Below are 118,532 nucleotides of genomic sequence, written 5' to 3' on the forward strand. Positions count from 1 at the left end.
TGAAATCAAATTGTATTACAGGAATAGAAAGAAGCACAACCATCTACAACATTGTCATCAAACATTTACATAATAAAATACAATTTAATTCTTGTGTATGCATGATGTAATTCACGTCGATTATCTGCATGAAAAGATGTCAATAGGCATTCTTATCTACAATCACCAGTTAATTGTTACTTGTCTCTAAAATAAATAATACTGGCGTTCCTATGACATTGAAACAGATTTATGTTTAAATATATGAAGAAATAAACAAAAATTGCAAGTGGGGCCAATCTGTACTTGCATGCTTCCATTGGTGTCTCTATTATATTTAATTTATCTAGATGGGGCATATAATAAATAAGTATACAGAATAAATAAGAATTGTTGCAATTAACCAGGTCAAATTCTCAGAATACGCCACTGCTATACACCCTTCTACCTAGTCTTACCATAAATACTGTCACAAAGTTGACAAAGTTGTAAATTGACACAAAATGCTGCGAGATATTTTAATATCCTAATAACATTACTGAAATGGATGCATGACAAATGAAAGTCACAAATCAATATTCATAATGGCCGCCCTTAGCACGCACACAGTCCTTAAGTCTTTGTGGCCATTCATCAATTGAATTACGCAACACATTGACTGGAAAATGAGCAACTGCCTTCAGAAGAGACCGACCGCTTTAAACTTTCAGTATTGGGATGTCTCTTCTTACAAGCCATCTCCTGAAGCTTGGACCACAATTTGTAGTCCAAAGGGTATAGGTTCGGACTTGCAGAAGGCCAATCTGAAGTGGAAATGAAGTCTGGAACATTTGCTATGAGGACACGCTCCATTTCTGTGAAAAAGGGGTAAAAACATCAGCAAAGTGTACCAGCAGACAGTGCTTGAGAGACTAGTCAAGAATGTCAACAACACTCTCTTCCATGGTCAGAACATGTGCTTCTAGCAGGATTCAGCCCCAACATATGGGGCCCGAACAGTACAGCAGTGGCTGGAAGCAAATGTACCAGACTTAATTTCCACTTCGGATTGGCCTTCTGCAAGTCCGGACCTATACCCTTTGGACTACAAATTGTGGTCCAAGCTTCAGGAGATGGCTTGCAAGAAGAGACATCCCAATATTGAAAGTTTAAAGCGGTCTCTTCTGAAGGCAGTTGCTCATTTTCCAGTCGATGTGTTGCGTAATTCAATTGATGCGTGGCCACAAAGACTTACGGAATGTGTGCGTGCTAAGCATGGCTATTTTGAATAATGATTTGTGATTTTGATTTGTCATGCATCCATTTCAGTAATGTTATTAGGATATTACAATATCTCTCAGCATTTTGTGTCAATTTACTTAAAACTTTGTGACAGTAATTATGGTAAGACTAGGTAGATCATTATGAATTTTCAAATTGGGGAAGAAACTTCATGGTTTGTTGATTTGACAATCTCTGGATTAGATATTGCAAAAGCATTACTCATAAATATTCATGCATATCCTTATACACTAATCAAGAACAACAAATAAAGGGTGGTACAATCTTTATTTAAAAAAAAAAAGTTGCACAAGTGTATCTCACGATTCAATGGCTTTCATTTTCTCCAAATAGTTTAAAAGTTCTCACTGATACAAGCATGGTAAAATAAATACTCGCTATCAGTTGCAAGTCCAACATAGAATGTCTCTGCAGAATGAAAAAAATCATCAGCAAGCATTAAACCTTTGGCTTAATTAACACTAAGTACTTCAGACAGAATACAGGATATGTACATTTCCTTTAATGAAGAAATATTTCTTTTTGTACTGGAGCACAGCACCAAGTTTTACATTTTAAATTCTGATTAAAAAAAAAAAATTGAAGAAAATCACAGGCAATCAACAAGTTTTGCTTTGCAGCCAGAGGGCTATTGAGGCAGCAGCTTCTGGATGTGTAGTAACAAAGTGTCCCTGTGAACTCTGCCCTTCTCGCGTTTGTGAGAATCCACAATTTGTACTCCTTCATCCCACCACCAAGTCAGTCTTCTCTTGAAACACAATCTGCAAAATGAATTAATGTTCACTGATACATTTAAATAAACTAACAATGAAACACACATTTGGTGTTATGTAGTTTCAATCTTCTAAATGGAAACCTTTATCAGGAATAAAATTGGAAGCAGGGAGCTAAAAAGGATGTGTGTAATTGGTTCTGGGGTAAGTATCGTATGAAGATACATGAAGATTGATATTTGAAAATGAAGGAAAAATATGATTAATCGTAATAAGGGAAATGTAAAAGACAAGTGGTAAGTGGGCATGCTTGAAACTTCAACATATGTGGTTGGTAACCAACCCAGGCCCATGTGATGAATACAAATTTCTGACTCACATCAATACATGCTGCTACAGGGTGTTTATCATCTGTACCTTGAAAACAAACAGATGCCTTTCCATGTTTCTCCAACACTCGTCCCTCTAAACATAATTGCAATCCCGATTAATCCTTTTGATTGTTATTTCATTATGATAATTGCTGTAAGATGGATATGGCCAAAGATTTTACTGATACAACTGTACTTTAAACTGTACGAATCTTGTTTTCACTAATTATTTCCCTGGATTAGCTCACATGGTAAGAGGAAAATTCTGAGGAACATTGATCAATTAATAATAATGGTAAATGAAAAAAGAATATATTCTACAATATGTATCGACTTTATTTTGCATATTGAAGTTAGCTGAATTAGCTGGTGGGGATCTGTACACAGGATGAATAATGGTTGTATGACAAAGAAAATATTGAACAGTGCAACTGATGAAACATTGAAGTGAGTCTGTGGATCAATGCAACGCATAACGGTAAAGAAAACGAGTGGGTGGAGGAAAGCAGTGCATGCTGCTGCAAACACCTGGTAGCTGCAGCCACATCTTCCCTTCCAAGCAATCCCTTTCCCTATCATGCTTTCATTGGTTGAGTCCTCTTGAGTCACATCCTGCCCCAGAGATTCCCGAGAGAGAGTGAAAGTTATTTTTAGGCACCGTATGTTGGTGCTAAACTAAGAAGCACAAATTACTTCTTATCTTGCCTTAAAAAGTCGACAAGATAAAAACAAACATTGCACAAACATCACACACTAAAACAACATTTCGCACAACATTCATGCATGATCATGGTAAAACAGGGACTAACAGGAACAGATGAAAAGGCTATGGTGAGGAAGGACGAGAATAATGGTCGGGTCAGAAGCCAACACATGATGTAATCCAATGTTGGTGCATTCTCTTGTTCTTGTATTTTTCTAATTGTATGATAATATGAGAAATGAAGTTTCCACCTTCCGATTACTGGATGTCAACATGAGTTGACTTCTGAGCCAACCATCATTCTCACTGTAGCCTTTTCAACTGTCCCTGTTTTAACTTGATGATGCACGAATGACATGTGATTATCTTGTGAACTTTGACATTTTTAAGGTAAGAAATATGTTTTCTGGACGTGGTTTAAGTTTGAGCTTCTGTTTTAGGTGCACTTTGTGCATAGATATGCTAATCAGGACTGGACTTACAGTTTGAAATGGGATCCGAACAATTATGTGCCTCCACTGGGTATTGAACCGAGGACCCCTTGAATACAAGGTTACAATGTTACCACTATACAATCGAGGAGGCTGCCTTCTGGACATGGTGTGTTACAAATTAGTTACATGTTTATTGATAACATGTTTTTCAATACATTTTCAATTCAGTTATGTCCATTGGGAGATAACCTTTACAGACATGAAGAGATTTTTTCAGGATATCACGTCATTTCCGGATAGGTTTCCGAGCTTTCAAGAGCTAACGTCACTCTCATCTTCAGGGATTGAAGTGCAGAGATTGCATGTATTTGGTGTGGAAGGGATCCAGTGTAGGTGACGGGCCAATCAGGTGTTGTCTCTCCAACGTTCACATACCCAGTCAAAATGGAAAACCTGAACATGGACACGAGACCAAACTTGACCCAACGTGGTTAGCGATAATCGACTGGGTGTGTGGATGTCGGGGAGACAGCACCTGATTGGCCCATCACCTACACTGGATCCCTCCCACACTAAATACATACAACCTCACCCTGACAAATCTCTGCACTTCAATGCCTAAAGATGAGTGACGTTAGCTCTCGAAAGCTTGGAAGCCTATCCAGAAATCACCTGGCTCATATCCCGAGAAAACTTCTTCATCACTCGCCACCAGGAAAACTTCAAGAATTATTTTACAGTCATGTATTTGTAAGCAATGAGAAAAAAATTGTCTTACCATTCTCTCATCATCTGTAAAACAAAATATAAATTGCTTCCTACAAATGAAAGTACCCTGATGAGTTAATTTTTATTTATCAATACTCACAAAAAATCAGCAATAGATTCCTTTGGGCATTCATAGAAAGAATCTCTATTGTGTGTGTTGAACCAGTACTTCCGCTGTTGGCTTCTGCTGAAAGCCATGGTCCATGGGTCTGGTGAAAAAGGTAAAATTTTGAGCATAAGCACTTTAAGTTACATAACCAGCGCAAACTTCAAATGTTCTGTAACATTCTGGCACATCATAGCATTGTGTAAATCTGAATACAAAGTTTAAAGTTGTAAAGTCTTTTCTGATACATCTTAGGTGATATAATTTAACTGATAATTTACAATTTCTAAATCAAAACACTAGTAAAGACACTTGAGAATTGCAAACATTCATTTAGGGCTGAACCAATACCAATGTAGTATAAGTATTCGAAAGTATTAGTTGAAATTCAATAATCAATACTGGCTGATACCTTCTGCAGTCATCCAAAAGTACCATGAGACACTTTCACAGAGTTGAACTATCCTGAACATCATGCTAATTTTAATTATATTTGCTATAACATTGAGGGTGGAAATGCATCCTGTGATTATATTGTCATATGTGAAATTATTAGAGGCATGCATATTTTGTTTTTGACAAAAACACGAAATGTGAAATAACACATTGTAATGTTAATTTCTCATGTTTGTGAAACATGTGGGGTGCATTTTCGCACCCTGTTTTGTCACGAAATGATGCAAAATGAACTGCAAAATGCAAAATAGACTCTTCAACACGAAGTTTAGAGTTTATTTACCGATGCGACACTATCTGAAGTCAGAATAATCCTATGAGTTATGCAATTCATAAAAAAATGGATTAATTCTGCTGTAAATATTTGAGAAGCAAAAATGGACCCCTTTATACAGGAATTAAATTATACTATTCTGGTAATGACATACATGTGCTATTAGAAAGAATATGTTTATTTTGTGTAGTAAGTGCAGTTTTTAAATCAAATTTGAGAATATATTCACATTTTTAAAACCAAAATGTCATTTTATATACTGCTTTTTCACCGCTATAACAGCAAAATTTTATTGAATCACTTTTGAACCCGAAATTGACTATTTTTGTATCAAAATTTTATAGCAAAACTCTGGTAGAATACTATGATGTAGTACCAGTGGAAAACTTACATATTCAAATTTATACAGGGTGGTTATAAATTATTGAGCACATTTCAAGAACAAAGGTACATGCATTTAGATTATTGTCTTTAATAGACCAAGATGAAGTTTCATTGACAACACGTACAACATGCCACCACTTAAATAACCAATTCCCTGGTCACCTGGATTCCCTGACATAACACCAACATAAAAGGGAATCTTGCAGTGAATTCAAATACTGTTCCAAATCATATGATCCATCACTATAACTCATTTGATAGTGTTCAATTTCAGAATTATCTTCACTATTTTATAAAAAAAACTATTTTTTGTTCTAAATATAACTAATACTGAAGAAACTCGGCCACAAACTCTGTACCTTTTGTTGCGTTGAAGAACATCACTCCTCCAGGAATGAAAAACCTTTCTTCATCCTCGAAGCAGTAGACCAAGCGTGGCATTCCCCCAGATTTCTTCGTAATTCGCATTTCTAACCTAAATTTAAGAACAGAACCACAAAATCATTAACATTTAGTGGACAAGAGGTTATCACGATGGGAGGTTTTTGCTAAATATAAAATAAATAAATAAATTTTAAAAATAACGGTAGGAGGAAAACAATTTACTGTAGATAGGTTTTGTTTTTCTTTTCAAAGCATTCCACTCTTGTGGGAAGAGAAATTTTGGTACCCCATTTCAAAAAATTGAATTAGAAGATTTTAATTTTACAAAAAATTCCCTATACCTCGCTTTCTTCTACTACAGAAAAAACAAAGTGTTTACAAAAGTGAAAAGTTGCACATAAATACAGTAAAACATTACGTAGCCTTGAATTTTCACCAATACATTATTGATATAAAATTAACTGATAACCAATTATAACAAATCCAATACAAACTTACAAATGTTCCATGAAGAACAAAAAAATGGTTCATTATATCCATGTATAACAAAATGGCAGAGTTTTAGACTCAATTACATTTACTCCATTTGCATTTGAGGCACAACAGACACGAAACTCATGCATTCCTTAAAAATACCCTTTTTTAATCTACTCAATTAAGTATATAACTTTAAAATGACCATTTTATAATGCCAGAAAGAACATGCTTACCTCCCAAATATGTGCCCACAATCTTCACACCTGAAGAGTTCTTTTACTCGAATGGGTATGTACTCGGGACGACTGGGCTTGTTAACGGCTTTGGCAAATTTGGTACACAGCTGGTGCCTGGAAGAGAACACAATTTTTTTTTTTACTAAAAACAAAGTACACATGCAATTTTCAACTGAACATTCAGTTTTATTTCTCAAAGAAACTGCATGGAGGGGGATTTGTGGTTGCACACTACCACTCCTATCTTATTTGTTGTTGCATTCCAGTCCCCTCGATCACAAAGGCACAATAAAAAAAAATCTGTGAATAGGCATGTAAAAATTTAATTTATCAAGAAATTAGACCACTGCTTACAATTCAGAACCTAAAAAACAATTACTGATTGCTATACTGAAAAATTATTGTGGTGTTTCCATGTCTGGAATAACAAAAAGAGGTTCCACTTTTAACTATTCAGAATTCTTAGCAGAAATGTTAAATGTTGGGAACTGGTAATACATAATAGGAGAATATAAAAAAAATAAACTAAAATAACAAACATATTTATGAGTTTTGTGTTGACTTGTAAACCAATGTGTGACTTTCCATCTCCTGGGTTATGGCACTGATTATTCAAGTTACTTTGCTCACACATGCTTTGACTATAATCATTATGCTTCTAAGTAACCATCTGCGTCAATTTAAAATGCCAGAAACAACATCTGTATGAATAAATGCTAACTTCTAAAAAAAAACAAAACATGTGAACATTATCTGTTGTCATGATGGTCAAACCTGTGAATGGTTAACTCACAATTTAACCTGAAAGGTTCCAAGTTCAAGTCCAGGCCAGGGCATTTCCATGTGATTATCCATTTCATTAATTCATTGCTCATCCTCACAATTAGCCAAAAGTAGCAGAAAAATGACACAAAATAACAAAAAAATAAAATCTTATGATTTGTGGTATTAATGAATCACAACCTTGTTTCTTTTGTATAAATTTATATTAATAAGGTTATGTATAAAATTAAAGCGATTTCTTGAAATATGTACTTTCATTCCACTGTATTTAACACTTAACTGAAAAGCAAATATATGTTATTTATATTTTGGTTAGGTTATTTTCATACCTTTCTTTCAAATGGAGGTGTCGGATGTCTATTCCACCAAGGAAGAGAGCATCTATGATGTGAAGAGCTGCTATTTTCCGCTGAGACCTTCCCTCGCCTCTTAATTCCTGCACAATCTCTCCATACACTAAAGTATCAGGCGACAGTTCCAAGGCCAAATCAAGTTTCTGCCACCTTCCTCCTCTCATCTGGAATATCTTCTCGCGCCCCATGCCTGTGAATATTATATATATATATATATACACACACTACTTGACGAACTGTTGCATGCTGGAAATCATATGAGTGCAATATAATTTATATTAAGATCATAAAAGTTTCTTGGGAAAATAAAAAGTGACTCAGATGTTTTAAACTTGCAAAATGATCTTCAGACAGTGGCACAGGACTCAGCCTACAAGAAGATCTCCAAATGAAAGAAGGCAAAGTGCTGGGGTAAAGGGAAAGTCAAGCCCATTTGCAGATCTTAGGAGTAGCAGGAAACCTTCCGCTGGGGTCAGTGTCCTTCTGGAAGTGTGCTGGAGTTGATTTTTGTCGTCTTTGCGTGGTTTTCTAGGAGTTATGGCAGGTGTAAGGAGGAAACGTGTTACAGTGCATAGTGAAGCACGTTGAGATTAAAAAATAATAATTTGATGATCGTGAATCTGGAGCAACCTTTTCAATGTACAGAATACTTGTGTATTGCTTATCCTGTACATTATTTAACCTGTATTTTAAAGAAGTTCAAAGAAATGTACTGCAACAACTGCTGGCCACTCTAGGACCATAACAAAATTCATGAGAGTTTTCAAGGCAAACTTTCCAAAAATTCAAGGGTACGAGCAGATGTTTTCTCTATTTCAACCTTACATATTACCACCTCTCACCCTCCCCATTGCCCCCTACACACAAATAAATTAACAATATAAATGATGTGTGTGGTTCCAATCCTACCAAAAATTCTAATTCAATTCATTTAAACGTTATATCCATATTTAAATACATAAATATTTAATTTAAAGTGCGGAGTTTACATTTGCCATTTCACACATTCAGGCTCGAAATAATTCTGCAAACACAAATCACAATTGCTACGGAATATACAAATCTATGAAAAATTGTTAATTTATAAAGACTTCAAACTCAAAATTTACCTAATCAACTTCAAGACACCTTATCTTGCAATAATTTTCCATCTGTCTAATAGACTGTTCTGCAAAAGACACTAACAAAGTAAACGGATTGAGAGAATTCTGTTTTATTTTTATGCAGCTTTCTTTTCCTTTCTCGATACAAATAAAAGTTAAACTGTGAAAAAGTTGCCTCAGGGCATTTATAAATATCTATAAATTCAATGGGATTTGGATAAATAAAAGCTGTAATTTTTCATGTCTACAGAGAAAAAGTTTTGCAGAATGCATGCACAATTCCCAGAATTCAAGAAATTTCTGGCGAGTACCCACCCTGTGTTTCTGACACAGGATGCTAAGATATTCCAAAATCTGGAAAATTACACATGCTTAGAATTCCATCTAGAGCATGGATGTGAATTTTCGTGTGATTTGCTTTTGCTGTTGCCTAGATATTATCAATAGTTTAACATACTTACGTAATCATGAAACTATTGATATTATCTAGACAACAGCAAAAGTAAACCACATGAAAATTCACATGTATGCTCTAGATGGAATGCTAAGCACATGCAATTTTCCAGATTTTGAAATATCTTAGTGGTTTTTAAAAAGGAGAGGAAAATTTGAAAACAGCTGCCTTGGTGGTAGCAGGTTCATCCGAGCCTTAACACGTTAACTGTCTTGCCGGTCCCGACATCAAGATTTCTTATGAGGCCGCGTTGGTCCCACGGGACCGACGTTGTAACGTCTAATTCGAAATATATGTTTCATTTTATTTTTTAATATTTTTTTTTATAATTTTGTATTATTTTATATTTTTTTTATAATATGTACCAACTTACAGGATAATCATTAGCATACATTTTAAATATGTATTCATACAATGGCATATATTTTGGGAACAGGAAAATATATAATACAGCACATACAGTAGATAATATTCATATTTTTGTAAAAGAAATGAGTTACACTACTGCATTGCAAATGTTTTCACAAAACTTTTGAAAAGTTTCAGACAACACTTGAAAACTGTGATCACTCCACGTGAACTTTATTGAAGCAAGGAATACACATATGTGGTTTACCTTCACACCCTTCACAAAAAGTAACAACCTTCTTCACTTTATTCGCTGCTGTGTTTCGGCCTTCTTTTTCAGAGACCAATTCATAGCAGTAGAGTCCAGCGCAGATAATTCTGCCGTGCAATGCGCGACAGAACTAAAGAAGCAGTGTTGCTAATGGAGCAGATAGAAAAATCGCTGCGGTGCGCCGATGCACAGCTGTTACGTACAACAATAAAATTAGAGAATTCAGGTCTATCTAACGTTGAGTTTTAAACGTCATGCATTATACCAGGACTAGGATTAATATGTACTAATAAGTGACTATGTATGTAGCTACATACATATGGACTAAAAATTCGCAAAATATGAACTAACACATACGTAAAAATTACCAAAAATGCTGCAAAGAAGACTTCTTCATACGATTCCTTATTTGAGTGATTTCAAACAAAATAAAAAAATATATATATTATTTTTCATTGCATTAATGCACTGGTGGCGTTCTAACTTTTCACTCCCAAAACCCGTATACACTGGTATGGAACTGCAACGGCAGATAATAACATGGCAACGTGTTAAACCGCTACAATTGCACCATAACACTCCTCCTGAAGCAGTATTATTATTTCCTCTCTGAGATCGGCGACAGTCGGTTGCCTTTGTTGTACATTTACAAAGGATGCCGGCTTCCACAACAATAACAAGTACATATACTGCCACTAGACGATAAGCTGCGCGGCTTTTTCTTTTGTTATGAACCAGGGCCGGCGCTAGTCATTTTGCCTCCCTGGGAGGTGGCGGCAGATGCCGCTCTATTTCGACCCCCCCCCCCCCCCGGTCATTACGCAGCAACGGAAAATTGAAAATCAATATATTCGTAACTAAAACATCAAAATATAAAATAAATAATGAGACTTCTTATGCTATTTCAATACTATTCAGCGCAAAAGAATATCTCGCTCGATCACAGTTTTCAATAGGCTTATTTTTTTCTTCTCTTCAAATTTTGCCGCTCTGGGCGATGGGACGGTTCGCCCTCCCCTTCCGCCGGCCCTGCTATGAACTTGGTCACCCATCAAAGCATGGCAATTTTAACACAGAAAACAATATGTATCGCATTAAGTAGCAAAAATGACAGCCTCCTCTATGCAATTTCTACAAGAACACGTGCCGGAGCCAGAGTTGAAATGATGTTGGAGCCACATTATTTATTTATTTTGAATAATTCCAAAATTATGAAATATGAACAATTTGTTGCTGCTGTTCGCTGCTCTCTTGCCAAAATGCTTTATTGGGATGCTAACACCATGACTGGCTTCCTCCTTCATGAACTCGTGCACGTTGCTTAGAATTTCCCGAGCTTGGCTATGCAAGGTTTTTGATTTCAACTTCGACAGAACTGGAGGCATTATGGAATTTAACGTTCATTAGCAAACACACACTTTTACATACACACACGCAATACACGCACACAACGTCAAACCGGTCAAATACTTAGTATAAAATAAAAATATGGAGCTTCCAATCCAACAAAACTCACCGCTACTTTACCTGCCTTTTCCCCTTCCGTGACAGAAATAGTGCTTCATTATTACAGTTGGCAACACTAGTTACTAGCTAGCCAATGAACATGCACTGCATAAAAGAAGCAAGCACTACGCCGTGCTATATTGCCACATTAGCGTCCCTACCGAACGGTGGGAACCGCGAGCTGAAGCGCTATTCAATTGTTTTCAATGATGTTTGCGCGAGTGTGTCCAGGAATGGAATGACAATGTGGCAACAATAGCGAAGGTTTTCGAGCAGGGTAGAACACATAATGCTAAGAGAGAGGGAGACGAAACGAAAATTCGTTTCTACGCAACGGCAAATTTACGTGTGTGGCACTCTACTTGCAATATTTACACACTTTGTGAACTGGCCCTTCCTTTGTTTGATTTGTGTGATAGGATCGTTTTTTTCAGAGGTCTTCCTTCGCCAGGTGAACCTGTTGTAGTTCCGTCCTCTTTTGTCAGCCATGTTTATGGAGTCACCCGTAACTTCTTTGTACAAAATAAAAGCATTTACCATTGCGGTGTTCAGGAGAAGTTCCATAGCTACTTAGCGATACCATTTCACAGTTTTGCGCAGTGGGGACGAGTACGCAGCCATCTGATCAGACAGATCAACTGATGATTTACCTTTATTATACTCACACATCATTTCAGGCTTTTGTGTTGTACCACCCCTTGTTTGAATTTACATCATGTTATGAGAATGTTTTGTAGAGAGCATACGCACGTTCCTCTTGTCTTTCCACTTCAATATGGTGATTTCCCGCTCATTTGTAGTGGTTATCATCTCACCTTTCTTCAGTTTTTTTTCAACAATATCCTTGGGACATCCGTTTGCATGCAGTGTTCCTACGAGATGTGTATCTACATCCAAAAGTTTATTTGCCAAATCTACACTTGTGTATCAATTGTCGGTATACACAGTACGACCTGAATTTAGTATTTTGTCACACAGTGACACTACAAAGCAGCTGGTTTAGTTTTTGTTCCGTCAATTTTTTCCCCACAATATATTTTCACATTGTAAGTGTAGCCGTTGCCAGTACATACTTTGAATAATTTAATGCCGTACTTGTGTCTCTTCTGTTTCAGGTATTGACGCATAATTACTCTTCCACGGAAGGGTACAAGACTTTCATCAACAAAGACAAACTCACCGGGTTCATATACTTCCTGAAACTTATCATTGAGAATATCAACCAAACATTGAACTTTGTGTAATCTATCTCCAGGGGCACATTTTCCATTGTCAGAAAAATGCAGCATTCGGAGAATTAGCTCAAATCTATTTCTTCCCATAACTGATGCTGCGAAAGTGTTCTTGTATACACAATTTTGACTCCAGTAGTCAGACAACTGCAACATTTGTACTATACCCATCCAGGCTACTAATGCAAAAAAACTTCTTCATCTCATTAGCAGTCACTGGAACCCATTCATGTAGTCTAGAAGATGGTGGGACATCACTTTCGCCACTCATTAGACACTGTGTTACATACAAATTTGTTTCTTCTGCAATAATACTGAAAACATTGTCATCAACTATCAGTGAGTAAAAATCTTCTGGCTTTCCAAGGGCAAGCATCCCTGCGTCAATTCTACATGAAATCACAAACTGTCTGATGTGGATTTCCATTTTGACCCTGGCTAGAAGAAACATCTTGTGACTGAATATCAGATTCACCAGAAGTAGTAAGATCATCTTCTGTATTGTTTGGAGAAAATATTGGATCATCTTCCGAGTCCTTAAACTCTTCTTCTGACATATCAAGATATTGGCAAATCTCCCTTTCATCCAAGCGTCTGGATGCCATTGTAGCTATTAGCCAAGTGGCAAAAGTCAACAGCAAAACATTCCAAACAAACACACTAAACCGAAAATGAAAATAAATATTTCCTTATTTGTTGTCGGAAAGAGAAACATTCACAAAGAAAAGATGAAAGTGGGCGATTATTGAAAATTCTTTTGTTTATAGTGTATTGTGTTGGGTAGTATTGTTTAGAATACTTCAAACTAAGCAGGTCAAATATAAAGCTCAAAGAAAATAATACATTTTCGTGAAATTGATTGTTGCTTTTCAATCCCCAGTGGAGCACTGAATGAATGTTTTCCTGTTGGCGTTGTGTTGGTCACATAGGACCCACACACTATAATTTTGATTTATCAATATAATAAAAACCAAATTAGAAATTTGATAACATGAAGTTATTTTACAACAGAAACACTACCCAATGGCATTAACGGCGCTGTCAGTGAATATTAATTTCATCCGGCAGTTAACGTGTTAATAGTGGATTCCACCTACCGCTACGTCACTTGACTTCTATCGTGGATCTTCTCGTGCGGTCTGCTGTACAATGGTGTGAAGAATGGTGTAAGTTTGAGCCTAAGATGACATTAATGAAGGGCAATCACAAACACACACGATCCTCATACAGAATTGAACTAGCTGAGGGTCCAGATGCTAAAGCCTTGGTTACTAACACGTCTAAATCCATACCACTGACAGTGAGACTTGCCTTTTGGACTTTCAGCCTCAAATTATAAACATGCAGTATTCATCAGTTACAGATATTACTTTAACTGAACTTACCTAGGAAAAAGGAACAAGTGTTATCACTTTCAGTGCTTCCTACGACGACACATCTCCAATCAAAGACGGACTTAATGGACTCCTTCATAGATGTTTCTGTCAGCTCTTTATCTGGCTCGAACATCCAACCTGTGAGATCAGTAACAATAGTTAGAGCCAATAAAATTGCAGGATGTTAGTCTAGCAAACATAATTCCATGTTTTCTTAATTTCAAAGCTACATAATTTAAGGTGTAAACAATTTCTTTCCTTTATATTACAGATTATATTTTGCAAAATTGTTTAGTCTGCAGTCTCCCCAATAGAGTAGTGAGTTAAACTCTCATCTTGTCAACCGTTTTACCATTCGTTGGACACATCTCCAGGAAATTAACCATAATTGCCAGGCAAGGAGTAAAGACTGTCCATAGACCACCACTCATGACCCTAACACCCTACACCTACTCCGATCAGTCAAGGATGACCTAGAACTCTATATCCCAGGAGTATACCACATACCTTATGAATGTGGGACATCATTGATAGGACAAACAATGTACCACTGAACGGAGACAAAATGATCATCAAAGCTACATCTGGCTGTTCCAAGCAGAACACAGCATCACCAAGGGTCGCAGAACTTAATTTGCAGATACCAAAATCATAGGCAAATGTGCTGGTTACTGGGACAGAAGAGTAAAGGAAGCCATAGTCATTGTTTGAGAAAGCACAAACCTCAAATGGAATATGAGACTCCAACTCAAGTCATGCTTGGAATCCACTTATCTGTAAAAGCATGATATCTGCCACCAAAACACCGGGGTCCAAAGCAAACCAATCAAAGAGCAGAGTCCAAGCTCCCCTGCTTCATACACACATATTTAACCTTATACTTGGTTGGTTGATTGACTACATTAGGTTATCTTATATGTTGCTTCTCTGCCACTTTTGACTGTGACGAGGAGGATGAGTGATATCATGAAGGGACACTCGCAAAGAACACACATGCTCAGGCCAGGATTCAAACCCCAAGATCTCTGGTCTCCAATCAACATTCCATGATGATGAGAGCAATGTATGTACTTGAAACATTGGACACTTGACACGAAATTAACCTGGCTGGTAACCAGAGAACAATAATCCAAAGTTTATTGAATTTTGTTGAAAATAAAGGAAGAAAAATAAAAAATATTTTTAAAACAAAATATCTACAATCAAAAATCTTTTTGAAGAAAAATGTGCAATATGTTTTTTTTTTTTCAGTCTATTCCTGGCACTCGCCTCGAAAAAATTCAATTTCCCTCACTTTTACAGAATTTTGAATGGTTTTAAAAACTTCTCTTGCATGGCCTTTTCACTCCTAAGCTGATTTCCACTTACTTTTACAAATATTTCCACGTCAATGGAAATCCCGACAATTCGAGCAATCAAATTATATACACGGTGAATGCTACATAACCAGCAAAGGAAATGTTCCAAGTACGTACCTGAAGACATGCCTTGCATGAGGGCACTATACTTCACGTCTGGAGGTGTCCTAGGAGGGGCCGTCCGTGCCTTGTCTTCAACTCCCCAAAACTCCAAACACTGTTTCTTCATATCAGCTTGCCTTGTTTCGATCAGGTTAACATCCTTGCAAAAGGCAGCTATCTTGGTCAGATTTATTACTTGACGTTCTCCAAGACTACGTGAAAGTAAAGAATACAATGCAGAGTAAGAAAATTCTATTTTAAGCTTCTAATTGAATATCCATGTTTCGCAAGATCAATTCTGAAATCTTCGGATGAAACAAAATTTAATGATGATAAGAAATTAATAAATACATCATGAAGAATGGTATATTATAGGAATGGGAGAGAGTAGCTTGTTTTCACTGGTAACAGTCTATAATACTGCATAATATCAGTAAAATTGCCAAAAACAATATCAATGCAGCAGTTTCTATAAATAGTCTCTATATAAGTGCATCATTCTGTCATGTTAATTGTTCCGCAACACACCACCCTTACCGGGTAATGGGCTTTGCACATTTATTTACAAAATAAACAACGCTCGGATTCTTCCATTTAAGTTCCCTAATTTACATTATGTACATACACTATATAGCCAAAAGTAACCGGACACCCAAGTGAATGTGGCGGTATTGTCATGGTCTGGGGCTGTCTTTCATGTTTTGGACTCGAGCCATTCATTTTGTCAATGGCGACATGAACAGTGGTGTTTATGAGGACATTTTAGACAATAACACGCTGCCCATACTGTGGCAATAGTTTGGAATGGGCCCTTTTCTCTATCAGCACGACAATGCCCTGTCCATAAAGTAGGGTCCATTGTATCTTGGTTTGAGGATAATCAGGTGAGGATAGCTAATCGGGACTGGACAGGGATCGGAACCACTGTACCATGTACCTTGACAGTGTATCAAATGCAGGACCCCTTCATTACAAGGTGACAACGTTACTACTGCAATTGGGGAGACCCTTGTCATAGAAACGTATGAAACATGGAACACAAAGTCCAACAACATATTTCACATGTCCAATGCGAACACTACTGGTGGACCACCAGCATACCACATGTCTTTCAAAACCTTCCTTTGTGCTGTAATGGGCCGTCAAGCTCCCTTAGATGCAACACGAAATGATGTCATATAGTTTTGAGTGATTTCCATCCAAATTCAAGATTGGATAATTCTTGCCTCGGAAATTCATGTAGAATATGGATAAGAGGGGCTGCTGTCTTTCTAAATTTGTTTTCAATGTCAGTGAAATATCTTGCACTCTTGCCTCGATAGATGCCAGAACGAATGAGGCATCCACAGAAGGTTTTCAAGCACCAGGAAGGCTTTGTAACCAAATCTCATAGGTTTACCTCTAATAAATAGCTTGCAGGAATGTTCTCCATAATACAGGATCACAGACTCAACAAAGCTGAGCTATTGAACAGGCAGAAAATGTTCCATGAAATGGTCATCTGTTATTACTATTATTTTATTATATTTATTATTATTACTATAATTATTATTATTTGTATTATTATTAAAATAAAATATAAGGTAAAAGCAATAGAAATAAATAAACCATGCAAAAGACAAGAGGCTTTACAGCTTAAATTTCTTACTTTACATGCAATAATAGATTAAATGAAGTAGTTATTGAAAAGGCCGGTAACTACTATATCTGCATAGTGTTACCATATGGTAACGCCACCTTTATGAGTAAAAATTGAACAAGTGATGCAACAGAAAACATCATAAGTTTTAAATTATATGCATTTACTAAATGCTGAAAACATTCAGAACTCCACAATGAAAGACAATCAGATAAAAACACTGTATTTACTTTCCAGAGTATGACATTTTGAATAAAAAAATCAAAGGTCAAAATCAATATATCCTCTCACAACAATGCTGTTGCCTGGAACCAAACTAACGGTCTCAAACACAAGCTTTATGCTTCCTAGAGCGACTTCTGGCACTAGGTTTGCCTGCTAATAACTTGCAGCCCCGTACCTCATTCAGTTTTACTGTTACAGAGCTGTTTCTAGGACTAAGTGTATGTGGAGCTACACTTGAAATTCTCCCTACAATCACATGTTTATTTTCACACATTTCTAGCCCGACCCTGTGGCCGAGTGGTTAGCACATCGCGCTTCGACGCCAAGGGTCCCGGGTTCGAATCCCGGTCGGGCTTGGTTGTTTGTGAATGTCCATTCATCAATTTCATCATTTCATCACTCATTCCCATCTTCGCAAATTAGCCAAGAGGCACAAAACACGAAGTAAAATAAACTAAATCAAATCAAATCACACATTTCTATCACTGTATAGTCATTAAAAGATCATTAGGTATCCACAAATTTCCATTCTCTCAAGCTCTGCAAGTTTCAAGAACCATTACAATCTAATAAAAATATGATCTAGTCCAGTGGTTTCCAAAGTGTGCACCATGGCACTGGTCACCGTGGTGCCATGAAATGTTCTAATATTTTCATTCAAATGACACTTAACCGTTAGATGGCCGAACAGGTTTAAGAAAGTAACCCCGTTCTGGTCCAGGCTTCTCGGCGTGAATTTTAAATTCAAACACTCTTTGGAGGAAAATTGTTATAACTCAGCCACTATGGGAGCAATCCATTTCAGAAAACTTTTGTTTTGCAGCTAAAACATCAGCGCATGCAACCGTGTACAATTCAGAATGCCGGACCGAGGAAGGGGACTTGACCCCCGAATTTCAATGGAAAATACAAAAATCTGGAGTTTGCCCCCTATTCCCATGCTATTTTGGAGAGAAGGTGCAAACCTTAGTATTCTTTTCAAAGAATGGACATTTCTCAAGAGAATGAAACATGTTCCATGTTCCTGGGTGCCATACAAGTTGAATAATGAGCCAAAATGTGAAACTCTGTTCGGAAATGTGGCATGGATATGTTGTGGATAGGGGGAGGGGGGTCATCAATGTGAATTTTTCAGGCTTGCTCCAGACCTCGAGTTTCCACCTAAACATAAGAGTATGAAGGTCCAAAAAGTACATCCATTTCGTAATCAGCACCATGATACCATATGGTATCATCGGGCCAGTAAAGGTTAAATGTTAGTCTACACATGGTTTTAGATCTGACCATATCAATCCAAAGACATGCTTAATTAGTACCTTTTACAAATAAAATGTTTCTGAATTTGAAATATGTGTTTATTTTCTAACTTAAGGAAAGCAACCTAAGCACACCAACCAAGCATTGCTAGCGTTAGATAGACATACATTCTGACTTGGGCACCGTGGAAAAATCTTTAAACACTAACGAGAACTAAAGCTATGTAATACATACCTGTTATTGGATTCAACAATGTAATTGAAGAAATCTTGGTCGGATTGTAAAATGTGTAGAGGAACAACTTCAACAATGTCAGAATTGGAATTAACCCCTGCGTTTTTGCACAGCCATACATTTGTGTTGTACAAATGGTGAAATATGTCACTTGTGTCTTCTCTTTTCCACTTGCATATTATATACCTATGGACAAAAAAAAAGTTTGAGGTATACTATCAGTCTCTCACTGATTACAAACTTGAATAACTCATGTATAATAACACTCAGATACATGAAAGTGGTTATCAATGGAAAGGGAAACTCAAAAAGTTTTGTATTACATTTAGTTCACAAAATCACATCACATGTACTCAATGTGAGCTCCCTGTGTCACGCGACACACATCGAGCCTGTAGTTCAATTCCTGCCATACACGTTGTAACATTGAACGATCCACTAATGCAATGGCCTCTGTGATGCGAACATGAAGATCCTGGATGGTAGGTGGCCGATACACTTGTTGTTTGACAAAAAACCCAGAGAAAAAAGTCACAGGGTGTAAAATCGGGGGAACATGGAGACCAACACAAACGTTCACTATCGTCACGGCCAGCATGCCCAATCCATCTCTTTGGTAGTCGCCTATTCAGTTCACGTCTGACATTTAAGTGGAAATGGGGTGGTGCACCATCCCATTGAAAAATTAAACCTTCGATATCCTGTTCCAGTTGTGGAAGAAGCCATGGTCGTAACATTTGTAGGTACGAAATCCCTGTGATTATGTTCTCATCGATAAAGGGGCATACACCTTTTCATGGCTGATAGCGCAAAAAACATTCATCTTGGGGCAGTCGCATCCATGCTCCACATAACCTCGAGGATTTTTCAGACCCCAGATCCTGACATTATTTTTGTGTACTTTGCTGACAGGTAGAAGGTTCATCACTGAACACCAATGATTCCGTGAAATCATGAGTTTCCATTTCGATTGGCATGTCCTCGCAGAAAGACAGTCTCTTGGTTTTGTTGTCCGATTTCAGGGCCTGCAACAATTGCAGACGGCAAGGAAGGAACCACAAACGTTTGCGTAAAATCTTCCACACAGTTGGTTGCGGGATGTCTAATTCTGTGCTGGTTGTGGACGTGGATTTCTGTGGACTTCGTACGAAACTCTCTCTCACACGCTCCACAGTTGCCTCGCTTACTGGTGGACGACTGGTTGACTTTCGCTTGCAGATGCATCCCCTTGCTTTAAAGTCAGAATACAACTTACGGATACTGGGCCCACTGGGTGCATCTTCACCAAACTTCCTTCTAAAATTACGTTGCACAGTTATAACAGACTGGTAGACATGAAAATCCAGCACACAAAATGCCTTCCTGGGCAGCCATTTTCTCTCCTATCGCCCCTAGCGACGAAATCAATAACTATGCAACAGTTGAACCAACCACTGAAACTTTTTGAGTTTCCCTTTCATGTATCCGAGTGTTATTAAATGTGAGTTATTCAAGTTTGTAATCGGAAAGATTATTTGTAATAACACTGTACATCAGCTACAGTTCTGAAGGATAGACAGAGTAAGAAATCACGATGTCCTGAGGTACCCAATGTTCAATCTTCCAAGGAAGATGCCGGATGGTATGTCATATCTTGAGACAGAAAGGAGTGATGAAAAGCGTAATCTGGTAGGGATGCATGAAGAACTATACTTCAGGAAAGGATCCAAACCAAGTGCATCACACCATAATAATAGTATTAATAATAATAATAATAACAAAATAAGCAAAGTAATACTCTTTTATTATTGTTGTTATTGCATGAACAGATAAAAAGAAGCACATATTCATTATCTGGCTTATGTGTAGTTAAGATCACTAACATTTGTAAAAAAGCAGCTGCTGCCCTACCAAAGAAATTGATGTAAAAAAAAAATCAGATTATTTTATTAAATTACAACGAAGGTTCTTGGGTCAAGCTGCTGAAGAGTAAAGTCCCTGATCATTATTTTCATGTGGATTATCATAGTGGTAAGCATAAATTTTCACATGCACTGTTAATGCAAAGCTTTATATATAATCCTTACCTTTGTGTAAGTTTTGTGGAAATAAATCAACCTTTGTATTATACAACAGCAAGGGAAGAAAAAGAGGGAGTGACACGAATAGGCCCAGTACAGAGAATATAGAGCAAATCGCTGAAAAGGTGAAATGTGAAAGCTGCCGAGAAATAAAGACATAAAAAATGGAGAAATGCAATGAAGAATAATTTAGTAAAACCACGAAGAGATTACGGAAGAAAAAGTAAAAATCTTGAAACTGAAAAAAAAGAAAAAAAAAAGCTTTAACAAACCAACCACAGGGTTAAGCACCTAACAAGATGTGATTGGGTTCAGAATGAGGAAAGAACAAGACAAGGGCAATGATAGACAAAGGAACACACGTGGTAGATTTAATTTCAAAGAGCGCATGATACCATGATACCATTAAGTTTACTGCTATTTTTGTGCTGTTTCTTCAAACAGATGATCACATCTTGATAAAATTTCAGGAATTTCAGAAGTCTCGATATTAGGTACTTATATATCAATCATTCAACATGCATTACCTGGACATCTATCATCTAAATTATCCAGATATTTGGATTATCCAGTCTGGAAAGTACAGTCCATCATCAAAAAAATAGCACCACTCTTAAAAATTGCATGTTTAGCGTGATTTAATAAAAATCATGATTGTTATCCACCCTCTATGCGACCATGGCTCCACCCTTGCTCTTGTCCGGTTCACAGACTCAGAACAAAAGAAATTGTTTTCTATATCATTCAATTGCCGGACGATCACATAATTCATAGTGGAGCACAAACGCACTGGTGCTATATTTTTGTGACAGACTGTACATAGCAGAAATGGAACTCAATGAGCTGGTCATGTATTACCCAATAAGAAGCTGTTTAGGCAAGCCTTGGCCATCAATGGGCTGTTGGGCCAAAAAGTTTATTATGATGTCAAGTCATCCACAAATTCTAAAAGAAATGCAGAATATCTTCAAATATGGATATTTGGATGCAGGCAACAGTATTTTTTGTCTTCCTCTTTCTTTAGCATGAATATACATTTTAAGAAAGAACATAGTCATAGAAGCCACGGTGCCCACCCAGCATCATACAAAGTGGGTACCTGGAGGAAACTGGGGGGTAAAGGTGGCCAGGGGCATGGTGCTGATCACATCACCCCCAGCTAGGCCGAGATCGAAAAAGTGTGGGGCCCTAACCCCACACCCCCTTATACACCTTCGTGCAAATCAAAGGGGAGCACTTTACTTTTATTTTACTTTACATAGTAATTTCAGAATATGTGCAAATTAATGGAAAGTTGAAGGGAAAAGTTCAGTTCACAAGGTAAGATAATTATTGTTCACAGTTTTGGAATTTGCTGCAAGTGTTCACATAAACTAGAAAGAACATTATTGCAATGCCATTTTATTTTTTAAAAATTATATTTTAATGAATATGTCAATAAAACTTCTATACTTACCTCTCTGAATTGGCAGGTCTGCTTGTGTTTGGCTTATGGATTGAAACCATACGAAATGCTTTGTACATTAAGTAAACTAAACCTACACTGAATGGTGTAAAGACATCAAAAAGTTTGCATACAAAATGGCCCCCTGCAATAAATAGACATATAATTAGATATTTTTATGATAAGCTACTTGAAGCAAAACACAAATGCAATAAAGAAATGAATGGATTATTGTAAACAAGATGTCTGCAATTATTCAACAAAGAATAGATGTCTGATGAAGGGAGCGTGTGTTCTGAAATGTTACATCAAAAAACTCTGTTTATGTGATTGTAAGAACCATAAACTTCAAGAGAAATAATATATTGTATTTGCTATTTAATATTATAAAAACATACTTTTAATTATTATATAGAGTGACATTTCATAAACTTTCATTCATCTCATCAGACCTAATGGATTGGAAATAAGAAACAAGGGCTGAGGAGGACCAATACTGATACTCTTGCAGATTACAACAAATAAACATCCTTGAACTGGTTTCAGATATTGATAGAATTCTGCATGAGACCATCTGAATATCAAAATAGCTCTCATTTAATTAAAAAAAGAAAATTATTAGGATGTCTACAATTTTGTAAAAATAAAATTGCTGGATTTTTCCAGATCAACTGAAATTTTCCAGACTAAAGGCATTAGTGAAATTAACATATTTAAACATGAGTGTAAGAAGGTCACTACACTTTAGCTACACTTAGAATCCTACTTAATCAAGTTTTTAGAAGATTTATTTCACATGTAATACGTGTGTGAACAAAAATTGCTGGTTAGCTTCAATGTAATGGCACATACTGATTAAGGGTTAACATTTTTTTACATGAAACATAACAATTATAGCATAAATAATAGATAATTTTGTAAAACTTAGTAATATACATATTAATTCTAATATCTGCAAACATAACCTAAAAACTGCAACAAGAAAGTGGAAAATTCCAATAGCAACTTACTATCGTAGATTTCTACATGAAAATAGTTCAAAATATCATCCCCTTTTCCTAGAGTACTTAATATACAGGGTGTCCAAATTGAAATGCCCCAATTTCAAATACTTATATTAAACATAATATACAGGCAAGAACAGTATGGTAGGTGGCATATGGTAGCTTAGCTGTGGAAATTTTAAATAGGTAATGAATAGTAAGGATCATTTATCGTTGTCATTTTCACATTTCACCCCCTGGAACGATACAAAATTATTCATTACCTATTTAAAATTTCCACAGCTGAGCTACCGTATACCACCTACCAAACTGTTCTTGCCTGTATATTATGTTTAATATAAGTATTTGAAATTAGGGCGTTTCAATTCGGACACCCCGTACAATTTCTACTCTAGCCACTAGCAATACCCAGTATATCAAACAGAAGTATTTTGTCTACAACAAATTTTAAATTTCTTGCTTCTCTCATAGCCACGATAGCTCAGTCGTTAGGGTATCTGACTACCATGCGAGAGACCCAGGTTTGATCCCCGGCAGTGGAGAACAGGAACTCTTTCAACCTGTTCAAGCGGCTCCGGTGCCCACCCAGCATCCTATAAAGTGGGTACCTGGAGAAAACTCTGGAGGGTAAAGGCAGCCAGGGGCATGGTGTTGATCACATCATCCCCAGCTCAGCTAAGATCAAGAAAGTGTGGGGCCCTAACCCCACACCCCCTATATGCCTTCATGGCATGGTGCAAAGCACGGGTAGCACTTTTTTTCTTTCTTTCTTCTCATAATTTCTTGTTCAAAAATCTACGTTTAGCGTACTACTAAAAGAAAGGTTGATTATTCTGGAAACACACTCAACTTTCCAGGCATTTCCACAACTTTTCCAGAAGAAGTAAATTACCTCCTTTCCCAGGATTTCCAGACTGGTAGACACACTGAATTATTCTTACTGCCAGGGCAATTCGACTCCACAAAAGTGTTGGTCTTCAATTTTCACTCCCCATATCAAGAGCTACAATTGACTCGGTCACGGTGGTGTACACAGAAATTCAAATAACTGACTACAGGCTACAAGTACAACATCAACTGGCTCCAACATTACCCACCGAGCTTAGAACCAAACTCTGGCTTGACCACAACTTCCGCCTCCTAGATATTCTGTGCACATTATTGTATGTTCACCCAAGGCATCAAAGCATTATTCGTGTACCTAAAGTAACAAGACTAGATGTAATTCGAAATCTCATGACACTCTCACATATTCGTATATCGGGTGGGCTGAAAAGTTCGTAGGCTGACTCATAGATGGCGTTACTAGAATTAAATCCATGTGATTTTTACTTAGTACTAACCTTCAAAAGATACGTGTATAAATTTCACAGCTGCCGGATAATTAGTTCCTGAGATATAGCATTGTGAGTGAAGCAGCTTTTGTTATTGTGAAAAAATGGATAAAAAAGAATTTCGTGTGTTAATAAAGCATTGCTTTTTGGCGGAAAAAAATACTGTTGAAGCCAAGGCTTGGCTTGATAAACATTATTCGGACTCTGCACCAGGAAAATCAACCGTTGAGAAGTGGTTTGCTAAATTTAAACGAGGCGAAATGAGCATCGAAGACGATGCACGCAGTGGACGCCCCAAGGAGGCTGTTACCGACGAAAACATCAAAAAAGTCCACAAAATAATTTTAAATTATCGTAAAGTGAAGTTGATCGAGATAGCTGAGACTTTAAAAATATCAAAGGAACGTGTTGACATATTGTGCATGAATATTTGAACATGCGAAAGCTGTGTGCAAAATGGGTGCCGCGCGTGCTCACAATCGATCAAAAGCAACAACGTTTTGATGATTCGGAGCAATGTTTAGCGATATTCAACCGTAATAAACACGAATTTTTCCGTCGATATATTACAATGGATGAAACATGGCTCCATAACTACACTCCAGAGTCCAATCGACAGTCAGCCGAGTGGACTGCACGTGATGAACCGAATCCAAAGCGTGGAAAGACGCAACAGTCGGCTGGCAAGGTTATGGCATCAGTATTCTGGGATGCGCATGGTATTATATTCATCGATTACCTCAAAAAGGGCCAGACCATCAACAGCGATTATTACATAGCGTTGTTGGAGCGTTTAAAGGCTAAAATCACGAAAAAACGGCCCCATTTGAAGAAGACAAAAGTGCTGTTTCATCAAGACAATGCACCGTGTCACAAATCAATGAAAACGATGGCAAAATTATATGAATTAGACTACGAATTTGTTCCCCATCCACCATATTCTCCAGATCTGGCCCCCAGTGACTTTTTCCTGTTTGCAGACCTTAAAAGAATGCTCGCTGGAAAGAAATTTAGCACTGATGAAGAGGTAATCGCCGGAACTGAGGCCTATTTTGAGGCTAAAGAGAAATCGTACTATAAAAATGGCATCGAAAAATTGTATGACCGCTATAATCGTTGTATCGCCCTCGAAGGCAACTATATTGAATAATAAAATCGAATTTTGTCAAAAAAATATTTTTTACTTTGTTAGCCTACGAACTTTTCAGCCCAACTGTTATTATCATATTTTGGTTGTATGAGCATAGATTTGGGTTCAGTAGATTTAGGGTTCAACAATTACTGCTTTTGTCCAACACTGAAGCCAAGAACATCTATTTAAACTTAAACATAACTTCCTTGGAACATTAAATAATAGGGATGGGACCGATTAATCGGTTCTCTATCGGTACCAGCAGATATAGCCATATTGGTGTATCAGTGAAACTACCGGTAATTTTACTGTTCCAATATATCTATAAATATCTTATAATTTAGTGCAATAGTTTACCATTTTGTTAGGATTTTTATGAATATAAAAATATAATCTTAATAAAAAAAAATTAAAAAAGTAAAGTGCTCCCCTGTGGTTAGCACCACGCCATGAAGGTGTATAGGGGGTGTGGGGGTAACACCCCACACTTTCTTCATCCGGTCGTGAGTGGGGGTGGTGTGATCAGCATCACACACCTGACCGCCTTTACCCCCCAGGGTTTCCCCCAGGTACCCATGTTATTCGACGCTGGGTGGGCGCCGGGGCCGCTTCCAACGTTAGAAAAGTTCCCGGATTTGAACCGGCCGGGAATCAAACCCGGGACCTTTAGCATGGTAGTCAGTCGCGTTATAGACTGAGCCACCGCGGCCACATAAATATATACTTCATGTCCTACTTTTTCAAAAGTAAATGTCTAATTATGCAGCATCTTTTGCATTGCAGTCAACTGATATTACTAAACAGGTCAATGACTCATTCAGGATTTTCAAGAGCCATTTTGGAATTTTATATTGGATTGGTAGAATATTGGTTATCGACAACCAATGGGTATGGCCAAAATTTCCATATAGGCCCATCACTATTAAATAATAATAATATAGTATGGTTGCTATTGTTTTGTGATCCAGTCAGTAGGGCAAAAAGAGGGTTCACGTTTTTTCCCACAGAGCACCTACATAAAGTGATTCTGGGGATTACCCAGTGTTCGCACCCGCTGACCAACAGGAAGCACTCTTCTTGTTTCGGACACTGTCTGTAGCCTTTCCAGGAATGGTTATGATGCTGTAGACAGACTAGTACACATAATAACTACACTCAAAATATATACATATGATGTATTTGTTGCAAAATAATACATTAATTGCAGAGAGCCTGCAATACATCTCACAGCGTTGCTTCTCCACACTCACAGAATATTCACTCCCTGTACAGTAGGCACTAGTGTCCTGAGAATATTATGGCAGCCATCTTGGTTCCAACTGTACATGGTACGGAACACTAAGGCTTTAATTAACAGGTACCTATAGTGGAACCACAAGCAAAAAAAAAAAAAAACCTGTGCAGACCCGTGACTCCTGTGCACTGTACTCCCACGTGGATGGGAGGGTCAGAGTGGAGCATGCTTCCTTATGACTCGAGCTGGATGGAAGAAGGGAAAGGTACACGGAGACTTTTCGCCGAAGGTTCTTTTCCTTATGGTCGCTCTATAGGGGCAACTGGGAGGAGGGGTGAGTAAAGTAGCTGGAGCTTGAGACTGATTACATCACCTCCACTACTGTCGAAATTGAGAATGTGCGGGGCTCTCCATACCCACAATGTGCTTTCATAGCACGATGCAATACACGGGGGGATAGCACTGTTCCAATTGAAAAGGGAGCATGTTAAAATGTTCACCGACATTTTCAATAATGGCTGGGTATACAGGAGTCTGAGCTAAAGATCTTGCAATGTGGAAGGATTGTGAAATCTGGGAATGTCACATCAATATTCGATTGCAGCTCTTGTATGGAGAATTTGGGCAGGAACACTGAGAATTGCTTCAAGGATTGATTGATTTGGTGTTTTAAGTACACTTTATGCACAGTGAGGCTAATCGGGACTGGACCTACAGTTTAAAGTGGGATCCAAACCACTATGTGCCTCCACCGGGTTTGAAACCGGGACCCCTTGATTACAAGGAAGTGCTTCCAGGAAAGTTTGGGTAAAATGGCACCAGAAACTCTTGGAACATACTTACCTATCCTAACAATTCCCAGTGCAACAAGGAACTGACAGAGGTACAATTGTTTGGAAAGGATTTCCTGTATGTTCTCTTGTCCTTCTACGGAGAATCCCTATGAACAGGAAAAAAAAATAATGAAAGCATTATTTCACCTGTGCTATTTTATTACAGCAAGGGGTTGAGCCGATACCACTTTGGATCTATACCCTTACTGAGGCCGCACCCTTACAGATTCCCATCGATAATAATAATAATGATGCTTTTATCTTTTTAACAATTAAAGTTCTTCAAAATATCGATTAATAGTATTGTTTAAGTATTTTGACTCCAATTATAAGCATTAATTTGCTTCAATGGTGCAAAATAAATGAAAACTTAAAATTCTGCATACAAACGAATAATTAATTCCACCAAAGTGCAGCATGGTATTTTAGTAGACCCCAGAAAGACAAAAATGTGCATCAGTATCAGCTCAGCCCAAGTTAGAAACAAAATTCACTTTCACTCTAGGTTAATATATAAAGTGGCTTGGTGCAGTGATATTATAGGTCTTTTCCTTGTAAGATTCTCGAGAAAAAGCAATCATTTTGTAAACACTAACATATACATTATACAATCTACCGATCTCTGTTTTCTTTACATTTTGATACCATAAGCATGTGTACAAAACACCCAGAAGATTGTGAACAGCAAGTTGTGTAAATCTTAACAAAGAAAGGGTTGTGAAACATCAACAAAATAATGGAGTGCAGTGGAAGAAATGAAAAGATCTTGAAGTGAGGTGAGGTGAGGTGGGAGTGAGTGAGTCTGTCTGTCTGTCTGGCTGCCTGTCTGTCTGTCTGTCTGTCTCTCTCACTCACTCACTATTTCACTCTCCCACTCACATACACATGTAGTACGTATATAAAAATTCCCATGGAGATGACGATATTTTATATCACATTTGTACAACTTTAGGATAATTCTTGCACTACATATAAATGATGACTAGATGACAAAGACACACTAAACCCACGTTTTTCACTGAAAAGAGAGCAAGTCACTTGAAACCATCAAGTCTCATTAGTTTTTCATATTTCGTATTACCGGGATGTGACGAGTTCTTCATCCACACTCACTCACTCGAACACACAAATAAACTAATTTAGACAGAAAATGCCAAGCACTTACCCCCCACATACATACATTCCACAAGACACTGTTCATCTCGTAAATGTGATTCAGATTTGTGTTGTCAGATTCTCTCAGTTGACATTTGGAAATAATTGCCGATGTAACTTGGCTGGTAACCCAAGAACACCTGTTCGAATCACATCACTATAATCCCTACTTTCTGAATGTGATAACTAAAAATTTCTAATGAAATGCTACTTACACCGTCTGCCATCATAAAGTGAACACCCTTCTGATCCGTGTTATCTAAAACAAACTTCTGGAATGCATCGATGTTTTCCGGTTTGTACACGTCTCCATCGCCCTCGGTGCCATTCACGCCTGCAAATAACACCATCAAATTTTCACTCTCTCCTCTTCAAAGACAGAAGTACTAAAAACCTTAACAAGAAAGAAAGAAAGACTTCAAAAAAGGAAATACATAATCAACTCGAGCTCCATTAAGTAGGAAGGTGTTTAGCAGAAAGGTTCTTGTGTAAGCATGTAGGAAACAAAAACCTTGTTCTTTGGAGAAGGGGAAAAGCAATGATTACCAATCAGTCACATTTTTGCTTGTGCTCTAGGGGCGGTAGCGTTATGGCAGAATCCCTTGACTATCAAATCAATATATTATTGCACGTGCAAGAGTGGAAGGAAGCATTACAGAACAAAATAAGAGAAATTGTAACACAAGGGATCCAGGAACATGAGCAATAGACAGGGTGTCTACAATTTCGTAAAACCAGAATTCCCTGATTTTTCCAGCTCAAGTTATTAGGACATTTCACGTATTTAAACATCTATGTTCACATGGATGGTGTGATCTTTATAGCAAAAAGCAAAGAAACAAGAGAAGAAATGTTTAGATTATTGAACAGAGGCCATGAAAGAATAAAGTACACAAAAGAAGAAATGCACAATGGAAAGGTTAATTACTTGAATACAACCATTGAACTATAAAAGGTAAAGGACTTTTTGTGGTATACCTTGTGTGTGAAACCGAGTTATACCACAGAAAGTTAGTGAGGAGAAAGTATATTCACAAGGAATCTGCACATGAAAGAAGAACAAAATACAACATTTTGGAGAATTTTGTACGGAGGGCAAGATTGTGAAACAACAAAGCAACTTATGACAAAGAAATGAAGTGGATAATTAAGGCAGCACAGGAAAACGGATACAAAGTAGGGGAAATAATTCACATCATAAGAAGAGCAGAGAAGAAAATGAAGAAAGAGACAAACAAGGAAAAAGATGAAGAGGATAAGGATGCACAAGAAGAGAAGAAGTATGTGTGTGTGCCATTCAGACAAAAAGATAAGAAACCATGCAAAGTATGGACTAAGAGAATCCTACAAGCCACCAAAGATCATCAAGAAATGATTTAATGAATACAAAGGAGAGAAGGAGAGTGATGAATTGGCAATGGCAGGGGTATATGAAGTAGAAAATGGTGGATGTCGAAGCAAATACATAGGAGAGATAGGGAGAAGCATTAATTAAGAACATAGGAGGAGAGACATTAAAGAGAAAGATCCAAAAACAGCATTGAGTGAGGATATGTTGACACATGGAACAGGATTAAGAAAGTACAAATGAAGAAGAGGGAAAATGAAATAGAGAGAAAAGTGGCAGAGACAAAGTACATTTGCCTAAACAGGCGAGAAAATTAACAAAAACTAAGGGAAAATTGGAACAAAATGGGTCACTTACGTTTTTAGTGTATATGAAGGGGAAAGAACAAGGAATGTCACAAAACCAGTTTTTGGAGAAAACGACATTTTAAAAGTAATCTTGCCATGTTCTTTCTCAGTACCCCAAATATTCGATCGTCTCTTACACACACATTTCTCATTTCATTCCAGTGGTTTTTGTGCAGTTGTTTAGTACAAGTTCCAACCAACAGATTGAGCTGCAAACCTCAAAATTGAAAAAAATGAACATTTCTTGTTTTTCCCCTTGCCCTTCCTATATTTTTTATACTATACATTTTTCCTTGGTCAGTATTTTAATGTTTTATTAACATGGAGACAAGGCTTAACTGTGTTAAAATCTTAATTTATGTTCCTCTTTTAATGTAAGGGACCAATTTCCCCATCCACATAATACTACAGGCAAAATTACTGATTTGCATATTTTAACTTTTAGTTTCTAAGATATTATACGTGAAGATAAAAGTTTATGAAGAGAAAAGTAACATGCTAAATGCTATATTAACAAAATGGTTCCTCACACTTCCTTGTCTTTTCTAACATCCCCTCACCTCTCTATAACATTTAACCTAATGGCACAAAAAGGCTAATTAAATCAACCAATTAATATGAAGAGAAAACAATGATTTTTCTTACCGTAGAAAGGTTCAAAAGTTTCGCAAGGACCAGCAAAAAATTCTGAGAGGCGGAAATCATTTTCTCCCTTCAGAGTAAATCCGTATCCTTTCGACTCCCATTTCTTTCGCCAGAGAACGTATTCGCTGAAACCTCCGGGTCCTGCACATACATCCGCGAAGTACAGCAGGTCATTTGGGCCTAAAACTGGTGACTGAAAAAATAAGAACACTGACATGATTGCCTTCATCAATATTTCAATTACGCTAATTGTGAATTTAATAAGTATGGAACAATATAAATTTTTTGTCAATATTGATATAAAGTTGCAAATCTTTCCTGAACATGGATGATTGGTCATCTCCTTAATTAAGGTAACCAAGTGACTGCAAAATGACTTGCATCAGAAAGACACACTGCATTTTTTGACAAAAAATTTTAGTTTAGAAAATCAGGATATAGAAATTATGCCTTAATAGAAGATGAACCACATTGCAAGCTACACTTGATTGATAAAAGCATACGAAGGATTGATAAAATTTTGATGGTAAATCAAAGTACTGTTATGCCTATGTCAGTTGATGCATATACAGTATCAAATAAACAGTACCATCACCATTCCTCTAAATATCCAGGAGAAAACAACAGTAGAGTTCTCTAGTAAATATTATAAAAATAGTATGATTTGTCCACAATTATTAAAAAAAATTGTCTTCTTAGGAGTGGGAACGAATATACGTAACACTAAAACTATTAAGTTGCAATACAAAGAGAGAATATTCAATTAATGAATAGGTATTATAAAACTTCCCATGCCACATGCTGACGATGTTACTTTGCTCAAATGCAACATGCAACGCCCACTTATTAGACCAGTTTCAGTGCCCTTTACTTGCATTAAAACAGATTACAAACAGTATAAACTATTGAACACAATAACACCTGGGGCACGTGATCTGGACCAGGGATTTTTCCAGTCATTCCCCTGTTTCCGTGTGGCTCTGAGGTCCATCCAGCCTCGTAAATGGGTACCTGGGAGCAACCCTGGGGGATAAAGTCGGCCAGACGTGATGGTGATCACATCAGCCACAGACAGATCTATGCCCTTAAATCTCATTTCATCACTAATTTCCACAGCGTGATTCCAACAATATGTGGAGCTCTATACCTCCACATCACCCTATATGCCTTGATGGCATGTGTGAACACACACACAGGTTTTTTTAGCCTTACCCTTTCACACAACAAAAAAAAAATCTTATTCTGTATTAAACATATTATGTGCTGTATTACGACAGGCATCAGGTGTCAATAATTGTACAATTACCAACCCACCCCAAACATGATCCCTTGCTCCACTCATTTTACATGCAAGTCTTTAAAACTGATATTATCAAGTAATCGGTACCTTGCCCACATCCTACATACGTAACATCAGATACTCAACCCACATCGACAACCATTAAGAATACTACTGAACGGAAAACAAGCCACATCTCACACGATGAGCCTCTATTTTTTTCTTTCTTTTTCAATACACATCACTAAGGGGATGTGTACTAGGGAGAGATGAATACCATCCTTTTGAATTTGGAAATAAAGATATTTCAATTCTCACTGACTGCCCACTCCAAATGTGTACATTGCCTTGCAACAGGTTCTTTAGACAGAATATAAATAAGCTTCTCAAATACTAGGGGACACTAATAAAACAAAAGAAGTCTGATAGGCAGTTTAACCAATAAGAAGACCCTTTCTGTATTTTTCTTGTAGAACTGGGGGTCCCGGGTTCGATACCCGGTGGAGGCACATAGTGGTTCGGATCCCACTGTAAACTGTAGGTCATCCCGATTAGCTTTACCGTGCATAAAGTGGACTTAAAACACAAACTCAATCTTAGTAGAACTGGACTGTCACAACATTTAATGAAGGTTATACAAGAATTATTGAGTACGGTAATTTGTGAAAAGTTTACTCCATGAATACATGCACACACATATTCACATGTGGAATTTAATGGAAGAAGTTTTGAAAATCACCCAGTGATAAAATCTGTTAAGTTAATCGAAAGGAATATTTTTGGATGGTTGGCATGTAATAACAACAACAATGAATAAACATAAGCTATTCAAACAAGAACAATACCAAACAACATGCAATTCCTTCAAGATTTGCATTGCACTGTTTTATGAAAACATGCTTACCTAACCATCCCACAGCCTGAAATCTACAGTGGTCACGGCATCGCTAAAATAATGTTTTTTTTTCTTTCAGGAACAGTGCAACAGGGTCTACCCTAAGACTATGACAATGCAAAGTCAGCATTGCAAAATTACCATGCAAATTTCATGGCAAGGGGAACCTGTATTGTTCCTTACGAAGCATGTACAAATTAACAAAAAAAAGTGTGAAGAAATGAAAAGAAACAAGATTTTGCACATGTAATTAATAGAAATTATAATAATTTGTGCCGGAAAGAATTCGCACACTGATATTCAATGTTAGCCAACAATGATAAAAGTGCTTATACAAAACCTAGCAATAAATCCTACTGATCAAATAAGAAATGGTAAATCTTCTGTAAAGATTTTCAATGGTCTTAATGTACGTAACCAATGAGTTTTGCCTCTCAAAAAGCAACTAAATATTTATTTATACATTTACTTTACAAAACAGGGGCACATGAATTATACGTTTAACTTCAAAAATATAACAACAAAATGGAAGATCGCTAAATATATCAGTTATTATACTGATTACGTAGAAACACCAATAGACCCATATTAGCTGTTACCAACAGAGTACTGACTGATTCTATCATTTCAAATTTATACTTAAAAAAAACAAAAAAAACGGTGTAAACTTGAATCAAAAAAGGTGGCAACACTTGATACTCAAATTTTATGCCAAATTACTGATACATAAAAAGGATTAAAATATGTTTAGTGAAAATTACAATTGCTGGACTGAGCAGAACTACTAATGTTGATGTTTTCAAAAGCATTTACTCTCTTGAAAAATATGCAAAAAAAATACCTTCACATAGCTTGGTTAAGCAGTTGTAGCTACCAATGGCAGTGCTCACAGGAAAGAAGATATGACTAACTTACACCACTCTCGTCCTTGGGTTTTGTGAACATGAAATCGAAGACAGCATCCATGTTAGCCATTTTCATCGCTGCCCTGTTCAAGAAAAATGCTCCCCTGATCGTCTCAAAAGGATTCGACTTCGTTCTCGCTTTGCGCAATTCTTCTCCGTCTAGGGCATCGAATATACTCTGAAAAATACAGCAAAATGAAATTCTAGACTGAATAAAGCAGTGTGTGAAACATAATTTTAATGAAATAAGATTTGATTATGATTCTCTGGAAAACCTGCCAAACAATTTTGACTTCTATTTTACCTGTGTGGAACGGTCTTAATACGAATACCGCAAAACATCTGCTCCATAATCTATGGTTCTTAAAAGGACATACAATATTGTAATCAACTAACACTAACTTTTATAATTCATTTCCCCTTCCTTTAATTTATTTTTCTTTGTTTCATTGTCTAAATATTTCTCTTGTAGTATTAAGTTGTTACAGGCACATAAACACAAGTTTTGATGTAACGTTTTGGGAGAACACACACTCCCTTTATCAGACATTTATTTTTAGTTTGATTAATGTTACAATTATAACAATTTTAATAACAATAAAAATAAAAAAGTTATACAAAGAATCTTGTCAATAATGTTACATTGCTGTGAACAAATAATTTATTATTATTATTTTAAATGAAAAGATCTAATATCTTTGTCGAAACAAGGATTATTTTGAATTACCTGATATTTGGGATCCACATAAAATTTGATAACATCTTCATTTAAAATAATAATAATATTTATTACCTTGAGTTAAAAACAAACTCATGAATCAATGGAATGATTGGTGTAAGGAACAATTTACGGCTGTGGGTAATACATATATCGGTGTTTTTTTGTGCTCCCCAGAATGGAATTTTGGAACCCAACGAGCACAGAACTTGTGGTAGCCCAACTTTTCTGTCACCACCTCATACAAAACAGTCTGAGAAATTTGAGGAAAGCGAACAGAAAGTTCAGATATCGTGAACCGACTGACTTCACGGACCGTTTTGTCAATTTCCTGCACGAGTTCATTGCTGACTACAGATGGGCACCCACTTTTTGCTGCATGGTGCCCGTCAGTTCGTCCCTCTTTAAACATGCGACACCATTCATGTGACACCTTCACTCATCATGTTTGGTCCATAAACATTACACAGTTCGCAATGAATCGCAGCTGCCAAAAATTTTTTGCACAGAGAAATCGTATTACTGCATGCACTTCACATTTGGCGGGATTTTCTATTGGAGCGTTCATTTTCAATTGTTATAGAGGCGAAGCAACTACTACACAACCTTCTCCTTCCACTGCTCACTACCTACTGAACAAAGAGCACAGTGCCACAGGACTGACGTCACTATCCCTGGCTATTTCTCGCACATGCACAAACGGAGGGTTTTTTCCGAATTGCCCTCATAGATGGTTGGCAGATATTACAACTAAAAAAAGACATGGTTTTATTCATACACACTTCCACATAAGGCCATACCTTTCATTAACAGATTAAGAACAGCACATTTAGCAAAAATACATATTGTGACACACCAAAATTGCAAATGTGGTAATGAAAACCCTGATGTGGAAAATTTATTCTTGCAATGCCCAATTTTCTCACAATGAAACATACTTTATAAAGGTTTGCAACGATTGAAAATTCCATTCCCCATATCACTTCCTTCCTTTTTATCTGACTTATCTCCTCCACTCATTTGGCATCTATACTGGTATGCATGAAATGTAAGCTTGAAATATAAAAAGTCCTCACAATGTAATAGTGCAAGAGAAAAAGTGATTTATTTATATTATCGATTTGTATTTGTATTACTGGTGAATTTGTGTAACAATGTACCGGAACTGGAAGTATTACAATAATTTTTTAATTAAACTTTTGGGTGCGTCAGCACTTAGGCTATTTTGCACTAGTCACATTATACGGGGTCCAGCCTCTTACCATAACAAATAACATAAATATAATGTCGTGTAAGTAACATGATAAAATATTCTGACTTAGCTTAAAAGCCGAGGCTGTAAAGAGGCACTCAGCACCCATAAGGACAAAAAACAGGACAACACACAGAATTATACTGGCCATAGGACCAGTCGCCATAGCCTCGTTAGTCTGCAAAAAGCAGTCTATGGTGCACTATGTGGAAGTGAGGTTGACAATTGGGTCTACTACATGGAAGGCTCACCCCTATTACAATGATAGAAATGCTGACCAAAGTCAACAGGATATTGTCAATAGGGTTGGTAAAGAAGAAGAACTGCATCTTTATGCTTTGTTAAATTTATTCCATTGTTATAACTGTAATGTCAATGAAACTAAAAATAAATGTCCGATGAAGGCAGCGTGTGTCCTCCTGAAATGTTACATCAAAAATTGCGTTTACATGCTTGTAACAACCATATAGTACAAGACAAAAATTCTACGATGCAAGCATACGTACACACAACAAAATTATTCATTGTAAATCTGGGCATGGGAAATGAAGTATGTAGTTAAAATATAAATCCATGGGAGTTTGGAAAGGTTAGTTTTGCCAATATGCATTTTTACACACAACCTAAAGAACAGAGCAACCCCTCATTCTAGGATCAAGCCATTAATCCATATTGGGGATGTACAAATTTATGTATGTAAAAAAAGAACTTTGTAGTTACAACAATATAATTGCACTTAAACTTAAATTGTGTTTCTTAACCCTCCGTTACGCATGTCATTTTTTTGTAACGTACTTAGGCATGTGCGGTGAACCGTATCCCAACACTTCAACCCTATTTTAAGGGATGAAATACACCGTGAATTATGCTGTGCATGCGTGCTGAACCTTGTTCCTTTGCCTTTATTCTAAGATCTGCTACACTTTTCTGCTGCACTTTCTAAGTGACGTAATATTATAATAAAGTTAAACTCAGTTGCATGCTCGGGATACAGTTGTGTCCCACACACCTAAATACATAACAACTGAAGCAATGCCATGTCCACTTTATGTCATGTAGTCACTTTCATGTTCACTCTTGTCACCAACAAATAACATCGCATACTCACCTTCCTCACTAACCTACTTCTGCATAGCACCTGAATCTGCTGTGTGCTCTGTTTTTTGATGCATTAATATCTTTCGCACTGTTCACAGTGTTGCAATCTCGCAATGAATATCAATGGGGGACATTGGTACCCCACGTGCCTAACAGAGGGTTAAATAATACCATTTTACTTGAGGGAAAAAATGAACTTACAGAAAACAAGAGCAATCGACATGAGGCCTGATCAAAATCAGTACTTACAGTTTCTCTTCTCTAATGAACAGAGCAGCAATACTTCAAGTGTCCGCAAGGTTTTGTTTCAAGTATCCTGTTGCTTGGCACTAGTTCTCACTTCGGGATGCCTGGGAAAGAGCAAGAAGCCGTTGGTGAGTAAGGCCCCTAGAGTCTCCTCGGCCTCGAAGATCAACTATCATAGTGCACACTTCAGGAGCTGCAGCACATTTCATGATGCCACTTGTGACGCACACCATCTTTCTGTCCAGATCTACTTGTGAGCATCACCAACAGAAGGTCGCCAGAAGCAGCAACAATTCTCTCCTTGGATTGGTTTACCACATTTTCATCAAATACTTCTAGTGCTACTTTGTTTCTCTTTTGCTGCTTTTTGAAGTTTCTATCAGGGTTTGATGCATACACACACACACACACACACACACACACACAGACAACTACTCATGCTCTTCCATGCATGCAATACATTGTACACACCAGACACTAAAGTATGGGAAATGTTTGTTCCAGAAGTTGGACAAATTTTGCTGGATATTTGAGATCAGGCCTCATAGTCATATGCAAGAGAATTAACATTTCTCTTAAGTATTCAATGGAAGATATAAAAGACTAGAAAAAACTCTTTGGTATTGACTCATTAAAAACAAATAGCAAAATTTAATATATATATAGGGGATGGGCCGATACCGATCCAATATAAAATTCCAAATGGTCCTTGAAGAACCTGAATGGTTCTTTGACCTCCTTAATAAATATTTGTTTCCAGGTGACTGCAGTGCAAAAGAAGCTGCACATTTAGACATTTACTTTTTTAAAAAGTAGGACATGGATATTATCCATAAAAATTATAACAAAATGGCAGAATTGTGCACTAAATAATAAGATATTTATAGATATATTGGATCGGTAAAATAATAGGTAATTTTACAGATAAAATAATATGCTTTATCAGTCGATACCGATAGAGTACCGATTAATCTGTTCCATCCCAAATATACATATTCACTGTATGCACAGATTTCTTATCAAGACATTTGAAAAATTATTTCTAAATTATTTCAGATGCAAAGACACCAAAATAATTCAAGTTTCAAGCAACATAAGAACAAGTATGAACACAAAAAATAGATATATGGCTAAAAACAATTGAATAACATAAAGTTGATTAAAAAATCACATATGTCTAGAAATTATTACAGACAATTATGGTTGATCCATACATTACATGGATAGTTCAGAACACACACACGCACATGACCTTATACATACAATGAAATTGTATGAACATTTATTTGTTTTCTTATGTGCACAGGCACACAAATCTTATTTTTGGGGTTTCACACACCACCAATTGATTCCTAGACACCGACTTTACATGGAAACTCTGTTCAACATCAACGTGTATATATGCATTTTCATAACGTATTCACTGCTTGGTGTTAAAATTAGAAGAACAACAACAACTTATTGATGAGTTACAAAAATTCCATATCTACCTGTAGCCTCAGCACAATTTCTGGATCTTAGACCTCTGTAAGGCCACTTCTTCCATTCTTTCTCAATTGAGACAAAAAAGAGAGAGAAAATATGTCTACAAATGAGTAATGGTGTATGGGGTGAACTTACAGTAAGACACCCAAAAGTCAAGGGTGCCTTAGCCAGGCTTTCAGAGGAATTCCCAAGTTGACAATCCACCTTGATGAAGGTGCAAATTGGAGATAAGGGTAATTTACCCTAGAAACCTTTCATTTGAAGAGACCCTGCAGCCCCCACGTTACTTTGATGTGAACAGGAAAAATTCCAAAATGTAGCTATACTATGTATGAGGGCAAATCGAAAAGTCTTTGCCTCAATTTTTTTCCCGCCGAAATAATAAACATGCAGGGAAATCAAAATATAGGAATTGTTCTCTGTAACTTGCACTAACTTTCCATATAGCGATTCAGGCATTTGTCCCATCACTGTTGTAGAATTTGGCCAGTTGATTGTGGAACCACTGTCGGACAGCGGTCTTCGCTTCGTCGTTGCAACACCTGTCCTGCCAGGAACTTCTTCAGTAGACCGAGCACGTGGATATGACTGGGGGCGAGGTCTGGACATGCTCCAGAATCTCCAATTCGAATGACTGAAGTGTGTCGATAACACTTTGCTGCTCGTACGACGTGGACGTGTTGAGTACTATAGCCATCTTTGCAAACTAACAGCAGCGCTGTGCCGTCGAGAGTTAATGCTGGGCCATTCCAGGAAAAACCTATTGCATTAATGTATATATCTCGGTTTCTCAATCACACTAATATTTCGGCTGAAAAAAATAGGGGCAACGACTTTTTGATTTGCCCTCATACTTACAATCAAGCATGCTAAGTATAGTTGAAAATTATCCCACAGGGAAGACACAACATGAGGCCCACTGAGGACTATACTGGCTATGAGTCCAGGTGCCAGGGCCTCATCAGTCTGCAAAATGCAGTCCAGGGTGTACTATTTGGAAGGTAGCTTATTCGGGTGTCTTCGGAAAGGGCCACCCCTTGCACCCATGTAGGATTTATTAATTATTATCAGGGAATGGATTTGTATGTATTATTAAAAAGTGTAAGATGTATTTAGTTATTTTTTCAAAATATGGAATTAAATAATGGACTCAAAAATGGCAATTTTCAATAAACATTCACCTAGATGAATAAAATACTATATTATTCTTGGATTTTGTATTACAGTTAAACACAAAAAATGGATTACCAAAACTTTCTTTTAAATGCTGAATCGTGAATCTCCTACTGTCGCTAAAGACAGATTTATGTTGACTGAAACAGCGTTCAGTACCACATGAAGCAATGGGAGTATATTTAAAATATGCAATGAATTTCACCTGAAAGCTTGAGCTTGCATTCTTTGTGTTCCATGATGGGCACGTGGTGCTCTACGTCATAGGTCATCTGGAAGGGTTCTGTTGTTGACAAGAATACAATGACAAATGCATTGTCTACTGTCAACATTTCAAATAAACAGAGTACAAAATGAACAAAATACTGATGCATTGTAAACCTTTGGTATTTAACACAAGAAAGAAAATGTAAATTGAATGTATGGTGGAAAATGTTTGAAAATATGGACATTATATGTAAAAATAACTAAAATATGTGCTAAAAGCCAATATACGTAAAAATGTGGATAATAAAAACAACATTTTTTAAGCTTACATACCACGATTCGCAAAGATAATAAACAATAATATTGATTTTAGCATTGTATGAAGATGTGTACATATAAATCCTTTCCCTGATTATCACCTTGGTTAGTTGAAAAACATAGAACCAAGGCTCTACTACAGATAGTTTCACTGAGTGCAAGTGGCTCAATAAAAACTCCACGAATGTGTCACTTGGTGGAAATCAATGCCTAGCTTCAAGAGCATATCTTACTACAGAATCTAGTGCATACTTACAAAATGCTCCACTAGAGGCATGCATATTTAATTTTTAATGGAAACATGAAATGTTAAAAACACACTATAATATTAATTTTTAATGTTATTGCAAGATGCGTGTGGTGCATTTTCCTACAATGTTTTCTCACGAAAAGCAAAATAAACTCTTAAACACAAAATTTAGAGTTTATTTACTCATAATGACGTTACAATTATCCTGAGTGTTACGCAAATCACAGAAAATGCTGTTATGCAATTAATTCTGCTGTAAATATTTGAGTAGCAAACGTTACATAGACATAAACTTAATACTCTGATAACTGTCTTTGTAATCCATGTGATACAAACTGACAGAGGGACGACACAAAAGTGCCCCGGAGAGAGGTCTGCCCAGCTACCTATTTTCATGGTCGTGCGTATAGGAAATTAACTTGCATGAAGCCAACAATTCTACCATTCTCATTTTACTTCAAATTTGGAATCGTAAAAAGGGTCCAAACATCGAGGCTAACACAGACTGAGCATATAAGGGACGAGCAAAGCATGCAGAAAATCATCAGCAACTGTACTCACCTTACACGCTAAAACATTCCTCAGGACATCAGGATCACAGAAACTGCTCTCGTCATCTAAACTGAGTTTTTTATCCCCTTCTTTTATCCACGTTCTCAGTTCCTGAATATATATTGGTATATGGTCACTTTCCTCAAGCCAATGGACAGTTTCTTCCACTTCTATCACCTAAAAATAATTTCGCAATACTTCTATCATTCTATCAGAAATGCCATGAATTTTACAAAACAGAATTTATCTAATGACTCTCAATTTTAATAATTCATCTGAATCTGAAACGTACACTTCATCTTAATCATACCCTTATGTACAATGATATTTTCCATGGCTCCAGATCAGTGATTCTCACCTTGAAGGATATTACACTTCATGGGACCCATACGCATGGGTACCATCAGAATTACTTGTAGGGGTGTGCACCAGTTTATAATCATATTTTTGCTATCATCAAGTACTTTAAGCCCTTCTCTGTGAAATTTTCTGACAAAATGGTTTCCCGTTCTGTGTATTTTTTTCTGAGTTTGCGTAGTAATATTTCTAAGTAGCTACTGCTTCAGCACAATTCATTCGAGTATCATGGTTCGTAAGTCCTTCTCTTTAGAATAGAACAGGCTTTCAAATGGTACCATGCACATGTGTACATCAAGTATGAGGAAAGGGAAATCGGGGACAATTCAGGAAATTTCCCTACGAAAAATCCCTTTTGGTAACTTTGGAGCCCTCTGGACCAGGCCTGAATTGAAAAATACTATGGTCTATACGTAATGCGTCCGCCAAGTTTCATTGCAATATCTTCAATAGGTATGAGGGATGAGGGAAAAAATATTTTGCAATCCTGTTTGACAATACTATTAGATACTATCACAAACTCAAAAACGAAAAAATAAATCACCAACAGTCGAAATAACGCAACACCAAAAAAAATGTACATAAAGCAACTGACTAAACGCGGCACACAAACGAACTCACTTTTGCACTTTGTCAGCATAACAGAAAAACAGTTTACTTTCCTCTGAACTACTTCTTCTTCTTTGTCGGCACTGAAAATCATGACTAAATAAAAGGTTGTTGTTTCTTCAATAGCAAAACATATGTTTCACCAACAAAAAACATATTATTCCGTTCAACACAGGTTACTTCAGTCAGAGATGTTCGCGGACGTAATATTACGCCCAACACAGAATAAGCTATAGTGACCAAGGGCATAATTTTACGCTGAACACAGGGAAGGGGTTAAGAAGCCCTCTTCTCATTTACGCTTGCTTAAACAAATTACACATACTTCATTCTAGAAAAGTAAATATGTAATGTAAAAGACTAATTCACTCTAGTTAACATCTAACTAAACACCCATGCTGAAATTGAAAACATTTTTTTTTTACTCACCGAACTAATGTGACGGTTGGAGCTGCCTTTTTCCGCATAAGCTGGAGTATGTTTGGTTCAATGGTGGTTAACTTAAGTCATAAATCTGAGAAAGTGTCAAGTCTATTTCTGTACTTCCTTTTAACTTGAATCAGAGATGAAAATTCTTTTTCACACAGATATGTGGTGGTGAACGGCATGAGCAACTTTAATGCCTCATCTGAATCGGCATGCATGTGACACACAGATAATTAAGAACTCATTGCTGCGACCGAAATGAAAATGACAGATATCTGATCCCCTTGAGTTAAACATCAGATATGCCAGTAAGAAGCAATGGTAGAGTGCGAGTAACAGAAATGCAGAGTTTAGACTATATACAACACAGGTTGAATTTAAATTGTTAAAACAATACATCTTAATAATTTATTCATAATTGGGAAAAGAGACACGTGGTAGTAGATAAATATGGAGAAACTATGGTAGTACTCACTTTATCCACGAAACTGTTTTTTCTTCTTCGTTCTATTAATTTCAGTGGCCACTGCCACCATCCTCGCTGAAACTTGCTGTACTGTTGCTTGGCATGCATCATGCTGCAGATCTTGGAAAACCAAAAAAAGAAGTCTCTCCGCAACAAACTTCACCACCTGGGAGGAACATGGCAGAGTTGGCGGACAAGGAAAAAAACATCGTAAATCTGTCGAATCTCTCGATCCCAACCAAATTCAAAGAACTCCTTACCTACGGCGATAAGTTTAACATACAAAACAGTATGTTAAACCTCATATGGGCGGCAGAAAAAGCAGATTGTTTTGCCCAAACCCCAAGATTCAGGAAACATCCGAACATCAGCAGCTGGAATTTTTCAAAAAGTGACAGCCAGCAGTAAAACCAGGAAACCTAACCCAGTGCACCAAGAAATCACTTCAGTCCTCTCTAATTTTGGCAAATGGCAATGACTGCTGGTGTCTAAAATCCGACAAAATGAACCAGTTTCTAATTATGCACAAGGGCGATGAAAAAAAAGAAAAGAAAAAAAAAGGTACAATAGAATGGTGAAAAATGCAGTGAAATCTAGTGTTATATGAGACTAGAAATTTCTTTCTCAACCCGCACCCTTCACCTGCCATTGCCTATGGCATTCCCAAGACTCATAAATCTGGAATCCCCATGCACCTTATAATAGCTGGCTTCCATCACCCCACAGTCGACCTAACAAACTGGCTAAAAACAAAATATCTCAGTTCAACAACAAAATGTGTTCTGCAACAGTGCGGATGCTAAAAATCTGGTGATGTCAATAGTACAAGCTGACAAAATTAGCCAGCATTGACATAGTGGACATGTACAATTCAATCTCCATAGACCTAGATCTGCGTTCAGTTGAATGATGGCTGACAGTTTGTTTAAAACACAACTATTTTCAGTTTGAGGATAAATTCTACAAACAGTCTGAGGGCCTTGCAATGGGCAATCCGCTACCAGCTCATTTAGCCAACATAGTCATGCACCTGGCTGAAAAATAGATACTCCACACTCCAGAACTGCAATACATCCGATATGGAAGGTAAGCGGACGACACAATAGTCGTATACAAAAAGGCAGAAGAGCTCAACCTTCTAGTGAACAAGCTAAATAGCATCCACCCCAGGCTCAACTTCACCGTAGAACAAGAGAAACATGGTAAGATCAACTTCCTGGACATCACCATCAGCCATGCACTTAACAAATTCATAACCAATGTGCACTGAAAACCAGATGCAGGCAACCAGTACATACACGCTCTCTCTAGCCATCCCCCCAAACAAAAAGCTAATGTGTGGCTGAACTGTCAATGAAAGAATCCAACAGCACCTAACAGATGCGAAAAAAGCCCAACACACTACTGGACTTGCTAAACACATCAAGCACAATAGCCATAAAATTTAAAAGTACAAGTCAAACACACTGCCCACACACTCGTAGACACCAAAATCAAGGAAACACATGCCGCAATGCACTTCCCGCACAAGCTAAACATCGATAGTGGACAGGCACACCACACTTGGATTCCCCTACTGCAACAGTTAACGCTGGGAAATAGTAGACGACGCAGACATACAGTTAACAACAGCACACCTAGCGGTAGCCAGAGAACTACAAACAAAAGATGCATGCCAAGCACAGTACAGCAAGTTCCAATGAGGATGGTGGCAGTGGCCACTGAAATTATTAGAACAAAGAAGAAAAAACAGATTCACAAATAAAGTGAGTACTGGTTTCTCTGTTTTTAATAATTTAAATGTAATAGGTTTATAAGACACAATAAATACATTTTCAAGCCTGTCTTCGCGACCCACCAAACGCCTCCCTGGGATCCAGCAGTGGGTCATGCCCCATAAGTTGAGAAAGGATGCTCTAGATGGATGTCCTTCATCTAAACATGTATTTCAGTAACCTGTGATGCTGATTTTCTACTCAGCATGCATTGTTCACAGAGAACTCTTTCTCAACACATGTATTTCTGTGGAAGTATCACATACAAAAACTTCATCACTGCGCAGGAGCTTCTATTATGGTAGTTTCGAGGTTATACCAGAACTTAGCAAGACTTTTGGTTGTGCTACAACTAGGGACTAGCTGTTGGAGTAATGGGATTTGAGTTTGGTGTCCAATGCTGTTTGTCCACATTGAGTTCACATAGGAAGTGTGTAATGGCTGAACTTCCTTAAATTTTTGTGTCAATTACAGTATTAGCTTGACATGTCCTTTCCCTTTCGACCAATATTTATTGCCACTTTGCAATAATGCCACAGAATAGTGACCTGCCTGTACGTGCATATCTTGTGAAACTAATTGCCATCGGAATTATGGTATGTGTTTTGTTTTGTCTTTTAGTCTTTGGTGGAGCTTAGCATACATAATTAGAAAGGGATGAATGGATAATATTCAGTGAAAACGTCCTCTACAATTCAATGTGCCATATTTCAAGCAAACAGAAAACACATTTTTGAAAAGAATGATTCAACGAAGGGAACTTCCAAACATAGGAAACGAAACAAAGCATGTTGTAAAGCTCAGCACAGTATCAACGTGGCAGGGAATGACACCACTACCTCCTCACTTATGACAGAAAATTGACTTGCCTGTTTTTTAACCCTGACATTTCAATTTAGATAGTATTCTCTAAACTTGGATTTTTCTTGATCATGACAAAAGAGCCATGGCACATGTGAAAGCACTGGTACTTCAATATTTCAACACAACCTGAGGTTTGGTGATTAAAGTGAATCAAGCAATGGACAATTAGAGTGCGCGTCAAGTCTCCTGCATATGGCTTTGAACGGCTGAACAGCACCAGCGAATCGCAGATGTGCGGCGTTGCCTGCTCTCAGTGACAAGGTGTCCTTACATAATCATAAATATGCCGATGTCTCTTTTTATTTTGACACTTGTCCTCTTTCTCTTGATAGGTGATCATCACCTAGGTGATGACGCCACGAAACAAACTATACAATGTACAACAGAAACACACATACCAAACCATAAGGTCTCAAAAGGGTGTGTTTCAGGCATATGCTTACCTCTAAACTTGAATCCCACTGAATATCTGCAGGTTCCAACCCTTTGATGTGAAGACCAAGACCTCGGCGACCACGCTGCCTTGAGAGCTCAACAGGTGCCACACGGCCCTGCTCAGACTTTCCCAAACCTTTGCCTCTTTGGTAGCCCATTTTTTCCTATAAATTAAAAAAAATATATGTATATGTAAAAAAGAATTCAGAAACACAATATGCAAATTACACTCTTCTAGCTAAACATTTTAGTTTCTAAGCAGTCCAATAACAATGACAATAGGGGGTTGATGCTGCCCACCAGTTAAGAATATATATTAAAATAAACATTGAAATCCAAAATCACTTGGCACAATTAACAAGTCATTTCTCAAAGACTTAAGACAAGTCTTAAGTGGCCGCGGTGGCTCAGTCGGTAATGCGTCTGACTACCATGCTCAAGGTCCCGGGTTCGATCCCCGGCTGGTTGAAATCCGGGAACTTTTCTAACGATGGAAGCGGCCCCGGTGCCCACCCAGCGTCGAATAACATGGCTACCTGGGGGAAACCTTGGGGGGGTAAAGGCGGTCAGGGGCATGATGCTGATCACATCACCCTCACTCACGACCGGATCAAGAAAGTGTGGGGCGTTACCCCCACACCCCCTATACGCCTTCACGGCGTGGTGCTAAGCACAGGGGAGCACTTTACTTTTTTTTCTTTTTACTTAAGACAATACTTAAGTCTCTCTGATTTGTTCATTTATATAAATATGAAGGTATGATAAACTGGAATGACAAAACAATATATTTATTGTAACTATTTTTAACAAATGTTTTTTGAAAATCATATAATTCTTAAAACTTCCCTGTCGGGAAATGATAAAGAGTTTTTTTCTCGGGACATCAACTAGGTGACTTCTGGATGGGCTTTCGAGCTTTCAAGAGCTAACACCACTCTTATCTTCAGGGATTGAAGTGAAGTCTATCCGGAAATCACATAGTTGATATTCTGAGAAAACGTCTTCATCATTTGCATTAAATTTTGAGTTGAATTCAATATGATAGCCCTCCGCATGGAACACACCAATATGGTTCCCCCTAAGGAGAGTGGATAAAAATCAAGCTTTTTATTAAAAAAATCATTTTGATGATTTTTTTATTTAAATGGGATTTTTGTGTGTTTCATTTTTTTTAAAAAAAATAGTTGGTGTGTTTTTGGGCACCATTAATGTGGATATGTTTTCTTATAGAAATACTTTTTCTAGTAAACAGACCTATAAAATATTTGAACACTGATTAAAGCAAATAAAAAATTATATGTAATATACATTTTTCTGTTTCTGATACTATACATATGAACCTACAATGGAAATGTTTGTTGAGTGTGTTAATGAAACTATAAAACATAATTTCAGTAACTTTTCTTCCAGTGAAAATAAAACATTCTGGATGTACACTATAATTGTAATTCATACTATGGGAATGAGAGATGCTGTAATAGATAAACGTTTCCTGTGAAGCTGTTTTACATTATTTTCTATTAATTTCGGTAGCCACTGCCACCATCCTCGTTAAAATTCGTTGTGTTGTTGCTTGGCACGTTTCTGTTGTTTTTTCCTAAATTGCTACTAGGTGTGCTGCTGTCGCCTGTATGCCTGCATATACATCTTCTGCTGTTCACTGGTGTTAATTCTGCAGTAACGGAAGCCAGGCATGGTTTGCCTGACCACTATCTATGTTCAGTTCATAGTTGTAGAGCATGATGGCATGTGTTTCTTTAATTTATGTGTCTATGAGCATGTGTGCTTTGTATTTGACATGTCCTCTTTCTCTTGATACGTTATGGTTGTGGAATTTGATATGCTTGGCAAGTCCGGTAGTAGGTTGGGCAGTTTTTGTATTTGATAGGTGCTGCTGAATTCTCTCACTGATGGGCCTGATGGATCTGTCGATGTAATGAGTCTTGCACTCACATTCAGCATCATAGACGCCTGGATTGTTGAGGGGGAAGAGGAAGTACCCTTTATGTTAGTTTAGTTGGTCAGCTATTTTGGAGGTTGGTTTGTGTGCTATTTGGATGTTGTAGGGGTGGAGGGCTTTGGTAAGGTGGTTGGATGTGGTAGGATGATAGGGAAAAGCAAATCACTTGGTTTTGTTACTGGAATCTGGTTGCGATGGTGGAGTGGCTTGTGTTCATGGTGCAGATTGTCTGACTTGGATTTCAGCTTTGCTGCACCATGTGGAGAGTTGACATTTAGTATATCCATGTTTTAGTGCCAGTTCCGTGATGGTTGCTATCTCGTCCGTCAAGTCTTCTTCTCTGGAACAGTAGGGGAAGGCTCTTCGGAAGAGGTTTAGCCAAACGTTGGCCTTTTGCTTGGGTGGATGGTTGGATAGTGCATGGATATATTGGCTCCCTGCATCTGGTTTTTTGAAAACTGTGGTTGTGAATTTGTTTCCCCCGTGGCTGATGGTGAGGTCCAAGAAATTGATTTTGCCCTGCTTTTCATGTTCTATGGTGAATTTTAGTCTGGGATGGATGCTATCTAGTTTTTTCAACAACAGGCTGATCTCTTCGGGTTTTTTGTATATGACTATGGTGTCATCAGCGTATCGCCCATATCTGATGAATTTGAGTTCCGGAGTTTGTAGTATGTTTTTTTCAGCCAAATGCATTACTATGTTTGCTATGGGAGCTGATAGTGGGTTTCCCATGGCAAGGTCTTCAGATTGCTCATAGAAATTATTTTCAAATTGAAAATAATTGTGCTTTAGCACACTTCTAGAAAATTGGCAGTTTCGGCTACTTCCAGTGCGGGTACTTTGTTTATGGTCAGCCACCTTTCAACTGATGTTAGGGCTAGGTTTATGAGTATTGAATTATATATGTCCACTATGTCGATGCTTGCGATTTTGGCACTATCTCCTTGCACTATGGATGCTATCAGGTTTTTGGCATCGGCTCTGTTGCGAAATATATATATGAGAAAAACTAAATATGCTGACCAAGGCAGTAATTTAATTTATTAAAAACATAAACTAACGTAACGTTTCAACCTTCTAGCAAGGTCTTCTTCAGACTCTGTATCAAGTACAAAAGTAACCAGATACAACAAGAAGGGTAATATATATACACAAACATTACTCCCTCCAGACTATTTAGAAAGTTGTTTGGAACTTTCTATCAGATGACTTTCACTTTCCAACTTTACTTTCACCTAAAAGGCTAAACACAATTACTTCCATATAGAATGTGGTTGGACTTTTTAATCTCACACTTCTCTGAAGAAGACCTTGCTAGAAGGTTGAAACGTTACGTTAGTTTATGTTTTTAATAAATTAAATTACTGCCTTGGTCAGCATATTTAGTTTTTCATAATCATGGAAACAAGGCTTAATGGAGTTATATATATGAGAGCTTGTGGTTGAATTGAGATATTTTGTTTTTGAGCCAGTTGTTAAGATGTATGGAAGGATGGTTAAAGCCGGCTATTATGAGGTGCATGGGAATTCCTGGTTTATGTGTTTTGAGGATGCCATAAGCAATGGCAGGTGAGGGGTGGGGGTTGAGGAGAAATTTGTGTTCTTCCTGTCTAAGTATAGCACTGCCTTTCATTGCATATTTCACTATTTTGCTGTATCTGTCTGTGGGGTCCTTTGCGATGGTACTGTAGGAGTCACTGTTTAGTTTTTTCATGACTTTTTTGTGTAGGTACCCTTTTGCACTATTAAATTGGTTTGTTTTGTCCGATTTTAGGCACCAGCAATCATTAGCGTTAAGCCACTTGCTAAAATGGGATAGAACAGTCTTAATTTTCTGATGCACTAGGTTGGGTTTTCTTGGTTTTGCTATTGGTGGTCACTTGTTGCAAGATACCGGCTGTGAATCCTGAGGTTTGGGAGGGAAACAGGATGTTTTTTCGGCTGCACATTAAGGTCGAGGGTGTTTTTTTTTATGCTGCACATTAAATTTGTCGCCGAAGGTGAGGAGATCCTTGAAACTGTTGAGGATGTTGAGATTGGTTACATTAACGATGTTTTTACTTTGTCCACCATCTGGGTTGGTCGCACTTTCACTTGGCCACTTTCCTCCTAGGAAGTGGAGTTTGTTGCTGATTTTTTTTGTTTTTGCAGTTTGTAGCATGTACTTAATGTTTCTGTTTGCATGTTCCCACCTTGTGGGTAGTAGTACAGATTTTAGCCTGTTCCTTTGTTGTTCACACGTGTGTGATAGTTGGCGAATTTCTATATGTTTGTCAGATATAACGGCTGATAGGGCATGTCTTTGTGCATTATGGATCACGTTTTTAATTTTATAGTTGCTCACATGCAATTTCCACTGCATAAACTTAGGAAAAACATCGCACTGTTTGCAAGCTTTTAGGAATTTTATGTCCAACACCGGTGAACAGCAGATGACGTATACGCAGACATACAGGCGACAGCAGCACACCTAGCAGTGATTTAGGAAAAAACAACAGAAATGCGCCAAGCAACAACACAACGAATTCCAACGAGGATGATGGCAGTGGCTACTGAAATTAATAGAAAATAATGTAAAACAGTTTCGTGAAAAACGTGAGTACCTTAATTATAATTGTAACTTAAATTTTTTTTAAAGTCTTTGTAGATGAATTTTGCCAATTTTGTTAATGATAAAGGTAAAAAAAATAGGTAAAGTGCTCCCCTGTGCTTAGCACCACCCATGAAGGCCCCACACTTTCTTGATCCGGTCATGAGTGGGGATGATGTGATCAGCATCACGGCCCTGACTGCCTTTACCCCCCAGGGTTTTCCCCAGGTACACATGTCATTCGATGCTGGGTGGGTGCCGGGGCCGCTTCCAACGTTAGAAAAGTTCTCGGATTTGAACAGTTTGCAAAATATCAGCTGCCATGTTTATTTACAGTTTAATGATAATGACACTATTTACAGTTTAACATGATTAGTATTTTGTATATTTTTCTTAACAACATGTTTGCTATTTTTGCCTACAAAAATTATTGAATTTTAAATCAAGAAAATTTAAGTGTTTACAATTTACATATCCTTTCGTATGAGCTTCACCCCACCAGTAAATTGTTTCCTTTCTTTGAGCCTAATAAACACTATTAAATGATTACAAGATTAATGTGCTTTCACCAAAGGTGATTCTCATATCTATAAAATTCTTATGTATGTTATTCTATAAATTATTTATTTAAATCAACCCACCTTGCCCCTATGCCTAACCTGCTTCTATCATGACCAATTGTAACCAGCCTAACTCCTTTACACTTTATAGGGGGTGTTAAGGGACTTTTGAATCACCCTACGTACCACTGCTACTCACTACATTTTTCTTGTTCACCTTGGTGTATTGGGTCTCCACAATGTCACAGTGGTAACGTGGAGTCACAAATGGTTCGGATCCCACTTTAACTTGACATCCAATCCTGATTAGCCTCTCTGTGCATAAAGTGGACTTTAAATCAAAACTCAAACTTTTGTGTATTGTGCTGGTCATAGGGAGGGAAAGGGGGGGGGGGGTCCGAATATGAATTTTTGTGTAAAATTTCATTTTTTTCATCTGCTTGTTTTAAACTTTCATTATTTGAAGTTAAAATATATAACTTTAACATCTGATAAGAATCCTGTTACAAACATGATGAGGAAGTGTGTATTACTCACTACTGAATACAAAATAAATACATAAAATAGTATTAATTCATAAATTCATATTATGAAAAGTTTTAATACTATTTTACGTATTTATTTTGTAAGAATCCTGTTATTCTGCAAAAATGTAAAAACAATCTCATTTCTCCATCCATAACAATTAGCATTCTTTTTGGTACATCACAGCAAGTTTGAAAAGTGTGAGATGTTCGTATCTCGAGAGGCTAACAGACAGCAAAGGTTTCTGCCCACTAAAGGTTAAAAAGAAGTAAAATGTACTTACCATCATCTTCTGGGCTTTGCTATCTTTGGAGATAAATGAGTTGTCTGCGGTTGTTTTCATGAACTTAAATGATGCAGGTAGATTGTCTTCTTCAGATTCTGAAGAAAATGAATTTCGCACAAGCCTTGCTCGAGCATCATCTTCGAAAGAGCTTTCTGAAAGAGACCTCTTATTCCACTCACTGTCAGACTCTGACACAAAGCTATTAGTTCGTAATACTTTTGCCTTCGGTTCCTCTTCAACGGAACTGCTCTCAGATCGTTTCTGAGGCCTTTTCTGCCCAGTGTACATAGAATACTGTTGTTTCTCTGGCACACGGACCATGTCTTCCTCTTCACTACTTGCTGCAAAATTAGAGGATTAAAATTATCATCAATCGCACATGAAACAAAAATTGCAAATATTGGAAACCACATCATTTTTAAGTTTAATTATTAGCGCTAGGATTTGTTACAAACAGTATTTGTTTTTTGTTTCTTTTTTGTGTTTGTGTATTCTGTATGCTTGGGTTTCTTCCATGGTTCTGTGTAGTTTAAAAGAGCCAATAAGATTTGAACTTTCAGCCCTCCCCCATGCGACGTGGGAGGAAGTATAAATATGGCCTCTGACAGAGGACAGGGAGAGGGTGTTTATGAACCGGATAGCAGAAGGGAGAGTGATCTTCGGTCTCCAGTGGCCTCCCATGAGAAAGAGCATCCCGAGGCAGTTCTGCCGATGCTTAGCTTCCACTTGGCAGTTCTGCCGTGGGGCTCAAGTTAGAGAAATGTAATAATGTAAATTAGAGAATTATTGGGAGAATCCGAGCCTTGTTTTGTTGAATTGTAAATAAATGAATAAAGCCCATTCCTGTGAGTTTTCAGCCATCACCCTGCAACATTAATTCAGTTAATTCTTGCCTGTGATTGATTCTTTGGTTCCGAGCGCTCTGGTGAGGAACGGGATGGGAACCCAGGACTAACGAGCCTATTTAGTTGTTTATTTGGGTTTTTCCTGCCAGAAGCGACCCGGTAAGGGTGGAGTGATGCGCAACAGATTTTTAATGAACAATTATGCTAGGGTTTACCAAACTTTTTCGTCTCTTGGCACCCTTAGTGTTTCAAAATTTTTCCACGGCACCCAAGTCAGAATATAGGCAGGCCTATGTAACATTTTCAGCGCTCAGTTAGTGTGATTACGTAGCTTGCTTTAAGTTAAAAAATAAACACATATTTCAAATTCAGAAACATTTTATGGGAAAAAAAAGTACTAAATGAGTACATATTTGGAATAATTGTCATTTCAGTGAATTATGCAAAGCAATAACCTGCAAAATCGACAAAAAATGCATGCATCAAAATCCGAGCCTTATTTACTACCAATAGCAGTTGATATACTGATGGACATACAAAATTCCAGTTAAAGCCATAATGCAATATAAATGATTTAACAAATTGTTCAAATTTCATTAATTCTGCATTGTGTATCTGTATATGAATTGTTATTTTCTGCTGATTTTCTACTACTTTTGGCTAACTGTAAGAATGAAGATGATATGATTACAGAAACTGATGAAGTAACACCCACAAAGAAATAGGAGATTCAACTTGTTTGATTAACTACTCACAAAACTACTCAAGATGGATAAAAATCACGATTCTTATTTAAAAAAAAAAAAATAATTTAAATATTTTTTTACAAAAGCACGCAAAAAAAATTGTTTGTACGGTTTTTGGCACCATACATATAGATATGTGTTTTTGATAGAAAGGATTTTTCTTGTAAACGGCCCTGTAAAATATTTGAACAATTTGATTAAAGAAAATAAAAAAATATGTGTGAATATGCATTTTTCTGTTTCTGATACTGTATATATGAACCTACTATGGAAATATTTGTTGAGTGTGTTAATGAAACTATACTAATTTCAGAAACTTTTCTTCCAGGGAAAATAAAACATGCCGAATGAACTATAGCTTAAAATATATTTTATAGTCTTTATACCTGAATTTAATGATAGTTTGCAAAATATCATATGTCACGTTAATTTACAGTTTAATTATAATGACAAGATTTACAGTTTAACATAATAAGTATTTTGTACAGTATTCTACATAAAATGTTTGTTATTTTTGCCTATAAAAATCATTGAATTTTAAAACAAGATAAATTATAGTTTACATATTAAATTTTCCTTTTGCATGAGCTTCATTCCATCAATACATATATTTTGTTTCCTTTCTTAGAGCCTAACAAACACCATTAAATGATTACAAGATTAATGCACTTTCAACAATAGTGATTCTGTTATATACAAAATCCTCATGTACATTATTCCATAAATTATTTCTTTAACCCCTTCACTGTGTTCAGCGTAATATTATGCCCTTGGTCACTATAGCTTATTCTGCGTTGGGCGTTATTTTACATCTGCTAACATCTCTGACTGAAGTAACCTGTGTTGAACGGAATAATACGTTTCTTGTTGGTGAAACATGTTATTTGCTATTGAAGAAACAACAACCTTTTATTTAGTCATGATTTTCAGTGCCGACAAAGAAGAAGAAGAAGTTCAGAGGAAAGTAAACTGTTTTTCTGTTAGGCTCACAAAGTGCAAACGTGAGTTCGTTTGTGTGTCGCGATTAGTAAGTTGCTTTATGTACATTTTTTTTCGTGTGTAAAATTGCAAAGAAGAAATGTGCCAAGAAAAGTGTTCAAGTTCAGATTGTATTTCCTAAGTTCGAGTTCTAATAGTATTGTCAAACAGGATTGCGAAATATTCTTTCCCTCATACCTAGAGTGACCAGAGACATACACGTAAAAAAGAGGACAGAGTATGGTGAAAAAGGAGGCCAAAGTCATAAAAAAGAGGACACAGCAAAAAATGGCAACTCATTTGCCACTACTCATAATTAGGGGCGTGAAGTTTTCGTTTTATTTTCAACTGAATTTCGATGTTATTTTTTACTGCAATTCGGTATTATTTTTCGCGGTTTAGGGTAAAATTCGGTGTTATTAATTTAAAATCGGTTATTTTTACATGCATATTTACTGTTCCTTCTATGATTAAAATTTTCACATTGCTTTAGTTCTGGAAAATTGAGGCAAAGTTTAGTTTTACTGACAAAAAAAAATAATTAAAGGCTTACTTTTGTTAGGAATTACCAAATTTCTTCCATTTGGAAAACTATTTCGTCTCATCAGCCAGTAAATATGAAATGCTTATTGAATGATATCACCCAAATCTTTGAAAATAGTCATACATATAACTTTCTCCAACAATGCCAGGAAAATCCCTCTGCGATCTCAAATTAGGCATTTTGTGTACGCACACTTGCATACACAACCTCTCCCCCTCCCCGAAACAAAAAAAGGTGTTTCTCCCTGAAAATTTTCCCGTTCCTAATCAATTTCCCTTCTGGGAAGATCCCCCCCGCCCTGAGCAAATTCTATTTCAGGAAGAGGTTAAATAGCCTACTGTCAGTCATATCTGCGCCAAACTGCAATAATGAAGCGTGACAATTTCGATTTAATCGAACTTTCACCAGCTACGCTAGAAACGATAGATCAAATAGCACTTCAGGTAGTACTTTTTGAACAAAAGAAGTGTTATTCCTAGTTTATATTGCATATTTCGCGATGTTTTTCGTGTTAAAGTGCAAAATTCGGTGTTATTCTGAAAAATGGCATAATTCGAGTTATTTCGCGATTCCGAAATACCGAAAACTTGCCTCCTTAATTTACCCAAATCCATTTTAGACACTTTATTGTGTTTTCTTCAAGTATTCGATGTCATCGTTAAAACAAAAACTTCACGTCCCTACTCATAATTTAATCAATAAATAATCGTATTATTTAGCACAGGACAATCATAATTAAGAATATCTATAGTTTGAAGCACAGAATTTTACTATTTTTACAATTCTTGGATATTAGAATGCAATATAACCATAAGTGAATGCAAATGTGACAAGTAAGCTTCGCTTTAACTTATTTTCCAAAAACAGAACTTACATTTTAGGTAGTTTGGATTGTTTCAAGAAATATGATGTTAATGCCACGGACATTCTAGCACTCTTTCAACAGCAGGGGAAAGTGACAGCCACCTTACACTTAACCTCATATTCGTTTCTTTGTGAGTGTCCCTTCATCAAAATTATCATATCATCGCTCATCCTCATCTTCGCGATTAGCAAAAGTGTCAGAAAAGGGAATTATCAGTCAATCAAAAAGGAACTGCTCAAATTACATGTGTTTCACAAGTCTCAGATTGCGAAGCAACGAGTTACGATAATACATACTAATGACTAGGGGTGTGCGGGACAGAACATTTTTTGGTCGGGACGAGGAATTTTTTAAAAACCCGACGTTCGGGATGGGTAAAATCTGCAATTTCCAGAGAAATTTTCAGGAACGGGTAATGAAAAAAATTCCCGACGCTGTGGAAATTTCGAATTTGACGTCATTTCCCTTTCTTTCGATTTCTGAAAAAAAAGCTAACAATTTCAGAGAAGTGTCAAGACGCTTACAATGCAGAAAACATCAAGAATTAACCACTTTTTAAAACGACCATTTGGAAGTTCCGAACTGCTCGGGATCTCGAAATGTCTGGAAATCATTTCCTGAAGTCGAGATCGGGACGGGAATTTTTTTAACCGACTTTTCTGGATCCCGCACACCCGATGACTCAGTCGGGAAAGTGATCATGTTCAGCTCTCAGATGCTAAGTGAGCATTGCTCTCATATTTAACGCTCCCCAAGTGATATGAATACCATTATATGCGGAAGCATTCTCTATGGAGAACATTTGCTACGGTCGATGCTATACTATTTCTAAAAAAGGAGGACATTTACCGATTTCTAAAAAATCCGCCCGGATGCCGGACAGACACCTAAAAAGGAGGACATGTCCGGATAAAAGAGGACGTCTGGTCACCCTACTCATACCTATTGAAGATAGAAAATAGTATTTTTCAAGGTAGATTATAATCAGGTACCTATATCCAGGGCTGGTCCAGAGGGCCCCAAAGTTACCAAAAGGTATTTTTCGGAGGGAAATTTCCCAAATTATCCCAGATTTCCCTTTCCTCATACTTGATGTACACATGTGTGTGGTACCATTTGAAAGCGTCTTCTATTCTGAAGAGAAGGATGTATGAACTATGATACTCGGATGAATTGTGCTGAAGCAGTAGCTACTTCAAAATATTACTACGCAAACTCAGAAAAAAAAAATACAGAGCGGGAAAGCATTTTGTCAGAAAATTACACAGGGAAGGGGTTAAAGTGATTTAAATGTGTGTTTTTTTAACTACTTTTCTTGATTAACTACTTACAACTCAGTGTCCTTGCACGCAAATCCATGGTGTTTTTTTTTTGCTGCTTATATTCCATTTACATGTCAGATTACCATGAACTAGGAGTGACCTGAAAAAGCACATAATGAAGAAAATTAAAATCACTTAAGCGCATCTACAACATGTTTTAGTTGACATTTAAAGTATTTTTTATTGGTGGTGTAAAGAGCTAAACATTCAGGTCACAACAAATATCTAAAGTTTTACAATTAGAACGAGAATTACACATATAGAATTTGAAATTAACACTTCCAAGTTGTAAAATACAAGTGTGATTGGTTCCGTGCCAATTCTGTTACATTGTTATGGTCTTGAGTACATAATTCTTATGCTTACTGATGGAATTTTTGCTTGCTGTCTTTAAGAATGAGTGTTCAATAGCAGCTTTGAATGTAGAAACATAAATTTACTGTATACAATATAATTTCTCACAAAATTATATCTGTGACTCTAAAACAAGCAAATTATGTTATCGACTATTCAAACTTAACTTCCACACTCATTTCCAGATTATAAATAGTAAGGAAATCCCATTCTTGATTATTTTACTTCAAACAGTACAATAGGTGTTCCTGTGTTGGTATTGTTACACTACAAAAAGTAGCAATTCTTTTCAGATGACATCATGTTTTTGAGAATTTCTTTTCCTGGCAACAAGTGTTTCATGTGATTGTGTTTGTCACATATCCAGTTAGAAGCTACACAGCACGGCATTCAGCACTGGTTTGATTTTTTTGTGTTGTTATGGCATATTTAAAAGTGTATCATATGTGCAACGTCAGCAAAAAAGGTTATAAAAAATTACCTACAACTTTCTTTCTAAGAATCTGTCCTACCACATTCATGCTGAGTTTCTGATAGAAGTGACTATGATTACAATGACTATGTTTCACTAAGGCAAACTTAGTAATTGCTAAATTAAGAGAAAGACTCTCAGTGATAAATCATAAGCAACAAAATCTAAAAGTTCTAAAATTTGATACAGGAAAGTTTACTGATGAAAGAATTAAGAAAGATTACCAAATTAAACTGTCAAATAGATTTGATGTTTTGCAGGATTTAAATGATGATGAAAATATAAATGAAACAGACGTAAATAAGAATTGGGAGCACATACGTAATGCAATAGAATCAGCAGCTAAAGAAAGTATAGGATACCATAAACCGAGAAAAAGTAAGCCATGGTTTGATAATGAATGTCATAATCTAATAGAAATAAGAAATCAGGCTAGACTTAGGTGGTTAAATAACTCTGATGATACAAATCTAAACAATTATAATAGAATAAAGCGAGAAGTTAACCGCACGTTTAGAAGTAAAAAAAGAGACTACTTGAAAAGCAAAATTAACGAAATTGAAACAAACAGCAAAAATAAAAATATCAGAGATTTATATAAAGGTGTAAATGAGTTTAGAAAGGGGTGGCAACCTAAAGTAAACTTGATAAAAGATAAAGACGGTGATTTTCTAGCTGACCCAAGTGATATTCTAAATAGATGGAAGAACTACTTTAATGACCTTTTAAATGTCCATGTAGGAGATAAATCAGAAGTGAATGAAGTACACACAGCAGAACCTTTAGTCCCAGAACCTAACTTGACTGAAGTTAAAGATGCTATTAAAAGGCTAAAGAATAACAAAGCACCTGGCATTGATTTAATACCAGCTGAGTTAATTAAATATGGTGGAAATTCATTAATTTGTCAAATTCATAAATTAATTTGTTTAATATGGAATAAAGAAGAAATCCCTCAACAGTGGAAAGAATCCATAATTGTTCCTGTGTTTAAAAAAAGGTGATAAAATGAACTGCAATAATTACCGTGGAATTTCTCTACTCTCAACAACATATAAAATATTATCTAACATTCTTTTAACAAGACTAACCCCATATGCTAATGAAATTATAGGTGATTATCAATGTGGATTTAAACGCAACAGATCAACTACAGATCAAATTTTTCACATCAGACAGACACTTGAAAAAAAGTGGGAATATAATCAAAATGTCCATCAGCTATTCATTGATTTCAAAAAAGCATATGATTCGGTCAAAAGAGATAAATTATATAATATATTAGTAGAGTTTGGAATACCTAAGAAGCTTGTTAGTATGATAAAAATATGCACCAGTGAAACAGAAAGTAAAATTCGTGTGGGTATTAATATGTCTGACAAATTTACAATTCATGATGGGTTAAAACAAGGAGATGCATTATCTCCATTGCTCTTTAATTTTGCCTTAGAATATGCTGTAAGGAAGGTAAAAGAAACTAAAGAAGGACTAAAATTAAATGGTGTGACTCAGTTGTTAGCATATGCAGATGATGTAGACTTACTGGGGGATGATGTGAATACAATTAAGAATAATGCTAAAATATTTTTCAAAACTGCTAAAGAGATAGGTTTGGAAGTTAACAAAGAGAAAACTAAATATATGCTTACAGGCCGAAACCAAGTGTTAGGTAATAATCAAAATCTGATTATTGATATCAACTCGTTTGAAACAGTTTCCAAATTCAAATACTTAGGAGTAATATTAACAAATGAAAATTATATTAAAGAGGAAATAAAAAGTAGGCTTAATTCAGGAAATGCATGTTACTTCTCTCTTCATAAACTTTTGTCTTCTCGTTTAATATCTAAGAATCTAAAAGTGAAAATATACAAAACCGTAATTTTGCCTGTAGTATTATATGGGTGTGAAACTTGGTCCCTTACATTGAAAGAGGAACATAAATTGAGAGTATTTGAAAATAGGATCCTTAGGAAAATATTTGGACCTAAAAGGGATGAGGAGACAGGTGAGTGGAGAAGGTTACATAATTTAGAACTACATAATTTGTATTCATGTCCAGACATTATTAGAATAATTAAATCAAGAAGACTTAGGTGGGCAGGCCATGTGGCACGAATGGGAGAGGAAAGAGGAGTTTTCAGGATTCTTGTTGGGAAACCTGATGGTAAGAGACCAGTAGGAAGGCCAAGACGAAGATGGAGGGACAACGTCGAGATGGACCTAAGGGAAATCGGTAGGGATGGAAAAGAGTATATAGATTTTGCTCAAGATAGGGACAGATGGAAGGCCTGTGTTGCTGCAGCCATGAACCTTCGGGTTTAAGAAGGCTAGAGAGTTAGTTAGTTATAGCAGGCAAACATTTTTTTCTTATTTAATAATTTGCGGATTTGTAGCCACTAAAAACCTCTCAAATAGACAGGCAATGAGGCACAAAAAAATGATGAAAATAGGCACTTAAAAAGCACCTCCCCCCCAAAAAAGAGAAGATACATTGAATATAAACTTCAATTTTCTTTTTCAAATGTAGTTATACTCAAGGTGTGGGTTACAAACCACCCCTTCGGCCAAGAATTCCTAAAAAAAAGAACATCAAAGGTAGGAAAAGATGGTAAATTAAGGGCTGACTACTAAAAAAGTGTATGTAACCCTACCTTTTGAAAATCCTGGGAACGCCACTGGTTATACTGTATTAGTTATCACAGTTTATACATAAAAGTGCACTAACGATTCACAAACTATTAACACTATCATGATCGAAATTCACATTTTCAGGGAATCATCAGTTAAACTAATTCTCACATAAATAGCTTGTGCTAACAATTGTGCCAATTTGAACAAATGCCCCAGTTTTATGCTAAGTTGTTCACAAGTGATGAAAAAACAATTTCCAATTAAAATTTCTCTGAAGAAATGAACTTGTGTTACCCATTGTGCTGATTGTGCACAAATGTTTCACAAACAATTGACAATAGCTTGAATCAAATTCTCATTTTCAGGAAGACTAGGATAACTCAACCTGGTTAATTTAAAGCTTTCTTCTTTTTTCACGAGTCTGTGAACTGTTACTCTGGGTATGGCATTAAATTTTAGAATAAATAGCATTGTTTGACTTAGTGTATTTCTCTGTATGCAACACAATGCCACTAAACTAAGTTTTTGAAATAACCTAGCATTGTTCTATTCAGAACTGAGGTAATAGAAGATAACGGCTTGTCACAGGCTGTGTCCGAAAGGTACAAAGAGCAGACTTGAAGTACAGTCTTGATGGAAGTGATGTCACCTAGTGCAGTTCGAAAGTGCCAAGTATATGAGCAATCGAGACCACAGCTTGATCACGTGTTCATTTGATTGAAATCACGGAGGTAGAAATAACAGTTGGGCTGAAAAGTTCGTAGGCTGACTCATAGATGGCGTTACTAGAATTAAATCCATGTGATTTTTAGTTAGTACTAACCTTCAAAAGATACGTGTATAAATTTCACAGCTGCCGGATAATTAGTTCGTGAGATATAGCATTGTGAGTGAAGCAGCTTTTGTTATTGTGAAAAAATGGATAAAAAAGAATTTCGTGTGTTAATAAAGCATTGCTTTTTGGCGGAAAAAAATACTGTTGAAGCCAAGGCTTGGCTTGATAAACATTATTCGGACTCTGCACCAGGAAAATCAACCGTTGAGAAGTGGTTTGCTAAATTTAAATGAGGCGAAATGAGCATCGAAGACGATGCACGCAGTGGACGCCCCAAAGAGGCTGTTACCGACGAAAACATCAAAAAAGTCCACAAAATAATTTTAAATGATCGTAAAGTGAAGTTGATCGAGATAGCTGAGATTATTACATAGCGTTGTTGGAGCGTTTAAAGGATGAAATCACGAAAAAACGGCCCCATTTGAAGAAGAAAAAAGTGTTTCATCAAGACAATGCATCGTGTCACAAATCAATGAATACGATGGCAAAATTATATGAATTAGACTACGAATTGCTTCCCCATCCACCATATTCTCCAGATCTGGCCCCCAGTGACTTTTTCCTGTTTGCAGACCTTAAAAGAATGCTCGCTGGAAAGAAATGTAGCACTGATGAAGAGGTAATCGCCGAAACTGAGGCCTATTTTGAGGCTAAAGAGAAATCGTACTATAAAAATGGCATCGAAAAATTGTATGACCGCTATAATCGTTGTATCGCCCTCAAAGGCAACTATATTGAATAATAAAATCGAATTTTGTCAAAAAAATATTTTTTACTATGTTAGCCTATGAACTTTTCAGCCCAACTGTTATACATAATAGGCCAGCAAGTTGTTGGTTGAAGTTCTTCTAATGTGTGGAAATGTATGTATTAGAACATTTGAAAATGCTATCTGATTTCTATGGTGAAAACAAGTGTTTAAAAAAGGGCAAATCGGCAAAAATATCTGCACCCTACTCATTACACTAACATTGCACACATGCAAAGCCCGGATTTTCGAAGTCACCCTGTATTCAAACAAAATTACGTTGGTTTTCCATTTTAAAAGTGTCTCTTATAAAGTTGAAGAAATTTCACCCATGCAAAAATTTGCCACAGAAAATAGGTTAAGAGGTACTAAAACCATACTAACAGATAGGTTCAAATTCTACATACAGTTGTGTCACTAATGTAGATTCTGTAAGGAAGAAATTTAGGGATGTAAAAGATTAAATGCAGTTGAGTAAGTAATAGAAAATATAACATGTCCGTCATGTTCGAACTGCTGTGTATGACCCCAAAATGGTAGTTCTTGCTAAGACCAGTGCATTTTTTTGCCTTTGTAAATAGTAAGCAAGATTTTGCTATGGAACAACAAATTAAAAGTGTAGCTGGATGTATGTGAAATGCTAGGTGAATACATAAACACAATGTACATCTTCAGAAACTGGCCCTGAAGGTAATGATGTTTGAATTGGAGGTCCGTCGCGGCACACTCTGTGCTTAAAATTGTACCAAAGACTGTTGGTGAGATTCTGATGTGGGTTTTTTAAGACACTGACTGAGACAGTACGGGAAAAAATCCTTGAGGCGATGATGCCTCCTTATTACAAGAATATAATAAAAAGGTTAAAAGCAATATGTTTCTTGATGATTAGATGAAAAAATGTTATTTTTAATTATTTTATGTGCACGATTAACACGCAAATGATTATTACGCTGCATGCCACATTAGTTATAATTGGCTCACAGGATATTTATTGTCTTTCTCTAAGCACTGCTATTTTCCGAGATTTTTTGTTATTTGCAATATGACACTGTCGTATATACTATTTTACCGATATTGTTTCAAGGAGCTGGCCAGCAAAAATTCAAGGCCAAATGCACAATCAGAAAAAAACTTGAAAACAACTCATGACCGAAAATGATTTTTCCCTTTACTTGTAAGATTTAAGTGACATTTAAAAGCAAAAATAAATAGAAAAGAAGTTAATGAACATCTATTTATTCATTTCCAGAACATAGTGCAAACACCAAACCACACAGTGTTTGCACCGTGTAACCAACTTGACACTTCAGTGCAAAGAGTCAAAAAGTGCAATGAACTAGACAGGTCTACTTGTACGAAGTCTTCGGGCAGTTGTGCTTCATGGCAAGGTAATACACTAAGGAAACATACATACTTTTCGAAGCAAATGTAAAATATAGAGAATGCATCTAATTTCGTTAATATTTGGTATACTAACTAAATCAGGAATCTGTTGTTAAAATCGTGAAAAAAGCTGATGTAAGTTGAATTTTTTCTTTTTTAAAGAAAAGCTTTTTCGCATTGTTTTATGAAAACACTTTACTAAAGGTGAGACCGATTTCTTTACATTTACAGGAGAAAGTACTTACACAAATCATTTTCTGTAGCATTGTTGAAGTTCGGAAATGTAGTTTTGATCATTTTAATGCGAATGCATGTGGATTTCTGTGAAAATCTCTTTCCGACGTGCTATTGCTGCCGCCGCCATTTGCTTTCTACACAAGAGCACAATGTTCCGTGTGTTAGATGATGTAAACACTGTTGTCAGTGTTTCAACCCACGCCGTGTTTTCGCTATAACGTGTCGAGGATGCGTCGTGAAGTTGTTGCCGGATGTGGAAGATGCCATGGAATTTGTAATTCAACACGGATTCTTGAAGAAACAAGTGGAATGGAGGACGTGGAAAGTTAAAATTAAAAGAATTCCGTGTATTTTCTTTCATCGAGAAAAAACGATTTTGTCCGTATATGCTAAATTTAACGAAAGGAGTGCTAATGGAACCTAACCTAACAGGCCTAACTTAACCTAGTAGGCATACCTCGTCCCTGTGATGGTTCGTGGAGCTATTGTGAATTTTTGGGGCTAACGTTAATGGTTTAATAATTACTCTTTATGTCAAAAATTGAACTTTTTTTGGTGAAAAAAATTTGTGAAGTGTTTTTAATTTTTTTTTTAATTTAGATATTTTTCAATGAACAAGGTTGCAACACTGCATGCACACTCCAAATCGATAAAACACTGGCACAACATGCGATGAATGGGTAACCTACAGCCATATTGTGTGTGAAAATAAGGAAGAACAGTAAATACTCGTTAATGTAAGAAATATAAATTATTTTCGTTAGAAATTCATTATTTCACCTTCAGGAATGTTCCGCAATGCATAGTAGTACGTTAGCAATGTAAAAAAGTGTGAAATAAATGATTTATAGGTGTCTCACCTATAGTAAAGTAGTAATTAACTATGCTTGCCTAACCTAACCTTGCCGGAAATGGTTCGTGAGGCTATTCGTTAATGGTTTGTGGGGCTACCAGTGCATAGTTCGTGGGGCTACCCGTGAATTTTTACACGCGTCCGCGGCATTTTAACAACAGATTCGTGATTAGAAGGCCAAATTTGTTAGTATTCCAAATATTAACGTAATTACAGACATTCTCTATATTTTCATTCATACATACTTTTCATCACAATAACGCATTTCCGAGAGCTAAAAACAACGGGAAAAGTTCATAAACAACATAATATCCATAAACCATGCAAAATATTTCACTTTCTCGAGGGGGTACAGAGGATCAAGGCTACCCTTCCACTATAAAATCAAAACTCCCGTAACTCCAGTTGCCCCTCTTAGTGTAGCTGTACAATTTTAGTTGTTTCAATGTACGATAAGCGTATATATTTTATCACCCTTCTTGTTCAAATCCAAAAAGTACGTTACAATTTACGAAACAAAACGCAAATCGAACACATTAATCCATTGCCATTGGACATCTGAAACTGTAAACAATCCTTGCACTAGGACTTGTAAGTAATGTCTTGAATCATCCACCTACTTGCACAATTATTCAACATTGTGCTTCTGATCTTCAACCGAAGCTTACAATAATATACCACTATATTACGTGCAAAATCAGTGCCACATGAAATTGTTTGAAAACGATATACAAAACTTCAATATTCAATTCAATAGTGGCATGCAGTTCTAAAATTCTCCTGACAATATTTTAATGCTTACCGTTAGAATTATTAAGTAATGCTCAAACTTTGATCATTTCGTTTCGTAGAAAACTTTACTCAAACGATATCAAAACATTCAGCATACACAAAATACGTATACCCACGGTTGTTTCACTCTTATGGGACCGTAGTTAGCACAGATTAGAAATAGTTAGTTAGTAGTCTGTTGGTCTCCCGTATCGCACAACGCTACGGCAAAGTTGCGTTCTCTTCTGACATTACGTTAGACTAATAGAAATGCCTACGTTCTTAGGTTTTGTTCTATTAGCAAAAATGCATATTAAATGTATTAATGCTAACAAGTTACGCATTTAGCCTAATATGGAAAGCATTTCCAGGTGATATCCAGAACGAAAGCAACGAAAGGTTGCCATAGTGTTGTGCGATAAGGGAAACCCGTAGTCTCTGGCTTCACGGATCTACCTCTTCGCATAACAGTCTTCCCTACTTTGTGTTCTGACATCAAACGACAAATGCCTACGAGGTTAGGCTGGGTTCCATTATCATAAATACAGTGAAAAATTATTATTTAGGCTAAGAGAACTAAACCTAGCTAGTCTAACATAACAACGTAAGCAGGCGCGTGCCCAGGATTTTCGTAAGGGGGGGGGGGTTATGAATCTAACACATTTTCCAGTTCACAGGTCAAATTTCTTGTAATAAATTAGATAATTAATATACTTGGATTTTACCCCAATGAACGCAATCAATGTATTTGCTATGGATGCTTCATGTTTTTATTGCATCATATAAAAGCACCTGCTTGAATATTTCCAAATTATTAATATTTTATATTTAATTGCTCAAATATAATTTTTAAACAAAAAGTATGTGCACTCAACATTGTAACAACATTAAAGAGATTAAGACTACTTGATGTCTTAAAGACAGTAATAAATAAGGTACCACAGTTCAACAATTTAAATTCTGAAATTTAGGCATCGAGGTTTCTGTGCGAGTTCTGACAGTATGTCGTCACAAGTAACTTTTATATCACGGTGAATGTTCAGAGCAGCTAACCCATTTAATCTTTCTTCGCAAATGGTATTTCGAAGATAGGTCTTCAAGTGCCTCAAAGTTGAGAATGATTTCTCATTTGATGTTGTTGTTACCGGGATTGTACATAATATGAGCAAACGTGTGTTTACCCAGGGAAATATTACTTCACTGCACATATCAATTGCTTCAAGAGCATTTACTAGACGTCTTTGCATTGCTGCAAGATGACGATACCACAGTTTCATTTCAGTGTGAGCGTCGTCGCCTTGTAATCAAGGTGTCCCGGGTTCAATACCCGGTGGAGGCTAATAGTGGTTCGGATCTCACTTTAAACTTTAGGCCCAGTCCCGATTAGCCTTACTGTGCATAAATTGGATTTAAAACATCAATTCAATCAACATTGTACTTGTTGTGGAGATGGTTTTGCTAAATATTGTGTACATTTTTGGCATTGTATTATTATATTATTGGTCAAAACATTTGACAGTCGACAAACAAATACGAACCGCTTCAGTAATTAACATTTTCTACTACAGTGTCATTAATGTGTCATATTCATTTTCATATTAGGTCTATGGAGCGGAATTTTGTATAATGTTAACGTTATGGAACTGCGAAACCAACTGTTGAAGGGGCCACTCCCCCCTTCCGCTCCGAAGCCCAGTACCGCACCACAGGATCTGTCACTGAGCCCGACAAAATCTTGCCAGACAGTGCTCGAAATGCAAATTCGTAGCCGAAAAGGGAGGGGATGTTTGATCGATTTTGGAAATACGAGGGGGTACATCCTTGTATGGATCAACATGGAGACAATACAGTAGGTGGAGGATGCTCAATATGAAAATTATTCTAATTGGGGGTATGAATTGTGAAACTTTCTTAACTGAAGGCAGCATCCCCTACTTCGACCACTGATGCCAGAAAAGATGCTTTCAGAAAATGAATTTATTACTGCACACGTATATTACTTATTGTATTTGTTGCGTTTGTACAAGAGAAATATTCAGAAGATTTGTAAGGAATATTTACAGTTAATAGGATGCCTATCTAGTCTATCCCGTGTCGTAATACAAACTTTATCCCTTTCCTACAAAATAATAAAACTGTCCATGCCAACCGTGATTTTATAATGTGGTTGCATCCATATACACTAGCGACATTAGTGCCACTGCTCCGACGCCAGGGTTTCAAATACCTTGGTGGATCTATAAGATAGGTAATATCGTTTTTCGAGGGTTCGTGAACAAAACAAAAAGTAAATGATTTTAAAGTCCATTTTATATTCAGATACGTTAATCGGGACTGGTCTTAAAGTTTAAATCGGGATACGTACCACTGTGCAATGCACCTTCACAGGGGATCAAACCCAGGACCTCTTTGATTACACCACCATCGGTGAGGCCCCTGAAATCATTGAGGAAACTTGTTCATCATAATGTTCTCTCGCCCTGCGAAAGTTTATTGGTGATATAGGGTGACATCCTACACACGTCTTCCAGACATACACACGCGGGCACACCCCTCCCCTGCACACACACGATTGTATGCTTACAGCACATGCTGTGCCCTCCCAGAAAAACAATTCTAAATCCGCCTATGGATATATCTGCTATCAAATAATGAACGTCACTTACCTCGACATAATTTTGCAACAAGGTTTGCAATATCTTCTGTTATGCCTTCTTGTTGAATATCAAGAGTCTGAAAGTTCGCACGTTTCACTCTCGCAATTCGGATGGAATTCCTCTGAACTTAAATCGACCTTTTCTGACGTTCTATTTGTGGAAAGTGAAGCTTCAACTTCCATTTTTTGTTTCTTTTTTAAATAATCTAATAATGTATTTCTCCTCTTTTTTCTATCCATCTTTAGTTCCACGTCAAAAATCTATTACACATGCAGAAACGTAACACACAACACGACCACTTCGACTTGCTACCTTGCAGACTGCAACTCGCTACAACCCCAGTGAACACCAGGACTTGGGAGAAAGATACCGGGCGGTCGAATGTCTGAACCATGCATCCAGCTTGGTCCAGCTCAAATTACGTCACCAGTGTTGACAGCAACCAGTAGTGTCAGTGTCAGTAGTGTTGGCAACTGCTAAATTATTTACGCACAAATTCAAGCGAGATCTTTCACACATGTTACAAGAAAATTCAATAAACTGAAGGCTGGAAATTGGTTGCGAAAAAAATATCTAATTTGTAAAGAGCACAAGAGTAAAACGTATAATATTTTGGCATATTAATTGCTTTTATTTTGTTTATGAAACTGACTGGGCCAGTTTCGCTATATAACGCATCCCTCCCTTCCTCCCGGCATGCTATTGTACAAAACATCGATTGCCTACTTCGTAAAACCATGCCTCGCTACTGCCTGCAACAATTATTATTATTATTATTATAATTATTGATATTTTGAAATAAATATGCATCCAGGTGCGAAATAAGATTTTGACTTACTTTGCTACTAATTGTAGTGATTCAAATCGCACAGAACTTTGCTCTGCTGGTATAAATGGTATAAGAAGGGGAAAGAAAGAAAAGGGAAGTTAGCAGCACTGTCGTAACAGGAAAGGGAGGGTCATTCTCCTAAGAGGGTCATCGTGGGTGAAAGAAAGGGGAGGAGGGATTCCTTCAGTTCGCATTCCAAGGGTTGCGGCTCTTTTCTTGACCATACTGAGAAGGAAATTCTCCTTCCTTTTCAGTGACTAAGGAATGAATGAATGCTTGTGCATTGCTGTAACTCAACTCCAATATTATCAAAAGTAATTGAAGAAGCAATACATTTCTCATTGCCAAATGTAAACATTTTACAATATTGGCAATTTATGAAATGAAATGTATTTCTGCTTTGAATTTTTTTAAATGACGAAACCAATGGGGGGTTTTTAACCCCCACCAACCCCCCCCTGGGCACGCCACTGAACGTAAGCATATAGCTTAAAATTAAAAAGCTCTCTCCCTTGACGTCAGAAAAATGTTGCTAAAGTGGTGTGCGATAAGTGAGACCCGTAGCTTCCCCGGTCGCCACTTTCAGCTTTGTGCTCAGAGTCCAAACTCGTATCATTAATCATAAAATTGATTGATTGATTGATTTAGTTTATTTTACTTCGCGTTTTGTGCCTCTTGGCTAATTTGCGAAGATGGGGATGAGTGATGAAATTGATGAATGGACATTCACAAACAACCAAGCCCGACCAGGATTCGAACCCAGGACCCTTGGCGTCGCAGCGCGATGTGCTAACCACTCGGCCACAGGGTCGGGCTCATAAAATTGAGTTTGACCATTTGTTTGAAAAATAAATTTTCTATTTCTGTGAAGAAAATGTAATTAATAATAGTGGTGAAGTGCGAGACTTAAAAATATGCATTTATTTCTTAATTTGGATTATCAGCCTGCGCCGAATTTGAATGTTTTCGATTTCAAGTTTAAGGTGTTAAAAATGGAGCTACTGCGGAGCATGAACACTCGTCTGGTTCCCCTTGAACATCTGGTTACGCTTACGGTACAGCACCTTGATATGGACGTTCGAAGTGGAGATTCTTTTACAAGGAAATAGGGTGTCAGCTGTGCCGCATGGTTGCACAGTTTGATCGGATATAAATTTATTGAGCCAAGTATCACTTCGTAGGTTTCTGAAGGACATAGAGAAGAAATCTGTAATCTGTGGATACAAGCGGAACGAAGAAAGGATTGGCAACTGGCTCAACACAAGTCATTTGTACGACTTGCATTTTGTTACAAGTATGTCGATCGTTTATTTGTGTATTGGGTTTGGTGAAAAACACGCCTCTTAGTGAGGTTTCAGACTGAAGCGACACACGACAGCGGTAGCGCACACCAAATTGATAAGCGACACAGGTCCATTTAGTCCAGAAGCAAACATTTACCGTGCATGGTCAAACAAGGCTCAGGCAGCACGTTTCACTGGGAGTCTGAACGACACATGCAACTTCTTGTGTCGCTTCAGTTCGAAAAATTGTATTGATCACTGAGGGACAGGGTTCACTTTCAAGCGACAAGAAACACAAGCCCCTTTATCTTTCTTCATCTCGCATACGAGTACACTGGCCTCAACAAGTACTCTGAAAGTTTGTTTCTTTATACAGAACATTTGAAGAAGATATAATTCAATCTACACATGTATCCAGTGGCGGCCGGCAGCAACTATGATGGGTAGTGCCAACGTGATCAAGTAAATAGAAAAAAAAAATCCGCAATGCCCCCGCCCCCTCCTTGAGGTTGCGCCACTAGCCAAGATGTTTGTCCTCGTTTGGTAACGTGGAAAACAACGTGTGTTTAAGTAATAACGTACTAATCCGATTCATCTTCACTCACTAACCTATCTTTATACACTACAGGGAACTTCCCTAAAAATATAACAATTACAAGAGGAAAGGAAAAACAAATCCAATCACCTTCTCCTCCCGCATGCACACGTATTCTAACTGGATGTCGAAAATATCTTTGTTATGAAAAGAAATTGTCGAAATGCCGAACTCGCATCATCATAGGATATTTTTAAAAAAGTCTGGATGGCCCTCTTGGTGCATCTATCTGTTATCAAAAATGTTAATTTAACTTTGGAATAATATTAGGTTCGTTTCTCCAAAAGTAGGCAGAAATTACTTCCCCAACGGGTCTTACAAACCAGTCGTATTTAGCGACTTTTTTCTGAAGGTGGCAACTGTGTCGTGTCAACACTGCGAAAGTTCCCTCGGCAGGCCAGGCTAAGACTGGCACGGTTTCTTATGGGCTAACCCCGCCCCCTGCCACTTTGTTCTCGGCTCATGGTGGAAATGTTCCTCGCGGAGACTTCTTCAACCCTCTGCACGTGTGTCAACTTGGTTAGGTCCATGATTAGACCAGCTCTTCCGCGGCACGGACGCGAGGGTACGAACGAAACAGCTGGCGATGCAGTGAGGAAGTTGGGGCGGTCGTCACGTCAGCTTGACCGATTACAAGATTCGAATCTCCTTGTCTGTAAACTATCAATGTATTCATTTAACTTTACTTGGCGGCGTATGAATTTTTTCTGAGGGTAGTGCCATGGCACGGCGGCTCTACCCCTTGAGCCGCCGCTGCATGTATCAATATACGCTGTATAAAACACACCTTATTACTAACTTCGTTGACCCTGTATAACAGACCGAGGCAACATGATGGATGGTACTGAGAAACCAGTCCAGTCCAAGCGATACATGAATTTTCTCGTGGCAATTTGGTTCGAAAGGGAGCTTTCAGACTGAAGTGACAAGCGACACGTGTCTCTTGGAAACCAAATAAACAAAACCTTCCAAACTGAAGTGACCCGACAAGTTGCAGGTGTCACTTTCATGTCGCTTGGACTAGGTCGTTTTATCAATACCGTGCATCGTGTTGCCCCATTCTGTTTTTTGTGTATGCATGTGCGAAATCTAAATATCGCTCGTCGCTTCAGTCTGAAAACTCCCTTGTTGTTTGAAGTAAATTCATGCAAGTGAAAGTGGCATGTCTTATAAGTTTTGTCTGAATACCTCAGGCGCAAAGGCGAAGTTGATAGCACACATATTTACTAGCATTTTTAGGTGTCATTACTTCTGCAGATATGTTGGCAGATTCACTTTAGCTTATAAAATATCAATATGACTAGTTTTATAGCATTCTCCTTCTCTCACTTTTCCATTTACAAAATATTTGAATATATCTAAACTTTCATAAGTTTTGAGTTCGTCCTGCGTGTGGTGTACATGAGATACTTGTGTATGAACGTACAACTCATGGCCACAAAGACACGTCATTTATCAATAATCTGCACTGCAGTTGATCATCAGACAGATTCAAGACGTCCACTCCTTCATAGTAGAACTTTAACATCTCACAACTGATGAAAACAAATGCTCATTTCTTACTTTTTATACCAGTGAATCTGTACTGGAAACAAAAGGAACTGGCTTAAACCGGGCAAGACTTCAACAATATGTGTTTATATTATTAACACACTATAGATTAAGGTAGCGATTGCTGCTACAATTGTTTCAAGCATTTCCATTGGCTGGTAGCTTTTTGGGGTAGTAAATAATCTGTGGTGGTTAGGTTTGGTTCTCTCAGAAGACGACAACAATGAAAAATGTTGTAACAGTAGTGATGCCAGCATACGGAACGATTTCCGGAATTTCGCTTCTGGCATTGTTACTGTGGACACTGGATAGACCACATTTGGAGGGAAGCCCGACAAAAGACTAATCTTTGAGGATATGTAATGCCCGTACTGTTGCAACTTTGTGAAAAAAATCTGGAAATTATGGCGTTCAGAAATATTGCGAAATTACAGAAAATTTCGAACTTCAGGCCTTCGCCTCTGCTTCCCCCTGGACTCTTGTCGCATATTGCTTAAAACGTATCTTTTTACTCATTCTTACATGTAGAATTTAAATTTTTCAAAAACAAGTAGTAGTTTAGAAGTTAAGAGCCCTTTATCTTCAATTTATCCCATAGTAACAAAAGGGGAACTAAGGACTTTTTCAAATGGCACTTGTTAATAGTAGTAATAAATAATATTGTTTTGTAATTTGGGTTGTCGTACCTTCATATGTGTACTAAAGATAAAAATAATACAGAATTGAAATATCAGGTGCAGTTTTCAAGAAATGATATGTTAATAGCTGCTGCACGCTGCTGGTTGATACATCGACCACCCATACTCAATGGTAATACCTGCAGTGGTCAGATCTAAAGGTTACTCATGTTACCATTGAACAGGGCTCGAAAAATCCCAGTCGCCAGGTCACCGTGGTGACTAAAAATTTCAGCCTGGCGACTGTGATCTTTTGCTGTAATATTGCCATTTTTTTAAGTTTGCATGTACAAAATTTTGAAGATTCTAAGTTGAAATTGCAATACAGCGAAAGTTAGCAAATGTTTTTTTATCAACGTTGTGAACATTTCATAGAATCACTAACTATTCCTTACTCTTTGTCCCCGATGCCCCACCCCATTTCCAGCTTTTTCACATGATTTAGCGATGTTTTGAATACGGTGATGCTCAACTTCTTATAGTATGCACAATTGCTAGTAGGTGATTTCCTGGTGCCTGATTTTCAGAGCTGGCACCTAGCTCTGAAGAGCATTGCTAATGAACATTAGCAAAAAATATAGAAATACACTTGTGGTTTCTTTGCAATCAAAACATTTGTAATATATGACAATAACCTTTATTTTGGTTGAAACAATTTAATGGTACAAACACTAAAAATGATATATTTTTATTATACAAAATTGTATTGTTTTGATAAAAATATACACACGTTACTTTGAAACTCAAAATGAGTTTAATATACATATTTACAATGACCATTAATTATGATCAACATAAACAGCTCTGATAGCTGCAAGCTACCAAAACACGCATGAGAATTACATATAAAAATATTACTCTAACATACTGGCTCTTATCTCAGCCAGTACTGCGCGAATATTCTTGTGAATCCTCCACACTAAAGCTCAGAGCCTCCCCAAAGTGGATCTTCTGGTTCATCTTCACTTTGAACCGGAGGTTCTTGGGAGCCTCAAACAGGAGGACAATTGTGGACCCAAGATTGAATTCCCCAAATGGATCTCCTTTCTTGAATGGGATACCATTCGGGCAACACAAAAATGCATCTTTGTGGAAATTCTTCTTGCATTTCCTTTCATTTGTATGCAACTCCTGCAATGCAAAGATTATTATCAATAATAGAATAATAAGAATGTGTAACACGTTAGGTGACACTATGCAAGTACCTATTCTGTTATGTTTTTTATACATTCAAATTAAATTATTGAACTGTACCTGCAGTGGAACACAGCTAATATCTACTTGGGACAGAACATTGGTAACACAATGTGTCGTGAATCACAGCTGCCCGCTTTCCAAATTCTGGTGTTCTCTGATGCTTTAAAGCCGTTATGACAATGTGAATAATATTTACAGTTTTAGAACTGCAGTGTTCCATAGCATTTTCAGACAACAGACGTCAACACCTTGGAAATTATGTTTTCGTAAATTATATTGATAAAAATATAATGTTTGTGTATTTTCATAGCTCAATTTACTTTAGGAAAATAAAACTCATATTACATTTTGATTATTTTGTAGTGGCATTTCCAGTGCCTTCAATAATTTAAATTAGATTTTTAAAAATGTACAGCCAATTAGATCTGCTGCTCCTCTTTGCACAACAAGCGGCAACTTTTCAAATACTCCTCCCAGAAACAACCACCAAGGAAACAGAATATTGTGAAAATAGCCATTCTGCACTGTGATTGGGGACCAGTTAGTACAGCAGTGGAATTATAGCATATACTACTGAAATAAGGACCAGGTACTGAAAATCAATACATAAAGCAAACAATTAGTGAAAATTGTACTTGAAGCAGTGTTTCCTCAACACAATTTGAGTTTTTGTTTTCAAGTTCACTTTATGCACAGATAGCCTAATTGGGACTGGGCCTAAAGTTTAAAGTTGGATCCAGGCTGGTATGTGCCTCGCGAGGTATTGAACCCAAAACCCCTTTATTACAAGGCAATTGTATTGCCACAAAGTGATCAGGGAGGTTCACTCAACACAATTTACATTCATTTCTCTCAAAACTGGAAAAATGTTAATTGGGTTAAAATTGTGAGCAAATAAGCCAATGGTTCAATTCATGCGCATCATTACCATTATATATTGTAGTGCTATGGCTATGGGACAATAAACAACAAAGTAAGTTGTGAAACCCTATTAAGTGGAAATTTGCAACCCTAGCAAGGATAAGTGGATTCCTACATAGGGCAGCATGCTCTTTGGTACTTGCCTTACCAGATTCAATCACTAATAGGAAATACAATTTTGAAGTTGATTGTACATTGTATAGTTGATTGTATCAGCATTATAATAGAGCAAAGTGTTAACATTAAGAATACAGGGCAAGTATGTTCAAACAAGTATGTCTTACTGTCACTGGAATTTAATTTTCCATGTTTATCAGTCGTCAAATTTTAATGAAAAATTCTACCACACAAGATAACAGAACGATCAATGTACCTTGTCACAATACACTCGTATGGATCCTACGTTGGTTGCTCCCACAGCAGTTAGTGAGAAGAAGCCATGCTTCCACTTGCCCACATAAACTGCTCTCTCATTCAAACTGAAAAGATTGGGAATCCATGATGCTATAGCAGGATTTACACTGAACAATTCCCCTGTGGAACAGAAAAGGACGAATCAGTAATTTAACAATTCAGAACAATTCAATACAGTTAAAAATACAAAGAAACAATACAGTGGAGGAAGAACTTTCCTATGTTAGTAACTTTAGAACATGATGAAATTGATGGACACTCACAAACATTCATGCCCATGTCGGGATTCAAACCCTGGTGTCGTAACACGATGTGCAAACCACTCCGCCACAAGGGCTGGCTTTGTTGATATTGAAAAAATAAATAAACACATTCAAATTTCTACCAGTTTATCACTTGCATTGTCAGGGAGGAGGAGTAAAAACCACGTAAAAAGAGTTAAAAGAGACTTTAAAAAAATGTGTCAACCTTTAAAGATTGGTAGCCACGGTAGCTCAGTCATTAGGGTGTCTGACTACCATGCAAGAGACCCGGGTTCGATCCCTGGTGGGGGAGAACCGGGACTTTCTCAACATATTCAAGTGGCTCTGGCACCCACCCAGCATCATATAAAGTGGGTACCTGGAGGAAAGGCAGCCAGGGTCATGGTGCTGATCACATCACCCCCAGCTCGGCTGAAATCAAGAAAGTGTGGGGCCCTAACTCCACACCCCCTATACCCCTTCATGGCGTGGTGCAAAGCACAGGGGAGCACTTTACTTTTATTTTTACTTTACCTTTAAAGATTGCATTAATTCAAAGATTTAGGTTATTACATACTACACTCGGCAATCCACACAGCATCTTTCACATCCTGTTCACTTCCGTATTTAGTGCTCTTTCTGAGCTTTTACAATTAAGAATGAGAAGAATCATGTTGTTAGTACATGGCATGAGAAGCTTTTTTTAAATTCACTGTTTGACAAGTTTAAACTTTGTTGGTCTGAATGTGGAAAAATGCATTATTGTGAAATTATAATCTATCCATATGAAAGTTTCCAACTAAGCTGACACATTGCAATTTTTTTTGCTGGTTTCATTTGTAACAAAGCTGACTTGAGTTTGAGTTTTGTTTTAAGTGCACTTTATGCACAAATAGGCTAATCAGAACTGGGCCTACAGTTGAAAGTGTAATCTGAACCACTATGTACCTCCAACTGGAATCAACACAGGGCCCTTTGATTACCACTACGCTATCATGGAGGCCCAACTAGGCTGCATTACAGATAGATAATCACAGAGACAATGTGCCCTTGGTTAAAGAACCGTATTATCTAGGGGTGAGAAGATACCACTTTGAACCGATACTGATACTCTTAACGATTCTCACGTAATTGTAATAATTAGAAGTTGTTCATGATTATTGATAAAATATTAGTGGATGAGTATTAATCTTCAATTACCGTATTTACGCGTGTATAGTGCACATGCGTGTATAATGCGCACCCTGGTTTTTGATGGGTAAAAGTTACAAAAAATTATATTTTGTATACAATCCACAGTACAATCTGGTTTCAAGAAATGGCTTTCTTAGTTGTAGGTCGTAAAGCTGTTGCTATGTGAACCAAGAGGAGAATATCCTCTTGTGTAAACAGTAAGTCATCAACCCAAGCCACCTCCTCCCTCTCACTCCACTGTGTTTAGCATCCCAAAGCATTCACTCTTTAACCACCTTATTTATTCTGTAATAATATAATGCGAGATGAAAATTACATTATGGATTTGCAGTGCTCAGGAAGTTATTTTCCTTATTTGTCGCCCTACAAATACTGCTGATATGCATCCCATGTGATGGAAGGTGCATGCTCAAATTTCACCAGAGTTGCACTGCTTTTCTTGGTGTTGCAGGACATTACATTACTAAGTGAAAAATGTGAAATGGTCTTCAAACTTTTATACGTGGTTTTGCTCATTCTTTCTTTCCTTTTTCTAATAGAACTTCAAAGTACATACCTTTTTCCCCGACTAACGTAACATTTATACAAGGCACATTCAGGACCTTCAAACTAGCAGTTAGCAGCACAAGATTTCTTCCATTAAGGAATTTACACACTCCATATATATATATTATTATTTGGCCAGTAATACATTTTAATTATTTTTTTATTTTCCCTTATGTTTTCTTTCATCCAAAGCACCATAGAGATCAGAACGTTCCTTCATTTAGTGATGAACTTATTTCAAAAGCATTTCACATCAGTGTGGTTATCTTGAATGGAATACTGTTACCATATTCAGAAACTCCAGGATTTAAGCTTTCCAACGATATATAACATGATAGGGTTCCGTAAACATGAAAAATCAGTGCAAGTGTCCCAAAATCATGGAATGACCCTCTACGGTTTCATGTTGGCTGTTTGAATTATCCCGTGCATAATACGCACCACAGTTTTTGGGAGCAAAAATTTTGGAAAAAAGTGTGCATTATACATGAGTAAATACGGTATGAGGATCAATTTACCAGAGTTTTGCTTTAAAATATTTGGTCTAGGAATTAATTCGTGCGGTTGTTATGCACACATTGAAGCTATAGTTCAAACACAAAATACATAAATACCTTAAGAAAAATATTGTCCATCGCGAGCCACCACTTTCGCCCATCTGTCAGGCAAGTTACGGATTCCGTGGTGAAAGAAGTCTTCATCCTTTGAAGCGATCCAGTCAGAGACCCATTTTTCGATATCTTCTGAAGAAGTGAACCGCTGTCCAATCAAATCGTTATTCATGCAATCGAACAAGTAGTAGTCCGAAGGAGCAACGTCTGGTGAATACGGCGGGTGGGGTAAAACTTCCCATCCGACATTTTCTAAATAGGTTTTGCGACATGTGGGCGAGCGTTATCATGTTGAAAAATAAGTTTATCATGTCTGTTCTCCCATTCTGGTCGTTTCCTGGACAGAGCTTGCTTCAAACGCATTAATTGTCGTCGATAACGTTCTCCATTAATAGTTTCACCCGGTTGCAGCAGCTCATAGTACACCACACCTTTCATATCCCACCATATGCACAGCATAACCTTTGCACAGTGAATATCTCGTTTCGGTTGTGATGGACCTGGTTCACCTGGCTTCATCCAGGCCTTTTTTCGTTTCGGGTTCTCGTAATGGATCCACTTCTCATCGCCAGTAACAATGCGATGCAAAAACCCCTTTCTTTTCTGTCTTTGAAACAGCAATTTGCAAATGGTTTTTCGTCTTTCAACGTCTCTTGTCTTTCAATTCATGTGGAACCCAATGTGACATCTTTTGAATCATTCCCATGGCTTTGAGGCGTTTGGAAACTGTTGTTTGATCAACGCCTAATGCTTCTGCAAGTTCTTCCTGCGTTTGACACGAATACTGATCGAGCAATGCTCTCAATTCTTCGTCTTCAAATTTTTTTGGCTGTCCAGGTTGCTCTTGGTCTTCCAGGCCGAAATCACCACTTCTAAACCATGCAAACCACTTCTGACACGTTTGCTCAGCTAGTGCATGGTCACCATACACTTCCACCAAAATACGATGACTTTCGGTAGCACTTTTCTGCATGTTAAAGTAATGAAGCAGAACACCCCGCAAAAACACTTTATCTGGCACGAACTGCGCCATGTTCAGTTGACTACAAAATGCTGTTGTTGATGCGTCAATCAACTGCCCTATACTACGAACGATGCACGCTGACAGGAGTTTTCAACGCATCACGGAACTGTGGGACGATACACTCGTTATGCCATCTCTTGTCCAGGCGCACAAATTAATTCCTAGACCAAATATTTAAAAATTACATCAGAATATTAAGATGCACGTTAACATCATCATCCTTCTCCCTTTCCTGCCTCTGGCTGGGTTGGCAAAGAAGTCGAGCCTCTCCATTATTTCCTGGTCTTACACCACTCCTTTCTTTCCACGATGTTCCAATCTTGTCCTCTTCTCCTAACACTCTCTGCTATCTGCTCTTTCCACCCACATCTTCGTCTCCCCCTTGTGCATTGTAAGCTCTTACTGGTAGTATTTCTGCATCCATTCTCTTAATGTGTCCGAACCATCTCATCTGTGCCTGATCCATCCTGTCCTGAAGCTTCACCACACTCACTGTCTGTCGGATATCCTCATTCCTTATTCTATCCCTTCTGGTCCTCTCAATATACTCCTTAAAAATTTCATCTCCACCGCCTGCATCTTTCTTTTGTCTCTCTCTGTCATTGTCCAAGTCTCTGCTCCATACATAATTATTGGCACATAGTATTTTTTATATATTACCTTCTTCTTGCATTTCATAGGCACATCCCTGTTCCATATTAATCTTCGAACGCTTTGATGTAGTTCACCACCCATTTGTCCTCTTCTGTTTACCTCTTCATCTATTGTTCCACTTCTCTCAATTATGCTTCCTAGATATTTGAAGCTCTCCACTACCCTCAACTCTTCTGCGTCCACCTTTATTCTTGGTTCATTTCTGGTTCTGTTTCTTGTTGTTATTAGCACCTCACTCTTTCCTGCTGCAATGTAATACAGTTTATTCAATAATACTGGTGCAAAATCAATGAAAACTTTGAATTTTGCATAACTTACAGGATAATTACTCTTCATGAAAGTATTGTGTGGCAGTGCATTTTTGAAGGACATGAACAATCAAAGTAACAATCAACCAATACTTTCCGATATAGATACCACTGGCATCCGCCAATACCGATATATTGCATCAGTCCTAATTATATTACTATCACCAGTTTTAGACAGAGGGAGAGAAAAATATGTAATAAATTCCTTCAACCACTGACACCTACCTGAGAAATGCCTCCGAAAGGTGACGCTCCAATCTGCAGGCGAGTGAAACCTGTGGTAGTCTCCCGGTGCGAGGTAAATGACACACTGGTACAAGCAGTTTTCCTTCTTTGTTAGCAAAGAGCTCTCATAGGGCTCCTTCTCTGAATTCTTCCCTTGAGGCCAACTGGCTGGACCTAAGAACACTGGGAGGGAATACTTCACACCTTTCACTTGCTGCACCTGGCAGGAAGTCACAGGACCAAATTCCAACACCATCCCATCTGCAGGAGATACCTTGAAAAACAAGTTATTTCAAGTCAGAAAATAAAATTACCAACAAGTCTCAGCATTTTAAAATGTAACTTGCATAAATCTACCCATATCTCTACCATCGAATCATGTAAGAAGTGTTCTCCATACACCTCACAAAGTTGATGGTAAATTTCAGCCGATTTCATTTTCTTCGCATTCACAAAATATTTCACATGCAGAGGGTTTACAGATTTCTTAACATTATAAACACACAGGTTGATCAAAGAATGCTGCCCGAATGTCTGCAAATGGCATATGTGCCTTGCCACTCTAACACTCCCCCAAATAAATTTTTGTAGATATACAGAAAGCATCTTTATGCCAACTTGAAATGTTATAATTCAAAATAGGCCACAAGTACAGAGTGATCCATTGAAGTGCGTACTACCGCATCAATGTTTGCACTATCGGCAAGCGAGGTGCATTGTAGACTGTCCATGAATGAAGCATGCAAGTTTCTGTAACTAGTTTCAAGAGCGATTTATTTACTTACCAATTTATGAATCAGCTCCAGGTGCTGAAACTGGCCGCTTTCATTGTCCACACGTTTTTGACAACTCTTGACGAAGTTACCCATAACTTGCTGCAGTTCCCGTTGAACAATGTTGGTAATTTCTTGACAGATGTTACGTTTCAGTTCTTGCAGGTTGTGTGGATTTGACTTGTATACAGCATTTTTAAAATCTACCCCCACAGATAAAATCGCATGGAACTTTTTACACCCAGGAATCTTGTTTGAAATCGCATTTGAACTTCACGTGCCAATTGAGTTAACATCAGTGGCGGTGATTGGGTTCCAAAACTTTGGGGGGGGGGGGGGGGGTAAATGTGACAAAAGTGGGGGGCAAATGCCTGCCCTAAGCACCACTACTGGTTAACATGAATCATAAATAAATACATGGTGTGCAGTAGAAGACATTTGCTGAGCTATAACACGCTTTGCAGTTGAATACATTAAAAAACAGGCCACAACAAGGACCTATATCACTTCACAGTCTCCTGTCTACTTTCAGGACCTCCGTAAAAGCTGGTTTCTAGCCCCTTTGCCAGCTTATGTTAGTGTGTGTCTTAATAAAGATATATAAAAAATGTGTGTATCATTTGAACACCACCTTTTATAAATCTGGTAAGTAAATTACTTTTTAAAATAATTATGGAAAGTGTTGTGCGCTTGCTTTGCCACTCCACGATGCAGACAAACGGCAGAGGGTGCCTCACTTTATAACAGTGCAAACACTGAATGGGTTGGTGTTTTAAGTCCGCGTTATGCATAGTAAGGCTAATCGGGACTAGACCTACAGTCTAAAGTGGGATCCGAACCACTATGTGCCTCCACCGGGTATCCAACCCGGGATCCCCTCAGTGCAAACACTGACTTGGTAGTCTACACTTCAACGGATCGCTCTGTATTAGCCATCTCTTTAGAATAAATAAAGGGTAATACCATACATGAAACAGTCTGTTATTGCAATGCAACATTGTTAAAGACATCAGTACTGTCTGAATGTAAGTATTTCCTAAACTATCTCACATTATTTTGACTGATTTTGTTAAGGTTTAGTTTATTTTGTTGTTTCTGGTCAGAAACTCCCACCCTCTTGTTATAACTGAAATTATTTAAATGTCCAAATTTGAATATGAACCCTATTCTATTGCTCATAGATACTGCATAATCTTACTGCAACATTAATATTAATGCCATGAGTTACACATTATGTCAATTACCACTTAACAATATGTAGTAGCACCACTGGACATATCAACACAAATGCATGAATGTATGATAAAAGTTTGAAATATCACTTAAAGAAGGAAGCACACTTACAACACAATCTGAAGCAGCTACAGGTCGGATTCCTGGTCGTAAGTTTCTTCGGAAAAATTCTCCAAGACTACTATACGAGGACAAGTTCTCAGTCTCTGCCTCGGACATGTTGACACCAAAATATCTAATGTACCACGAGTACAGCATGGGCCGTGCCCATTCTGGGATTTCCTGGTTAAGCAACCAACCCCATGATCTGGACAGGGCTCTCAAAGGAACCATTTGGTAACAGGTTATCTGAAAATCAGAAGGAAAAAAAAATTATGTAAATACAGGATATAATTTGTTACAACAAAGTTATCTAGAGGAAATGTAAATTGAGTAAGTGCTATTAAAGCTTGTTTCATGTATTTTTAAAAATGCAATAATTTATTTCTTTAACATAACTAAGCACCAAATCATAAAAGTAAAAATAAGTGATTCTTCATTCTAACTGATGAATGTGGCTGATCATGATGACTAGTTTTCAATCACTCAACATTCCAATTGTTCACGGATTACTTGAATGCTGTATTCTCATGTACACACAGTACAAAACATGGCAGGACAAAGTGGAGAGAGTTCAAATCCTGTTTGAGAAACATCTGTCTTACAGAAAGGACTGCAAAACGTAATGTTAACATTTCAGTTTGGACACTTTATTTAAGACTATTGTCAGTGCTCTGAGCTCTTACAAATTATAATGTCTAATATAAGCCAGCACAGAGCAAGAAAAAAAAAACTATTCTACACAGTACACCAGTGGTGCAGGAACAGGGGGATACAGGGGTACATTGTACCACCCCAAAATTTTTGAAGGAGTACCGTACCCCCTAAATCCGTAAATCCAATTGTACCCCCTGTACCCCCCCCTAGATAATTTGACAGACTCTAGGTGCTACTGTTAAAATAACATATTTTCAATTTGCTCAATTAAAATATTTACATTGTTTATAACTTAAAGCATTATCTTTCTTACCACAGAAATTCGAACCATTGTAAACTTATTCTGCTACATTATGCTATTAGTTAGTTCATTGACCTGTGTTCTTGGAAACCTCTTTTTAAGGAGATGAAAATTGTTTAAAATGTGTGAGGAACGATGGAATCAGATAAAGTTTACTCTCAGAAAATCGCACTCCAGACGAATTCTCTATTGCATAAAGGGGTACATTTTTCTAAAGGGGTCGCGTCGATTCGAAGATAAGATACAAGAAGAATATATGAATTTTTCCAGTGGAATTTTTTGAAATGAAACGCTTACACAAACAAGACGAGACACGACAGACCAACTTGGGGGGTACAATGTACTCCTGTACCTCACCCGTAATATTCATAACTTTGTAAGAGGATGTTCGGAAAACTAAACTTAATCTTATATATGAAGATATTTTTAAAAATAGAGATGGTACCGAGACAAGAAAAAGCCTCAGTTTCCTCTCAAATTTCGAAACGAGACTGAAATAAATCTCTGCATAATCAAAGCGACACAATACTTGATGTCCAAGACTCTCGTCCGAAACTCTGGTATCTATCATATTGGAAGAAATTGCTTAAAACAAATTTAAATTACTGTGCATCTTATCCAGACATACCAAGCGTATCATATTCATGTTTTCAAATAAGTCGTATATTTTGTTTACTGTAATTGCAAAATTAATCTATTAGTGACAGTTGCGAGTCTGTGATGCCAGGTTTCATCTATTCAGGATAAAATTCCATATTGTGAAGGTTTGCAGTGCCAAAACAAGATGTAAAGCAGAAAAATGTTACTAAGAAAAGTTTTTGTTTTCATGACATATTGTACTTTGTGAAACTTTGAGTGGCGACACAATGTACGTGTTGTTTATCCTAAACTTTCCGTTGGTCACAGCAAGATATCTTGCCTTGTAATCAAGGGGTCCCACATGCATGGTGCTTTGGATTTCATTTTAAACTGTAGATCCAATTCCGATTAGCCCATCTGAGCATGAAGTGAATCTAGAATAAGTTTTAATAATTTCCGAGTCAAAACCGAGATAAGAATAAGCACAAACAAAAATGAGAAGGATCTCGCCACACAGGAGACGAGATGACAATTCTCGATTACTGTCATGGCGATATCATTCCCAGGTGAAATGAAATGTTTCCTAGACATTAAAACAGGGTGCAATTTTGTGATTTTATCAGATAGGGAGGACATATTTTACCTTGTTCTATTAGGTATACTTAGAATTGGATATTAATTGCTTAAAATCTAATTTTGATATTGAATGTAACACAAACGCCATTTTAAGTTAAACTCTAAAGGCAAACTGTAAGAAAATTACATTAGTGAGATGAATGCACGAGATAAATTATACTTACTGCTGGTTTTATGGTTTGCCAGTTGGCTTTTAAAGGCCACTGTTATACTTGGACATGATCCAATTTCTTGCAAATTTTTCTGCATGAAAGCAATGCACTGGGGTCTAAGGAAAGGAAAAGTACGTTTAAAACTTCTAAATGATATCTTTAATCAGTTAAGGTCAGTTAAGGTGAGGTTTATGGCATTGAACCCGCTTCCACATTTAGCTGTAGATATCGGTAAATTTTGGATTGGATTCACAAGGTCTTTGAGTGAGATGGGAATGTTTGATTGATTGATTTGGTTTATTTTACTTTGCATTTCTGCCACTTCTGGCTAATCGCAAAGATGATGATGAGTGATGATATGATGAAATTGATGAAGGAGCATGCTATGCTAACTACTTTGGCATGGAGGCCAGCAAAATGGGAATATGTTTTGGATTTTCTTTAGTTGCGAAAATATTTAACTGTGACATGCACATGCTTTTCCTCAATTTAAAGTTCGCTTTTTCACATGGACGAGAAATTAACGTGTCACCCTAAAACACGTGCATGCTCTGGCGTACGTAGGATTTATTTTCGAGAGGGGCTGCAATTGTAAAGATGTATAGTGCATAGTTGCTTTCTGGGAAAACAACATACATAATAAGATATTTTGTATATTAAAAACTTTCCAATCTAAAAAATTGCAGTTTGGAGGTCGTTTTAAGGAAAGTTTGCATGTACTCTGGTTTTTCCGAGTATATATATGTGTGTGTATGGGATGCTCAATTTTGTTGCAGTCCGTTTGCCGACAGATGCTCTCTTACTTCTTGGTGCAAAGCACTGTATTATGTGGTCACATCTAAGTACTCACCAAAAAGCATTTGGGAAAAGCAATCAATATGAACGATGATGCCTGGAAGGATAATTTAGTGGTAAAGAAGGTTCTACCTTGTCTAGTAGTCTGGGCATGTGGATGTTCTTTGATGGTATGAACCTGGGTGTAGAAACAGGAGGCAATTTGAAATGAAATTAATGTAATAAATGAAATGAAATTAGTGCAGTAAATAATAATCTTCCCAGGCAATTTGTTTCCACACAAACTTTATTTCAATTTGCCTTCTGTTTCTGCACTCTGATCCATGTCATCGAAGCAGCTCTACCTACCCAGACTTCTAAACTACTAACTAATCCTAAGTGTTACCACTCATATCGGCTGCTTTCACCAAAGACATCCTGTGTTCAGGGATTATCTGCACATGACCACATAACATAGTACACTACCTTGGAAACTGAGACAGAACAAGTTTCTGAAATGTTGGTGTATGTAAAAAACCAGCCACAGTGGTTAAAATATCAAACTATTCCTAAAAAAACAACAAGCAAGCTCATTAACAAGAATTGTTTATAACTTTATTGTAAGTTGACATTTGAGAAATTCTTTTAGAGTATTCCTAGATAATTTTCGAAGTCAAGAAAAAACCTATTTTCTAATATACGTAGTTGTTAGATTAAAAGTACAGCTATTGGCACATTGCACATAATGGCCCCTAACTGTACTTCTAGTGAAGAGAAAACCGATGGAGCTACAGTTCTAACAGTAATAACACATCGCTTAGCTTCTATAACCAAAACACAAATGAAAAAAAAAACTACAATTCACTTTATCTGTCTTATACTGAGATGCCTGTAATGTAAGCATAAAAATGGTGCCTTGCCTCCCAATCCTTGGCAACAACATCTTCTTTGCCATGCCTTTCCCTCCTTCTGATGTGTCTCCATTGCAGCACTGCCAACACTGCAAACCCAACTCCAAGCGGAAGAGGATTTAGCCTCAGGTCCCGAATGTACTGGACGATGCTGGATTCCTTCACACGCTGTTGGTTTCCTCCACAGCCACCTTTTTAACAGGAAGGAACAATAAAAGTCGTAAAATGAAATTGGATTTAACCAGATGCTTTGCATGGTGTTTTGTTGTGTGGATATGAATCAAGGACAATGCAAACAAGAGATAGGGAAAACAATATAGATAGAAGCATTTGAAAGTGGATCGAGAGGGTGCTAATGAACAATTACCTGAAAGAATTAAAGAGAAGAGAGAATTTCAAAAGTGATAGGAGGAACGGAACTGGACACAGGAGGAAAGATGATTAAGAACAGCAATAAAAGGCTACATGGAAAGAAAATGGAAAAGGTATAGATTATTGAAAACAGCTATCTAAAGAAGAAACCAAAGAAAACCTGTGTTCTTATTTTAAAAATAGCATAAAATATTGCATAATTAATGTTTTAAAATATAATTCTAATTTCAGCACATCAAGTCTCATTGCAATTGTTTTTTCTAGCATTCATGACCACAACCTGATATTCTTTCAAGTAGATTCCCAACTTCCTCATGATGATGGGTAAACACTGAAGAGGGTCTCCCCGATGGCACAGTGGTAGCATCCTTGCCTTGTACTCAAGGGGTCCCGGGTTCGATACCTGGTGGAGGCACATGGCACAGTGGTTCGGATCCCACTTTAAAACTGTAGGTCCAGTCCCGATTAGCCTTTCTGTGCATAAAGTGGACTTACAACAACAATCCAATCTATCAACACTGAAAATGTTGAACTCCCACCAAGGGTCCAACCCAGGACCACTTGCACCAAATATGGCTACATGGCAACTCTTTATCTTTAAAAGACACTTATGAATATGTTTATACAGGAAATGAAAATGTTATAGGTAAAAGTATACTGCTCTAAATATTAATATTTTTTGCTTTCACCTTAAAATTGTCAATACTCTAAAATGCACAATCAAAATCTACTCCTTGAATTCACTGACCATCCACACATGTAAATTTCACAATATGTAAATACTCCCCACCCTTCCTCCACCTGAAAAATATCTGTCATCAATTACAGTTACTAAAACACTTACCTGTTGAGAATGAAGATGCATTACCAATGAAATTCTTCCACAGATAATGATTTTGGGAATGATGTGTTTTTGCATGGAGTAAGAAATGCTGTGTGACTGGTACAGAAACTGTAATGCTACGGGTACCTGGGGCCCTGTAAAGAGAAAAAGGAATATCCTGTTTCAGATTCCTCAAATCATATTAATATTCGTTAAGAAAATATTTATACAAAAGCAGACACCACCAGAGTGATTTATATTATTACACATATTTTTTTCGAAATAAATTTAATTTTGTGCATGGTAAAATTTTAAACCAAAAAAGAACTAATAGATATTCTTAAAACACATAAAAATGGAATAGTACAGGATATATGGATTCTGTATCCATTCAGGATACATTTTCTTCTTCGCTCTTAGGGTCTAGGAGAATATGTTTGTCTATTAAGGACAGCAACACAAATTATACAGTACTTACATAATGTATTTCTGTTATGCCATGAAAATATATCAATTGAAAAAAAATGCTTACGACTTGCTTGACGATTCTTTAACAATGCTGATGGTAGATGCGAGTAATAAGTAGTGCAAAAGCCACCTGCCCTTAAGGGCCATCTTCTTCTTTCCCAAAAAAATGCTTCGATAAAGTCAGAGTACAATCAGTAACTCTACACCACCTACAGGAAAAAACAGGACATTTTTCATGAATGTAGATGAGTTCAAAAAAGTTGAAACACAACAAGGATACTGAAATTATATTTTTCTGTTTAACTACTACAAAAAAAATCTTGTGTAGAATTTTTTTCCTGCAAATGGTGCATATTCCCCCCTGTCTTTCAGATACAAAAAAGAATTTTGTTAAAACAATTTGGACCATTTTTCTTCTAGTTACATATTTTTGAATAATCCAACACAACCGCATCACAGGAAAAAATAAAGATATTTTTAAAAAAATTAAGACATTATTCAAAAAACAGAATATTTTGAATTCCGTTGAGTGGCAACACACATTCTTTTGCACTACCAAATATTGTGAAAAATCTAAACATGAAATTCTTGAAAAACTAACATTTCTTTTCCTAAAAGAATGATTTGAAGCACAACAGATAACTGCTACACACACAGAAAAAAATGTTTTCATTGCATTCAAATAATCTATACTACAAGTACTAGTGCAGCCAGCCCCTGTGGCATAGTGGTTAGCACATCACGCTACGATGCCAGGGGTCCTGGGTTCAAATCCCAGCCTGGGCATCGATGGTTGTGAGTGTCCATTCATCATGACATCACTCATCCCCATCTTCGCAAATTAGCCAAAAGTGGCACAAAAAGCGAAGTAAAATAAACTAAATCAATCAATCAATCAAGTACTAGAGCAGGCATGCTCTCACGGGGCCCCGACCACTACCAAAATTTTGTCCAATTAACACTGCTTTCAATGAATTTTTTACAAAAATAAAAGTGGTAGTTGTCAAATAGATTTTGTGGTTCTGAATTCCAAAATGACATTAACTATTGTTGAATGGTTCCTGTTTCATGTTATGCACAGAAAAGGAATCAGAAACTAGCTGCAAATATGTTCTAAGATGTCCCATATGCAGTGGACAAATATTAAGTCTTGTTGCTTTGTGGGGGATGCAGGGGAAATGGGCCCTTTTTGGAGCAGAAAAACGCATATTATTATTATTATTATTATTACTATTAGTTTTGCTAGTAGTACTGTGTCATTATGATACCTGGCACTACTGGCTTCATTGTCGGCAGGAGCGTATATTCTGGGCTAGTTAGGCTATCTGCGAAGCCTGAAGTCTAGAGAATAAAATACGGGAGAAGAATCGATCAGAAATTGTAAATATTATTATTTATATCAGTGAGATGATGATGCTGATTTTGGAGTTGGCAGCCTGATTTATTATGAGTTGGCAACCTGATTTCTTATGAGTTGGCAACCAGATTTCTTAGGAGTTGGTAAATTGATTTCACTTCATAGCCTAGGACCACCTGACAGATAGCCCAGATGTTGGACTTTGTAAACGCCACTGATTGTTGGTCATGTTGACCACTCTTGCCGCTGAAGTTGGTTGGTTCAAAAAATTATTTTCGTAACATTCTGGCAAAAGTAGCATTGTAGTCCCAATAGCTATACAGCATATTAACAGGAACATTGCAAGTTGTTAGTTCAGTATTTACATTCATGTATACTATGTGTTTTCGAGGGTTGGACCTCATGAAGGTTCTCTTTGTATTCTTGACTTCGACCACAGGTGAAGGTTATGAAAAGCACCTTTGCTCCCAGTCATTGAGAGAGTTTATCTTAAAGCTATGCAACCCGTTTCACGCAGATTTTCGTCACGATACAACTGTGCTATTTGGGGAATTGGTTGTCCTGAAAAGTATGTTATGTTCCTCTGTTGTTTGCTTTCAATCATTTTGTCACTTCATCATTCATCCTCATCATCAAGTGTGATGTAAATCCAAAACCCATACAGTTCTTGCAGACTACACTAGACACGGATCTAGGGAGAGGGAGATGGAGGGTGATTGCTCTTTTCAAACTGTCCAGACCGTGGCGAAAAGGGGATAATTGCCCCCACCCCCTTTGGGTTAAGTATATATATTTCTTAGTAGTCCGTTCCATTTTGCCATCTTTCCTGCCTTTGACGTTCTTCTTTTAGGAACACTGGGCCAATGGGAGGTATGACCCCCACCAACACCCCCTTGGGCACAACTCTAGCAATTGCCAATCGAACGCGGAGCCCTTCAATGCACGCAACACGGCGCTGTAAAAAAAACTGCGTAGAGCAGAGATTTTTGGGAAGCGGTCACATTTAATGTATCCATAAATACCAAAAAATGCATATTTGTGCTAAAGGAGCATGAATTAATCCCCCTCCGCCAACATATTATTTCTGGATCCACCATCCCTTTGTTTCCAGGCCCGGAGGCCTCCATCTACAAAGCCCCCCCCCCCCAAATGCAAAAACGAGATATCTGAAATGTAGTAAAATATTTTGAAACCCATCTGGCACAGTGGCGGCGATTTTTGCCACTTTTGTCCTCGCACTATGCCAAACCTCATATACCAAGGGAAAGTAAACCGCCCCCCCTTGTTTTGGAACCCAATCGCCGCCACTGATCTGGTTCAATTTTACCTAAAAGGTATGACAATCTTGCGATATTGTCAGCCCACCCCCTCCCCCCTTCCTCCTGAGATTGTGGGTTTGAAGTAACTTAACATTCTCAAACACGTTCCGCTACAACTGAGATTGATTTTAATCAATATGTATGAGATAGTACACCCAACGGCAACAGAAACAGTTGGCGAATTATCCATCATTGAATTGAAATAAAAACGTCAACTAGTAGAGGCCGATACCTGCTTCGAATCAACCGAATTCCATTCCTTTAAACAACACAGTATGTGAAATACAAAAATAATGATAATTTACCTATTAATATTATCTTTGCCGTTGACTGTACAAACACTAGCAGTTTTGACGGGAGGGGACGTAAATTTTTGGTCGGAATAGGATTTTAAAAAAAAAATCTGCACAATATTTCCACCGGCCTCAAGTGACTGTTCTTGGACTTCTGGAATACAATTGGCTAGTTTCAAGATATCTCAGACACTTTGAATGCAGAACTGACCACTTTTCAACACGATCATTCGGAATTTTCCAACTGTTCGGGATCCTGCACACCCCTAACACTATCCACTATATAACGCAGGGATGCGAGAGCAAACTAAGAAAAAAAAAGAACCGACTAGTGCTCTGTAATACGTTAAAGCTTGCCTGTCGATATCAAACTGTCACAAAGCAATCAGTCTTATCGACGGCAAATCAAGTTTGATAAATTCAATAACGGGGATACTTACCACCAAGCTGGCTTTCGTGCTTAATCCTGGAGACTGCAGGCGAGATCTGAAAATGCACCGACGTGAATATCACCGGAAAAGACTTGTTACAGAGCAATCGGTTGTTTTTATACGAGGTCAGGCGCACAGAGGACTTTTACCGCATCGAATGTTGTTGGACACGATCCAACATATCCACTCAACCAGAAGAATGAGCGAGATGGAATGCCTACCCACGCAGCTCCTATCGTTTACGAAAAGCGTTGCCGCAGGCATTCAAAATAAACACACGAGAAAGGCTCATGGGTAAATTTCTCCGCAGGATCCACACGGCGCAACTGTCATATTTGCACAGTGCAGTACTTGAAAATTTTCAGGGAAATTTCCCGTAACTCTTCCTTCGAAGTGTCGAGGTAACATACAGAGTGTTCAGTTTAAAACAGGACCCATCGTAGAAACGGAATGAGAGTATTGTAAAATATCCACTACCTCTTCCACACCAAGCGCTTTCTCAACGGAACAACACATGACTCGGATTACCATTACAAACTAAATATGCACACAATTATGTCCCGTCCGGTTTTAAATTGAACGCACTGTATAAAACCCTCCCATCTTCCAAGGCAGTGGCGTGCACAAGAGTGGGTTGGTCATAACAGCCACCTTAGGCCCAGTATTCCTTAAAAGAACATCAAAGGCAGGGAAATCTGGCAAAATGAGGACTGACTACTGAAAAAAGTACACGTAAGCCTCCCCCCTCTTTCCTTTCGAAAATCCTGGGCACGCCACTGGACGCATAAGCTAATCAGGACTGGATCCATTGACATGCCAGGGAAGGTTGGTGGGGATCATACCCCCCCCCCCCCAGGTAAAATACAAGAAAAGTCGGGAAAATATATATTACAAATTGTTGAAAAAAAGGCACAATGACCTTTGCATTACCTGTGCACGCCACTGAATTGACCTACTGCTTACATTGAAAGTATACTGAAATGGGGCACCCAGGATCGCACCAGGGAATCTTTGAATGCGACAGAGTGAAACCATTGATGATACTCAAGGAATGCTGGAACACATGAAGAAACACAAAGGTAATAGTCTACACACACTAAAAAAAAAGTTCTTTACTGGAATGGTTTTCTTGTTTCCTCATTTCTACGGTGAATGAAAAACATGGGAACTTCTCTCGCAGAAAAACAACATGATTTCACAAATGACAGCAAGATCACAAGGTCTGGTGGGTAGTATAGACACAACGCAAGAAGAAAGGGTATGATTGAAGATTGATCGAGCCACATTATCCTTAACAGTGACGCAACCCACATTACTCACCATCTTGACGGGTTGCATACAGCGACAGGATCTACGTTGCAATGGATATTTTGACGAAGCACGCGCAGTAAAAATCGTTTCGTAGCATGAGCTAAGAGCGCTTGGAGTTGGCAAGACGTTGCTCATTTGTTAAAGTCGGTTTATCATATCCTGTAGATAACAGAACTGAATACGCTTTCTCTATTTTCTTGCATTTATTTTCCACCGAATTTCCACCTATCCAGAGGATAAATGATGGAACAGAATGCAAAAAATACAATATCAAAATCCAAGTCTTCTCCAGAACCATGGTGCTTTTGCGTGACGCTAACCACTAACGCAAGAAAGACGAATATTTTACATTTTAAAACAACTGCGGGAGTGACTAAGTGGTCTAATGGTTGGCTCAGTCAGAACAATTCATCGCCGCGATTTACCTAAAGAGGTAGACAATGCTGTACAAACAATACCTGATGACCCGTTATCCCAAAACGCGCACCACGTTGCAATAAAAATCCAAAATGCGAAATGCCGTATAACAGGATGGCTACTCTAGGACCATGATAAAATTCAAGTACAGTATATTTCCCGGTTTTCAAGGCGAACTCTCCAAAAATTCAAGCAGATGTTTTCTCTATTTCAGCCTTACGTATTACAACCTCTCAACATCCACACACAAATATCTTAATAATATAAAGGGTCTATGTGATTCCAACATCCAAAATTATAATTAAATTAAACGGTATACGTAATACAATTAAAATATTTAATTTAAGGTGCCGAGTTTCTATTTACAATCAGAGGCGCAACCCCGAATTTTTGTCTGAGCGGGCGGGTAGAAACGTACTACTACTACTAATAATAGTGTTAATAATAGTTATTATTATAACATTAGTATTATCATTATTGATTTGTTTTATTTTACTTCGCTTCTTGTACCGCGTTTGGCTAATTTGCGAAGATGGGGATGAGTGATATGATGAAATTGATGAATGGACAGTCACAAACATCCATGCCCAAGCCAGGATTCGAACCCACCGGGACCAACGTTGTTGTTGTTGTTATTATTACTATCAGTAGTGGTAGTATCAAAGATGTTATTATCTTCGTAAATTATGAAAAAGGGGGTAGAAGTTGGTGCTAAAGCATTTGTGTTCGAACAAACAATTTCAATTATTTTTTCAACACATGGCAAAGTAGTTCGGATCCCACTTTAAACTGTAGGTCCAGTCCAGATTAACCTTTCTGTGCATAAAGTGGACTTAAAACCACAAATCAATCAATCAATTTTACAACTTTTTTTCATTTAGATAGTTCGGCGCCCAGGGCCGAATCCCACCACCCCCTAGCTATGGTTATAAACTTGATAAGACTAAGACAAGCAGGAATTGCGAGCGAAACGAGTAAGCAAATTTTACGAAAATAATTTTTATTTGCATAAAATGTGAATAGGATTTGGATTTAAAACGTTGTAATTTTTCACGTCTACGGAGAAAAATTCAAGTAGAATTCACGCATAATTCCCGGAATACAAGGAATTCCCGGTGAGTAGCCACCCTGTATAAGGAGAGTTTATATGTAGATGGGGCAGAAAAAAAATCTCGTGGGACACATCCTGGGAAGGAAACTTTCGATATATTAAGCCCCCATAATAGTATGGAAAATAGTGAAAACGCAAACATATTAACATACTACAAAAAAACAAATACGTACAAATGTGACATACCGCTCGGGGATGGGTAATTTCGGATAGGATTTTTCTTCTGGCAATATGGCGGCCAAGACATGATGCTGATCACACCACCCACATTATATCGAGCATGTGTGGAGTCATACCTCGACGTCCCCTATGTGCTGAATTTCTTTTTTTAAATGCACTTACGTTCATGCGACTTGGATGAACACTATGAACCGAATTACGCTTAAGTTTGTTATTGTCATTGCACTTTATCTAAACCACGTAATATGAATGCAATTCTTATCCGTGGCGGAAATTCCGATATGCTCATGGATGCGTGACACCAGAAACTTTGGGAACAGCTAATGTTTACATTTAATTGACCCTTCACCCGCTAATTCTCATACATCGACCTCTAATATCAAGGTTAACTAAACAACAACAGTGGAATTGTTTGGCGTTAACATGAAGGGACTACAATGCAATTTTATTGGCTACAGATTAGCACCAGAATTTCTGGTGGTCGTCATTTCGTTGGAAAAGTTTGTCTCAAGAACGAAAGTAATACGAAACAAATTCCTAGAGTACTGTATCAACTGTGGCATGAGGACTTTGACCATGCAATGAGTTACTAAGCGCCAAGCTTCCTCCAGTTGGAACTGATAAAGATGAGCAGATCGCCTACAAAACTTCCAGCAGCAAGTTAGTAAGGCCTCTCAAGTTTCATTTGGTGTTACCTCAAAACAAAAACAAAAACAAAGAAAAGAACAAAAGGTTTACACTTAAATTAATGACATCATTGATTTTTCTAATGTAGCTTATTTATCTGAAATTACAAGAGGGTTCCGAAAGAAAAACTAAAACTGGAGATGTCAAAAATTGTGTGCCTGGTGGATCTGATAATATAAATCCTTCACACACTGCCTTTTGTCTTCTTTAGCAGCTATTTCTATTAGGGTACCCCCTGAACTGGTTGAATTCCAAAAGTACACTTATTATCAGTGTTTCTCATCATCACTGCCCATGACATGGAATTGGACGTGCCAAATAGCAAATTAGAATTACAATATTTATCACTTAATATCACAAAATTCATTGATTGACATACATTTATACAATAAGAATTTTACCACGCTAATCCCATATTTGTAGTAAATAGTTTGTAATTTTTGCCTTCACATATAAACAAAAATTTATGTTCATAAATGTACACATTCTTTTGTCTGTCCTTCAACAACATGTTGTTTAAAAGAAGGAGTAATCTATTTGTTCATCAAGTGTAGTGTGACCATAATATTTTGACCTAAAAACGGGACATCCCAAGGAGGTCATTTACCCCCCCTCCCGTGAAAAATTGTTTCAGCCTAATTATAAAATTACTATTATTAAAGTGTGGGTCAAATAGATGATACATCAAACAATAAATTAAATATTATCTCCTGTTGTCAAAAGGTATTAATTATTATAATCCCAGTACAGTGTTTCTAGTGCCTTCTGATCAACATTTAATGTTAGTCCTATGCTGAATATGAGGAATGTCAGGTATTTATCAGAATAACCAATTGTCTTTAGAACAACTTTATTCTTCGCAAACTGTTCATAAAACTCATCCGACACACAATTCCAGACTTTGTCTTTTGAGTTTGTGTCAAGATGCAGGAATTGAAACTGTTGTTGCATGTCCGTGTTGAAACTACATGCACACTTCTTGGCCATGCTTATTCATTCACAAAGCAATGCAACTCACGATGCAGCTAACTTAAATAGTAAACTGCTGTTTTCTCGAACATTCTCGACGTCAATGGAACATTTTGATTCTTACCCTATAAAGTGCTTCAAATGGAGATCCATTGTTTTATCATGGTGTAGCCACAGAGCATGCTAGTTTAAAAAATTCCATCAGCATTTCTTTAGAATGAAATATCACTCAAATTTATATTTGGTCTTCAAGATAACTATTAGTTGTTAATAATATGGAAAGGATTGCCAGGACATGCCTCTGAAACGGGACGTATGATCACCCTAATTAAGTGGCCCCTTTCCTTTTGAACAGACCCTCCTTAAAGAAATGAATGCCAACTGGGGAAAATATGATAAAAATGTATGATTCGCTGCTTGAAATAGGAGACACAAGCAACCACTTAAGAATGTTTATTGAAAATGTTGAGAGAACAGATCAAGATTTCTTTACAAAATAGCAGTGGCATGACCAGTAATTTAATGGGGAAGAGGGTATATTTTTTATATCTAGACATTACAATATTTTACCAACAGTTAACATACTCAATTTTTTTTTGTTTAAGATCAATTTTATGCACAGGAACTAATGGGGGTTGGATATATAATTCGATAGCTGCAACAATGGCTATGAATCTCACTATCCTTATTTCTTCCAACAGGGCTTTCTAGCACATCTGTACATCATGTGATAAGAGGATGGACAGCAACTGTTTGCTTGAACTTTGAACATCTCATAGTCAACATTTGTACTATGCAGTATCTGCTAAACCAGCAAATATAAAGGAAGTTATGTTATGCATTTCAGACTGATGAACCTTAACGATAACAAATCTGCGATGCGGAAAAGGCATCTGTGAACATATTTATGTTATAAGCTGTATCCAGAAAGGAGAAGCCTGCATGCACACAGAACATCTACTCCCACCGTTAATATCTACTTCATTCACAAGGGTGTGCTATACCAGTGATTTACCCACACCCAAACACCCCTTTAAAATTTTTCACAAATCCCAAATTATGGCCATTTTGGCTCTTATTAAACAATAATATATTCTAAAGAAAAATAAAGTATTTTCAACATTATGAAAGTTCCAAGCAACTATGGGGATGGTGAAATATTTCCTATATAATTGGACTATCCCACTTTGTTCTATAACAAATTTCTTGTTATCAACACTCCCGCATACTATATTTGTTAATTGTGCAACCTCTATGTGGCTGCAAAATAAATTTACCATTCAAATTGATATGAATAAATTATGTGTACTTGTTTTGAATCTGCTGAAAAAGATCACACACCTTCAACCCCCCCCCCCTCAAAGTTTCCTCAATACTTGCCTAATTATTTTTTTTCACAAATGGTATGGTTGTTTTTGGCTCTACGTTTACAAGTATACCCCCATGGGCGGAACTTGAGGCCTGACTTTGGAAGTGCAGAATCAAACTTACAGCTTAAGTTTGAAACTGCGAAACAGAATCAAAACGTACTCATCCAATGACAATAGTGCGAAGACTGTTTTGCTAAAGAACTGTTATATTTGAAGAATCATAAAAATTACTTTTAATTTCTTTGTTCCACAGGTCCCAGGAGGTTAACAAAAATGCTCTGAACTTGTACATTTTAAGTAACCTGAAAATTTTAGAGGGCAAGTGTCCTCTTTCGCCTACCAAGTTACTCGTATGTAATCCCCCCCCCCTTATTGGAAAATTCTGAGATTTTTGATGGATAATGACTAGAGCCCGGATATTTATGTAATATCAAAGTACAAAATATGTTTAGAGGGCAAGCGTCCCCTTTCGCCTACCAAGTTACTCCTACGTAATCCCCCCCTTATTGGAAACTTCAGAGATTTTTGATGGATAATGACTAGAGCCCGGATATTTATGTAATATCAAAGTACAAAATATCTACATAAATATGTAACAATAATTGATAAAATATGTATCTAAATATGTATTATCAAAAGGATATGTAGCTAAATATGTAGTATCATAGAATATGTAATATTAATAATAATCGAGTATTCAAGCAATTTCACGAATTCTGCTAGATACTTATCTTATTTGAACATATTCAACGTAATTTTAAAGACATGAGTTGCTCAAATTAAATTTTTTATCAACTTTATAAACTCAAAAAAGCACAGCAACTGGTACATATTTAAGAAACCAATTTTGTCAACTATTAATTACTTTTCACATTGCAAATTATTGTAGAATATGTAAATATGTACGAGAGCTCATCGTAACGAAACAAATTCTAAAAAAAAAAAGCATCTACAGAAAGAACAATCAAATGAAAATACATAGCTACTTTTGTACTTTTTTGTACAAGGGAAAATATGTAACCAGAAAGGGGGGGGGGGGAGAAACTCCAGCATCTTTCGATAAATAACAGTTCCAGTATTTTTTTCATTTTGTTTTCTGCCTGTCTTTTGACTTGGCAGTCAATTTTAGGTGACCATAAGCACTATGCATCACATTGATTAGAAAACATGAGATACAAATTTTCATGATCACGTTTCAGAGATCGAAAATATAGGAAAAAGGATCAAGATAGGAAAAAACTGCCGAAATATGTTGTTTTATGTAAAAAATATGTAACATAAAACTTATGCAAAATGATGTCAGTTACATAATTCGTTGACATTTTCGTGTGCAAGGTATGTATCTAGAAAGGAAGAGAATATGTAATTACATACAAATCCTAGTTCTAATAACGACACACTACATACCCCCCTGTTTTTCTTTCCCTGAGTGAACTTTCATCAGGATTTTTGCCCCCCCAATAATCAGAGGGTCTGCACACGCCTATTAGTGTACTACATTATTTACACTAGTGGAAGAGAGTAAGGGCTTATCACCAGGATAAGGATCAATAGGCACTAAAAACAGGAGACAAAAGTACCAAAAAATACAAAATTGGCACTACAATTCGTAAAAATCAGCATTTTTCTTCATTTACCCAGTTTAGGCTCTTCAAAAGCAATTATTTTCGAAATAGGCAAAAAGAATTGCCACAACACTCATATATTCCCCTTGGAAATCTCCCAACTTGGTTTTTAACGAAAAGGCCTACATTTTCAGGTCAAAGAATAAAAAAAAGCAATTAAGGCAATTCCTTGGTCTAAAGGTAAAAAGGTAAAGTGTTCCCCTGTGCATAGCACCACACCATGAAGGCGTATAGGGGGTGTGGGGGTAACGCCCCACACTTTCTTGATCCGGTCGTGAGTGGGGGTGATGTGGTCTAGTTATGAAATATATTTCTGCAATAAATTATAAAACAAATTTCAGAGTTCATTCAACCCAATGCTTTTAAAAAAAATAGTGTCACTGGTTACACTAACAATCAAACAACATACGAAGATGGTTTGATAAGCTTCCGGCCTGACAGGGAAAGCATTGGAATAGATGAAAATCCTTTTAGTATGTTGCGAGTCAATGTTTCATAGGATGCTGTGCAAAGTTTCAGACAGATACTGCTAGGAATACTTTTGTGGTACACGTTTAAAGTGACCAAGGCAACAAAGAGTATGCAGTGTCGACAGAGCTGCCATCAAGTACCTCTTCTCGAATGACATGAGCGCCAGGGAATTTACAACGGATTGACACAAACAATTCCCAATGACTGTCCTTCATACAGCACAGTGAAATCATGGGTGGTGGATTTCAGGAGGGGGAAATCAAGCACAGAAGATGATGAAAGGCCAGGAAGATGCAGAACATTAGTGACTGAGGAAATTGTTGATAGTGGCCATGACCTGATCCTTGCAGACAGGAGGATTGGTCTGCAATGTACAGCAGACACCTCAGGCATCGGTTTAAACTGGGTGCATTACATTGTGCATGAAGAATTGGAGGTGAGAAAACTTTCTGCCAAGTGGGTGCCCAAACTCTTGACAGCTCATCACAAGCGGAAAAAAGAAGACAGTGCTAAGGCATTGTTGGACCATTTTCACATAGTGCAGCCAGTGTTATTGAGCGAATAGTGACAGTGGATGAAACTCCATTGCATGTGTATGATCCTGAGACAAAACATCAATCCATGCAGCAGTGGCATAGTGGATCACCACAACCCAAAACATGTTGCCGACAGAAATATGCAGGAAGAGTAATGAGTGTGATTTTTTTGGGATTGTGAGAGGATAATACTAATTGAATATCTGGAAAACGGGACCACCTTGGATGCTGGACGTTAGTGTGCTGCATCGAGGTCTTTGGTTCGATCGTCTAATAGTTCACACGGATGACGCTAGATGGCTAACGGAATTGACAGTTTCTTCGCTCGAACATTCAAATGATCGGTATACACTCGAAGCCCAGTAGTTCATGTGCAACCTTAATTTTTCTGTAGTAGTGCACCTTCAAATATGGATCTTGAAATGAAAGACACAGTGACATTGAAACTGAAGTGAACATAGTCATCATCTCCATGTTAAAATGTAATTTAATATATCTTACCAATACATAGCATTATTATGAAAATGAATAGATGATTATGGGCTGAAACTACCAGGATGAATTTTTACACGTATATTTGTACGATTATTCTCTCATTGAAATTATATTTGATATTCTATATATTCAAGCGTATAATGCTCGAGCGTGGGAGATCCGATCGAGTATTTCCGAGCGAAAGTGGTTTAATGCAGTACTCTACTGGACGTTGTGTGGTCCTGTTGGATAAATTGCATTCAGCTTCGAAGGAAAAGAGGTGAGGAAAACTGTCACAAGGCATCTTCTTGCACAAAGTCAATGCTCCTTGTCACAAGGCAGGTATCACAATGCAGAAACTTTCTGATTTAAAGCATGAACTCATTGACCATCCCACTTATTCCCCTGATCTAGCCCCTCCAGACTTATCTTGAATTACTGAATTTAGGGACACCAGTGACATAATTTCATCAGTAGAGGCATGGTTTGCAGACCAAGATATAACTTTCTATAACCATTGATTAGAATTGCCTCAGGAACGTTGTGCCAAGTGTGTCCACTTGCAAGGAAACTATGTTGAATAAAATGACATTCATTTGCCACTGACACCATTATTTCTTTCCGAGGACGGAAACTTATTAAAATACCCCCTCGTACATATCTAAGGATTATAATTTTCATAACTTGATAAAAACTGATGCTGTGACATAAAATCCTGGAGGATTATATTGACTGCAGGCCTAGACATCAGCCTTCTACCATGCAGTTTCCTCGGTGTACAGTAGGTTGCATAAGTATTACCAAGCAAATTGTCCATCACCATGTTTATTCTTTTCGTTTGACATAATAAAAGCTTCAAAAATTAAAACAAAATGTCAAACAAGCTGCTGACAACTTCTGTACCATCATACATAAAAATGCAATGTTTAGAAAACAAGTAGGATGCATGAGCAAAGTTAATGAAAGTAGTCATGGATAATTATCTGTCCAACACTGAATTTCTTTCCTGAAAAGTAACAGGTGATTCTGAAAGGTTTTTTCATTTTCGTTTTCCCATATCAGGTCTCAATTTTTGAAAAAACCGAAAAGTGAATTGAAACTGTTAATTTTCTGGAACTAGCTTGGAAAAATATTAAAAAATATTTAAAAAAAAAAAATTTCCTGATGATAATAATGTTAGTTATAATTTTTCATACACTTCAATATATTAAACACAAACGTTTATTAATTTAAAATAAATTTGCCCCCTGCCATCAGACAAAAGGTTCAAAAACTTATGCGGGGAAAAAAGGGAAACATGATGGTCGGAGGGAAATTTACTTACCCACACTTGGGAACACCGGACGATGCTGAAACAATTGAGCATCAGCATTACATGTTTACTCTCTTGCTTGTTCGTATAGTGAGCTTCTTTTTGGTGTTTAATTAATGTGCAACACTGACAGTTGAGTTGTTGAGACACATTAACGTGTGGATGTTTCATTGTGAAGTACCAAACATTTGCAAACGTTGTTTCGTGTTGTGAAAATACAGTGCTACATTTCTGAAAATGCCTAGAAAGTGTAAGAACAATTGGGACAACTTCTGTTATGTGTGTGGACGGATAACTCCGAAACCGAAGCTCACGAAGATAACACCTGTTGTTAAAAAAGTGTATGAATTGTATTTTTCATCGAAAGTCAACATAGGCAAACCCTGAACACTGAAATTTTGCTGTAAATCGTGTGCACTGAATCTAAGGGGATGGTCATGTGGTTCTCACAAATGTATGTCATTCGCTACACCAGTTATGGTTTGAATCACATGATCACTTACACGACTGCTACTTTTGTGTTTCAAACATAAAGAAAATAAAGTCGAAAGGTAGTAAATCAGTGCAATACCCAGATCTACAATCAGCTTGAAGACCCATCCCGCATGGTGAAGGTTTCCTTGTGCCAGTGCCCCCCAGAAGTATATATAGTAGACAACAGGGATGTTGATGAAAGTGAATGTGCTATGTGTAGTGAGTGTGAGGATCCTACATACAGGGAACGTGCCAGAGAACCACATTTGATTACTCAGGAGGAACTGAACGTCCTTGTTAGAGACTTGCACTTACCCAAACAACAAGCTGAGCTCCTGGCTTCAAGGATGGAATCTTCTTCAAAAATAAACCAAAGTGACATTCTACCATGATAGACAACATGACTTTCTTCAATTTGACAGCAGTAGTGATGATTGCATATATTGCACAGATGTTGTAGGACTGATGCTGGCATTACAAATAGAGTATAAAAGCCATGAGTGGCAGTTTTCTTGGACTCGTCAGAAGTGTGTCCACATCCACAATGGTAATACTTACCCTTCTGTTCCAGTTGGATATTCAGTAAACATGAAGGAAAGTTATCAAAATTTTAAACTCCTGCTGCAGAAAGTGAGGTATGATGAGCATAAGTGGTATGTACCTGTTGAGTTCAATAAATAAATATATATGTGGGGACTTGGAAGGTGATTGGTTTGGTGTTAGGGTTACAGTTAGGCTACACAAAGTACTGTTGTTTTCTTTGCAAGTGGGACAGTAGAGCAAGGGAAAATGCATTACAAAGGGAATGGCCTCCTCGTGCATCCCTCACTCCCGGAAGAAAGAATGTGAAAGAGAAAGCTCTTGTCAATCCAAAGAAAATTTTTCTGCCTCCCCTCCACATTAAATTTGGCCTTATGAAGGTATTTGTAAAAGGGTTGGAAAAGGAAGGACAAGGATTTAAATAACTCCAGGAAAAGTTCCCAAATATCTCAGATGCTAAACTAAAAGAAGGTGTGTTCATTGGCCCCCAAGATACGTCAATTGATGAAAGATGACGTATTCCCTGAAAAACTTTCTAGGAAATAACAAAAGTGCGAACTATGTGCAACTAGTGGTGGAGTTGTTGTCAAACCTGCACACTATGTGATGCAATATGTCGCTCAAAGTGATAGCCACCTGTTGTTCTTTCCTAAAAACCTAGGAGCTGTGTCTGATGAGCATGGTGAGAGGTTTCACCAATCAATTCCGATCCTGGAGCAGCGATACAAAGGAAAATCTGGTGTGTCAATGCTCGCAGATTACTGTTGGAACTTGGCACGTGACACGCCCACCACATCACAGAAGAGGAAAGCATCATAGGTGTTTATCTTATTTTGTGCTTCTTAACAAGCATCAATCTATGTCTTCGTCAATAGTCACTTTTGTTTGGTTCACAATGTATAAATGCATTTATTTCAGCTGCATCTTTATACTTATACAGGTTGTCTCATACATGTGGATTTTTACTGAGTTTTATTTTTGTTGACAGTCTATTTATTGTTCATGCAAAACTGCACGCAATATTAAGGTATAATTATTGGTTTATCCTTTTGATATAAAAATGTGCCATGCACATACTTTTTATGTCATAAAGTTTGCGTTGTACATAGAAATATCAATTTTTTCAAAGACATAAATTTTCAAAAAATTGGGGTTTTCTTCAAACATTCATTTCAACATTTCTGAAAAACCAGACCTGATACAGTATATCTGACTTCAGATTCGTAATCAGGTCAAAAACTATAAGGAACACCTACTTTCGTTCAGGAAAGAGAAAAAAAGTGAAAATTTGTAGGACAGTGAATTAGCAAAGTAATACTTATGCATCCACTGTACAACGTGGAAAAGAGAGGTTAACATAGGAGTGTCTTCCAAAAAGGTCACTTCTTACACAACATAAAGCAAGAGGCCAAGTACGGGACAAGAGAACACATACTGTTACTAGTGGCAAGACATACAGTTTGTGTATGTCTCTGCCTGTGGTATGCAGTGGCATATTCTCCCATGTTACGTCGTTTATCTCCAGAAAAAACAACTTTTTTCATGTAGATAGAAATAGACATAAAATATGAAGTTGTCAGATTTCTGTTTTTGTTTTACTTGCATGGCTACACTGGTGTTTCATTTCGATTGTATCTAAATATATAATAAATACATACAATAAATAACAATTGTTGCGGTAAACCAGGTCAAATTTCCAGAATATGCCAGTGGGGATATGGTAACAACATCAAAAAACAAAGTGCAAGTTAGTGTGGAAGTTCTGATTCATACAAACTTTTTTCAAAACAACTTAAAATCTGGTCATTTTATTAATATTTGAACAAGGATTAAATATTGTTATTCAGGTTTAAAATTCTCCATAGCACAAATTTCAACCCTTTTCAGAAATAAATGTTATGCTGTCCTAAGTACACCTGTGAGAAAATTCTTTAAAAATTGCAATAATTTGCCACATTTACCTTGGTACACTATTGTTGATATAAAGTGATACAATAAAGTAAGGCCACAACTAAATAAATGTTTTAATGTTTCTCTTTTTGTCTTCTTTTGTCTAAACACTACTATACACTCGAGAACAGCAATTTAAATCTCATTACTGTTCATTAATAAGTTATGTGACTGGCGTGTGCACTACATTGCATCTACATCTTACGTGATGCAGGCTATATGTTATTTCAATTTTGGTCAGCTATACTGCAAGACAGCTTACAGTAACAGTAAACAGTTCAAAATGTTTATGGATTTTTGCAAGTTTTGTAGGGATATTAGAAGTGCTTTAAAATACTGGAAATTATTGTGGAAGTAAGTTCGAAGCATGAACAAACTAATTAGCACTGTTCACTAAGTCCTAAACCTGACCCACCTAGCCTTACAATGAAAGAATATGGGCAGGGCTCGAAAAATCCCGGTCGTCAGGGCGACTAAAAATTTCAGCCTGGTGACTGTGATCTTTTGCTATAATATGTACGAAATTTTGATGATTCTAAGTTCAAATTGCAGTACAGCGTAAGTTAGTAAATTATTTTTTTATCAACGTTGTGAACATTCCAGAGAGTCTGTAACAATTTCTTACCCTTTGTCCCGCAACACCCCATTTCCTGCTTTCTCAAATAATTTAGCGATGTTTCGAATACTGTGATGCTCAGCATCTTATACAGAGTGTTTCAAAAGTCGCACAACCCAAACTTTGGAAATGTATATCATGAAAACCGTAAGAGATATTTACACAGGGTTTTCTGCATTATAGCCTCATCTATTGAGATGTTTTTCAATGCTTAAAATTATCAGTTCACTCCATACAGAAAATTATATAAATTAATAACTGACTGAAAGCAGCATTCAAATTTTTCCAGAAATGAACTTCTGAGTAAGAAAAGAATGTAAGAAATTATCAAAGAGTCATAATTAGACATTTGATGACTGATGCCATGTCAATCTGTTATTTGCGACAACTATCCCATCTTGTTATTGTTTTTATCTTTGTTTCTACTTTGTTGTTTCAGTGTAAAATGGCCAAATAAGACTGACCGTATCTGAAACTCTGAGTAAGTAAATAAATATTGGACATGTGCAACATCTGATGAATATTTGACTGGCGATTTTACGGGTTGAGTGAAAAGTGCCATTTTTGAGACATATCTCCATATATGGCAACACTAGCAGGTTGAAATATTGCCAACAGTCGCATGCAAGGTGTGTAAGTATTGGCTACACATTTATGTGAAAAATTGAAAATCAAGGATTTGTGCCGAAATTGGACTCTTGAGAGAATCCTAGGCTGCCCCTGGCTAAATTGAATTCTCTTCGCTCACTTTCGCTGCTACTGTGCCTGTTTTTTTTTTTTTGAATTGATTCAGCATGGCGTATTCATTGGAGCAGTGCGTGTGCATTGCTGAAGAGTATTTTACTACTCATTCTGACACTCATGTGCAAGAGGTTTTCCAATAAAAATTCCCTGCTTCCACAATGGATATAGGGATATTTTGTTAATGCTACGAGCCCTACATCTGACCTGTCTAACCTAACAATGAAAGCACTTAGTGACAAAATATTCCTTTGCATGCCATTCACATGTTTTTGATGGCAGCAGCAGTCTGATGTATCCAAGACAACAGTAAACAAATGGCAGCCAAAGTTCCCTTTGTTTTATTGCGATTTCATCATGCTAGGAATGCAATTTTCACATGGTTCGATTTCGATGTACGTCTGTGAACACATACTGCGGAGTTTTAGCGATTACTTAAGATTTTGTTCAATATATGCTTTCGTGGTTAGGTTAGGCAGGTTAGGTTTGGTTCCCATAGCATTAAAATAAAGGATAACAGTTCCGTATAACGGAGACATATTTCTTCATTTTTACAGAAGAAACTACTTATGGAAATGAGTTTCTCTAAGGTTTTCAAAGTTTGTGCAGGTATTTTCTTTCATCGTGGAATCTATTTCACCGGGAAATCATGTATTTTTCAAGATAAATATCTCACAGACACAAAAGTGCCATAGCTTTCGCTACGTGAACGGGATGCTGCATACATTTGATGACGCAACCCCTGTCAGTGTTTCCAACTTTTTTTTTTTTTTTAACTATGCTTGCCTAACCTAACCAAACCTAACCTTATCGGAAATGGTTCGTGGGACTATCCGTCAGCTACCTGTGCATAATGTACAATTTGCACACGTGACGAACACGATAGTAGGTATTTTTCAGTGAAGAAGGTTGGAAACACTGCATACCCACAATCGTAGTCAAGTTGTGCCTGCCACATTCTGTGTTACTGAAGTGAAGAAAGGAATAAGAAAAAGTACTCTATATGTTAAAAATTGTGTTTGCTTTCATGTAAAAAGCATAATGGCACCTTGAACTATGATCCGCAATACACAATTGGTAAGTACGAACAATGCGAAACACAAATTATAAGATGTTAATGCATCTCCGATATACGGAACTGTTACCAAATAAATTCCCTAAATGCATTCTATTAAGGTTCCGATTTACTTCTACATTCATTTCCATGCTTCTACGATATTTACTGTCGCTTGTCGACGTAGAATATCTTGTCTATGAGAAGCGCGCATGTATGTGTAAGGTAATTTTTAAGTTTTTTTTTCAACATAAATAACTTTTTTCGAGTCCAAACAGTGCTCATTACTTTAAGGAAGGTTCAAATTTCGTGTGACAATGATTTCCAAAATTCTACGATAATTAGTCTTTGTGCTAGGAGAAATCATAAAACAATCGGAACAGTTACCCAAATGGCTGCCATAGGACCATATGGAAGGAAAATATCGTTCGTTCACCTGAAACATGCAGTAAGTAATCAGTAAGACTCTAAAGCATGTGTTAACAGACAATTAGAAATCGAACCATGAAAAAATTACTATACATCATGATAAATTCGGAATTAAATAATCAGAACTTGGGCCCAACTTAACTTTGCACCTGCTTTATATGTATTATTCCATGCAACCATATTTTGTGAAGTAAATAAAAAAAAAGGGGTCTTATTGTCCCAGAAAAATATCTTTGTTGTTGTTTGGCGATTATTGTGATTTGGGTGTAGTATTTGAATGCGGTAATACTTTACTATACCGGAGACTGATTTCTTCAAATTTACAGGAGAAAGTACTTACACAAATCATTTTCTGTAGCGTTGCTGATGTTCGGGAATGTAGTTTTGATCCATTTTAATGCGAATGCATGTGGTTTTCTACGAAAATCTATTTCCGACGCACTATTGCTGCTGCCACCATTTGCTTTCTGCACGAGAGCACAATACGCGCTATTGCTGCAGCTACAAGATGACGTGTTAAGGATGCGTCATGAAGGTGTTGCCGGGTGTGAAAGATGCCGTGGAATTTGTAATTCCGATGTTATCTGTATATGCTAAATTGAACGAAAGGAGTGCTAATGGAACATAACCTAACCTAGTGGGCATACCTCGTCCTCCTGATGGCTCATGAGGCTATCGTGAATTTTTGGGCTAACGTCAATGGTTTTTGGGGCTACCCGTGGAGTAAGGAACAACAGTAAGTACTCGTTAATGTAAGAAATATACATTATTTTCGTTAGAAATTCATTAGTTCACCTAAAGAAATGTTCCACAATGAGAATAGTACGTTAGGAATGTAAAAAATTGCGAAATAAATCATTGACAGGTGTCTCCGGTATAGTAAAGTAGTACCTTTGAATGCTTCTTAGTTTTTCTTGTTTAAAGAACACTAGTTACGGCATCTTTTGAAGTACAAGGAAATTTACAGTTGCTGCCGCACTACCAAAACATACAAGGTGGTGGAATCACTACTTCTCTCTCAAGTTCCTTCCTCGTATCACATTGTCTAGTTGGAGAATCTAAGGTTCACAGTTCGCCTGTCTCACTGATTAATCAATCCGGTTATTCATGTATGTATTATTTTGCCTATATGTTACAAATAAAATTACTATTTTCTTGAAAGTATACAGTTGTCGGAATATGGCCCATCCCCGCGGAACAAAATACCGATTTCGACATGTGAAAATGTGTTGCAAAGTTAACTTCTCTCCATGCAGTTTCCTCATCGGCAAACACAGCGCAAATTACAACGAATAACGATACTCACTTATGTATGAATTTTTTTCTACTTTCTTCCAGGTGTACTCTTCTGTACCCGCTAGACATAAATTCATTTAGTGACGCAACACAAAATGGATAATGTATGCGGCATACTACGCCCTTAAATAACATTATTGTAGTAGTGTTGTTTACAATACATACCATAAAGTTACCCTACACACATACTGCGCCATGATATGTAGATACCGGAACAAATCACAAATAATCGCAAAACTTCTTTATTTGTCACGCCTTCTACTCTTGCTATGCGTCATGCGATGCCACCACATTAAACTTGCACTTGCACTCATTTACTTGGATAACTTTCCGTTTCCGTTCCGGCGCCCGACCTCAAAACCAACCGATAGGAAGTAGTTCGGAATTCTACTACACGAGGGCGCGCATATCATTTTGTAAATTTACTCCACATGAGCAAAATCGCCATACGCGCCCTCGTACGTAAAAATTCTGAACTACTACGCTACATGCACCAGTTTGTCACAAAAACCTGAGTCTAACAAAAATGTCCAGCACTATATTTCAAAGGAATAAGGACGGTGTTTAAAAGGAGAGATAATTTCTGCGGTACCGTGGCGATTGGGTTCCAAACCGGACGGGGGGGGGGGGGGGCAAAGACAGTATATTTCCTTTTGTAGATAAGGTTTAGCATAGTGCAGGGGCAAAAGTGGCGAAAAGTGGTGGGCGGGCTAATCGCCGCCACTGCATACACCCAACGACATAAGAAACAGTAGGCGACCATCACCATTTTCATTCGGTCTGTTTATTATTAGTGCGACTAGCTAACTAATCTGATAATTACTTCTTAAGAAAAGTAATCATGTAAGGTAAAGTTTTGGGAACTTATTGCGGTGAACGCAAATCTCCACAGAAATAATGGATTCAAGAAAATTTGAACCACGTTGTGTCAGTAAATATTTTTATTGTGTTATTATTGATTGCAAATGCATATCTAGTTAATGGGTTCGGGAGGAGAAAGGGAAACATCCATATATATTTTTAAAAAATAAATAATATTACATTTTTTTAAAAAAACTTATTTTTAAAAAAACAAATAACAATATTATAATATTAAGAGTATAGGGTATAGACTACCCACTACTAATAGAGTTAGAAGCTTCCTTAAAAAGAAGCTGCGCTTTTAAATCGTAATTATATCGGCCGATAGATGGCGCGGCGGTCTCCCTTTATTGTTCCAGGCTTAAATTGGGGAGATTCTTTTATCCACTGCAATTTTTGTTATGAAAAGATTTTTCCAGGGGAAACGGACTCGATCCAATTTTTTTAAAAAGCAGTGTCTGCTGCCACGTTCTTTTTCTGCTGGAACCTCAAAAAAGATGCGCGTGGCAGTAGACTCGGTCTTTGTTTTATCGTGATTTCATCATGCTATGTATGCAATTACGTCTGTAACACATACTGTGAAGTTGTAGCGATTACTTTCACAAAAATGTTTTAAGATTAGGTCCCTCAGCATTCTTCTAAGAATGAACCTAAATGCTCTCGTAGTTAGGTTAAGTTCTGTTAACATTAAAATAATATCGCTAAATGCTTTCTAAAGATAAAGGTTCTAAATTACCTGTACATTCATTCCCACTAATCATAAATTTGCATTTCTCTCGTCTTAATCTGTTCTTAAGATTTGTAACATCATCTTAGCAGACGAATTACGTGGCAGCAGCAAATTTGACGCTTATTCTTACTGCTGACACGTGCGTGGCAGCAGACTCGGCCTTTTTAAAAATATATTGAGATCATAGAGTACGCACTACTAATATCTAGGTAGAGGGAAAAGCTTCCTTTAAAGAGCTGCACCTTGGAATCGTAGTCCCATCGGTGGCCGAGGGATAGCGTGGCGGTCTATATACATTTGCTGTTTCCAGCTCAAATTGGGGGAGGTTCTTGCACCAACTGAGACTGGATGACTGGAGTTCACTCCCCCGCAGGTTGTTCAAAGAGTAGTTGTGAAACTAGTTTTCTGAGAACAAGGAAAAAGATAGAATATTTAGTTTCCAGCTCATTTTGACCAACTCTCCATTTCCAATTTTTTTTAGTATAGCAAAAGAGGGAAATTAATTCGAGTTCAGCTGTAAAGGCTTGGAATTTAAATGATAAAAGATACACTTATGAAAAGTACATAAATTAGCTTTGAATTTTCAGCATGGACCGAACTTTTACAATTCTATATTATTGATAATAGCCTTCATTCAACTTTAGCTGCATTTTTTCCTCAGTTGATAATCTGAATTTTTGTTTAACGTTAGTTAGATTCGAGCCCGACCCTGTGGCCGAGTGGTGAAGTTCAGCGGAAGTGCCCGCGCGAGCAACATCGCCGTGCCTCTGCTCATGAACCGGTGAGTCATCGGGACTCTGGCGTGCTAGACGACGCGAAACGCGTAAATTTTCAAGTTACGTAAAGTTGTTGAATTGAAGGAAAAATGGAAATTCGTCGCGTAAATACGCTAAAGTTATGGTTTTCAAGTGTGAAGAAGTGCCCTTCATCGCTGATGCTTCATCGTTGGATACGGGATACTCTTGCATTGACTGAAGATGAGACCAGGTATTAAGTATTGAACTGGACCAATACCGTAAGTGTGTATATATTAAGTTAGTGACGCGTCTATTAGGCGAACAGTTAATAAATAAATTTGAAGGGAAGTTAGTGTATTGTGATGAGGATTATGAACATGAAATTAGATTAGACTGGGCTGATAGGACAACTACACTAGTGAGATTACATGTTATACCAATGGAAATAACCGATAGCCATATCCGTACAGTGCTTGCCCAATATGGTGAAATTAAGACCCCTCCGGTGGACGAGCGATATTCGGATGAGCATATTTATAAAACTCGTACAGGCATTAAGTTGGTGAGAATGGTTCTGAATAAGCCAATCCCGTCCTATGTATCAATACAGGGTATGCAATATTGGGTAACATATTATGGACAGAAACCTACCTGTAAAATATGTGAAGACACTCAACACACAGCACGGTTTTGTCCACAACGACGTGGTGCTGTGGGTGAGCGAGTGATACAAGATAACATTGGAGCAAGTGCTACTCCTGTGGAAATCCAGCCTAAGCAGTCATATGCAGCAAAGGTACATAGACCACCTAGCCACCGTTCAGCGCATGAGACGGATATAAAGGCTGACACACAATTTACAGTGTTGCCAATTCCAATGCAGTTGCAAGAAAAAACTGTGAACAATGAACGCGATAAAAATCTGAAAATAGAGCCGAAAAAAGCTGATGTTTTAGAACACCAACTGGACCCTGGACTCCAGGAACAGAAGCAGTTGAAGAAGAAAAAAGTACAACAAAATGTGGCACCTAACCCCCACCACAAGAAGAATGTGAAGCAGCAGGCAATAGCCCCCTCCCCAGTGCGTATAACCAGATCCCAAAGTGTGACAAAATTGGCCCCGAGTGTTGATTTACAACCTGTGATCGGATCCAAATTCAGTGTTTCCCCTAGTGTGTCTAGTGAATGTGTGGGTGCAAATAAAACTGAAAGTCAGAAATAGTATGTGTAAAATGAGTAAAGGTATATGATGTTTGATCAGGTGATTGGTGTGAAATATTCCATACATAGCCAGAGTATAAAGTATAGCTATTTTTTTTCCTTTTAAGAATCTTTGTGTGTAAGGTAGACCTAAAAACAGTAAAACAATGTATATATTTAACAGTATTGTAAAAGCAAGTGTTTACATATCCATAGTGATGCTTACCACCATTAGACTTGCTAGTATAAACATAAACAAACTACAAAACAAAACAAAACAAAGTGCATTGGGGGACTTTCTAAGTCAGTCCGCTATAGATATTGCTCTCATTCAAGAAGTAGCAATATCTAATTATGAGTTACCCTCTAGTTATATTGTCTATAATAATTCCACATATTCAGCGCAAGGAACAGCTGTATTAGTTCGAGACAATATACCTGTATCAAATGTAGAATACCATCCGAGTCAGTGGCGCAGGAACGGGGGGGTACAGGGGTACATTGTACCCCCCCAAAATTTTAAAGGGGGGTACAGTACCCCCCTAAATGCTTAAATCCCATTGTACCCCCTGTACCCCCCTACAGTTCATTTGACAAGGAAAGAAGAAATGTGTGACTCGGAAGATTCAAATTAATTTAAGTTTTTCTAACTCAAACAACTTGAGTAGAATTGAGTTGAACCGTGGCAAAGTCGCAAGTTTTTTCCTCTTTCTTCCTCTTCGCTGTTGAAGTGACATTTTGGTTTCCTTCCCTCTGCTACTGACCAGAAGGAGAAAAAAAAACACATTTCAGTCAACACCGAAAAGTCGCAGTCTTCGCTGGACATGCACGGTAATATGATACCCACGCCGGACTTGAGGGTGGGTGTGGGTCCAGCCGGCACCAGTCAACGTAACTTTGGGTTTGTCAGTTCTCACGTTCTTTTCTGTTCGAGTGAATTGGTAGTGTAGTTTGGTGCGACACTGGTGTGCAGGGAGCAACTGTCAATGATTCAGTGGCCTGCATACACGTTTTCTTCGAACTTCATTTTCTATCAGAACGTGTATGGAAGTGGTAGTGGGTGTAGTTTAAACAATGGCGAAGAGAACTATAAAGGACTTTTTTGTTCCAATTCTTGCCAAAGAAAGGAAAGTGGAAACGAGCGAAACAAATGCTGAATGTCGAGAAGAAGATAAATCGATAAAAGAAGGTATGTGATTATATATTTTTTCTCCAATACTTAATTAACAGCTTTCAAACATGGCTGTATTTGAAGGGAAGTTTAACAGATAAAAATCCTTTCCACTGCTTGTGTTAGTTAGTAAATTACTATTACGCTGCAACATGTAGACTTCTCAATGGTGGTAACGTCGTCGCCGTGTAACAAAGGGGTCCAGGGTTTGATACTCGCTGGAGGCACATAGTGGTTCAGACCCCACTTTAATCTGTAGGTCCAGTCCCGATTAGCCTAGCTATGCGTAAAGTGGACTTCAAATTCAAACGGTGAAATATGTTGTTTTTTTTAATACGGACAATTCATAATTCTCTTTGTGGTTTTGTAGTTCATGCCAAGTTGAATGTGGTCATAGTTTATTCCTGTTTTAGCGGTAAGAATTACAGTAAAACCTCGTTAATCCAGACTAATGGGGGGGATAAGTTGACTGGTTTAACAAAAGTCCGGATTAACTTAAATAACCTAAAAGAATAGTAGAAATTGCATTAAAACTCCCGTTTATAGCAACAAAACACGTTTATTGTGGTGTATTTAAAGGGCATAGGCCTAAATACACTATACAGTACAATAAAATGTATAGCACTACTGTGTACATATAATGCAGTACGAGGGCATTCCTGTATCAATGCGGCTTCTTCCGAAAGCATTCTGCTTTTTTCCCTTTTTTCTTTTCCTTTTGCCTGTCCGGATTAAGCGGAGTCCGGCTTATCAGGGTCCGGATTAACGAGGTTTTACTGTAATTCTAAGGTAAAATCGGTACGGTGTTTCTTCGCTGTTTTAATACAAAAATGTTAATAAATTGCTTCTACTACTAAATTTTATTAAAATTGGCCGGGAAAAATTGAAGTTTCCTTTCTTAACCAATGTGTATGTATACAGGGTGACTGGTAATTCGATGTATTCCCAGAAAGGGGTTAAAGTAGAGACAATTTGCAATAAATTTGACCATATGATACCCCGTCCGAAAATTAGTAGTTTTCGAGATAATCGAGTTTCAATTGTTTTTTTAAAAAATGACAATTTTCCACATAAAAAGATGAATTGAGAAAAAACTGCTCATTGTATGGAACTTATTTCAGCGTTTTCTGATAGCTAACAAATAAGTGGTTCGTTGAAAAATAAAAATCCCAAATAACAATCACATGTAAGTAACGGGTGGGTCTAAACTTACAAGTGATGATAAAAAAATGCACTCTTAGTTTACTTGGCAACGTATTAATAACAAAAATGGTATGACACGAAGCGTTCAAATTACGTAAATTACTTCCTTGTGACATCTACTATCCAACAAGATACAAATGTTGCTAACATTCACATTTGTGTACAAGAAATAATACTTCATTCATCTTCATGTGAATGGAATCAATGAACAATACAATTAAAAAACATTACACGTCTTGCTCAAAGTGGGCGCCTCCGTTACGAATGTAGGCAAGCAGGTTTTTACGGACATTTGGTCTCTTACCTCGTGATGTGATGGTGTCATTGATGTGTTGACCAGCTGTTAAGATCCTCTCCCTGAGCTTTTCGGACGGGGTATCATATGGTCAAATTTATTGCAAATTGTCTCTACTTTAACCCCTTTCAGGGAATACATCTAATTACCAGTCACCCTGTATATACACACGGCTATGCTTATAAGATAGACGTAACGAAACGTGGAGGTCGGAAATCAGGGCTAGTACGTTTAGATTAGCGCTAGATATAAACGGAATGCGTTAAATGCGTTTCATGTAATAATTCATAAACATACATTTTTTTAAGAGAGCAATATTTTCAATGTACTAGTTACGTAAGGTTAGATCAGTGGAAGTCTGTGTGGCAGTGGTGCTAGAACGCCAGAGATTTTAGGTTATAATTCTTAGTAAGGAGCTTTCTATTTACATACTACATCAATTCACCATTCATCCTTATTGTCACGATTAGCCAAATGTGGAAGAAAAGCCATGGAACAAAATAAGAAAAATGCAATTCGAGAAATTATTTTAATATATTTATGAAAATCAATAAAGTAAATAAAAAATAAACTCGACTCCGTGGCGCAATAGTCTTTTAGGGTCCAGGATCTGCCGAGCGCTTGTTCATTGGCTGATGCATGATTATAGAGCACTGAATCCTATCGCTGCTGTTTTCTGCCTTTGAAGACCTTAATCCGCTATTATTGCTTTCAAGTAGCTCTGCAATTGTCCTCACGATACTGGGTTAACATCGAAATCTTGGAGCTCACACCTCCATAAAATCTAGTAGCGCACTCTTAGTTTTAGTTAAGCTATAGTTTTTTTGAATTAACAAGAATTATTGATAGCCAGCCCTCGTAGTGAAGTGGTTAGCACATCACTGTCAGACGCCAGGGATTCCGGGTTCGAATCCCGGCTTGGGCTTGGATATTTGTGAGTATCCATTCATCAATTTCATCATATCATCAGTCATCCCCATCTTCGCAATTAGCCAAAAGTGGCACAAAAGCGAAGTAAAATAAATCAAGTCAATCAAGAATTATTGATACGCAAATAATAAATATATTTCCGATATCGTGTTTCGAAATTAGTTAACTATTTACCCTAATATGAAAAAATTAAGGTAATTTTTCCCCACTGGATCTATAATAAAAGGGCATTCCTAATTATCTGGTTTGTCTTATTTAATTTTGTAGAAAATATACTCCTATTTACTGCGTGTGCTTTCTGACCACGAAATATGTAGCTAATGGTTGATCGTGTTGATAGTCTTGGTAATTTTTACGTCGCTTTGCTATGTGAAATTGATGAAAAGGACATTCATTTTGAATCCTACACTTGAACCTGAAACTATTCGTAGCGAGTTAGCGTGTTATTGGATTGAAAATGGTCCTTAATTATAAATTTGTTGAACACTCCTGACTGAAATATTGTTGAAGTTGCCAATTTAAATGAGAAAGTTTGTAATTTAAGCAGCGTTGCCAGACGCATACGCACAGAATCCACGAAAGCTGCTGTGAAATTACACACACACTGATTTTGAAATTACACCTATATTTCTTACATATGCCGAAAAAGGGGGGGGGGGGGTGTTTCAAGCGCAAGCAGGTAATTTCCAATCTTAAAAAAGAAAAGAAACTAAAGAGGTTAGAAACATTATTTTTGCTTTATTTGATTGCTTTTTTAAATTCCTCATAAGTAAGGGTGTCCGGAGGATTGAGCGTGAGGCGTTGTACAGTGGGATCCATGAGTATTACCGTGCAAATTGTGAATGGCTATTTTCATTCATTTTTCTCTTACATCATATGTGTTTTTAAACGATGGATTTTTATGTATGCTGGTACAGAAGTTGTCAACAGAGTGTTTAGAGTTTTATTTTAATTCTTGAAGCTCTTATTGGATCAAATAAAGTGCACGAACATGGTGATGGACAATTTACACGGTAATACTCATGGATTCCACTGTACCCTATGGACTGGATCGATTTTTTTCTGGAAGACAGTGATTTGGAGGAAAATGCCTTTCTTCTCCTCTTGAAAAATGCGTCGCTTTGAAAAAATCTCGCACATTTTTATAAGCAAAGTTGGTGCGGAGGGGGGGGGGGGGGAGCAGAACGGGACAAAGTCACCATATGATCGTTCAGTAAGTCTTTAACAAAAATTTACAAAGCAACCTGTATATGTAGCATACACGACTGGCTAGTGTATCACAATTCATCGGTTTGTGACGTATTGTAATAAATTTATTGAGCTTTGACTAACAAAATATTCTTAAAAAATCCATTATTATAGTGATTATTTGTTTGTCCAAATAATTTCATAAAAGTTAAGATGTTCCTATTTTCTAATGGGCGTGATCATTGTGGCATTTTAATAATTCGAGTGTCGACATCTATGGCAGAGCAGTGCTCTACGACACTCGGCGTCTCTTGTTCGAATCCCAGCATGGGCGTGTTTTTGTCAGTGTCCCTTCATCAATTTCATCACGCACAGCGCGCTACG

At 37.3% G+C, this 118,532-nt stretch overlaps 2 protein-coding genes across 4 annotated transcripts; both read right to left on the reverse strand.

Annotated features, from left to right (window-relative positions):
- Positions 1-1,510: 1,510 nt before the first annotated feature.
- Positions 1,511-66,342, reverse strand: Cmtr1 (Cap methyltransferase 1). The gene is made up of 18 exons (XM_083121153.1): positions 66,196-66,342; positions 57,887-57,977; positions 52,575-52,918; positions 46,662-46,817; positions 41,731-41,898; positions 34,433-34,600; positions 31,344-31,536; positions 29,219-29,337; positions 27,859-27,955; positions 22,324-22,456; positions 18,808-18,993; positions 15,468-15,664; positions 14,002-14,130; positions 7,679-7,892; positions 6,564-6,680; positions 5,829-5,944; positions 4,350-4,458; positions 1,511-2,021 (listed from the first exon to the last, which is right to left on the reverse strand). Exons 2-18 carry the CDS (start codon positions 57,942-57,944, stop codon positions 1,889-1,891), a joined length of 2,637 nt encoding a protein of 878 aa, XP_082977279.1. The 5' UTR covers positions 57,945-57,977; positions 66,196-66,342; the 3' UTR covers positions 1,511-1,888.
- An 8,035-nt stretch (positions 66,343-74,377) lies between these two features.
- Positions 74,378-110,192, reverse strand: Pisd (phosphatidylserine decarboxylase). Of its 3 annotated transcripts, none has more exons than XM_083121155.1 (8): positions 109,999-110,192; positions 88,935-89,079; positions 88,424-88,557; positions 87,217-87,398; positions 83,210-83,446; positions 81,093-81,366; positions 76,248-76,408; positions 74,378-74,887 (listed from the first exon to the last, which is right to left on the reverse strand). In XM_083121155.1, the coding sequence occupies exons 2-8, from the start codon at positions 89,015-89,017 to the stop codon at positions 74,636-74,638; spliced, it is 1,323 nt and encodes a 440-aa protein (XP_082977281.1). In that variant the 5' UTR covers positions 89,018-89,079; positions 109,999-110,192; the 3' UTR covers positions 74,378-74,635. The 3 variants fall into 3 exon arrangements, with proteins under 3 accessions (XP_082977281.1, XP_082977280.1, XP_082977282.1); XM_083121154.1 differs by lacking the exon at positions 109,999-110,192 and adding an exon at positions 92,280-92,370; XM_083121156.1 differs by lacking the exon at positions 88,935-89,079.
- Positions 110,193-118,532: the final 8,340 nt, after the last annotated feature.

The sequence above is a fragment of the Lepisma saccharinum genome, chromosome 4, assembly GCF_977018435.1.
Source record: "Lepisma saccharinum chromosome 4, izLepSacc3.1, whole genome shotgun sequence".
NCBI classification, from domain to species: domain Eukaryota; kingdom Metazoa; phylum Arthropoda; class Insecta; order Zygentoma; family Lepismatidae; genus Lepisma; species Lepisma saccharinum.

Coding starts and splice junctions, on each gene's coding strand:
- Cmtr1 (XM_083121153.1), bottom strand. CDS start 57,944: ATGGAATATAAGCAGCAAAAAAAAAACACCATGGATTTGCGTGCAAGG. Junction 15,665..18,807: donor ATTGTTGAATCCAATAACAG/GTATGTATTACA, acceptor ACTTTCACGTAG/TCTTGGAGAACGTCAAGTAA. Junction 14,131..15,467: donor CATGCAAGGCATGTCTTCAG/GTACGTACTTGG, acceptor CTGATCTCACAG/GTTGGATGTTCGAGCCAGAT.
- Pisd (XM_083121155.1), bottom strand. CDS start 89,017: ATGGCCCTTAAGGGCAGGTGGCTTTTGCACTACTTATTACTCGCATCT. Junction 87,399..88,423: donor TGCATCTTCATTCTCAACAG/GTAAGTGTTTTA, acceptor CCTGTTAAAAAG/GTGGCTGTGGAGGAAACCAA. Junction 81,367..83,209: donor TAGCTGCTTCAGATTGTGTT/GTAAGTGTGCTT, acceptor TTGTTTTTCAAG/GTATCTCCTGCAGATGGGAT.